Source organism: Protomyctophum bolini (assembly GCF_963924005.1).
Source record: "Protomyctophum bolini genome assembly, chromosome: 10".
NCBI lineage: Eukaryota > Metazoa > Chordata > Actinopteri > Myctophiformes > Myctophidae > Protomyctophum > Protomyctophum bolini.
In genome coordinates, this window is record NC_137871.1 from 23,944,613 (window position 1) to 24,088,791 (window position 144,179).

The 144,179-nt window shown below is 42.5% G+C and overlaps 4 protein-coding genes across 10 annotated transcripts in view; 1 reads left to right on the forward strand and 3 right to left on the reverse strand.

Moving 5' to 3' along the window:
* The first annotated feature begins 19,669 nt into the window (after window positions 1-19,669).
* Window positions 19,670-22,503, forward strand: mars2 (methionyl-tRNA synthetase 2, mitochondrial). The gene is made up of 3 exons (XM_080774633.1): window positions 19,670-20,133; window positions 20,446-20,780; window positions 20,970-22,503. The coding sequence occupies exons 1-3, from the start codon at window positions 19,836-19,838 to the stop codon at window positions 22,125-22,127; spliced, it is 1,791 nt and encodes a 596-aa protein (XP_080630759.1). The 5' UTR covers window positions 19,670-19,835; the 3' UTR covers window positions 22,128-22,503.
* Window positions 22,504-23,549: 1,046 nt separating this feature from the next.
* Window positions 23,550-64,423, reverse strand: med12 (mediator complex subunit 12). 2 transcript variants are annotated; one of them, XM_080774632.1, is made up of 43 exons: window positions 64,290-64,423; window positions 62,802-62,906; window positions 62,494-62,685; window positions 62,079-62,238; window positions 61,623-61,798; window positions 60,260-60,370; window positions 59,238-59,510; window positions 57,842-57,988; window positions 57,629-57,728; window positions 57,363-57,499; window positions 55,171-55,302; window positions 54,563-54,689; window positions 53,744-53,973; window positions 53,555-53,614; window positions 52,651-52,824; window positions 52,042-52,186; window positions 51,124-51,242; window positions 50,436-50,579; window positions 50,093-50,256; window positions 49,364-49,495; window positions 49,030-49,257; window positions 48,253-48,397; window positions 47,722-47,842; window positions 46,564-46,674; window positions 45,804-45,917; window positions 44,882-45,018; window positions 40,651-40,830; window positions 38,992-39,063; window positions 38,527-38,684; window positions 36,576-36,737; window positions 32,654-32,855; window positions 31,748-31,857; window positions 31,088-31,223; window positions 30,348-30,497; window positions 29,420-29,788; window positions 29,138-29,291; window positions 28,814-29,007; window positions 28,177-28,251; window positions 27,827-28,056; window positions 27,177-27,360; window positions 25,256-25,501; window positions 24,133-24,214; window positions 23,550-24,005 (listed from the first exon to the last, which is right to left on the reverse strand). In XM_080774632.1, the coding sequence occupies exons 1-43, from the start codon at window positions 64,389-64,391 to the stop codon at window positions 23,965-23,967; spliced, it is 6,531 nt and encodes a 2,176-aa protein (XP_080630758.1). In that variant the 5' UTR covers window positions 64,392-64,423; the 3' UTR covers window positions 23,550-23,964. The 2 variants fall into 2 exon arrangements, with proteins under 2 accessions (XP_080630758.1, XP_080630757.1); XM_080774631.1 differs by having other exon boundaries at window positions 28,805-29,007.
* A 3,499-nt stretch (window positions 64,424-67,922) lies between these two features.
* On the reverse strand, window positions 67,923-118,124 carry LOC308322056 (ATP-binding cassette sub-family C member 5). 5 transcript variants are annotated; one of them, XM_080773245.1, is made up of 30 exons: window positions 117,954-118,124; window positions 114,967-115,179; window positions 110,838-110,993; window positions 104,425-104,572; window positions 103,301-103,534; window positions 102,572-102,745; window positions 101,135-101,282; window positions 97,429-97,577; window positions 97,029-97,136; window positions 96,152-96,517; window positions 95,127-95,198; window positions 91,757-91,881; window positions 91,584-91,656; window positions 90,325-90,528; window positions 89,856-89,981; window positions 89,401-89,509; window positions 88,415-88,599; window positions 87,647-87,796; window positions 82,378-82,507; window positions 81,626-81,779; window positions 79,577-79,705; window positions 78,616-78,802; window positions 75,185-75,274; window positions 73,424-73,616; window positions 72,501-72,660; window positions 71,598-71,676; window positions 71,114-71,227; window positions 69,802-69,966; window positions 69,107-69,204; window positions 67,923-68,833 (listed from the first exon to the last, which is right to left on the reverse strand). In XM_080773245.1, the coding sequence occupies exons 2-30, from the start codon at window positions 115,149-115,151 to the stop codon at window positions 68,752-68,754; spliced, it is 4,293 nt and encodes a 1,430-aa protein (XP_080629371.1). In that variant the 5' UTR covers window positions 115,152-115,179; window positions 117,954-118,124; the 3' UTR covers window positions 67,923-68,751. The 5 variants fall into 5 exon arrangements, with proteins under 5 accessions (XP_080629371.1, XP_080629372.1, XP_080629374.1 ...); XM_080773246.1 differs by lacking the exon at window positions 117,954-118,124 and adding an exon at window positions 115,405-115,428; XM_080773248.1 differs by lacking the exon at window positions 97,029-97,136.
* Window positions 118,125-132,695: 14,571 nt separating this feature from the next.
* LOC308323114 (ecto-NOX disulfide-thiol exchanger 2-like) overlaps window positions 132,696-144,179 on the reverse strand; it is a 144,864-nt gene continuing 133,380 nt past the window's right edge. For both annotated transcript variants that reach the window (XM_080774736.1, XM_080774737.1), the window contains 5 exons: window positions 143,902-144,179; window positions 137,977-138,057; window positions 137,385-137,508; window positions 136,822-136,907; window positions 132,696-134,403 (listed from right to left, as the gene is read on the reverse strand). The exon at window positions 143,902-144,179 is cut by the window's right edge and continues 262 nt beyond it. In XM_080774736.1, coding sequence (XP_080630862.1) covers window positions 134,272-134,403; window positions 136,822-136,907; window positions 137,385-137,508; window positions 137,977-138,057; window positions 143,902-144,179 — 701 coding nt within the window. In that variant the 3' untranslated portion in view covers window positions 132,696-134,271. The remainder of the gene's footprint in view (window positions 134,404-136,821; window positions 136,908-137,384; window positions 137,509-137,976; window positions 138,058-143,901) is intronic.

Consider the following 144,179-nt stretch of genomic DNA (forward strand, 5'->3'; position numbering starts at 1 on the left):
TTTGAAATTTTGAAAAAAAAAGTTAGCCTCGTTTCTCATCATTTTGGACCGTGGGCTATAGCCCATATCGTACGGCATACTATAGCGCGCCGTTTTTCATCATTTTTGAAGATTTGAAAAAAATGACGAAATGACAAAAACGATGGGTTATAGCCCATGTTTTTTGAAATTTTGAAAAAAAAGGTTAGCCTCGTTTCTCATCATTTTGGACCGTGGGCTATAGCCCATATCGTACGGCATACTATAGCGCGCCGTTTTTCATCATTTTTGAAGATTTGAAAAAAATGACGAAATGACAAAAACGAAAGGTTATAGCCCATGTTTTTTGAAATTTTGAAAAAAAAAGTTAGCCTCGTTTCTCATCATTTTGGACCGTGGGCTATAGCCCATATCGTACGGCATACTATAGCGCGCCGTTTTTCATCATTTTTGAAGATTTGAAAAAAATGACGAAATGACAAAAACGAAAGGTTATAGCCCATGTTTTTTGAAATTTTGAAAAAAAAAGTTAGCCTCGTTTCTCATCATTTTGGACCGTGGGCTATAGCCCATATCGTACGGCATACTATAGCGCGCCGTTTTTCATCATTTTTGAAGATTTGAAAAAAATGACGAAATGACAAAAACGATGGGTTATAGCCCATGTTTTTTGAAATTTTGAAAAAAAAAGTTAGCCTCGTTTCTCATCATTTTGGACCATGGGCTATAGCCCATATCGTACGGCATACTATAGCGCGCTGTTTTTCATCATTTTTGAAGATTTGAAAAAAATGACGAAATGACAAAAACGAAAGGTTATAGCCCATGTTTTTTGAAATTTTGAAAAAAAAAATTAGCCTCGTTTCTCATCATTTTGGACCGTGGGCTATAGCCCATATCGTACGGCATACTATAGCGCGCCGTTTTTCATCATTTTTGAAGATTTGAAAAAAATGACGAAATGACAAAAACGAAAGGTTATAGCCCATGTTTTTTGAAATTTTGAAAAAAAAAGTTAGCCTCGTTTCTCATCATTTTGGACCGTGGGCTATAGCCCATATCGTACGGCATACTATAGCGCGCCGTTTTTCATCATTTTTGAAGATTTGAAAAAAATGACGAAATGACAAAAACGATGGGTTATAGCCCATGTTTTTTGAAATTTTGAAAAAAAAAGTTAGCCTCGTTTCTCATCATTTTGGACCATGGGCTATAGCCCATATCGTACGGCATACTATAGCGCGCCGTTTTTCATCATTTTTGAAGATTTGAAAAAAATGACGAAATGACAAAAACGAAAGGTTATAGCCCATGTTTTTTGAAATTTTGAAAAAAAAAGTTAGCCTCGTTTCTCATCATTTTGGACCGTGGGCTATAGCCCATATCGTACGGCATACTATAGCGCGCCGTTTTTCATCATTTTTGAAGATTTGAAAAAAATGACGAAATGACAAAAACGAAAGGTTATAGCCCATGTTTTTTGAAATTTTGAAAAAAAAAGTTAGCCTCGTTTCTCATCATTTTGGACCGTGGGCTATAGCCCATATCGTACGGCATACTATAGCGCGCTGTTTTTCATCATTTTTGAAGATTTGAAAAAAATGACGAAATGACAAAAACGAAAGGTTATAGCCCATGTTTTTTGAAATTTTGAAAAAAAAGGTTAGCCTCGTTTCTCATCATTTTGGACCGTGGGCTATAGCCCATATCGTACGGCATACTATAGCGCGCCGTTTTTCATCATTTTTGAGGATTTGAAAAAAATGACGAAATGACAAAAACGATGGGTTATAGCCCATGTTTTTTGAAATTTTGAAAAAAAAAGTTAGCCTCGTTTCTCATCATTTTGGACCATGGGCTATAGCCCATATCGTACGGCATACTATAGCGCGCCGTTTTTCATCATTTTTGAAGATTTAAAAAAAATGACGAAATGACAAAAACGAAAGGTTATAGCCCATGTTTTTTGAAATTTTGAAAAAAAAAGTTAGCCTCGTTTCTCATAATTTTGGACCGTGGGCTATAGCCCATATCGTACGGCATACTATAGCGCGCCGTTTTTCATCATTTTTGAAGATTTGAAAAAAATGACGAAATGACAAAAACGAAAGGTTAAAGCCCATGTTTTTTGAAATTTTGAAAAAAAAAGTTAGCCTCGTTTCTCATCATTTTGGACCGTGGGCTATAGCCCATATCGTACGGCATACTATAGCGCGCCGTTTTTCATCATTTTTGAAGATTTGAAAAAAATGACGAAATGACAAAAACGATGGGTTATAGCCCATGTTTTTTGAAATTTTGAAAAAAAAGGTTAGCCTCGTTTCTCATCATTTTGGACCGTGGGCTATAGCCCATATCGTACGGCATACTATAGCGCGCCGTTTTTCATCATTTTTGAAGATTTGAAAAAAATGACGAAATGACAAAAACGAAAGGTTATAGCCCATGTTTTTTGAAATTTTGAAAAAAAAAGTTAGCCTCGTTTCTCATCATTTTGGACCGTGGGCTATAGCCCATATCGTACGGCATACTATAGCGCGCCGTTTTTCATCATTTTTGAAGATTTGAAAAAAATGACGAAATGACAAAAACGATGGGTTATAGCCCATGTTTTTTGAAATTTTGAAAAAAAAAGTTAGCCTCGTTTCTCATCATTTTGGACCATGGGCTATAGCCCATATCGTACGGCATACTATAGCGCGCCGTTTTTCATCATTTTTGAAGATTTGAAAAAAATGACGAAATGACAAAAACGAAAGGTTATAGCCCATGTTTTTTGAAATTTTGAAAAAAAAAATTAGCCTCGTTTCTCATCATTTTGGACCGTGGGCTATAGCCCATATCGTACGGCATACTATAGCGCGCCGTTTTTCATCATTTTTGAAGATTTGAAAAAAATGACGAAATGACAAAAACGAAAGGTTATAGCCCATGTTTTTTGAAATTTTGAAAAAAAAAGTTAGCCTCGTTTCTCATCATTTTGGACCGTGGGCTATAGCCCATATCGTACGGCATACTATAGCGCGCCGTTTTTCATCATTTTTGAAGATTTGAAAAAAATGACGAAATGACAAAAACGATGGGTTATAGCCCATGTTTTTTGAAATTTTGAAAAAAAAAGTTAGCCTCGTTTCTCATCATTTTGGACCATGGGCTATAGCCCATATCGTACGGCATACTATAGCGCGCTGTTTTTCATCATTTTTGAAGATTTGAAAAAAATGACGAAATGACAAAAACGAAAGGTTATAGCCCATGTTTTTTGAAATTTTGAAAAAAAAAGTTAGCCTCGTTTCTCACCATTTTGGACCGTGGGCTATAGCCCATATCGTACGGCATACTATAGCGCGCAGTTTTTCATCATTTTTGAGGATTTGAAAAAAATGACGAAATGACAAAAACGAAAGGTTATAGCCCATGTTTTTTGAAATTTTGAAAAAAAAAGTTAGCCTCGTTTCTCATCATTTTGGACCGTGGGCTATAGCCCATATCGTACGGCATACTATAGCGCGCCGTTTTTCATCATTTTTGAAGATTTGAAAAAAATGACGAAATGACAAAAACGATGGGTTATAGCCCATGTTTTTTGAAATTTTGAAAAAAAAAGTTAGCCTCGTTTCTCATCATTTTGGACCATGGGCTATAGCCCATATCGTACGGCATACTATAGCGCGCTGTTTTTCATCATTTTTGAAGATTTGAAAAAAATGACGAAATGACAAAAACGAAAGGTTATAGCCCATGTTTTTTGAAATTTTGAAAAAAAAAGTTAGCCTCGTTTCTCACCATTTTGGACCGTGGGCTATAGCCCATATCGTACGGCATACTATAGCGCGCAGTTTTTCATCATTTTTGAGGATTTGAAAAAAATGACGAAATGACAAAAACGAAAGGTTATAGCCCATGTTTTTTGAAATTTTGAAAAAAAAAATTAGCCTCGTTTCTCATCATTTTGGACCGTGGGCTATAGCCCATATCGTACGGCATACTATAGCGCGCCGTTTTTCATCATTTTTGAAGATTTGAAAAAAATGACGAAATGACAAAAACGATGGGTTATAGCCCATGTTTTTTGAAATTTTGAAAAAAAAAGTTAGCCTCGTTTCTCATCATTTTGGACCATGGGCTATAGCCCATATCGTACGGCATACTATAGCGCGCTGTTTTTCATCATTTTTGAAGATTTGAAAAAAATGACGAAATGACAAAAACGAAAGGTTATAGCCCATGTTTTTTGAAATTTTGAAAAAAAAAGTTAGCCTCGTTTCTCACCATTTTGGACCGTGGGCTATAGCCCATATCGTACGGCATACTATAGCGCGCAGTTTTTCATCATTTTTGAGGATTTGAAAAAAATGACGAAATGACAAAAACGAAAGGTTATAGCCCATGTTTTTTGAAATTTTGAAAAAAAAAGTTAGCCTCGTTTCTCATCATTTTGGACCGTGGGCTATAGCCCATATCGTACGGCATACTATAGCGCGCCGTTTTTCATCATTTTTGAAGATTTGAAAAAAATGACGAAATGACAAAAACGATGGGTTATAGCCCATGTTTTATGAAATTTTGAAAAAAAAAGTTAGCCTCGTTTCTCATCATTTTGGACCATGGGCTATAGCCCATATCGTACGGCATACTATAGCGCGCTGTTTTTCATCATTTTTGAAGATTTGAAAAAAATGACGAAATGACAAAAACGAAAGGTTATAGCCCATGTTTTTTGAAATTTTGAAAAAAAAAGTTAGCCTCGTTTCTCACCATTTTGGACCGTGGGCTATAGCCCATATCGTACGGCATACTATAGCGCGCAGTTTTTCATCATTTTTGAGGTTTTTAAAAAAATGACGAAATGACAAAAACGAAAGGTTATAGCCCATGTTTTTTGAAATTTTGAAAAAAAAAATTAGCCTCGTTTCTCATCATTTTGGACCGTGGGCTATAGCCCATATCGTACGGCATACTATAGCGCGCCGTTTTTCATCATTTTTGAAGATTTGAAAAAAATGACGAAATGACAAAAACGAAAGGTTATAGCCCATGTTTTTTGAAATTTTGAAAAAAAAAGTTAGCCTCGTTTCTCATCATTTTGGACCGTGGGCTATAGCCCATATCGTACGGCATACTATAGCGCGCCGTTTTTCATCATTTTTGAAGATTTGAAAAAAATGACGAAATGACAAAAACGATGGGTTATAGCCCATGTTTTTTGAAATTTTGAAAAAAAAAGTTAGCCTCGTTTCTCATCATTTTGGACCATGGGCTATAGCCCATATCGTACGGCATACTATAGCGCGCCGTTTTTCATCATTTTTGAAGATTTGAAAAAAATGACGAAATGACAAAAACGATGGGTTATAGCCCATGTTTTTTGAAATTTTGAAAAAAAAAGTTAGCCTCGTTTCTCATCATTTTGGACCATGGGCTATAGCCCATATCGTACGGCATACTATAGCGCGCCGTTTTTCATCATTTTTGAGGATTTGAAAAAAATGACGAAATGACAAAAACGATGGGTTATAGCCCATGTTTTTTGAAATTTTGAAAAAAAAAGTTAGCCTCGTTTCTCATCATTTTGGACCGTGGGCTATAGCCCATATCGTACGGCATACTATAGCGCGCAGTTTTTCATCATTTTTGAAGATTTGAAAAAAATGACGAAATGACAAAAACGATGGGTTATAGCCCATGTTTTTTGAAATTTTGAAAAAAAAAGTTAGCCTCGTTTCTCATCATTTTGGACCATGGGCTATAGCCCATATCGTACGGCATACTATAGCGCGCAGTTTTTCATCATTTTTGAAGATTTGAAAAAAATGACGAAATGACAAAAACGATGGGTTATAGCCCATGTTTTTTGAAATTTTGAAAAAAAAAGTTAGCCTCGTTTCTCATCATTTTGGACCATGGGCTATAGCCCATATCGTACGGCATACTATAGCGCGCCGTTTTTCATCATTTTTGAGGATTTGAAAAAAATGACGAAATGACAAAAACGATGGGTTATAGCCCATGTTTTTTGAAAATTTGAAAAAAAAAGTTAGCCTCGTTTCTCATCATTTTGGACCGTGGGCTATAGCCCATATCGTACGGCATACTATAGCGCGCAGTTTTTCATCATTTTTGAAGATTTGAAAAAAATGACGAAATGACAAAAACGATGGGTTATAGCCCATGTTTTTTGAAGTTTTGAAAAAAAAAGTTAGCCTCGTTTCTCATCATTTTGGACCATGGGCTATAGCCCATATCGTACGGCATACTATAGCGCGCAGTTTTTCATCATTTTTGAAGATTTGAAAAAAATGACGACATGACAAAAACGATGGGTTATAGCCCATGTTTTTTGAAATTTTGAAAAAAAAAGATAGCCTCGTTTCTCATCATTTTGGACCGTGGGCTATAACCCATATCGTACGGCATACTATAGCGCGCAGTTTTTCATCATTTTTGAAGATTTGAAAAAAATGACATGACAAAAACGATGGGTTATAGCCCATGTTTTTTGAAATTTTGAAAAAAAAAGTTAGCCTCGTTTCTCATCATTTTGGACCGTGGGCTATAACCCATATCGTACGGCATACTATAGCGCACAGTTTTTCATCATTTTTGAAGATTTGAAAAAAATGACGAAATGACAAAAACGATGGGTTATAGCCCATGTTTTTTGAAATTTTGAAAAAAAAAGTTAGCCTCGTTTCTCATCATTTTGGACCGTGGGCTATAGCCCATATCGTACGGCATACTATAGCGCGCCGTTTTTCATCATTTTTGAGGATTTAAAAAAAATGACGAAATGACAAAAACGATGGGTTATAGCCCATGTTTTTTGAAATTTTGAAAAAAAAAGTTAGCCTCGTTTCTCATCATTTTGGACCGTGGGCTAAAGCCCATATCGTACGGCATACTATAGCGCGCAGTTTTTCATCATTTTTGAAGATTTGAAAAAAATGACGAAATGACAAAAACGATGGGTTATAGCCCATGTTTTTTGAAGTTTTGAAAAAAAAAGTTAGCCTCGTTTCTCATCATTTTGGACCATGGGCTATAGCCCATATCGTACGGCATACTATAGCGCGCAGTTTTTCATCATTTTTGAAGATTTGAAAAAAATGACGACATGACAAAAACGATGGGTTATAGCCCATGTTTTTTGAAATTTTGAAAAAAAAAGTTAGCCTCGTTTCTCATCATTTTGGACCGTGGGCTATAACCCATATCGTACGGCATACTATAGCGCGCAGTTTTTCATCATTTTTGAAGATTTGAAAAAAATGACGACATGACAAAAACGATGGGTTATAGCCCATGTTTTTTGAAATTTTGAAAAAAAAAGTTAGCCTCGTTTCTCATCATTTTGGACCGTGGGCTATAACCCATATCGTACGGCATACTATAGCGCACAGTTTTTCATCATTTTTGAAGATTTGAAAAAAATGACGAAATGACAAAAACGATGGGTTATAGCCCATGTTTTTTGAAATTTTGAAAAAAAAAGTTAGCCTCGTTTCTCATCATTTTGGACCGTGGGCTATAGCCCATATCGTACGGCATACTATAGCGCGCAGTTTTTCATCATTTTTGAAGATTTGAAAAAAATGACGAAATGACAAAAACGATGGGTTATAGCCCATGTTTTTTGAAATTTTGAAAAAAAAAGTTAGCCTCGTTTCTCATCATTTTGGACCGTGGGCTATAGCCCATATCGTACGGCATACTATAGCGCGCAGTTTTTCATCATTTTTGAAGATTTGAAAAAAATGACGAAATGACAAAAACGATGGGTTATAGCCCATGTTTTTTGAAGTTTTGAAAAAAAAAAGTTAGCCTCGTTTCTCATAATTTTGGACTGTGGGCTATAGCCCATATCGTACGGCATACTATAGCGCGCAGTTTTTCATCATTTTTGAAAAAAATGACGAAATGACAAAAACGATGGGTTATAGCCCATGTTTTTTGAAGTTTTGAAAAAAAAAGTTAGCCTCGTTTCTCATCATTTTGGACCATGGGCTATAGCCCATATCGTACGGCATACTATAGCGCGCAGTTTTTCATCATTTTTGAAGATTTGAAAAAAATGACGACATGACAAAAACGATGGGTTATAGCCCATGTTTTTTGAAATTTTGAAAAAAAAAGTTAGCCTCGTTTCTCATCATTTTGGACCGTGGGCTATAACCCATATCGTACGGCATACTATAGCGCGCAGTTTTTCATCATTTTTGAAGATTTGAAAAAAATGACGACATGACAAAAACGATGGGTTATAGCCCATGTTTTTTGAAATTTTGAAAAAAAAAGTTAGCCTCGTTTCTCATCATTTTGGACCGTGGGCTATAACCCATATCGTACGGCATACTATAGCGCGCAGTTTTTCATCATTTTTGAAGATTTGAAAAAAATGACGACATGACAAAAACGATGGGTTATAGCCCATGTTTTTTGAAATTTTGAAAAAAAAAGTTAGCCTCGTTTCTCATCATTTTGGACCGTGGGCTATAACCCATATCGTACGGCATACTATAGCGCGCAGTTTTTCATCATTTTTGAAGATTTGAAAAAAATGACGAAATGACAAAAACGATGGGTTATAGCCCATGTTTTTTGAAATTTTGAAAAAAAAAGTTAGCCTCGTTTCTCATCATTTTGGACCGTGGGCTATAGCCCATATCGTACGGCATACTATAGCGCGCAGTTTTTCATCATTTTTGAAGATTTGAAAAAAATGACGAAATGACAAAAACGATGGGTTATAGCCCATGTTTTTTGAAGTTTTGAAAAAAAAAAGTTAGCCTCGTTTCTCATAATTTTGGACTGTGGGCTATAGCCCATATCGTACGGCATACTATAGCGCGCAGTTTTTCATCATTTTTGAAAAAAATGACGAAATGACAAAAACGATGGGTTATAGCCCATGTTTTTTGAAGTTTTGAAAAAAAAAGTTAGCCTCGTTTCTCATCATTTTGGACCATGGGCTATAGCCCATATCGTACGGCATACTATAGCGCGCAGTTTTTCATCATTTTTGAAGATTTGAAAAAAATGACGACATGACAAAAACGATGGGTTATAGCCCATGTTTTTTGAAATTTTGAAAAAAAAAGTTAGCCTCGTTTCTCATCATTTTGGACCGTGGGCTATAACCCATATCGTACGGCATACTATAGCGCGCAGTTTTTCATCATTTTTGAAGATTTGAAAAAAATGACGACATGACAAAAACGATGGGTTATAGCCCATGTTTTTTGAAATTTTGAAAAAAAAAGTTAGCCTCGTTTCTCATCATTTTGGACCGTGGGCTATAACCCATATCGTACGGCATACTATAGCGCACAGTTTTTCATCATTTTTGAAGATTTGAAAAAAATGACGAAATGACAAAAACGATGGGTTATAGCCCATGTTTTTTGAAATTTTGAAAAAAAAAGTTAGCCTCGTTTCTCATCATTTTGGACCGTGGGCTATAGCCCATATCGTACGGCATACTATAGCGCGCCGTTTTTCATCATTTTTGAGGATTTGAAAAAAATGACGAAATGACAAAAACGATGGGTTATAGCCCATGTTTTTTGAAATTTTGAAAAAAAAAGTTAGCCTCGTTTCTCATCATTTTGGACCGTGGGCTAAAGCCCATATCGTACGGCATACTATAGCGCGCAGTTTTTCATCATTTTTGAAGATTTGAAAAAAATGACGAAATGACAAAAACGATGGGTTATAGCCCATGTTTTTTGAAGTTTTGAAAAAAAAAGTTAGCCTCGTTTCTCATCATTTTGGACCATGGGCTATAGCCCATATCGTACGGCATACTATAGCGCGCAGTTTTTCATCATTTTTGAAGATTTGAAAAAAATGACGACATGACAAAAACGATGGGTTATAGCCCATGTTTTTTGAAATTTTGAAAAAAAAAGTTAGCCTCGTTTCTCATCATTTTGGACCGTGGGCTATAACCCATATCGTACGGCATACTATAGCGCGCAGTTTTTCATCATTTTTGAAGATTTGAAAAAAATGACGACATGACAAAAACGATGGGTTATAGCCCATGTTTTTTGAAATTTTGAAAAAAAAAGTTAGCCTCGTTTCTCATCATTTTGGACCGTGGGCTATAACCCATATCGTACGGCATACTATAGCGCACAGTTTTTCATCATTTTTGAAGATTTGAAAAAAATGACGAAATGACAAAAACGATGGGTTATAGCCCATGTTTTTTGAAATTTTGAAAAAAAAAGTTAGCCTCGTTTCTCATCATTTTGGACCGTGGGCTATAGCCCATATCGTACGGCATACTATAGCGCGCAGTTTTTCATCATTTTTGAAGATTTGAAAAAAATGACGAAATGACAAAAACGATGGGTTATAGCCCATGTTTTTTGAAATTTTGAAAAAAAAAGTTAGCCTCGTTTCTCATCATTTTGGACCGTGGGCTATAGCCCATATCGTACGGCATACTATAGCGCGCAGTTTTTCATCATTTTTGAAGATTTGAAAAAAATGACGAAATGACAAAAACGATGGGTTATAGCCCATGTTTTTTGAAGTTTTGAAAAAAAAAAGTTAGCCTCGTTTCTCATAATTTTGGACCGTGGGCTATAGCCCATATCGTACGGCATACTATAGCGCGCAGTTTTTCATCATTTTTGAAAAAAATGACGAAATGACAAAAACGATGGGTTATAGCCCATGTTTTTTGAAATTTTGAAAAAAAAAGTTAGCCTCGTTTCTCATCATTTTGGACCATGGGCTATAGTCCATATCGTACGGCATACTATAGCGCGCCGTTTTTCATCATTTTTGAAAAAAATGACGAAATGACAAAAACGATGGGTTATAGCCCATGTTTTTTGAAATTTTGAAAAAAAAAAGTTAGCCTCGTTTCTCATCATTTTGGACCGTGGGCTATAGCCCATATCGTACGGCATACTATAGCGCGCAGTTTTTCATCATTTTTGAAGATTTGAAAAAAATGACAAAAACGATGGGTTATAGCCCATGTTTTTTGAAATTTTGAAAAAAAAAGTTAGCCTCGTTTCTCATCATTTTGGACCATGGGCTATAGCCCATATCGTACGGCATACTATAGCGCGCAGTTTTTCATCATTTTTGAAGATTTGAAAAAAATGACGAAATGACAAAAACGATGGGTTATAGCCCATGTTTTTTGAAGTTTTGAAAAAAAAAGTTAGCCTCGTTTCTCATCATTTTGGACCATGGGCTATAGCCCATATCGTACGGCATACTATAGCGCGCAGTTTTTCATCATTTTTGAAGATTTGAAAAAAATGACGACATGACAAAAACGATGGGTTATAGCCCATGTTTTTTGAAATTTTGAAAAAAAAAGTTAGCCTCGTTTCTCATCATTTTGGACCGTGGGCTATAACCCATATCGTACGGCATACTATAGCGCGCAGTTTTTCATCATTTTTTAAGATTTGAAAAAAATGACGACATGACAAAAACGATGGGTTATAGCCCATGTTTTTTGAAATTTTGAAAAAAAAAGTTAGCCTCGTTTCTTATCATTTTGGACCGTGGGCTATAACCCATATCGTACGGCATACTATAGCGCACAGTTTTTCATCATTTTTGAAGATTTGAAAAAAATGACGAAATGACAAAAACGATGGGTTATAGCCCATGTTTTTTGAAATTTTGAAAAAAAAAGTTAGCCTCGTTTCTCATCATTTTGGACCGTGGGCTATAGCCCATATCGTACGGCATACTATAGCGCGCAGTTTTTCATCATTTTTGAAGATTTGAAAAAAATGACGAAATGACAAAAACGATGGGTTATAGCCCATGTTTTTTGAAATTTTGAAAAAAAAAGTTAGCCTCGTTTCTCATCATTTTGGACCGTGGGCTATAGCCCATATCGTACGGCATACTATAGCGCGCAGTTTTTCATCATTTTTGAAGATTTGAAAAAAATGACGAAATGACAAAAACGATGGGTTATAGCCCATGTTTTTTGAAGTTTTGAAAAAAAAAAGTTAGCCTCGTTTCTCATAATTTTGGACCGTGGGCTATAGCCCATATCGTACGGCATACTATAGCGCGCAGTTTTTCATCATTTTTGAAAAAAATGACGAAATGACAAAAACGATGGGTTATAGCCCATGTTTTTTGAAATTTTGAAAAAAAAAGTTAGCCTCGTTTCTCATCATTTTGGACCATGGGCTATAGTCCATATCGTACGGCATACTATAGCGCGCCGTTTTTCATCATTTTTGAAAAAAATGACGAAATGACAAAAACGATGGGTTATAGCCCATGTTTTTTGAAATTTTGAAAAAAAAAAGTTAGCCTCGTTTCTCATCATTTTGGACCGTGGGCTATAGCCCATATCGTACGGCATACTATAGCGCGCAGTTTTTCATCATTTTTGAAGATTTGAAAAAAATGACAAAAACGATGGGTTATAGCCCATGTTTTTTGAAATTTTGAAAAAAAAAGTTAGCCTCGTTTCTCATCATTTTGGACCATGGGCTATAGCCCATATCGTACGGCATACTATAGCGCGCAGTTTTTCATCATTTTTGAAGATTTGAAAAAAATGACGAAATGACAAAAACGATGGGTTATAGCCCATGTTTTTTGAAATTTTGAAAAAAAAAGTTAGCCTCGTTTCTCATCATTTTGGACCATGGGCTATAGCCCATATCGTACGGCATACTATAGCGCGCCGTTTTTCATCATTTTTGAGGATTTGAAAAAAATGACGAAATGACAAAAACGATGGGTTATAGCCCATGTTTTTTGAAATTTTGAAAAAAAAAGTTAGCCTCGTTTCTCATCATTTTGGACCGTGGGCTATAGCCCATATCGTACGGCATACTATAGCGCGCAGTTTTTCATCATTTTTGAAGATTTGAAAAAAATGACGAAATGACAAAAACGATGGGTTATAGCCCATGTTTTTTGAAGTTTTGAAAAAAAAAGTTAGCCTCGTTTCTCATCATTTTGGACCATGGGCTATAGCCCATATCGTACGGCATACTATAGCGCGCAGTTTTTCATCATTTTTGAAGATTTGAAAAAAATGACGACATGACAAAAACGATGGGTTATAGCCCATGTTTTTTGAAATTTTGAAAAAAAAAGTTAGCCTCGTTTCTCATCATTTTGGACCGTGGGCTATAACCCATATCGTACGGCATACTATAGCGCACAGTTTTTCATCATTTTTGAAGATTTGAAAAAAATGACGAAATGACAAAAACGATGGGTTATAGCCCATGTTTTTTGAAATTTTAAAAAAAAAAGTTAGCCTCGTTTCTCATCATTTTGGACCGTGGGCTATAGCCCATATCGTACGGCATACTATAGCGCGCAGTTTTTCATCATTTTTGAAAAAAATGACGAAATGACAAAAACGATGGGTTATAGCCCATGTTTTTTGAAATTTTGAAAAAAAAAGTTAGCCTCGTTTCTCATCATTTTGGACCGTGGGCTATAACCCATATCGTACGGCATACTATAGCGCACAGTTTTTCATCATTTTTGAAGATTTGAAAAAAATGACGAAATGACAAAAACGATGGGTTATAGCCCATGTTTTTTGAAATTTTGAAAAAAAAAGTTAGCCTCGTTTCTCATCATTTTGGACCGTGGGCTATAGCCCATATCGTACGGCATACTATAGCGCGCAGTTTTTCATCATTTTTGAAAAAAATGACGAAATGACAAAAACGATGGGTTATAGCCCATGTTTTTTGAAATTTTGAAAAAAAAAAGTTAGCCTCGTTTCTCATCATTTTGGACCGTGGGCTATAGCCCATATCGTACGGCATACTATAGCGCGCAGTTTTTCATCATTTTTGAAGATTTGAAAAAAATGACGAAATGACAAAAACGATGGGTTATAGCCCATGTTTTTTGAAATTTTGAAAAAAAAAGTTAGCCTCGTTTCTCATCATTTTGGACCATGGGCTATAGCCCATATCGTACGGCATACTATAGCGCGCAGTTTTTCATCATTTTTGAAGATTTGAAAAAAATGACGACATGACAAAAACGATGGGTTATAGCCCATGTTTTTTGAAATTTTGAAAAAAAAAGTTAGCCTCGTTTCTCATCATTTTGGACCGTGGGCTATAACCCATATCGTACGGCATACTATAGCGCACAGTTTTTCATCATTTTTGAAGATTTGAAAAAAATGACGAAATGACAAAAACGATGGGTTATAGCCCATGTTTTTTGAAATTTTGAAAAAAAAAGTTAGCCTCGTTTCTCATCATTTTGGACCGTGGGCTATAGCCCATATCGTACGGCATACTATAGCGCGCAGTTTTTCATCATTTTTGAAGATTTGAAAAAAATGACGAAATGACAAAAACGATGGGTTATAGCCCATGTTTTTTGAAATTTTGAAAAAAAAAAGTTAGCCTCGTTTCTCATCATTTTGGACCGTGGGCTATAGCCCATATCGTACGGCATACTATAGCGCGCAGTTTTTCATCATTTTTGAAAAAAATGACGAAATGACAAAAACGATGGGTTATTTAAAACCCTCGTCTGTGGTCCTTCCAGGTTCGGACAGGACTACAGTTTGTAGTAAACTCAGTCTTTTACTTAATTTCCATATATAAATGTTTAGGCATTTTGAGCAAAGATCCCAGGAGGAGAGAGATACAAAAGTCAGAATACGAAAGTGAGGCAAGAGGAGACATGGGTAGGGATGGAGCTCATTAATTTATATCGATCAGGCTTAGAGCAATTTATATTATTTTGAGGAAAGACAGGAGACAAACTCTGAACAGAACCAGTATCTACTGGGGCAATTGCCCCAATGGGGCAAATACTAGGGCAATTGACCTTTTTACCAATAAAATAAAGAAACTGTTAACAGGTTAATATATGTTCCGCCACTTTAAAAGCGTAATTGAGTTTACCCAGATAGTGCTGGTTGGCATTTATTGATTCACCTCTTGATTATTCAAACATGAACGGGCCACTACGCTCAACAAGCCCAAAGCTTATTGATATCGGGTACTCAATAAGTTTAAGGATTTTTCCTGGTATCGCTCCATCCCTACACAGCTTATTGATAACGGGTACTCAAGTTTAAGGATTTTGTTCGGGTATCGAGCTCCATCGCTACACATGGGTATCAACGTTTTATTGCTCACGGTCAAGCGGTCCATGAGCTATGCCCGTTTAAAGTTTGAATTTTCAGTTGAGTGCTATAGCGCCACCTATTGGACAATGGTTGTGGGCTTTGTGTCCTCGCCGTTTGGCATTGCCCTCTAGGTTGTCCTGATCAGATGGGGTGATGGGAAATCAGGGCAAATCGTCATTTTCAAATTATTGGGAGCCCAAAAAAAAAAGGAGGGCTACCATATTGCCAAGTTTGACGAAAACCCGACAGCACAGTTCAGCCAGAACTAACATTTTTGGTGGAAGGAGAAGAGAAAAATAAGGGACCAAGAGTCCCTTCGGGCTTGGTCCCTAAATAGACTTGTAACCCAACTGTAGGGAGTACAAACACAGTAAAGAACCTGGGGGTTATAATCTATGAAAAGGAAACAATGAGCAGAAAATGAACCATGTAAATACAACAAATTGAGGGCACCGCAGGGAGTTGAACCCCGTTCTGGTAAACCAGGAGTACCACACCAGTGCCTTAGTTTTTGTTTATAATTTACAGGTCCAAATCAGTCATTAGTTTCAATTTTGCAATATAATTTAAAAAAAAGAGAGCCTACACACTCAATTTGAATCTTGACTATAATGATAGCCATGCTTATGTCTTTATACAATTGAAAGCCGGAAGACTCACTCCACAAATACCTTAAGGAAAACTCCTCAGACATAAACTAAGAAAATATTTTGTCATGCTCATAAAGTGCTGCAAAGTGCTAAAAGTGAAAAGTGCAGCAGAAAACGTTTGGGTCATAGGCCCATCGTCAATGCTAAAGTTTTAGCTGCAAATGGCAGCATAAATAAATCACATCAATACACACCACATAATGTGATGTTAACTGACACGATGAAGCTTGCACATTATAAGACATACATCACATCAACCAACATCACATACCTAGCCCTACCCCAACCCTATAAATTAATTATGTGATGTTGGGATGACATGATGAAGCCTTACTCACAAATGTGAAATGAGACAAGACATAAACACACATCACATACCGGGCCTGTGTTCATAGGTGATGTGGGCTTACGTAATGAAGCTTTACTCACAAATTAGATCTGATAATATAGCACGAACAATGGTCTTATGACCTAGATGTTTGCTGCTGCACTTTTCACTTCAAGCACTTTGAGCGCTTTATGAACATGAACAAAATAGATTTTCTTGGCCTCTGCCCAAGCAGTTGGCCTTTAGGTTTCCGTGGCGCAAGTATTTTTCTATCTAGTTGTCCCATGTAGGAAACATGGGGCAAGACTGTACAATTTATGCCATTTGTGGACGATTGACATAAATTATACGAGGTAGCAGCATTCTTTGCACCCCAGTATTTGTCAGCAATATTATGAACATTAGTACACAACATGAACAGCAATAAACACAATTCATATGGCGCAATGCCAACAGACGTGAATGACGAGCTAGCCGCAATTGCTGTGAAAAATCACCTTTAAAAAAAACACATAAATGCACATCACATATCGGCCTGTGTTCATATCTGATGTGAACTGACGTGATGACGCTTTACTGGTAAATTACATGAAACAGCTCCAAATGAGAAACTGTACGCGAGACATGACCCGACTCACACATACACTAGTGAAGAACTAGTGTCATAGATAGGAAAGAAAGAAATAAGAAATTACAATACAATAAAGCAAAATGCGATTAAAAACTCTGAGACCAAAAACAAATAACTTTATTAAAGCAAAGAAGAGAGAAAAGATGAAGGTTGGGTAAAAACCTTGTACGTCCAAAATAGTTACTTTTATGGACCAAAACAACTGATCCAATATTATTAATATAATAATCTGTGTTCCAATGTTATTATTTAGTCACAAGCTCTTGCTGATACTTCACTGGTTTGAAAAACAGAATACTACTTAAATATTCAATAATGGATTATCTTTGCCTCATGAGATTGGCCATTTGCTACTTGTGTGTGACACTGTAGCATGACCAAGTAAGGAAATTAATTTACAAAAGGTTGAACTATGGAGATACAAGGTTTCTGCCCAACAGTCAAGGATAATAAACTACTCACTTACCTTCAATATCAGCACTAAACAAAATACACACACCAACGAAGGAAGCAAATGACACAGCGGCCATCATTTGCTTCCTCTTGTTAGTTTACACAGACCTACAGCATAGTAAGCTGTAAACACAGTGTTAAGGGGCTACATGCTACCATAATGACACAAGACATAAAGCACACACCTCCACATCACATAAAACACTAGTGAAGAACAAGGGAAAGATAGGCAAGAAGAAAGAAATTACCTAAATAAAATAAAGCAAAATGCGATTAAAAACTATGACAACAAAATATAAACAACTTTATTAAAGAATAGAGAGGAGACACAAGAGAACATACATTATGTGATGTGGATGTGGACAGACTTTACCCGTAAATTATGTTAAACGATAAATAAATCACATGCCTCCACAAACATCACATAACTGTGATGTGGACTGGCATTATACACACAAATTAAGTGAAATTATACATGGCACGAAAGACAACCTATGGTATGGTAGCATGTAGCCCACTTAAACAAGCAGCAGGAATCAGACGGTTAACTAACCTTCACTGCTAACAGCAGCCAGCAGTGGCAACAGCATAGAGTTCACCCAGCAGTGGCAACAGCATAGAGTTCACCCAGCAGTGGCAACAGCATAGAGTTCACACCTCCAGTCCGCTTCACTTTCTGAAATGGCAGGGGAAAAGAAAATTAGTTGTCGGCCTACAGGATGACATTTTGGAAGTCATAACAGTCACTGACAGAGCTGTGTCACCATTATTACACACATTCTAGGGCTATAATCTGCCTTGTGCAACCATTTCTTTTATGAAGCCTAAAAGCTAAAAAGTTCTGTATGTAATTACCATGGGGGGCCTTCCGTCACTCGGTTGAAGATAGCCGGTATTAATAGAGCCGCGTAGGTTGTATGGCACAATACGTCCCGAGCACCGTACGCCTCGTAATCTCAGGGAGCGTTCGTTGACACAGTTATTCGTTTCAGCCCAGCCGAGTAGACACTCTATTATCAATACCAGCTATCTCCTGAAGACTGCATCCAAGGTCACCGCATGACACCAAGGTCACATGATCAACCTGTAAGACACAAACGTACACCAACATTACTCTTTATCCAGATATTATACTGATATTATATTGTAGAAAATACATCTTTAGGAAATTCTTGCATTTTTCTTTTGCAACCAGATCTTATTTTAATGATGTTTGAGACAAAAAACCCTTTCCTGGGGTTTTTATGCGTTTATATATTTCAGTATTTCAAAGAGTCCATGATGTCATCATGGACACTGGGCTCACTTCCTTCCTGGACTAAATGTTGTCTCAGTAAGACAGCCCTCCCCTATCCACAAGGAGGAGCAGTGGCCCAAAGCATTGTGGGAATTGTAGTTCAGGAAGGAAGTGAGACCGGTGTCCATGACATCATGGAGTCCATGGACACTTTGAAATACTAAAATATCTAAAAACACATAAAAACCCCAGGAAAGTGTGTCTCAAAAATCATTCAAATAAGATCTGGTAGCAAAAGGGGTGAAGTGTCTGAGCCACAGTTACAACTTGTTTTACCATTATGTACTAAAGTAAAAGGGTATGGCATCAAAATGCACTTAAAAAATGACCAAATGTAGCTCATTACGCAGAAATGTCCCATATCAAATGTTTGAAAGAAAAATTAATCTGAAAATAGCAGAACTACAATCTCACAATGCATTGCATCACAATGCATTGTGAGATTGTAGATCAGCTACTTCCAAATGGCCAAAATGTGGTTGTAGCTAGCCCAGTGGTAAATTGTGTAGCAAATGTAGCCAAAGGGATATTTTTTTTAAATAATCCAAATCTACAAAACAACTAGTAGTGTCCAAATAAAATATAAAAGTACAATATATTGTCCACAGTACTTCAGTAGATGTAATTATTTACTTTCCACCTGTTTGTTTGTTTATTTGTTTGTGTCTCAAAAAGTACCAACACATTCCTCATATTGTTGTCCTTTTAGAGTCACAATAAACAACCAACAGTCCTTCTAACAACACTAATATTAAAAAAACAGAGTTAATGTTGGCTAACAACCATGCGGTTCTAAAACAAACCTTACCTTGTTGCAGCTACGCCCCAAACACACTGCTACGGAACGCGTGCGGTTCCATTTTAAATCATAAGCCCCGCCTACTGTATCCGGGTCTAGACCGTCGGTCATTGGTCCGTCAGAGTGTATGGATCACAGCTGTGTGGAAGGAAGCCGCACGCATGCGCGCGCACACACGCACGCACACACGACTGACAGACAGACAGACAGACAGACAGACAGTTGATGGACAGTTCAACATAATTAATCGGTTCACATTGCTGTCGGTCGGAGGAGGAGGAGGAGGAGGAGGATTTGCTGTGGTGAACGGAATCTTTCCGGGTCTCTCGAGGGGGCGGGACTGCGACGCTCCCCGATCAACTTCTTTAAATAGCCAACCCGGAAGAGGAAGCCCTGACTGACCAACCTTGAGAAGAAAACACATTACATGTGCTTGCGGTGTATTTTCTTTTCTTTAAATTCTTTAAATTAAAACAACAACAGAAATCAGTTACAGACAGTTCATCACGTCGACCAAGTTGGTGACGACCAGAGACGTGCTATGACATCATCTTGTAACCAGCATGTGAAATGAATGACTGGATTAAAATTGTGCTCATTTAACAGCCAAGCGATGAGGACTCCAGGTCTTTTCATCATCATCAAGCAACTCAAGACTTTACAGAGATTGCAGACGTGTGCATTCTTTTCACCGATGAGATGCATTAGCAGTGACACACGCCCGACGAGAAGGAGCCATTATTACTACATCACCACTCCTATCTTTTATGTCAACGCGTCCCCTCATATAGGACATCTGTATTCAGCTGTGACGGCTGACTGCTTACATAGGTATAAACTACTGAAGGGCTTCGACTCCAAGTTTGCCACAGGTAAATATTTGTTTATTTTATTTTGCCACATTGGAATAATCTTGATCTTTGCACTCCTTAATTACTACTTTGACGTCTCGTGCCTTGTGCATCTAAAGTTGGTGACCATTAGGCCTTGGATCAAATCATATGTAGCCTATTTTATCGATTTTGATATAGATATTCGATGTAATGCGAATATAACATTTTATCAAATACATCTATGATAGATTGATAGTCTTAATCCAAGGCAAGTGACTAGTAATAATCTATTAGATTATTAAAATATTCTTTAAAATATACTCTACTCTATGCTGTGTGGAAATGTTTCAGGCACAGATGAACACGGCCTGAAAATCCAGCAAGCAGCTGATGCTGCAGGGGAAGACCCCCTGAGCTTCTGCACAGATGTCTCAGAGAGATTCAAACACCTGTTCAGGTGTTGTGACATCCAGTACACAGACTACATACGGACTACAGAGCAGAGGCACCGGCGTGCCGTGGAGCACTTTTGGTCGCTGCTGAAGAGCAAAGGATTAATCTACAAGGGGAGCTATGAAGGCTGGTACTCCACGCAGGATGAGAGCTTCCTCACGACGCTGCAGGTTGGAGACACTTTGGACTCGTCAGGGGAAAAGATCAAGATATCCCTGGAGAGCGGACACAAGGTAAATACCGTAATGTCAGATTCCAGGAATGGTTGTGATATTATTTTGAGACTAATGAATGTGATGCAGGCGTAGATAATGAGCCAGACTTCACATGAGACTTATTTCTCGCTAAGATTATATCGCCCAGCCCCAGTGTTAACAAAACTTAGACCTATACCATCCAATCAGACTTCTACTTTGTTACAGGTGGAGTGGATGCAGGAGGAGAACTACATGTTTCGTCTGTCTGATTTCCGCTCCCAGCTGCTAAACTGGCTGAATGGGAACCCCCGTGCCGTGCAGCCTGAACGCTTCCACCGCACAGTCGTCCAGTGGCTACAGGAGGACCTTCCTGACCTGTCGGTGTCCCGCCAGAGAGACCGTCTACAGTGGGGTATCCCGGTCCCGGGCGACCCGGATCACACCATCTATGTGTGGCTGGATGCTCTGGTCAATTACCTCACAGTAGCTGGTTTTCCAGACCAATATGAACAGTGGTGGAACGCTGCTCACCATGTTGTAGGAAAGGACATCCTGAAATTCCATGCCATTTACTGGCCAGCTTTCCTTCTTGGTGCTGGTCTGCCGCTGCCACAGACTATATATGTGCACTCCCATTGGACAGTAGGGGGCAAGAAGATGTCTAAAAGTGTGGGGAATGTTGTAGACCCCCTTGAAAGGTCACAGAGATTCACAACTGATGGAATCAGGTACTTTCTTCTTCGTCAGGGTGTCCCAGACTCGGACTGTGACTATTACGATGACAAAGTGGTCAAGCTGCTCAATGCAGAGCTCGCGGACTCTCTGGGTGGTCTTCTGAACCGCTGCACGTCTCCCTTTCTCAACCCAGCTCAGCTTTACCCCCCCTTCTGCTCTGATGGGTTTCCCAGTCAACAGTACACCGGGGCCACATGCAGGGCTGTGGCAGAGGACTACAACATGCTTGATGCTGTGAAGGCTCTCCCAGCTGTCGTGGAGCAGTACTATGAAAGCATGCACGTGTACAAAGCTCTGGAGGCAATCAGTAGCTGCGTGAGGCTGACCCATGGCTTCATTCAGCGCCACACACCATGGAGGTTGGACAGAGACAAGAGCGAAGACCAGCGTTGGTTGGACACCGTCATCCACGTATCCTACGAGTGCTTGCGGATGTACGGTGTTCTCCTGCAGCCCACAGTGCCCAAGACTGCCAACAAGCTGCTGTCCAGACTAGGCGTAGGAACGGAAGAGAGGAGCTGGGCGACTCTGAACTTTCTGCCAAAATATCACAGTATGGACTGTCCCTTTGAAGGGAGACCATTAGGTCCCGACACAGGAGTGTTGTTTAGGCGATTGGAGAGACCACACAAAGAAAGAGAAATCTAATAAGGCTGCAAAACCATTGTAAAGTGTTATGACTAATTTGACTATATTATTTAGAATGGTCTCTCTGGGGTTTACATTCAGCCAGTTTAGCAGCTGGGAGAGGAAATCAGACAGACAAAACATAGTTCTCCTCCTCCTGCATCCACTCATAAATCATCATACTGGTGTATATATCATGTTTCAAAATGATATAACCATTGTTAAATCATAAATTCTGATGTAGGCTATTACTACTTAAACCATTTAGATCTGAGGCCGATTCTAAGAATGGCTTCTAAATCCTGACCCAAGTTTTCTGGGGGAAAAAAATATCAAAAAAGAAAATAAATCATGTTACCATTGAAGAAATGTTGCTATGGTAGCTTTATGAATCATGTTTCTGTTCCATTGTTATTGTCATGTCAGTGTGAACATCAGTTGGATAGAAGGTTGAAACCCTGTGCTCTGTGTAGCAGCCATTTCAGTAGCCCTGAACCGTCTAGTATTTCCCTCTGGGAGCAATTCGTTTGTTAGTTCATCCTTGCACCTGCAGACCAGTCTCAGCTTGTCTGCCTCAAGACATTATTTCATGCTTTATAATTATGTAATGTAATCTGCCATGTATGAAGCTTGAGGGTTTTTAGTTTGTTATTCATTTGACCATTGTTTATGTAAAATAAAAGTAAAGTGTCTTGTAAGTCCATATGGGCTGGGCTTTCTTCCTTAAACAATATTGTGTGTCCTTGGAAGCACAGACAAACTGAATACGTAAACATATGCAAATCCACAATAACCACATTATAAAAACACTTAAATTATATCTCTTTCCTTCCCAAAAGGACTTTCAAACTAGGAAGGGTATGGCCTGGTCAGCCTGCAATGACATCAGGCTGACCAGACAGATCTGGTCATCCCAGCTTAGTAAGATGTTAAAATATTTAGGACGACCGTTGAGCCGATTCTACTCTATGGCTCCGAGACATGGACACTTTCAAAGAGAATCGATTGGATGGCACTTACACCTGCCTTCTAATGAGGGCGCAAAATCTGTCTTGGCCACGCATCGACTAATCTAATATACGGACTAATCTAATCTAATATCCAGAAGAGCACAGTTTGCCGGCCACTGCTACAGAGCTGACAATGAGGTTATATCTTCCCTTCTCTGGAGTCCTGCCATTACTGTCATGGAGCAGTTGGCTTTCTTAGTTCAAATGCCCTCTGGTGTTTAATCAGATACAGTGAGTAACTTCTTATAAAATGTAACATTTAAATATTAAATCCAAATGAGGGAACAAAAAAATACAGACTGGAGTCAGAGTTTGTATGCGATAGAAGCAAATATCCCACTAATCTTAGGCTTCGAGTTTTGAATGCATTTATCCTCTGTGAGAATTTCAACCTGTCATTTTAACAATATATAAATGCAGCCGACATAAAAACTGACATGATTTTTTTTAATGAGAAATACACGAAACTGAAAAAATTGTACAAATTGAAATAAAATAAAAAAATGCATTCTTATAATTTCTGTTACTTTTTTACATAAACTTTTCAATTCATTTCACATCCACTGATCCGTATATTTCACAGCTCAATCCCTCCTTGGATTCTCCATAATTATGCAACAAAGTTGAGATTTCATTTTAAACATGTTGCCTCTGTGGTCAAGATGGGTGGTTTCTCCCATCTGGTTGCCCACAATGCGTCTTCAACAGTCTTCCCCTTCTAGGAGCCTACACCTCTACAAACAGGGCCTGCGTGGCATTGGACACAACCATTTGCCAATCTACAGACTGGGGAACACTGCCACACATTGAGGGACTCTAGTGTCTCTGCACACTACTATGAACAAGCACTATCCGAAATACGAATTGGTGTTCTGTCCAGGCTGTGTATCTGGAGAAAGAGAGGAGGGGAGATGGGGGGCATCGGGGGAAGTAACAAGTTCAATTCACCTTGAAACAATGATGGCAGAATACACAAATACACTTAATTGAAAATGAAAAAGGGTTTGTGGTCTTACTTGAAAGTTGCTGTTGCAGCTGCCGGACCAAAGCAGCAGTCTGCTGCTGCTGTTGAGTCTGTTGCATGCCCTGGCGAGGGAACTGAAACAATGAATGACACACACATACAATATTAGCCATTATTATAGTCATTTAAAAGTGAACTATAGTGGGTGCCAAAGCTTTACAAGACAATCCAATAACGGCATGGCCTCCCTTGGGCCGATCAAATCATTAGAAAGAAGAAAAGAAAGTCAGGAGACAACACTATTTGTTTTGTTTTTCGTCTTATAAATTATTTGATCGGCCCAAAACATTGTGTTCATTGTCATGATTTGTCACGATCCGAGTTGGCTTTGTCCGCGGCGTAACAGTCTTTAAATAAATTATATTAGAAGTGCCGATGGGAGAATGCATTGGGTTTTCATTTCCTGGGCCACTCGTTTTTCTGAAAGGGGGAGGGACTGCGGCGCTCTATACATGTGTATACATGTCCTCGTGTGGTGACAGTCTATGCCCAATATATCCTAATCGGAAGTTTAATCTTCTCTCCTACTTCCGTTCAAGCTTCGTAGCCAAAGCTGGTTCCATGGTCTACTTTTGGTTTTGAGGGGCCACTTGGCTTATGGCCATACAACAGTTAATCTTTTTTCTCTCCACCATTTCTCATGTACTGTACATACAGTTTTTGCCTTGAGCTGTGCTACATTAGAGCTTATTGATTATAAAAAATAACAATAACATTATTTTCATTCTATTTCATGGTGAAGGTTACAGGAGTGCATACATTGTGTGATAAAACATTTAAGCTTATCATATCAACACAATCATTGCTTAGTTAACATCATTGGCTTCTAGAGAAGCAACATGTTTAGTTGCTTGTGTACACACAATACACAGGCATAAAATACAGCCTATGTTGTTTGTACTATTCCTTACCAGGTGGAATATATGAACACCAAATTATGTACTGTGTGGGTAGATTTAATAGATCATATTATTGATGTAGCCTATATATTTTGAGGTGTACAGACTCTGGTCTCAGAGGCACTTGCCCATCGGGCAAGTAGTACAGGTCATGTTGAACTTGCCCTCAGGTCATGGTCACTTCATTTCTAAAGTTCTTATCAGGATGGGACGTACCATGGGTTGCTGTGGAGGCAGTGGCTGCATGCCCAGGGCCTGGTTCTGAGCCTGGGCTGGAGGCTGGGCCGACGCTACCTGCTGCTGCTGCTGCTGCTGAACCTGTTGTTGCTGTGGGACCTGCTGCTGCTGTTGCTGCTGCTGCTGTTGCTGCTGTTGTTGTTGTTGTTGTTGTTGTTGCTGCTGCTGCTGCTGCTGCTGCTGCTGCTGCTGCTGTTGTTGGACTTGCTGGGCCTGCTGTTGTTGCTGGAAAAACAAATGGAAAATAAATAAATTGTGAATAAATATATATATATATAGCCACACAATTGGCACACAACTCTGTGCACCGTTAACCAAAGAGATGACACACAATGTGGAGATGGCATCCAAACAGTTTGATGCCACTTTCAAATGACACCGTTTTGCACAGAATAGGAGCCCACTGATGATGTTAATGTTATTTCGCTCTGTTGTGTTGTTCATTAGCAATTTAAGAAATAAAAAATAAATAAAATCAACGCGAACAGCAGTGATTTGGTCGGCGTAGGCATACCTACCGGATCTTCTTTCTACACAAATTAGTCAAAACAAGACAAAAGTTACATTATTTATTAAAATTAAACCGCATGAGTTTTCCTGATGTCATAATCGGCTTTTGTTGCGTTGGTTTATGTGCTAAAAGAGTGGCTTTGAGAGCCGTTTCCCCATTACAATGAGCGACTTTTATTTATTTTTTCTTAAATTGCTAATAAACAAGACAACGGAGCGAAATAACTCATGTAATGGTTTGCCCATAATATGGTAAGAAAACCACCCAAACTTCTCAAAAAGTGGTCCTTCCCTTTAAAAACACTAATTGACCTCAATAAAGGTTGACGCAATTAAACCATTGCCCAATTAGCTACTTTCCCCTTAAAGGACCACTTCACCACTTTTCAACCTATCTTCATATAATAGGTCCTCACTAATAATCATGAAAAAAATGGCACAATGTTTTTCTACTCAGTCTGTGTCTCATAGGAGGGCTGTGGGCAGTTTAGAAACCGTCTTCCAGTGACATCATCATTAGGCAGATTTATTTTTAAACAAGACTTTTTTTACAAAAAGGTTTAGATTTTCATTATCGTGAGAACGATGGCTTCCATTTTCGCATTGCAACTTTTCAGGACTAGAAAGCATGCAGTTTCTATTAGCTTGTAATCCCCATCGATGATGTCACTGGAAGACGGTTTCTGAACTGCCCACAGCCCTTCTATGAGACACAGACCGAGTAGAAAAGAATTGCGCCATTTCTTCATGATTATTAGTGAGGACCTGTTATATGAAGATAGGTTGAAAAGTGGTGAAGTGGTCCTTCAAGACTGGCTGCCGCGGCAGGGTTACGTTTATCTCGGAAGCCGGGAATGCATGCACATCTGCTTGTAGTTTTTAGGGTATTCGAATTTTCTCAGAAAGACCTCAGGTTGTAGGGTGTCTTTCATAAAAAAGGTTTTAGAAGACCTTTTCGAAATTGGCCTCAGATCTAAATGGTTTAATACATCCAACTAGGCAAGACTATTGATTTTACAGATGATTGATGTCCTTGTTTGTGTCAGAAGGCTTGTCTTCAGTTGCACGGCTTATGTAAATTGTCAAATCACCATTATGCTGGCCAACGTACACAACCGTGTGAAGTGGGGTGCTCTTATCATTGTACATCGTCGTGTGTGTGTGTGTGTGTGTGTGTGTGTGTGTGTGTGTGTGTGTGTGGTGTTGCCTGAGAGTTGTGCAGAAGAGTTAAAGTGCCAGTTCCAGTGCTACCATTTTGTAGCATGACTTTGTGGCCGACAACTATCAACAATAATTCATGGTGATAAACTGCCTCCTAGGTGAACTGTGCATAGTTGAATAGGAATAGAAGAGGGTTAAGTGGTTAAATAATAATAATGCTGTAGCCTACTCTGAGTGCTTGTTGTCTGAGGTACTGCTGCTGCTGCTGCTGTTGCTGCTGCTGCTGCTGTTGTGCTTGTTGCTGCTGTTCTGCCAGTAGCTGGTTGGGCCTCATGCCTGGGTGCACCCCCTGGCCCCCCATGTGACTCAGACCATGCATGATAGGGTTCTGCTGGATAGGCTGGTGGGCAAACCTGGTGATCCAGGAATAGAGGAAGGGGGAACAGGGTGGGGACAGACACAGAAGATGACAGACAGCAATGGAATGAATTATACATCATTGCAGAAACCTCCTATATCCACATTAACCTTTCTGTACATGAATCTGCCCTACTTCATGATACTACAGTCAAGTGTCGCACAAAAGCAGCAGATCCACAAGCTTGAATCGTGGCGCAAATATTTGCCTTGTGCAATTGTTGTTTACAAAGCCTAAAATGCAAACAGGTAAGGCAAAAAAATAATAATCATATGTTCAATGTCATATTAAATCATTAATCGCAACGTATAACAATTAATAGTAAACTTTTAATCGCGACAGACCGAATTGAGACGCTATCAGGATTGGTTTTCAAAGCTTTGTTAGCGGCAACACTGCTCTTGCACATTACGAGCCAAACAAAATGCATGAGGAATGGGTTGCTTTGGAGTGCTGCTGACCTCTGTGTGTTCTGCATGCTGTGTACGTATCCTGGAGCCTGCTGGTGGACATAGCCACTGGGCCTCTGCTGCATCTGCCTCAGAGGGTCCACCACGGCCGGGCTGGCTCCCGGATGGGATCCCTGGAAGTTCTGGTTCCCATAGGACGAAGGGACTATACCGCCTCCTTGGGAGGGGTGCTGCTGCATGCCCATGTGGGAGGCATATGTGGTATAGCCCTGAGATATGTTCTGAAGGAATTGAGAGAGAGCGATGATGAGATACAAATGTAGAAGCAGATCATACATGGGAAAATGTATGGCACTTTGAAAGGTTGATGTGAATTCAAACGAGAACAACTTTGCGCTTGCCTGAGATGGCTGCATGGGAGTATATGGCTGGTTGGGTGTCATCTGTCTCATCTGCTGTCCCATCATGCTCTGGTTCTGTAAAACAGAAACATCACAAGTCAGTATTACATGTTCGATTGATTCACTGCCCTCCCTAGGAATGGGAAAGACATTTTTAAATGAAGCACTGCCGTCCTTGCCTGCAAACACAGGGGTTCCCGAAACTGTCCATGCCAAGAACCAGACCCCAAACAGCCAAAGACTCAGGCCCCCATTGCAAAATAAGTATAAGCTAAAAATAACTATTATATAAGCTCAAACAAGGTTGTGCGCTTGTAGAACAGCTATTTTTGCTACTATGTTTTTAAAGATATTGACAATGACATGGATATCAGTTTGAAAGTGGTTAAACCGACTCAATAATTGTATGAATTTAACTTTTATTTAAATATTTTATTATTGTCTCCTTCATTTGTGTCTCCTTTCTAATTGGTCCCCCAGGATGCCCAGTAGTGGCCCTCAGTTTGGAAACCAGTGTGCTAAGAATCACAAGCCAGGATGTCACCTAAAAACAAGTGAGGTGCTCATGCAGATTTCAGACTAGCTAGCACTCCATATGGTCAAGTCTACTCGGTGCAGACTGACTCACCAGTCTGACCTGTAGCTGCTGGCGCAGTATCTGGCCCTGTGGTATGCTAGGCTGGGGCTTGTAGCCCATTTGGTACTGCTTGTCCAGTCCCATCATGCCAGGCATGCCAGGCATCATGGCTGGGTAGGTGGGCCGCGTGGGCATCATCTTGTTCATCTGTGGGTTCCGGTTGGGTCTGTAAGGAGCTTCTAACCCGGGACCTCCTGTTGAAGGAGAAGAGTGTAAATAAAATGTTTTTATCAAATTTAAACAAAGGAGATGATACAATGTTGCGTCTTTAGGACAATTGTGTGATATTGTTCGTGATGATGTGTATATGCTATGAAAGCTGACCTGGAGGCAGTGGCTGGTTCTGTGCGTACATGCCGATTGGCTGTTGGCCGTAGGGCACCCTCCCGTATGCGTGGTTCTGCTGCCCCATCATCAGGTCGGGCGGCATTCCTGGTCCACCATAGCCCACTCCACTTGGCGTACGGTTTACGTAGTCCTAATTATAAACAGAGACACAGAGTCATTTAACGATTGATTCATTGTTCAAGGCAGGAGCTCGAGTCCTATTAAGAAGGCCACTCCTGGTCAATTACAAAGCATAACTTGTGGATACCATGAACTGACCTCTGTCTTGCTGGCAGACTGGGCTTTCTTCTTCTTGTTGGACTTCTTCTTGCTGGAGTCTGTGGGCCCCGCGGCCACGTTCTTCTCTGGCTTCACCGCCTCCACCATCTTCTTCTCGGGCTCCTGGGAGACCGGCGTCGGTGGCTCCTCCTCCTCCGGTGGGAGGGGCAGGGGCTCCAGGTAGTAGCTGCGAGGCTTGGGCTTCAGGTGGGTGTGGTACAGCAGGAAGCGTTGCTGCTCCTCGAACTTGGTGACTTTGCGGTCTACGCGCACCGTCCCGAACCAACCCCAGGAGAGAGGGGCAGAGTGCTTCAGACCCTCAAACACGTCCCAGGGAGAGATCTTCTGCTTGGTGGACACTTGGAGGCCCTGACAGGAGACAAAGAGAGACAGAGTGTTTATTAACCGAACGGTATTGTGAACTGGAGCATCAAGGTGGTGCAGGGGTAAAGTTCCTCCGGACCACTGGGGAGCATTCCACTGCTCCTTGGTGTCTCCGGCTCAGCTGGGCGCTTCGATTAACCCAATTAAAACCAGGAAATCTGTGTAATTTTTAGATTTGAGCTAAAAAGCATAATGTTATACATTTATACTCCAAAATAGCAGATATAAACTCTTAGTGCGTCACTTTGTGCCGCACCACAAGCTTGTAGATCTGTTATTTATTAAAAATCGTAAGAATGTGTGCAAATCAAAGCGAAGGTGTTTAACTCAAATCTTTGCTTCTTGGGGGTCCATGGAAGAAAATATTTTGAGATGGAGGTCGGCGGCCAAATACATATCATTTTGAGTGTCCTTGACATGAAAAGGTTTGAGCACCTTGACATAGCTAGTGCTACATAAGTTTTCAAAACTGTTAGAAAACATTTGAAGAATCGGCCTTAGGTCTTAATGGGTTAACACAATGTGTGTGTGTATAAGCTCTCACCTCCTTCTCAAAGCCAGCTATCTTGTTGCCCTTGGTGTCTATGAGTGAGCCCTGGGGTTCGCAGGTGATGACATCACGTGTCTGTTTGGGCAGTGGCAGTAGCTGTCGAACCTTCTCCAAGCTCTCAGACTGTCGGTCGCCCAGCTCTTTCTGTGAAGTGCAAAATGACCCAAAAAATGACCCATAAATGGAGATCCCTGAAGTCATGTCAATATATGTCCATATATTGAAATGCAAATATATGTGCCCTAGTTACTTGCGCAAGCAGAGCGCGCAAGTACTAGTTTCGCCCAGGACGATATTCGATGCGTATGCACCGTCCCAGCAAATGACGTAATGACTACTTGTGCCTGATATGGCAGTGGTGCCAGATTACATACATGTATACATAGGAGCATTACCTTTAATCCTCCCGACACTAAAACATATCGTCATTACGTCACCATCGAAAACCAATTACACTCTGGCATTGGGTCCTTTAATCCACATCTTTATTACGTCATCATTGAGAGCTTGTTATACCAGTTATACGCTGATGTCATATGCTGGTACGGTGCATACACATCAAAAGTGGTGCAAAGTAACCACAGTATACCGCTAATCAACTTACAAATTACATATACACAGAGGCATTCATGAAAATATAAACTGAATGTTAGAAGTGCACAAGAGTAGCTTCAAAGCTTACAATTAGGAGTTCCTACTGTAATATATGTTCTAAGACATTGTTGAGTTCTTACCCTAAGCTTCTTGACCAGGTTCATGTAGGCCTTTTTATTCTCCTCCATGCTGCCCTGAGAGATGCTGGACATGTCAGCAGCCAGTGTGCCATTAATCAACACACTCAGCATGTCCAGTACTGTGGTAAAGAGCTCACTGACAGACACGCACAACCAGAAAAGGGCAAATTAGCATTAAACAAAAGTCAAGGAGCACCATGACACGTGATGAACAGACAATCTAGAGCTTGACACTTAACACTATTCTATGGATCCAATCTGTTGAGAAAGGGTCAAAGACAATCCAACCAAATCAGAACGCTATTTATATAATCTAGAAACAAGACAGCCAATCCAAGAACCAGAAGCGAACACATCCGATTTGCACCCACAGTTATATGCTAGATTAAAATGACTCCATCACAACCATTAGCACAGACCACAGATTAAAACAAACTCATTTTGATATCAAATTGAACACATTCATGGATTCCACAATGTCAATTGGGCCAAGTGAGAATTTTTTTTTTCTTGATGACATTTGTGGCGACTGTCAGCGAATGGTTACATTACAGATTTGGCTTTGAATGTACTCGTCTTCTATCCTACTGTATATTAACAGGGCAAAATAAAACCCAGACAAAATCAATTTCTCTTGTTTTAAGAACAAATGACACGTACTTATTGGACTGCATGTCCACTGTGCCGCTGCTGATGATGTCAAGGAGCAGAACGGCCCATTCAGTGGTCTGCTGGGTGCTGCGCTGCACAGTGTCAAACATCCCACCCACCTGGATAACACACAATATATATGTGAGAAGAGAACGACATGCAATGTAACACAGGCCTCCCACCATGAAGAGGGAGAACGCCATGCAATGTAACACAGGCCTCCCACCATGAAGAGGGAGAACGACATGCAATGTAACACAGGCCTCCCACCATGAAGAGGGAGAACGCCATGCAATGTAACACAGGCCTACGACCAGACAATAACAGGGGGATGGTGCTGTCCTCTTGTGGTCGACACATTATCCAGTCATCCAACTGGAGGCTCCTTACCAGTGTTGCCAGATTTTGTGAGAGAAATAATAACCTGGTATATGAAAACAAGCCCAAAAGAAGCGACTACAGGCCACATGAGCACTTTAAACCTATATGTTTATAGTCTATATACCGCATGCTGTGGCTATTTAAAAATAGCCGATCTACAGCTAAGCTTGTAGATCTGCCATTTTCATAAATATCATGTAAAATGGGAGAAAAGTGAAAAATAACCAATCTGGTACACGGGTCCCTCACCCCTGGCACAAAATACTTTTAGATGGGGCCATGGACAAATACATGAGGGTCCTTGACATGAAAACGTTTGAGAATCACTGGTTTAAACGACATTTAGGACCGCACCCCCACCCCCAATACATCACAGTTATAATCTATGCATGTAGATAGGCCTACAGTATATAAGCTAGAGGTGCGATTATTAGATTCATCGCGATGCCGTCATGGACGATAATTCATTCGAGTCACAAATGTCAAAGAAAAAACAAGCCCCAAAGTCGCTTATAATAAGCAGACTGTCGTTACCAGATTGAGTCTCAGCTTGAGAGCCTCGTGCATCATCTGCTTGGCCTTGCAGTCGTCCTGGTACTGGTCCTCACGCCAGTTGGTGACAATCTGCTGCACTTGGCTGTAGAGCGAAGTGAGGAGGCCCTCCCTCTGCTCGTCCTGGCCCTTCAGACACGTCAGCACCAGGGACAGGAACGGCTGCTGGCTCAGCAGAGACATACTGAGGGGACGGGGAGAGAGCACATGATGAGCACACACACAGACATAGGGAACATTATGTGAACTGAAGGATGAATGAACGGTCACAGCATATGCTTAGTAAATTGAGGGGCGCTCTTATCAATATACAATTATACATCATCTCATGAACAACTGAATTTATGTGATTGGTTAGCCGATTTGCACGTCTACATAACGTAAAGTTTCCTTTCATTGTCAATGGCATTTAATGTTTGTTTTATTTCTGTCATATTTCAGGCACATCATACTATCATCATCATCATTATCATCATCATCATGATTCATCATATCATCATACTAAAATTCAGTCAATGTCTGTCTGTCTGTCTGTGTGTGTGTGTCAGAAACACCGCCGTAGCTCCTCACTGCCTGCACCAATCGCTCCCATTGACCATAATAATATGGAGGTCTTAATGAAGCACTTAATAATAATTAATAATGAATTTATTCGTGAATTAAAAATGTGAAAACGCACCCAGGGCACAGTACCCCCCGCAGCCACACGGGTAAGGGCTAGTATGACAAATTCTCTTTTCATTGTCAATGGCAAATGTGAGACGTGACGGGACGAAAAGCTGTATAGGATGAATATATGAAGTCAAAATATATAATTGGGAGCATTTGTGTGAGTGAAAATACGGTAATCTAACTTTAACTGCATGTGACAGAACAGAACAGAACGCATGTCAAGTTGTAAACGCTGGTGTAGCAAGAACATTACAGGTTGTTTTCTTGACTTTTCCTCTTGGTAGAGACGAGAAGAGTCATACAGGAATGCACAGCTGGCAAACAGTGCAGCAAATGTGTATTGAACAGTTTAAAATATCCGGAATCAATACATATTTATCAACAGTAAACCTGATGTGATGGATGCATACATCACAAGCCATGGCCACTGTAAAAGAAGTGGGTACATGGCATATTATACACCGTCCAGTAAACCACTGGTAGTGATAGCATGACATTAACACAAATGAAAAGGTGCACCCGTCCCTATGACAGAGTTGGCCAAGATCTACTTATACCTAGCCATCAATCTAGCTAGACTGCTGTTGTACTATAGCGGTAAATACTAGTATGTGAATATGTTTGACTTTGCATTTCCTGAATTCCACAGTTCAAGATGATTCCGGCCTCTTGAACATCTTGAGTCCCATTAACAAGGTGATAAACACATGCAGTATTACATAATTTGTCGCTCTGCGCCCTTTCATATTATGGAAGCCGTGCTGAACGCACACAAATATGGCATACCACGTTCCTGCACATTTTAGCATTGGGGAAGTGTCCATATGTTAATTATATTCGCTTTGCGCAATTTGCTATTAAGCCCCTTGACCTAAAAACACACTGATTAGACCTGGTTCTGACCACCTCTTAAATGCAAAAAGCAAGGTTTGATTTTACACAAGAGCGATCTCTGCGCTGCTCAGCAGTGTTGCCATGTCTGTTTATTATAAGCGACTTTGGGCTTCTTTTTCTGTAAAGTTGCTTGTAAATATTGGTAGTTGTGCATGGTTGCTTCTCTTGTTTCTTATTTGGGCTTTTCTCCTATAGTCCATGCGCCCAGAACACAGTGACATTGCCATGTCAAGACCCCCAGATGAATGCATTTTCCCAAATAAGGACCCTAATCCAAAAATATTGTGGGCCAGTGACCCCCATGACAGATTTGTGTTTTTAAATGTTTCAATAAAATGTTTCAAAAATATTCCACAATTGTCACTTTTTTCCAACATTCCTTTTGAAAATAGCAGATCTAACTAGTGATCGACCGATATGGTTTTTGGCCGATATTTCCGATCACCGATTAGTGGAGAATCAAAAAGCCCGATAGCCGATATTATGACCGATATTAATTTAAGTAAAAAAATGGAGAACATTTATTGCTTATAAAAAGTTAGTGCAAGAAGCACCAACATCGTTTTCAGTAACAACCCCCCCCCCATCAAATGCAGCTTTAATTTAGTGCAAACATGTACTGTAGCAGAATATGGAACATAGTGCTGTATGAAGTGCAGGCACAGGCTTAAAACATTTATTTAAAAAGAAATCAGGGAAAAATAATCATTTTATTTATCCAAATTGGTGATCTACAAGCCCACAGCACATTGCAGCATGACATGTTGAGAGCTTGTAGATCTGCTGCCCAAACTCCCCAAAGCCATGTGACCTTGTTGTTTTTACTCCACCACTGAAATTTGCCACTTTCAAGATCATAATTTTATAGCAATACAAGACAATAGCCTTGTATGTCTCAAAACACTGGCCTACCGTTACATTATTGTCAACTAAATACATATGAATTAGAAATTAAGACAAATATTGACAATGCTACTGATTGGTTCATTCTTCATTGGCTTGCAGTTAGTTATTGCACATAGCCAAAATGCAATAATAATAATAATAGGCTGGTCAGGATGGGGGGGAAAAGTTGTCCTTTTAGAAAACATTCAGTTGGCTCGCATGCATGCACGTACACACACACACAGTCACACACGCAGCATACGCGCACGCACGCACGCACGCACACACGCACACACGCACCCACGCACACACGCACACACTACTCCTCCGTGTTAGACACGCAGCTAAGCTATATACATCTCCTTACGACCGTACTCTACCGGATTTTCAATGAGAGTGGAGTGGTTGTTGTACTTTTTTGCGCATTTATGACAAAATATAATAATCGGCCGTTTTTTTTCGATTATTAACTTTTACCACCGATACCGATATTAATAAAAAACATGAATATCGAAGCCGATAATCGGCCGTGGCCGATTATCGGTCGATCACTAGATCTAACCACCTCATACATTGACGTTTCGCCAATGGGCTTTGACCTTTTTAGATATCATCTATATGGAATTGTCAACAGCAAGATTGCACGGAGCGAAATAAGTAAACATTGATATTTGGTCTGATATTGCAGATATGGTTAAGGACATGATTTAGTCATTATTATTTATTTATTTTTCCCTATTGCACAGTGGTAGGAGTCCTGACATTTTGTGACATCTTTTGGTCCTGGGGGGAGGGGTGGGTGGGATTGTCTGTTTGTTTTTGTGTTCCTTTCTTTTGCTGTTTTCATATGTTTTGTTTTCTTTATTTTATTTCATTCATGTTGTTAACATGACGTGATTTTTTGTCTTAAATAAAAAACAATTGATACCAAAAAAAAGAAAATAGCAGATCTACCAGCTCACAATGCATCACGACGTGCTTGTAAATGGGCACCAGTGCAACATTGGCACAAAGGAGGGTGAGAACTTGTCGGTTTAAAGATCTATAGTCAAATAACATTCTGCACAGCACATTCTATACATTCTTTAAAACTATGAACTCTGACTGCATGCATGGGGATAAGGGCTCGAAATTGCGAGCGTTTTTGTCGCAAATGCGCCTGAATTTGAATCTGTGCGATCTAAAAATATAATTGGGAGCACCAGTGCCACTGCAAATCATTGCTGTAGACTCTACAGCACCCATGACTAATTCAAGGCCAGTTTGCGCACGCCACGGGTGTCGGAGAGCGCATCTTACCGTGCTCATAATTGCAAAATGACCACATGGCCACTCCTCCATCTCTTAAAATCTGTCATATTATATGTCATATGACGTTCATAATGGGGCTCCAAGTCTATTATGGAAAATACAAACATGATAAAACAAGGATGGGGTGGAAGACGCAACGCACCTCTTCTGTTTCTGCCGGTCCCTCTCCTTGCGTGTGGACGAACCCAGGTGTTGCCCCTTCTCCAGCTCCTCCCCGGCTGCCTTCAGCACATGGCCTTGCACCGAGGTGGGCAGTTTGGCTATCAGTGGAGCCACCAGCCACACACCAGAGCGCTCTGACGAACTGCACCACAAATGAAAAGTCTTACTAACGGTACAGTAGAAGCAAAACCAAGCAGACAGGATTTAAGTTAAGTTAGCCACTTTTAAGTTGACCCTATATAGTTAGTTGACCGGGTTACATGGGGTCTATACTTGGTGGTTCCCTTGTTTTTTCCCCCCTCTACACCAAATCTCTTTGCTGGAAAAAATACATCTAGAAGTAAATCTTGAAAATCTGCCTGCGAACGTTTGCACCAAGAGGCTATATGGTTTAAGGAGTAGTTCACCCAAACAAAATATAATTTATTATGAATTTGAGATTTGTTTGTTTTTGTGGCATTCCTGAGACTCAGTATGATGACCAGGTCATCGGTCAATAGGAGACTCAGTATGATGACCGGGTCATCGGTCAATAGGAGACTCAGTATGATGACCAGGTCATCGGTCAATAGGAGACTCAGTATGACCGGGTCATCGGTCAATAGGAGACTCAGTATGATGACCGGGTCATCGGTCAATAGGAGACTCAGTATGATGACCGGGTCATCGGTCAATAGGAGACTCAGTATGATGACCGGGTCATCGGTCAATAGGAGACTCAGTATGATGACCGGGTCATCGGTCAATAGGAGACTCAGTATGATGACCGGGTCATCGGTCAATAGGAGACTCAGTATGATGACCAGGTCATCGGTCAATAGGAGACTCAGTATGATGACCAGGTCATCGGTCAATAGGAGACTCAGTATGATGACCAGGTCATCGGTCAATAGGAGACTCAGTATGATGACCGGGTCATCGGTCAATAGGAGACTCAGTATGATGACCAGGTCATCGGTCAATAGGAGACTCAGTATGATGACCAGGTCATCGGTCAATAGGAGACTCAGTATGATGACCAGGTCATCGGTCAATAGGAGACTCAGTATGATGACCAGGTCATCGGTCAATATGAGACTCAGTATGATGACCAGGTCATCGGTCAATAGGAGACTCAGTATGATGACCAGGTCATCGGTCAATAGGAGACTCAGTATGATGACCAGGTCATCGGTCAATAGGAGACTCAGTATGACCGGGTCATCGGTCAATATGAGACTCAGTATGATGACCGGGTCATCGGTCAATAGGAGACTCAGTATGATGACCAGGTCATCGGTCAATAGGAGACTCAGTATGATGACCGGGTCATCGGTCAATAGGAGACTCAGTATGACCGGGTCATCGGTCAATATGAGACTCAGTATGATGACCAGGTCATCGGTCAATAGGAGACTCAGTATGATGACCAGGTCATCGGTCAATAGGAGACTCAGTATGATGACCGGGTCATCGGTCAATAGGAGACTCAGTATGATGACCGGGTCATCGGTCAATATGAGACTCAGTATGATGACCAGGTCATCGGTCAATAGGAGACTCAGTATGATGACCGGGTCATCGGTCAATAGGAGACTCAGTATGATGACCAGGTCATCGGTCAATAGGAGACTCAGTATGATGACCAGGTCATCGGTCAATAGGAGACTCAGTATGACCGGGTCATCGGTCAATATGAGACTCAGTATGATGACCGGGTCATCGGTCAATATGAGACTCAGTATGATGACCGGGTCATCGGTCAATAGGAGACTCAGTATGATGACCGGGTCATCGGTCAATAGGAGACTCAGTATGCCGCAAACAAAAACAAAAAAACAATCTCCATGAATTCATGGGCTTCATGGGATGTGAAATGGATGGAAAATAAATCAATTTAAGATCCATAGTGACTTGAGACTGGTATAGAATGACACAAGAAAGAAACAGACCTCAAGATAGGCTTCATCTTGGTGCCGTTATTGTTGGATGCGGAGCCGGCTGTGCCCGTGGCTCCGTTCCCTGAGGGGTTGCTGGAGTTCATCTCAGCTGATTTCTGGAACACCTCGATGGTGGCCTTGGCTATGTTCTCTAGAAGAGAGTACAGCTCCTGTCCAAGGAAACATGTGCATACGCACACACAAACAATGATCATATTACAATCACACAGTATTCCATTCATGTCTTTGCACACCTTGTAGGTTTGTATTTATAAATGCTGCCATTTTGGCCAGAATTTGTTCGAAAAAGAGATCCTTGGACTCAAGTGACACCAATCAAACAACATCTTTTACCAAATATAGTATAAATACAGTGTATTGCAGTTCAAAAAGACAACACTGTTATATATATACAGCCTTAAATTCATACACAAAATACATTATGGTTAGGTACATGACAAGTAGGTTGGGACTTACATTGGTAGTGCTCTGCTTGATCATCAGCTGCAGCTCTAGGGACGACTGTCTCATCGTCCATTGGTCCATGTTCTACAGCAAGGAAACAGAGCATTAACGTTAGACTCATAATCTCTCGTGCTGCTTTTTTCAAGGAATGCCGTGATTTATAGAAGCCGTAAAATAAGCAACGGTTTTGTAGCGCCATCCTCATGCAACAGTCTGTACACCGCAGCTATCAACAACACTGCTGTGTCCCCACCAGAAGAGGGCAGCAGTACTTCACAAGTCCATACAATCGACAAAGACATTTCAATTTTCAATAACCGTGACAGAATGCATGTGTGGGTTGTCGCTTGATGAGAGTGTGATGAGAGGGTTCACTGGGTTGCCTGGTCACTCAGCGAGTTAGTTAACAGAACATATGCTCCTAGTGAGCTCTCCATCTCTCTCTACAGTCTCCTGACTGAAAAATAATACTCCTTTAAAAAAAAAGACAGATGATGGGAAATGGTCAAAGCATGACAATCTTTACTGAACTTTACAGGTCCTAGTCTATTCCTTTTCAACCTGGTATCCCTATTTTGGGCATGTCATTATAGGGCGAAACTTTAAAAAAGGACAAGGAAAAGACCCAATGCTCAAGCCTAAACAGACCATTTAGCATAGTAGCATTAACATCAAAGAAAGGATTCAAGAAAATTAAAGTAGTATTGACTACAGCAAACCATGTTTCATTTTTGAGGGGCGCTACAGTAGCTATGCCCAGCTTTGAGTGGTTGTGTAAACACAAACATTGAAGACAAAAGTGTGTAAACAAAACATTGAAGACAAAAGTTGGCCGGTGTGATTGGTTGAGAATGAGACGATGCATGATGACGTATGATTATAAGAGCGCCCCTCACTTCACACAGGTGTGATTTTAGAGGGGCGCTAGCCCCTCCTATATCCAGCTTTTGATGCGTGTGCACAAACATAAAAATTTCCATTGACAATGAATGGACAATTTTACTGACAGATAATATAAAGCAAAAAATAGACAGTGTATTTTACGTCATGATGATGTACGATAAGAGCACCCCTCACACGGGTGTGATTTCTTATTCTGTATACTGTACAGTTTCCCTTATTTTCTAACCATGTATATAATGATTTACTTTTTTGCATAGAAGTGTGTTCTGGGTCAGCACATCCTCTTAGCAGACTTTGTATTGACCTGTACTTTCGTTGAACTGTACCCATTCTACAAACTGGTCAATCACAAATGGTCTCCTAAGTGGCCGTGGTTTGCAGACAGATGTCTGAGGGGCGCTAGCCCCTCCTATGTCCAGCTTTTGATGTGTGTGCCCACAAACTTTGTCCTACAAACATTAAAATGCCATTGACTGGACAATTTTTAGTGTTTGTGTAAACACAAATATTGCTTAACACAAACATTGATGACAAAGGTGAGGACGCAAATTGTAATTGGCTGGAATGAGATGATGTATGATGATAAGAGCGCCCCTCACTTATATACAAGTGAAAAAGTGGACAGTGAGCGGCAGTCCTTTATTTTATACTGGTCCATTCATGGTCTTCTCCAACACATCTGTCGACCAAGTCTTCCAAGTCTGTTTATTATTATTATTATTATAATAAGGGACCCCCCCCCCCAATGGTGACTCTTCCTTCCCGCACCTGTAAGATGCGTTTGATGCGTTGCCTCTGAGGGTTGTCCCCGTCGTCGCTGTCCAGCTGGCGGTGTGGGTAGCAGATGAGCTGCAGCAGTCGCTGGGCCTGGATGTTGTTCAGCACGGGGTCCTGCAGGGCACTGCTGTCCTCGGCCAGGGACTTCAGACAGCGCTCACCCACCCACTCCTGGAGGACAGGACACAGAGAGAGAGAGAGAGAGAGAGAGAGAGAGAGAGGCATGGGTTAAAGTAAAAAAAAATCTCACGGCAGAAAATGTGCGATTTGTGAATAAGTGTTGAAAGGAGCCCCCAACCTATCCACTTAAAGGCGCAGTGAAATGAAAAAGACGTTTTTCACACTTTTAGACCATATCCGTGGTCATCATATGGGCATACCTAACAATGGCTGCCAAAAAAATGGGAAAATTCTCATTTCTGTGTGTTTTTATATCAAAGGTCCATAAAAACGATTGTATTATTTATTTATTAAAACGAAAACGTGCTGCGTGATGACGTGTAGAGATACACATCGATAAAATCCAATAAAAATGAAGCTCACCCGTTTAATTCCCCATATCTGCGCATCCATGCAACACAGCTGCTTCCGATTACAGATTACTCCGTTATTATTTCCATTCAAGATAACATTGTATTACTCGGTTTCAACTTAATCATCACGCTAAAATATGTTTCTGAAAACATTATAGGGTAGAAATAAGCCACGTAACAGTAAACTGGTTGTGCTGGGCGACCGTCTGATTTGTAAACAAACACACACCACGCTGTAGCGCATAGCAGAGCTACCGTCCCTAGCTACCGTCCCATCGCCTGAAGGGATGCGACACTCTGATTGGTTCAGAAACTTCAGACCGGTGTTTCATGTGGAAACACCATTTTCATGTTGTTCACCATTTCCGTTTCACTGCGCCTTTAATACTTTCAGTGCCATTGGCGAAGACCTTTGTCAATTGAAGCCTAATTTTGATACTGACGCTTAGTGCCATTGGCGACGATCTAAGTCAATTGTGCTTTTATAGTGCATTCGATCGAGCGACCCATAATGCTACTCACGTTAGCCGGTTAGCTAGCTGTGTTAGCACAACACTGGAACGTCCATTTTAGATCGCCGTCGCCATAATAATCCATTTCTTTCAAACGCCTGTATCTCATATTCCTTGTCCCAGATGGCATTTTTGGTCAAAACAACGTTTCTTTGACGGCACAGATCTGACGATGTGGAGCTCCCCAGAGCTCAATAAGGCCGGCCCAGCTCCGTGTAGATTCCAAGTTTAGGTCTACTGCTAACTGACCGGAAATGGCGGCTTTTCAAAATAAGAGCTCAAATTTCAAAAATGCTGGCGTGAATTAGATCCTAATTTTTCAATAAATGCTAGCAGGCAATGGTTAATTAACACAATATGTAAAATGATGTTTTTAGTCATGCTGTTCCAACGAGGCTGTAATCGTTGCTTTAATATGAAACACACGAGGGGAGCTTGTAGATACAACATGCTTCCATAGACTACATACTGGCTTCTATGGAATCCAAATAAGTGAAATCAGTCATGGCAACTGAGAACTTTATGTAGAAAAGTGGGGAGGTGAGCAAGTACTCAGTGAGTACAATTTCAGATTTGTTCCTGGCTCTAGGAACTGAGTTAAGGAATCTTATTTCATTTCATGCATCGCCGGCTCCCAAGTTAAGCCTGAGCCAAAGTATAATGAAAACTCGTGACTCATGCCAAACAAGCCAACCACAGTTGAGTTGTGATAAAAACAACACAGGCCAGGGGTGACTTGTGCCTCGCACTACAAATAGAACCTTGCATGCCTGCAGCGTGATATCACTGTAATACAGATCATGATTTTTCCACATCAGACCTCTAGGACATTTGCATGTCTCTGGTGTTGGTACTAATCTGTACGTCACATCGTCAGTGATATCTGCCTTTATAAAATAATTGTATTGCTTGTCAAAACAACTTACAACAATTCCTTATTACATCCTCCAGTAAATCCAAAACGCCAGATAGCTAAAGCAGGCAAACTTAAGAAAACCTGCCGATTCACGAGTATGCTAGAGACTTAGTTGCATCCCAAAAACAAAGCAATATCCAACACTATGATGAAGCAAAAGTATATACGTGTATTAGTTAGCATTGATGCGCTTGTTTTCCTAAAAAGCTGTGAGCTGAGAAACGGGGCCTAGACTTAGATACCGTAAATCCTCTTTTAGGAACCCGGGCTATTATTTGTCTCAACCGATCAAGATACCGGGCTTTTATTGGAAGGAGGCAGCTATAAGAAGGAGGCCCGTATTTCTACTTTTCAAACTGATCATAATGAACAAATCACATTTTGGGTCAGTTAGAACACAGTAAAATGTATTGGGCTCATGTAGCCTATTGAAACCAAGTCCTCGTGAAATATTGAACAGTGCAGTTGCAGGTGCTCCATGGTCATTTTAACTGTTTTTCCATTATTGGCATATTGCCTATGGTAAATACCATAATAACATCAACACATCAATTTAACTTGAATAACCAATGTCATTATCATTTGAAGCTATATGATTCCCTTCTTTCATATGACATGAAAAACATAAAAATACAATGGCAGTCCCTCAGTCAAATCTGGTCACATTCACAAATATACCGGTATATAACTTCAACTGAGATAGACTACCACAGTACTGTGGTAAAGTTCTACAGTTAGGCTACTGACAAGTTCAGATGCAAATAATAACATAAAAATAAAATGTATGATAGGCTATTTCATATACCGGTAATATCAAATCAGAACAGTGCAATACTGCAGTGCTTCAACGGGAGGGAGAGAGAGAGAGAGAGAGAGAGAGAGAGAGAGAGAGACGTAACGCGCGTGAGAGAGAGAGAGAAAGAAAGACGTAACGTGCGTGAGAGAGAGAGAGAGACGTGTTAGAGAGAACGTCAGAGAGAGAGAGAGAGAGAGAGAGAGAGAGAGAGAGAGAGAGAGAGAGGGTGCGTTCGGAAATAGCGCACTGAGCCCACTGTGCAATGCAAACTAATAGGCGAGTGCCCTCCGGTGTGATATTTCCGAACTCGCCCAGAGAGACTAACAGCATATGCTAACAGCATACCGGTGGTACGTTCGTTCCATAAAATGAGAGATCCACAAGGCGCATGGGGCTGCGCCAGGCTGCAAAACCCCCCATGAGCTCATCGATCTGCCGTTTATCGAACCAACGTTCGTTGCATGAAGGGCAGACCTGTGGGGGCTCTCTCCCGAAGTTAACTTTGTTGTTGTATTGTGTGCGAGCCGAGCAGCGCGGCCACGGCATCTGGACAGTGGACGCTGACGTGACAGGCAGGCACAGCCAGCCAGAGCAGCGAAAGTAACAGATACGGCACTTGGGGGAAAAAAAGCACAAAAAACCCCGGCTCATAAAAGGAGGCCGGAATGTATTACTTAATTCAACACCATCACCGGTGATTAATAGGGGCCCGGTAATTAATAGAAAGGAGGAGTTTATTGGAGGATTTACGGTAAGTCTGGTATTCAAGGAGTATCCTGGCTATAGGGTCACTGCTGCAGGAGTAAGAGACAGCTTTTGTTTTGCGACTATGAGAAACTAGTTAATTATTTATTACAAGTGGACAGGCAGGGAAAGCCTGTCAGTCCATCTGTATGCTCTGCTGAAGTAACATGGATGTTGTGTGAATGTTACAGCGCTGTAAACAAATATTTACATTATCATTTAATATTGCGTCTGAGTCAAGGTATTATCCGATCTTTTGAGAGTTTAAATTTCACTAGAATATTAGATTGAACTCCATAAATTATTATCAAGGATGTCCACATCAGGTACTATCTATTCTAGAGACTCGAATCCCAATTTCCCAATGTATAGCTCGGTCGGTAAAGCTCTCGCCTTCAGACCACAACGTCATGGATTCGATAACTCAGCATATGAGCAGCACGGCTTGGGATGATGTGGCAAGTCGTGCGGTTAAATACTGGGAGCTGATGGTAGGTGTGGCGCTACACCTCAGGTTAAGTACTGGGAGCTGATGGTAGGTGTGGCTCTACACAGCAATCCATCTCCAAGAAGTGTAGGACATCGTAACAGGGATAGACTCCCGCGTTCTCGGCTGATACCGACAAAAGCCTGCCTGACCTACATCCATCCCAATAATAAATCCCACTAGGTGTGTGTGTGTGTGTGTGTGTGTGTGTGTGTGTGTGGATATCCTCCTCACCTGCTGGCAGATGCTCTTCAGAACATACTTTGCATACACATCCAGGCTAGCCGTCTCTATGGAGACGGTGCGTCCTCCGGATATGTCATCGAGGCAAGCGGGATGAGACAGCCCTGATCCCCTCAGCTCTGCATCACCTACGACAATATGAAGAACACATGGAACGTCCTGTTCTGTATACCATGTGATGGAACAATATGGAGAACACATGGAACGTCCTGTTCTGTATACCATGTGTTGGAACAATATGGAGAACACATGGAACGTCCTGTTCTGTATACCATGTGATGGAACAATATGGAGAACACATGGAACGTCCTGTTCTGTATACCATGTGATGGAACAATATGCAGTGGTAGAAACTTAAGTACTCAGTGGTAATACTGTACTTAAAGACACCGAAAACAGGAAGTGCCCTAACCCAGTATGAGTGGGACTATATAATATTAAACAGTACTATGTATTCATTTGTTTGTCAAGACCACAGAAATGATGTTATAAACTGCCAGACAAATTAGAATTGTCGTTGAACACTGGAACATAGGAATACAAATGACATTCCCGTTTTGTTTTGTTTTTAAGTTGCACAGGGCAATATGACAAACATAAATATACAAAAAATACTTTAAACTTTTTTTTTTAACTAAAAAGTAAAAAAGAAAAAAGCAAGCTCACAACACGTCGCGATTTGTTGTGAGCTTGTAGATCTGCTATTTCCACAATTTTTGTTTTATATATGATATTCTTCTACATGGGAACGAACGATTATGCAAAATGATTTGTGATTTTCTCAAGTAATTGACACTAGACTATGTAATAATTGTGACAGGCCTGATTCTGATTCCCACTTTTACCCAAGTAAACAAAGTAGTTCTTCCAGCGACATGCTCAATAATACAACAGTAGAAAAGAAGAGCCGTACCCAACATGAAGACAGCCTTGAGGACTGCAAATACTGCTCCCACAACGATGCTGTTCTGGGAGGCAGCCAGCAGGTGGCGATCACACGACGACCGGATGCCGACTGGAGATTTCTCTGCAACCGAAATCAGCCATGAATCAGCACAGCAGTGTGAAGGGGGCAAAATTAAATGACACCGTTTTCTTCCAGGTGGCTACACAAACAAGTGGACATGTGGCGTATATCGCCGTTGCTGACCAGGAAACCTTGTACAACGTCCAATCCCCGTTACTTTTATGGACATGGAAAAGAAAATATGTTCTGTGTTCCAAAGGCTCCAATGTAGTTGGTATTTAGCCTCAAACTCGTTACTACTTTTCATTCGTTAAATGTTTATAAAACAAACAGACCACTTCCACTTACGGTAATTTATTTTTTATAGCAGATCTAGAACCTCACTGTGAGCTTGTAGATCAGCTATTTAACTAACTCTAACTTTTGTACAACACCGTTGTATGTCAAAGTATTAACCTATCAAAACTGGGAATATGTGTCATTCTTTATTTTAGCGTTGGCTGTTCATAAATAGCAGATTTACAAGCTGGCAGCGCGGAAGGGTAAATCTGCTATTCTTTTTTTTTACATTTTTGAAAAATCGTGAAGGTGCGAGAATCGTCCTTGAGTCATAAAAAGTTTAAATATTGAGATACAAGGTTTCTTCCCGACCGACAGCGATGGTTATGTGTGCAAATGTGCACAACAACAGGTTGTGTTTTGCTACCTGACTTGGCACCGTCTTGGGGGACTGGGTTGCGCTGGGGCGTCTTGAAAAGGTGCAGCAAGATCCTGCAGGTGAGCCTGGCTCCTGGCTCAGAGTCCTGTTCACTGCAGGCTGCATGGGGGTGACATAGCACATAAACAAACAGACATTAGAGTTGTGAGTGTTGTCAGTGCACACGGCCCGAATTCACCTTTTTCCTCCTCCTTTCTCAAGCAGGCAAGGCAAATCGAATAGCTAAATTTAGACCAAAACCAAGTGGCATTTTTCACAGAACCAATATGAAAGCCATAACAAAAGCATCTGCCATATAACAGCACTTGTGACATTTGGTATGCGGTAATGGCGCAATAAAATCGGGCAGACCTCAACCAAACAGCGTGGCTGAATCGGGGCTTTGTCTCCAAGCTGGGAAACGCTACAGTAATGGTGGGTGGGGAGAGAGGAGGGGGGAGAAAGGCAGGTTTGTGGCCAGCACACAGTGTACACATAGTCACCATGGACCCACATCAAACAGGGTTGTGTTTACTCTCTTCTCATATGAAGGTAATGCATTACATAGCCTGGTATTCCTTCAAAGGGCTAGCAGACAGGCTGTGGCAGACTGTTAACTCATTTATAACATGCTGGTGACTGGGAAAGTATAAATATAGATGTTGTGAAGTTAACCGACTAAGTCAAAACTGTAATGCGGGTGTTACTGTGGACTGTTTAGCTACTAAAGCACACGGCGAATAGCAACAATAGCTGATGAAGCTCGCAATGCGCCACGACGAGTAGCTAGAAACACATTCCTTTAGAATGCATCACTAGAAACAGGTGGTCAGCCAAATCATCGTTTTGTTTTCCTATGATACGTTAGTGCTCTCCTCCCTTGTGGCTTGTCTTTAAAGTGTTTTATAGACACATGAAAGTGTCAACATTTTCAGCGTGGAATTGTACCACCAGTCAGTACTTTAACCAAGAGTGCCAAGTACAGCGGTAGTGCTGCAACAACAACACAGCCCCTGTTTGCCAAGGGCTTTCTGAAGCGTCTGCCTCTGTAGAGAAACCTCGCTGTGATCGTCCCTCAAGACGGGAGCAGCAGCACAAAGCTTTCTCATTATTACTCAACTTGTTTTGTTGACTCATAATGGAGACCCGAGAGACCCTGCGACTTACCGGCATTCAGCAGGGAGGGGATAGCTACACACCGAACCAAGTCCTCCAGGAGCAGGCACTGTCTAGCGATGAGGATGGCGACGAAGGTTGCCAGCGAGTCATGGAAGGACAGATCACTCACCTTCAGAACGGCAGGAAGACAACAGATCAGCTTTACAAAATGCCTTGTATGTAGTTTGGTGCATAACCCAGTGTTTATGTTGTCCACAAATTAACAAACATCGGAAGAACTCAAATAGAGACGGACGGCTAAGCTAGTGAGCTGCATGGCAAAGACTTAATTTAAAACAAAGGGATTTCGTTTATCCAAAATTATATTATATGATGGACGGTAGATATGCTCTATAAACATTAAATTCAACCAATAAGGAGTGTCCCAGCCACTCAAAACGGAAATCCCAGCCACTCAAAACGGAAAATGTAAAAAAGAAAGAAAAACTAATACCCCCAAGTACAAGTCCTCCATAATAATTATACACACAACGTGAGCCAGGTGTAAGGTTTTCTTTTGTATTTCTCTAGGGCACTTACATCTACATTACACAGTAAGTCGTTGAAGCCACAGTTTCCGTTGTTGGAGGAACAGCAGAGGGCTTTGAGGATTCCCAGCCACTCGGCACTGAGAGAGCGACAGTAAGCCGTCAGCTCTGCACACAGGATCCCAATGTCGTTCACTCTGGAGACACAAAGCCAAATCAGTCTGTGGTGTTGTATGACATGAAACTAAAAGGGACCATTTTGTTTGGATTAGAGTTTCATTGGCATGGCCCTGAAGACTTAGTGAGAGTAAAATCACACTCGCAAAGTGTTAACGATAAACTAACTGGACAAAAATGTAATAAGGAAAATGCTATCAACTTATCATTAGACATTTTTGTAAAATAATATGAAATACAGATTATTGTTTTACTTAAATCCCAGAAAACTACACCTAAAGCCCTAACCACACCAAAGGGTCAAGACGTTTTTAGCGTTGTCCGTGCAGTGTGATGTCTTGTTGCACGTTGACCCTAGTGATTCAACGCATGGAATTTAATGGCCCAAAGCACACCAAACAGTCAAGACGGTTTTAGCGTTAACTGAAACTCCTTGCAACCATTTGGACCCAAGGAGCTGCATGGTGACCCTTTGGTGTGGTTAGGGCTTAAAACAATATGTTAGGTATTTAGGTTCCAAGCCGGTGATACTTCACTTTAAAGTAGCTATAAGTCATTTTGACCTTGAGTTGTGCAATGGGTGCAACACGGTGTGCATTAAACGCTCCCCAAAAACGAATTGTCTGTGACACAAAAAACAATACCGACGCACCTTTCAGGGTCTCGGTGGTCCACGCACACATCCATGAGCACGTTGCAGACAAAACTGTAGCGGTTGGCGGGGCTGTCGTTGAGGATCTTGCCCACCATGGAGTGGTTGAAGTTGTGTGCTGAGGGGTTGGCGATGGCCTCCATCATGAACCCAGGGTCCCACAGCATGTTGGAGTCCGATGGGTCGATGTTGCAGTAAATGGAGTTCTTTACCTTGGAGCAAAACTCACTGGGGACGGCACAAGGGGAGGACACTTAGAACCCGTTACAGGACGATACACAATTATGTGGATTACTGAAGTGTTTTTTGGTTTTAACTTTTTTTCTCTCTCTACCTGAAGATTTCTCCGAACTTGCTCTTGAGGTGACTGCAGGAGGTGTAGAGGTCATACAAGTAGGCCAAGATACAGCGCTCTGCTGAGGAACAGTCTGCCGGGTTCACGCCTGACTTCACCACGATACGCAGCCTGAGAAAACATTCAACAATGCTCATGGATTCCACACGGCATGCGCCATCCGTAACCACTTCAAACTTGATACTCGAGAACTCCAGAAACCTCTTGAAAGTGGTTAAAGTCTGCAGGTTTCATAAATATTTAACCAATGGAAAGCATAAGAGCTTGCGACTAAATCAGGGGTCGGAAAACCTTTTGACATCAAAATGCCATGTTTTTATTTTCTTCATAGTCAGTGTGCCATACGACCATTACATTTACTTATCAATTTCAACAAAACAAAAATGATTTCCAAAAGATTTAGATTGCCCATATACATACAGCCTCATTTGTTTCTTTTGAATTATTTTCTTTTACATCAGGACATTGTAACTGTAATTCCAGGAGGTCCACAGCAAAAGTAATCTGAGTTCCCAGAAGTTTTATTTTTCGCCACTAGGGGGGCGAGAAAGACAGCAAAAGTAGTTAACATAGCATCACAATTACTTTAACCACTACATGCACTTATATGTTGGCTATTCCAATACAGCAGATTGGAGGTCTTTGACACGAAAAGGTTTGAGAACCACTGATATAAAATGTTGGGAGGGTTGCGCCGGACGTACGTACCCGTCAAACACCTGTGCCGTCTGCTCAGGGTTGAGGATGAGGCAGGAGTGGTACCTCCGCAGCACGGCCACGATGCACAGACACAGGCCAGTGGTGTAGCTGCCCACCAGGCTGGACGACTTCAGCAGCAGCTCCGCCTCTACCAGGCTCAGCTCGTTCAGCAGCTAACAAACACACACAACACATCATGGATTGAAGCAAAAATAAAATCTCATTACTGAAATCTTTTTGCATGGCCAAGTCCTAATGTGCGATTTGTGTGTTGAAAGGAGACCCCCCCCCCCCCCATACGCCCACACAGAAAAAACAGGTCCCTTTCCAGTCCCAAGAGTGGTGTTTATACCTGAATGGCAAAGTCGATGAGGCCACTAATGTTGAGGGAGTATTCCATGAGGTCAAAGATGAACTGTATGTGCTGGACAAGGGGCAGGTGATAGGACATCCCTAAGGCAAAGCTGGTGATCTGTTCCAGCACGTTCCTGGACACCTGCACAAGCATGATGATCACAAAATAAACACACTTGACCGTGTACAAAAAAGGTCCTTGGCATCAAAACACTTTTTATAGCATGTTAATAGAAAGATTATTGCATCATGGTTGTTACTGGATGGATATCCTTTTCTTACATATAAAATGTTAAAACTTGATTTATTTTCTGACATCTGAGACCCTTAAACCACTTTCAACCTGGTGTTCCTGTTTTGGGAATGTCATTAAAAGATTTCCAAAACTTATTATCTTCACTATTCACCACTTTTAGCCAAATTTTGGCTAATTAAAATCATTTTAACTGCCATTTACACAATGGCATCATCAGTTAAATATCATCCAGTATTCAGTGCATCTTGCAAAGACAATTTAATTCTGTTTATATGGTCCCAGGACTACATTTAAATGCTGCAGTCAGCAATACGATCCCATTTATATTCAAATGGTTTAATTAGTTTAGTGACTCGGACTACAGATGTCTGGTCTTACCTGAGAGGTGACTTGGTGCTGGTCAAAGTGGACTACAGATGTCTGGTCTTACCTGAGAGGTGACTTGGTGCTGGTCAAAGTGGGAGAGATGCTGGAATTTGGAGAAGATATCCTCTGCAGTGGGAAAGGCTTCGGGCTTACTCCTCTTCCTCTTCTGCCCTTCTTCGCCTCCTAAAAAAGTAGTAAGGAAGACGGAGAGGCAAGAAAAAGATGGTGAATTGTTTAAGGTTGTTTTTTCTTTCAGTCTGTCAAATGAGCCATCTTTAAAATTGAGTTTAATATGCCAATTTATGACCCGTTGGCATATTTCAATACAACCTGGCTACTGTGGAGCTTCATCTGAAAGGGATGGCATTAAAAATAATCGGAAAAGGAAACGTGGTCAAGTGTTACTGTGCCTAAAGGTCATCGGCTCACATAAGGAATGTGCTACAGCGACACCAGAGCACTTAAATCTACGCAACTATAACTTAGTTGGAAAATCTTAAATCACCGTAATAAGGTCACACGCATCCTAGATAAAATGCCTGCAAGCCAGATGACTTCCATTAGCATAGAAATGGGATGGGATGAATATTGAACGATGCATCCTCCCCAGAGGGGGTTGATGAAGTAGAGAATGGAAGAGTGTGAGGAAATAAGAGGGGGAAAAATGTATATGTTAAAAAGGGGAAAAGCAAACTTATTTTAATGAAGACTAATGAGTACATAACTTTGGAGAGTTATCATCAGATCACAGGTGGACCAGCAGTCAAAGTGGGATAGCAAGTGGTTTCTTGACATCAGAGCAGGGGATTACGCACAAAAGCATGGCAGGGCTGCAGCTATCGAATATTTTCGTAGTGGTAATTATATCTATTACTACAAAAATTGAGAAGCCCTTTGTTTTTTATATTTTTGATATATATAAACAAATCGACGCAACACAGAAAATGTCATGTGAGAGACAAGTGGCGACAATTGCAATTACCCGTCTCTGCCGTGCTCTTGCGATTGAGCACCTTCAGGATGTCTTTGGTGATTTTCTTGATGGCATGTCTCGCCTCATCTCGCTGCTTGCCGACGCCATAGAGCACCACCAGGCGCTGGTTGCACTCATGGCTGGCGCTCTCCTCCTGGGTAGAGAGAGATTAGAACGCAATCCGCATAAGACAGATGCACTCGATAAGCATGCCGCTGCGATGAGACACAACACTGATAAGACTATGCGATACATAAAGCTCAGCCAACCCCAACCTCATTACCCCGCTGGCGCTGACTGATCTCAACAGGGGTTTGTAAACAGCGTCTATCATCTCAAAAAAGCTAACATTTTCTGTTTGTTTTGTGTAATGAGTTCAGAGTTTGCAGGAAAGGAGATACAATCTGAGGACAACATGGAATTAGACAGCCTGACATGGTAGAAAGGTGAAATCATACTGACGGCCATTCTTCTGTGCCAATGTAAATTAAAACATCCAATATTGTGATGTTTATGTTGTTAAATTGCATAGTGTGAAAACTGTGAATGAATGAGATGCTGAGCGAATCAATATCAGAGACAACACACAAAAACCTGCCCGTGAGTGACTGTGCTTACCTGAGGTATTGGGAAGTGGGTGGCGTACTGAATGTGGCGTGGCTGCTCGTACACCTGTGGGAAGGCAGGGTCCATGCCCTTGTCTTTACAGGCGGCCTTGCTGTCCTGATCCAGGGTGGGCTTCTCGGGCGAGGGGCTGCCCTTTGACTCACAGTGCATAGGCGGAGAAAACATCTGCAAGGAGAAAGGTGGCTCAAATGATGGGCACAAGAACGCATAACTTTTTTATTTTCCTGGGAGGAGCTTCCTTGACTTAAACCCTCAAACAGCTGATCTCCAAAGCATGTTGCCACTTGTGAGCTTGTAGATCAAATACTTTTGCCTATTTTCTGAATGTTCACCTATGACGACATGGCCAGGGCAGGGACGCAAGTTTATGTGGTTAAAGGGATATTTCACCTTATTTTATTTTATTAAATTTTATCGTCTACTCAGGCTTTTGTGAACAACCCGGACAGTTTTTAAGTTGCTTGATTCAGTATTTAGATTTTTTTATATACATTTTAGCTGCCCCACCCCCTTTCTATACAAACCCATTGTAACTTCAACATCCATTTTAACGAAAACCTTTTTTCTGGTGACTGATACTGCCCTCCTAATACGTGAGGTGCCCATGTTTTTTTCTTTACTAGTTTATTTATGTATTTATTATATCTTTTCTTTCCCTGATGCTCAGGCTGCTGATCCCCATTTTACAATTTATTTTAAAAACATATATGGGCATATCTGTCAGAACACACACAAAATGGCACAGATGCTTTCCCAATTTTAATGGGTTAACTAAATACGACTTTGAGCTCCAGGCGACATTAGTGTTACACGTGTTAAAATTAGCAGAAAACACTGAACGCTGTGCCTACCTCGTCAAAGTTAATAAGCGGAAAACACTGAACGCTGTGCCTACCTCGTCAAAGTTGGCGCTGGAGTTGTGATCGATCTCCATAGACTCCGACAGCCCAGTGTCCTGTTGCATAAACACAGAGAGCTCACGTTATTCTCCCACATCCAGCGGGTTCCCACAGTGTACAAACACCCCTTCACTATGACTCATCACACAACACATAAAAAACTAAACGGGGTGCTTCCGACGTGCCTCCATCTTGACACCGCTGCCCGTGTCCTGTTCCTTGCGCTCAGATTCGTCAGAGGGCTCGTCACTGGGGGAACGGGGGCGGGGGAAGTGGGCGTCGGAGGCCAGGTCGCCGCGGGAGATGAGCGTGCACATGTAGATGTTGTGGGAGAAGACGTCGTGACGGATCAGCTCGCAGAACAGCAGCACCAGGTTGGAGAACTCCACCCGCTCACTCTCATTTCCTGGCTCGGCTAAAAGGACACAGACACACAGGCACACACACACACACACACACACACGTTGTTTACAGCCTCATCTTCACCCCTTTAACACTCCTCCCACCCACACTGCTACTAGCATGTGTTGAAGAGAAATGCAACAAAGTTTGACCCTAACCGTGGCATTGTTTTCCGGAGAGACTGACATTAACAGAATAAGCTCAAATTACTACAATGACAACATTACAGGACTTTACAGTGGAAGGTTCAAATGCCAAGGAAATCACAAAAAATCCTTCATCAAAATAGGAGCTCGGGGTGCCGGGCCGATATGGCAGCTTTTACTCTGAATGCCCCCCCCCCCCCCTTCCGTTCCGTACAAAAACCGGGAGGCATAATGTTGCTTGCTTACCTTACAATGATTACGATAAAGTCTCTCTAGAAGCGTTAATATTTTAAACGAGAGGCATGTTGAAGTCAGAAATGAAGACCAAAGTATAGCCATCTGGTCAAATAGTGTGAACCTCAACAGTGCCACTTTGTCACCTGTTGGTACCCCACACACACACACACACTCTCTCTCTGGAGTGGCTGCACCACTCAAAAAGAGATGAAAACTCACTGAGTGTGGGGGCCTGAGTATCCAGAAACTGCAGCAGAACATCCTGAAACACTGGTAGCGTAGCTGCTGATAGTGAGCCTGAAGACACTGAGCCCTTCTCATCCACTACCTCCGATTCACCACACCTCTGCAAATGCAAACACACACACACACAAAACAAACCATAGGTGAGAACATGCCATGGCCATACCTGAATTTGGTTTTACTACTAGGGCGCAGAAGCCACAAAGGTAGGGCTTATAAACGAGAGCCGTTTCTACCTACATGTGGTAGCAACCCTTGTTAAGAGTCATTACAAGCGGGGAGCACAATGGCTCATTAAGAGCAGAACAGCAGTGGTAGTCATTAATCCCAGAAAAAACAGAAAACTGTGCAAGGGATGAGATTGTGTATGTGTGTGTTGGGGCTGTATGAGCAGGAGATAGGGCAGTCAGTTTGCAGAGGGGGCTGCTAAACAGTCTATCTCAGTCAGTATGTCTGTGTAACGTATAAATCTTGGTTGTGCACACCGAAAACCGCTAGATATACAAGCTCACAAAGCGACGCGACACACTGTGAGCTTGTAGCGAGCCGGCGTGGACGGATGGATGCGACAGGGGCCGACTCACCTCTGCCTCTATCTCTGCCTGTCTCTTCTCTAGCAGCTTGGCCACCACCATGGCCCTGTGTCTGCCCGAGCGCTTACAGCACACCGCCCACTCACACAGCAGGGTCACCACAGCATCGTCATCTGGGGACATCTGGACACACACACACACACACAAAGCAAAGGAAAATTTCACAGATGAAAATATTTTTAATGTGCAATTTGTGAGACAGTATGCATGAATTATGTGATGGATGCCTCATGCAAAACCATAGTGTCTAAGTTCTCACGATGACCAATGTACAGCTATTGATAGTGGAAACTTCAAACTAATTCTACCCTGTATGGATAAGAAGAGTGCTAAAAGAGAGCTAAAAGAAAACGGCAAACAAACAGTGGAAGCAAAGATAAAACAGAGATCTTACAATTCACTATATATTCATCACAAAGCTGATGCTTTCAGAAAGAAAAGAAAAATCTGAAGATGAGAACAGAAAAGTAAAAAAAAACACTGAACGCTGTGTTTTTATACATTTATATGTATTATTTTGTATCAATGGATTTATGCAAAGTTGCAAACACCACGCACACGTGTGTGTGTGTGTGTGTGTGTGTGTGTGTGTGTGTGTGTGTGTCTGAGTGCGAGTGTGTGTGTATATAAATAATCAGCTAAATTGACTAATCTTTTTCTTTATCCCAAGCTTTTGCAACACATTATTTCACCCAGTGTCTATTATCTAATGGGGGGGGGGGGGGGCTAAACCCCATTTTATACACATATTGGTACAACAGTGTTGTGCTTTCAGGCCACTCTCTTGCCCCCGTCCCTGTCCCCGTCTGTAGCCAGCTGCTGGCAGCTTGATGCGTGTACTTAGACAAACGATAAGAAGGCAATTACCCACCCTCTGTGCATGAATGTCAACCTTCAGTCGGTCCAGTGTCTCGACCAGGTGCTTAATGTTTATGCAGGGCTGCAACAAATGTGCTACTGAATACTAGCAGGGTCTTTCATATTAAAATAAATTGGAGGGAAGTGCAACAGGAGCAAGCCAGCTAATGTCTTGAACAGGGACAAGGGAAAGAATGGATTTTCAGAATCATTTTCAAGTGTTTTTTCTCGATATGCAGGTGAAGAAGTAATGCTATAAATATTCACAGCTTTGAGTAATGGTTACGCATAATGACAGTGTGATGTCAGAGACCTGCGCCGATGTGGAATGGTTTCCAAGTCTTCACTGAGAGAAAAAACTAACTGTGCAATCATCACTTTGAATGGGGGGGGTGGGAAGGGTTTATATGTGTATGTGTATATGTGTGTGTGATGTGATTGTTTGTAAAGTATGTCTTGTCTTTAAACCTGAAAATGTATAAATAAAATTGTAAAAAAAAAAAAAAAAAAAAAGAAAGTGCAATCATCAGTATGATGGCTTATAGCTGAAACGTGTACTTTGCCCACAATAGATGAGGGATCCGTGAGTGCTGGTGGTCTGTTTGTTTTGTTACTTATTATTGTCACAACCTCGTTCATTTCATTTCAGTTAATTTCTCTTCTACTCTTTATCTTAATAAATATGTAATTGTTTAGCCTACATTTACTTATTTGTTCATTAGTTCTATATTTCTGTCTGCTAATGTTAGATTTCAAATGGTTTATTAATGGAAAGGGTGGGGCTACCTAAAAAACCCAAATAGCATATTTGCAATCTCTCATATATCATCACAATTGCCTTGTAGGCCACAGCTGTATATGAATACCAATTATAAAAAGGTAATGCTTGCTAGGTAATGTTCTTCATAAGAAACAAAAAAAGCAAAGAAAAGACTGAGACACGGACATGCAAGTGATCCGATGGTAATTCTGACGGAGCATTAGTCCAACATGCGGGAACACCGGTCAGACTAGCACTCGAACATGCGCTGCTCCAATGCTTGCGGTTATGGTTTGAGGTAGGTTGTCGGCCTAACGACTGTCGGACCAATAATAGTGTCACAACTAGCCCAGCCCACATGAAGTCACATTTTGCCCAATCTTGCTTGTGACCTAAAATGAGTTTCACACCCCTGTTATATAACGAATAATGAAAAGGGTGTCTTCAACATGGTGTGTATTTGCTTTTGGTGGTCTTTTGGGCACATGTAGCATGTCTTTATCCTATCCAGTTGAAATGCACATTTTCCAGCTATGACACAGAGAATGCTTTTATTGACCCTTACCTCGTGGCCATCTTTACTCTGGCCAGAGCCAAATATCCGGTTGTAGAGAGAGTCCAGTGAGTTGCTGAAGTCAGACTTCTCAAAGCTGTGGTTGTCTAGAACCTCCAGGGTGTGGAGAACCCTCCCAATAGTGAAACCTGAGGACAGGGCAGGGGGGGAAACGGTTTAAAAATGCAATGTAATAATAGTACACACATTTCATCTGAAAGGGCTGCAATCATTTGCTGACATCTCAAGGGTGGCTGTGGAGGGAATTGTTTTCTTACCCGCTGAGGTCTCCTGGCACTTATCAAAGGACCACCTGAACTCCACCGCCTGTCCTCGCTCCTTTATCTGCTCTTCAATTTCTCGCACCTTGGCACGGACCTACGGTGTGTAAGAGGAATTTGTTATTGCAAAACAAACTCAAAAATGATTCAGCAATCAATTTTATAATAACATTCTGAAAGGAGTGACATCAAGATTGAGGGCGACGCTACCTGCTGTGTGAAGGTGGTGTTGCCCCCTGGCATAGGCAGGTTGGAGGGGGCGATGGGTAGAAGGTCCAGAGGCGAGCCAGTCTTGATCCTGCTGTCTGTGAGAGAGTAGTGCCACACCAAAGCACTGGGGCAGCACAGCACTATGCTCTGCAGGAAAAAACAGCAAAGAAAAAACAGAAAGAATTGGTTTCTATTATAATACTGTCTGTTTGGACAATCCTACTGTTAAACAGAGCAGGCCTAACAATATAAAGCAAGTATCTGTCCGTGTGTGTATCTCTGTATGTCCTAGCCCCCCTGCTCCCCTTCACTTGCACAGTTCATCTGCATTTTGCACACAGACATCGACCATCATGTTATGCAGGGCACCACAAAGCCCTTTTTCCAAATTAACAAACTGAACACTCTTTATTTGCGTTCATTTGCATTTTCCCAGTTACACCCTTACTGCGCCTGCATGGTTTATACCACAGCTTCACCCTTACTGCGCATGTGTGGTTGCTTTACTGGGCCTCTGGACACTCCAAGCCTCATAACAACACTGCCTCACAGCCGTATGTTATTGGATGCCTACGTCTACATTGCTCCATTAACTATTTCATCCCAAAAAAAGAACGACGGACTCTCCTGTACTGACCACGATGAAGCATCTGCACACACATTGCCTCAGTGTACTGTAGAGTATATATAATAAAGATGTCACCGAGAGGAAACACTGAAGCGTGAAAGACATGGTGGCCGAAAGTGGTATTACACTATGGGCCATGGCACTATGGGCCATATGTGAACGCGCTATGCTCCATATGTGAACGCGTACAATGCTATGAACGGCCCAGCGCGTTCATGTATGGTATAACCAATCCCAGAATACACTGGTTCCAACCCAGAAGAACGCCTCATGTGCTGGCCTGGTTGAGCAACTCAATACAATGGATGGGAGGAGAAATCCGGTGACGTCTCCATTATATATAACTCTATATGTGTACTTTGTAACCTCATCGTGTTGATTGGCTAGGACCACTCACATGGCAGATACGTTAAGAATACGCACACGTGGCGGATACGTCAAGCATAGCCACACGTCGGCCCGGAAGAGAAAGTAGCCAAAATAGCTAATGAGTTAATCATTTTTGCACTTCTGTTCGCAGTCACCCAATGTCCATACTCCATTGCTTTACGAGCTGAATCGCATTAATATTTCCGTCTCATGTACATCACAAACATCTCAAAAGTAACCAGGTTATCATAACACACTGAAAAGCAATAGCACTCTCTCGGTCATACCGCTGCACTGGATGTGTCAAGTCAGACAGACGAACCGTTCGACTACAGACACCTGCATTATCAGTCTTGTTTACATATTAAACCCCAAGGACGTCTCAAGCAGGAGTCATACCTGTAACATGCAGCTGAGTCCAAACACCAGAGGCCTGTGCTGGGGGCAGATGTAGAAGTCAGTGAATGGAGTCTGGGGCTGGTTCCCTCCCGCTGGCTGGGAGGTCGGAGTGGGCGGGAGGGCATTCCCCGGCTGTGCCAAGATGCCGTGGGTCGGGTGTCCTCCCGTGCCAGGGCCCATGCTCCCATCGCTCAGCAGCAGGTTGAGACGGCGTGTGCAGAAGTACGCCAGCCTCCTGGACAGGTAGGCCGACTGAACAAACTCTCCCGAGTACTGTGGAATGGGGGACAGTCACAAGGCTATCCGTTTTAGGCTTTTAGTCGATCTACTAGCTCACAATGTGGCTGCCACACCAGGAATTTGTAGATCTGACATTTTTGGGTGAGTAACACTGTTACTGTTGCGATAAAGTATGAATCAGGCTTCGGTCTCCATGTATCCAAACTGAGACACAACTTTAGAAATCAGATCGCATTTCAATGTGGTTCACATCCGAGTCCCCAAAATCGGTTTCCCTGTTTTTTTTGCTGTACAAACTGTATATACCTAATCAGATTCCAATGTGGAAAGCCCAAAGATTTGATTTGGGTGGCCAGTCTGAACTTATGGTGGGAACCCAACAAAAATTGTGCACAGAGGTTTGTGCCTGACTGTTCTTGCCAAACCTGGCCACAGCGGACATGTGATCAATGTGTTTCAATTCCTTAACATGGGGGTGTAAAGTGACCCCTGCGCACTTGTGCACCCTGTGGGTTTCAAGCGTTACAGCCCATTAGTATCAGGTTGTTTCACAGCAAATGTGATCATCATGATGGACTACGGGGCCAACCCCAATGCCATGGCAGTGACTTTCCTTCCTTGTTCAATTGCCTTCATGGTTTGCTCAGCACTGCCTTTGAGCAAGGCAGCTCAGGCAGCCAAAGGATGAAGTTGCTGAGCCAACATTCCCTGGATAAAAAAATGTTGGCACATACTATGTGAGCAGTTGAGGAGGTGATGGATGGATGAATGGATTTGTATACCTGTAACAGGAGTGGCAGTAGCAACCTGAGAAGTTCATCTTCGCCAGGTCGGACCTTCTCAAAACACTCCAAGACCCATGTCAGGAATTCATGTCTGTCTAGCATACCATCCTGGTAACAACAAAGCCAAATAAATGAAAATAACAAGTTAATATTATGTTATGGCTACTACACACTGCAAGATATTTGGTCCGATTATGCTGTTGGGGGGCCTTTTTTTGCGCTCGCCGACCAAATCCCCGATCTGACACAAGATCAAACTTTGCTTGTCAAGGTTTCGATTTAATGCGAGAAGATCCGGCCGCGACAATAGTGGTCGGTGATGCCTTCCCGAGCGTTTCTACTTACTAGATATCTAGCAGATTTGACATTTGTGGCCGATTCGGCAAGTATGAATGGGCTTGAAATAACTTCCTCAAGCTAATCTGTGCTACAGCCATTGAGAACACAGCAGGTGGCGAGGGGAGGGTCGCTGGACATGACCGTCTCTCCTGCCCACAACAAAAACATATCTTGCCATTTAGTCCCACATAGTAGGCTACCCCAATATTACCATACAGTCCTGTATAAGCCTGCATTCTTTTCATTGAGATCCACAAATAAAATTAGAAAACAGAATGAGTGTGATTGAGTGTATGCAAGGGGGGGGGGGGTATTTGAGAGGAATTGGACATAGAAATAGTTTGTCTTTATGCTGCGCTGTACACGTGGAGCACACACGAGAGATGGATAGGGGGAGAGAGGGGGAGAGAAAGACAGTCACAAGGCTAATAGGCTATATGCTACCGTGTATGCTACCCAGTAACGGAAATTATGGTCCCCTCTGATTGAGTGTTAATATAATATTGATATCTTACTAAAGCACGGTGTGGGATTTTGCCGCGCCCCCAAGATTTGCATTGTTACCTGTGGGTACAACGCGGTACCCCGCTGCCACTGCAGGGCTCTATTTTTAGCGATGAGTTTTGTGAAATATCTTGCAGTGTGTGATCACTTGTCGGTGATCAATCATATAGTGTGAAAACCACCGCGATATTATGACTACCGATTTCAAGAAAGAGACTTTTGTGAAATGCTAAACGTTCGGATGACTCCCTGACCACTTTAAAAGTGGTAAAGTGTGTAGCTAGCTGTCCTTAGGCTTTGGGAAATAACCGTGAAATACAGTTGGTCAGCTGCATATTTTGCCTGCAGTGTTTACTACTGGACCACCTGTTGTTTCCTGTAACAACAAATGTAAACAAGATAAGCTCTCTTTTAAAAGACACACAGTAGCTCTGAAACCTGTAGGCGTGGGAGAGTTTTAGGGATAATAAAGCTACACCAGTAAACAGATAATAGACTCAGGAGAGACTCAACAGACCTGAAACATAAACATTGCGAGCTTCTCGTTGTATTCCCACTGCTTCATGGCCGTCTCCACCTCAGCAGGGGGGGCTGGCAGCGGGGAGCCACAGCCCTGGCTGGGAGACTGCCTGTAGAAATCAGCCACTTTCTGGAGCTGCTCCCACAGGTACTTAGTAATGATCTGGGTCCATTCTGTGGACAGACACCATGCATGCACGCGAACACACACACACACACAAAATGTATTTTGGAAGCGTAGAGTATATAGGACTTTAGCGCATGGCTGCACAGCGCATACAGTGTAGTTAAGTTAACACAATCTTATCTCTCCCCCCATTGCAGTGAACACAGCCCAAGTGTTTTACAATGGCTCATTATTAACCAAGGTAGCTGGCAGTACATGACAGACTTCACCACAAACTGATCCAAGGTTTCCTTAAAAACAGTAGTACCAATAACTGTGGTTGCTTACCTATACAGGGATCTATCACATGTCTTTTCTTGACTTTTGTTTCCGTAATGGCAGCATGATAGGCACAGGTCATCTTGATCATCCAGGCTGAGCGCATCACAGGAACAATGTACTTGGCCAAGTAGCCAAACACTTCCTCCTTTTTACTGAAAATCGGCACCTTCATAAAGATAGATTTCAATGGCAATGATTAATCAATGAATGACCCAATGTACTGTATATACCGTATACACAGCGTCAAAATGAATGATTATTATTTTCATGGACAGCGTAAAACAATAGAAAGCATCATTCAAAAGCTGCGTTGTACACAGCATACCCACATGATCTTGTTTCCTGTCTTCTAATCTATAAGATAGTGCATGTGGACAGAAGCCAAGCCACATGATTGGTAAATAGGGGCTGGGGGCTTTACCTTTTTTGCCAATTGTGTCAGGGGTTTAGTCCCAGCCAGGTCTGTGAACCAGTTGTTGATGGAACTCTGTGACCTTGCAGTGACGAGCCAGAAGTTATCCTTTTGGTTGACCTGTGGCTTTCGTTTCCCTGTGTCTGGGAATGTGTTGTAGCGCAGCTTTTCCGCAATGATGCTGCTGAAATTCGAACTGATCTGTGGAACAATGTGAGTAAACAATGCGATGTGTTAGGGGCAAAATAAAACCAGAAGCCACGCAAAGAGAACATGCAATGGAACATGTATGACATTGACTGCACAGCACTGCTTACCTTTGAAGGGTTGAAGTTGACATTTTTTGCACTGCCATGTTCATCTCCAGATACAGCCGGTTGATTGTTGAATCCTTGCTTCACGTTCAAAGCAGTCAATTCATCCTGGAACAAGAGTCACTGGTTTATAGCACCGTTTCCCAAACACTGGCCTGGGACCCATTTGTGGGATCCATTTTCGTGGGATGTTCAATTTCCTACATTTTACCATTAATTTATATTTTAAAAGATGTTCTAAAGATGTCCACAAAACTTTCATGAGTTGAAAACGAATTAACATTTGAAAAAAAAATGTAATGAATAAAATAAATAACTAATTCCCTAAGCAGTAGTGGAAATAGCATATCAGCACGCTTGAAACGTGTTGTGACTGTGAGCTTCTGCTATTTTCACTAGTAAACATCCCATTTCTCTTCTGGGTCTTATTAGCTAAAAAGTTTGGGAACCACTGGTTTGTAGAACGGATGCCCATGAAGCCAGTAAGCCATGCATGACGACAAAACGCACCAACACAAACAAGCCATTTCCAAACAAAGAAAGTCAGAATTAAAGTTATGTTGTTATAACACAAGTTTGTGTGACAAAGCCAAGTGGTTGTCTTATGTGTTATGCTTAAATGACTGAATGCTCTGTGTACTACCACAGTACCAGCGCCAGTATGGACAGGGACAACAATATTGATCTAACAACACACAACCCCTGTGTGTGGTTCTTTAGAGGTTTTCTACTGGTTCTTCAGGTTAGTTTGGGCAAATGAAATGAAGCTGTAATAGCAACTATTTCTGTTTTTGTATCTTCGATCTTTCCAGTGGCTATTTAAGACAGAGTATCGCTCCAAATGGCAAATGACTACGTGGTAGCAACCACATTTACATATATGCTAATAGAAGAAAAATCGCCAACTCTCAGTATCAAAGGTTGTTAAGTTCAAGTTGGGTATTAAATGTTTTCCTTTTTTTCCCCCACTGTGACTAGACTAGAGGGACACTTGCGTCCAGACTCCATTCTAATCTAGATGATTCCATTAAGCTAGTTAACATCAGGGTTAACATGAGAGCACGAAGATCCCTTTAAACCTGTGGCAGAGAATCCAGAGATAGTTCACTAATAGCATCTTCCTTTTACAGATCAAACTACTCTTAGTTAGTCACGCACCACTAAACAACACGGCACAGCTAAAAGCCCCAGCGCCCAGGTCGATAAATAGACCTAGCAAACACAGCAAACAAACAGCTAGCCAAGTGGTTGTTTTGGAAGTGATGTCGCGATGCTAATACGCTACACACCGACTGACAAGCAGCCTGTGCTGCTCATTGTTGTTGTAATGCAGGCTAGCTTAGCATTTTAATGCTAGCTCTTCTTCTGTGCACGGCCTCTCGCTACGCAGCCCCAGCCTGCCTGAGTGCCACACAGACAGTCGATGTGTTCTGTCGCTAAATAACTCGCTTTCCAGGCCCTTTTTAGGCGACACGTTCTGTACATTCTGACCTCTTTCTGCTTCGGGTCCTGAGGATAGACGTCCGGAGGACCGAGACGGGGCCGCTTGAGAGGCCGGTGCTCGTAACTTAGGATCCCGAAAGCAGCCATCATCCAGCGGCATCACAGCCGAGCAGCTTATACACTACTACTACCAGAAAGCAAAGCAGGAGCTACTGCAACACATCCAGCTTCCGCTCCGGACAGGACGCCGACGTTTGATCCCCTTCTGTTCAAAATAAGAGTTTTAAACAGTCTACTTTACACACTGCTACAGAGTACACTACAGACAGCCACATTGAACCTCGGTTGCTTCACTTGCTTGCCAAAAATCTGTTATTTTTTTTGGTGTCGTTTAATGAACAATTTAACACAAATTAAAATGTTGTTAACACACAGCCCATTGCGCGCGCACACACACACACACACACACACACACACACACTGTCACACAGCACACACTCTCACTTAGAAACACTTAGAAAAATAATCATCTGCAGAGAATGTCTTGACAGAAAGTACCGGTAGCTCATAACATGTCTACGGTGGATTTTTATGAAACAAAAGCTTGGCAGATTGATAATTGATCATTCAAGCGTGGCCTAGCTAGAGCTGCAATGTTGATGAGTTTAACGACGTCGTTAATACAAGCAGATCGCAAAAGCAAATTGGATGAATTCGGAGTCAATGGAGGGTATTGCAACTCTAGATTCATCCCATTATTTAAAAAAATCACACCCGTGTGAACTTAGTGGTGCAATCCCCCCACCACCCCACTCTCTCTCTCTCTCTCTCTCTCTCTCTCTCTCTCTCTCTCTCATTAGAAGAAAGAGCACTATCCCTCTCTGTTTCTGGCGCCCCCTACTGGTACTAATAAGTCATATACTCGTGCCAATGACCAGTGACCACTGCCAAATGCCAATGCCACATAGGATGTGATGGAGGCGCTTGTACACAGCGACGCCCTGCGTCTCCCCACTTGACTACTGCTCAGCCCATTCTACTGTTACTACTGTACTACTGTAAATAATGTATCCTCCTTACTGACATGTTTGCACCATTGGTGAGATACGAAAATACTTTTCGCTGTGCTGTACTTGTACTGTATATTGACAATAAATTGAATCTCATCTCATCTCATAGGGGTACACGGACATTGCTGGTTGTAGAAGTGGTTGCACCACTCAAAAATCTAGAGTTTCGGCTAATGTTCCTAGCTATCACACAAAGATTTTGGGGGGACCGCATGTAGTAACCCTGAGAACCCCCTAGGGGTCACGAACTCCCTAGGGACCACAGATCCCCTGTTGATTTTGAAGTCCCCTGATCTAGGAATAGGCCTACAGGCTATTCTGTGTTGTCTCTGAAGGTAAAGTCAGACTTGGCATAAACCTCACAGCCTAGGTTATTCGCTATGCTTTGAGTATTTGTCTAGATCTGTGCTATCTCAGGAGTCAGGACCCATCCCATGGGACATGTGCTACAAAATATGAGTGAATGAGCACAATGCTTTCATCAAGTTTCATGGCCATGCAGGTTCAATCTTCACAAGGCAGGAACACGGGGTCATCATCCCTATGTTCCCCAGGTTCTATGTTCCCCACTTACCTTAGGGTATAGGGTTAACAACAGTTAATACCACAAACAAAATCCAAACATTCATCAACACCTGTCTGCGACGAATCCTCCAGATCCGCTGGCCAAACACCATCAGCAACAAGGAGCTGTGGCAACGCACCAACCAAATGCCCTCAGAGGAAGAGATCCTCAAAAGGCGCTGGAGATGGATAGGCCATACTCTCCGAAAACCAGCCTCAGAACTAGAATTACTCAAACGACAGTTGTAGTTAGTACTAGCGTAGTGTTTCAAATAGTTTTAAATATAAGCCCTTATAAAAAAATGATTTTTGCATGCCATCATGTTTGGTGGGGCAGTCAGGGGCATTTCCCCCGGATGTGCCCATGCCTACAGTATATCCGGCCCATGGTACTGACCATGATACTGATTCTGTCAGAATAATGGTTAAGTATCATGTGACAGGGCCTGACATCCCTGGCAGGCCATGATACTGACACGGTAGCCTAGGTAAGGTACCTGGATATTGGATAGGGGCCACTGGCCAAAAAAAGGTTGAGAAACACTGCTAAATCTATTAGCCCAAGGGAGAGACTAGCCTGTTTCATTTAATTTAATCTTTTCTTACAGGGGAACAAAAGCCTAGATTTCCTGTAAATGACTATAAAGGATTGCTCACTAGAGTTCCATTCCCCTTTTATACTGTACAAATGATATACAAGATCACAAACATTAGAGCATTGACTTGTATAAAAAATACTTTATTGAAAAATAATTATTGAAACAGAAATTAAACATTTACAAATAAAAAATATATTCAGAAATTACAATCTCAAGTCTTGTACAAAAGCTATCATGACTATCGATGCAATAGAAAGATATTGCACATATTTTTGTTTGATTGATCAGTGTTGGATTATCGGCTAAGGCAGGTAAAATCCTCAGTATTAATTTAACTCTGAAAGCACACAAATGTAACATTTGGTTAACATGTGTGCGGTTTCAGAGTTACACATGGCTAAAATATCACTGAGTATATTACTGTGTTCACAATCCTAAATTCTATTAAACAATATTATGAAGACCGTGGCAGGCCAGGTGGATTTCAACTTTGGTGCTTAGCTGTACCATTTCCTTCACTGTCCCCATATACAGCATTTGTTTCATCATTTCACCTGTTATCATGTCACCGCAGGATATACTGTTTGGCTACATAAAAACATAAACTCGAACACTTCAGATATTGCCATGATAAAAAAAAATGCAGATTTCAAACTACTTGCATTCAAATGACAAACACATGCATTCCATTACATTATAATAGAACAACTTGCAACTGCAGAGGGCTGCTGGTCACACACTCCATCTGCAGAAATGAATACACCACATGAATGTAACAAACAAATAGGCGTATAGAAGAGGAAAACATACAAACTTGACAAACTCAGTGTTTTCAGACAGTGATTTCAGACAGGGTCTCACTAGTACCTTGACCTGGTGTTTTGGAGGTATTGTGTCTCTCTCAACTGGTACTCAGTCATTAATGTTAGCATTACAACACTCTAAATGCCACTGCTCCATACTTACTCTTACTCCATAGAGTAAGAGTAAGTAAGCCTTGCTGAGCCATGAGGCCTATAAGGAGCCTATCTCCTGTTTCTGGGAGCGTGAGGCAGCTTGATGTACAACACGCCCTGGACATGACACTAGTATGTCCCAGGGACTTACCCCACAATCTAAACTTCCATAGAGTATAACTATAATTGATCAACACTGCCAATGGCTGGGTTTCCCAAACGCATATGATGTAAGACTTGTAGTGCCGCACATGCTCAGATGCCCTCATAGGCCGCACACAGAAGCCTGTGAACAGACATTTTGTGCATAGATGTGCCACGCAATGGTAGGCCTCAGGCCTGAGGCCTGGTATGGTAGGCCTCAGGTCTAACATTCTGAAATTTTATGTAATACTATTTGGACTGTTGGACAGCTGACAGTAGGCTCTCTTTATATATAATATATATAAATAAATATATATATATATATTTTTTTTTTTAAGAGTAAAGAGAGCCTACTGTCAGCTGTCCAGCAGATCAAATATAATTAAATTAAATTTCAGAATGGCCTCAGGCCTGAGGCCTACCATTGCGTGGCACATCTATGCACGATTGGCTGCATGGCAGCCAATCAAACACTATGTCCTTTTTTGGGGAAACACTGTCAAACACAACTACATAGAAATACACAACCTAGACTAGAGCACAGACATACCTGTCATTGTGCACGTAAGGCCTCCTGCATGAATACACAAACCTGTTTCCCTAAAGCCTCTTTAGCTTTCACACACCTGTCGACATGTGGCAGTATTAAAACCCATTCGCAGAGAAATGAGTGGTGACTTTCTTCATCTCATTTAAATATAAAAACTAAAAGAAATTAAGGCCTACTTCAGCATCAAAGAAATTAAATTGAATTACTTTTTTTTTAAGAGTGAAGAGAGCCTACTGTCAGCTGTCCAGCAGTCCAAATATTATTAAATTAAATTTCAGAATGGTAGACCTGAGGCCTACCATACCAGGCCTCAGGCCTGAGGCCTACCATTGCGTGGCACATCTATGCACGGAATGTCTATGTTCACAGGCTTCATGTGCGGCCTAGAGGGCAACTGAGCGTGTGCCATACCATACCTCTTACACCATGGTGTAAGAGGTATTCTTTGGGAAACCGGGCCAAGTCATAACCTCACAACATTCACACTCTGTCCCAGCAGTTAAACACCTACTGTACATTCAGAGACTACGGGAGTCGATTATCATACAGTACATCCTGGAGATAGCTGCTGTAGGAGTCCTTGAAGCACCGTAAACCAACATACTTCCATGTATTATCCATAGAATATTAAGTGCCGATGTCAGAGTCACTGCTCTGTCTTGCTTGAAGGTAATCTTTTGGCCTTCGAGAAACACACTTTGTGATGCCACTGCAAAGAAAAGACGACCAACATGTACTTCTTTGCATAGTTAGTTTTGTCCGACCACGTTTTTCAGCCTTGGAAACATGATCACCACAAAGTCTTTGGTTTTAAAATCAATAGACATCATTAATCTCAGTAGCCATATACTATAGAAATATATAATAGTTTTTTTCTTTTCCAGAGGACACTTTCACTCAATGGCAGGATTGGGTGGACTTAATACTTTTGTGCAACTCAGTAGCCGTCCATATTTCTCCCATATTGTCACAGGTTCAGTACTTGTTTGTTTCCAGTGCGGTGTCTGACGCTTCTATCATGGCCCTGAATCTGGAATTTTCATCCGCCAGCAGCGCAGCAGGACTGTCAAACTCCAAAATCTGTGTTGATATAAAGACAATCAAACAAATGTATGTCAGCATAAAGAATCTGAATTATAACAAATATTCAACTGGAAGTTTAACTACATGGCATCCACATAAAAAAAAAAAAAAAAACGTGTAACAAGATGTAGCCACTTGAACCATTGCAGTCCTATTTTGGGGAACAATCGCCAAAAAATTGCTGATCGGTGATTTGGTACTCATTGTACTCAGGGATAATAATCAACAGCATTGGAGGTGGTTAAGTGGTTAACATGTGGTAAACAGCAGTGGTTCAATGCCTGGAATACATTGACCTTGGTGTGTCTGGCTATGTTGAAGTATATGGCAGAGAAAACCTGGACGAGTTTATGTTAACCAAGGTCACTGGCATGCACTTCACGTTCCACACTCGCCCTCAGCCTCACTCAGACTGCAAATGCTCTGCTCCCCAGTGCCAAGTGACCATGGAAGTTGAATACGTGCTGTCTTATCCGATCCATCACTTAGGCGATGGATGGAAAAGCAGAGGGGGTTCCATTTGATTTGGGAATTAGTTTGTACGACAGGGGAGTACATCTTGTATTTAGGAACCAGTGTTACTTTTACACAGACCTGGCCGTTGTCCAGCACCATGACCCTGTTGCAGCTCATCACAGTGTTGAGGCGGTGGGCGATGATGAGGGTGGTGCAGCTGCCAAAGGAATCACGAATGGTCTCCTGGATCAGGCGGTCTGTCTCATTGTCAATGGCTGCTGTCGCCTCATCCAACAGCAGGATCTAGGAATGAGGGGGCGGGTTCTTAATGAATGAACATAATTTGTGTGTGTGTGTGTGTGTGTGTGTGTGTGTGTGTGTGTGTGTGTGGGTGTGTGTGTGCGTGTGTGCGTATGTACAGTATGTATGTCATCTCATTCCGGCCAATCACAATTTGCGTCCTTACCTTCGTCTTCAATGTTTGTGTTTACTCAAACACTCAAAGCTGGCCATTCATTGTCAAAGGCATTCGATGTTTGTGTTAACACAATGTTTACATTTTCAGTCTGGGATACCAATTTTCATCTGATCAGGAGAGATAACGCCACAGAGCTAATTTATCAGCTTCAATTTCACAGTGTTAGCATGCTCATTTTTTGTGTTGCATTACTTTTAGTGTCACTTGTTTATCCTAGTGTAACCCGTTCTCTCTCCTGATCAGATAGAATTGGTATTCGCTAAAGAGATGGAGAGATGGGGAGACCCCTGAACAAACACTCTATCTATAGTAATGATTGCTGTCCGAATCTAGAGCTACTTAACAGCACACACACACACACACACACACACACACACACACACACACACACACACACACACACACACACACACACACACACACACACACACACACACACACACACACACACACACACACACACACACACACACACACACACGGTTTAAGATCAATCATGCTATTACAGTGTATTGTACACATTGGAAAAATCAGGCTGCCCATAATGCATATTATTGATCCACATTTGGCCTCTTATCAAACCAGTTGAGGTGAAGTTACAATGTAAGCCATAGGGTGGCGATGTTAAGCCACACATAGGCTGCAGACTCTTAGAACAGCAGTGCCATGTGAATTCATTACATGCCCAGCTTTGTGTGTCTGTGTAGTACCTCATAGCGATGATTTGATTGGCTGAGGGCTTAAAAATGGGGACAAAAAAGTGAGGACGCCAAAAGTGATTGGCCGGAATGTGATGATATACGATGATGTACAGCATGATGATAAGAGCGCCTCTCACTTCACACAAGTGTGATTTTCTTCTTCTCCCGGGTTCTAGAATTAAACTCAAATTCTTGGTGGAGCCAAGTTATTGTGAGACATCTGAAAATGATGTTTTGTGGAATCCATATGTGTTCAAATAGCACCAGGTACCTTGCTGTGTCTCAGCAGGGCTCTGGCGACGCACAGCAACTGTCTCTCTCCAACTGAAAAGTTCTCTCCGTTCTCTGTCACCTCGGAGTGGAGGGAGTGTGGCAGCTGGCTGATCTGAGGGTGGCATGGTGGAGACATGGAGACGAGTGAATGGGGTTATTATGACAAGCAGTGCTCATTCCTACTACTCCAGGTTCCCAAACCCTTTCTGGTCAACCTCCTATGACTGGAGTCCCTCAGGGCTCTATACAAGTGTCAACGCACTGTGAGCTTGTCAATTGTCTAGTTTCCAAAGAAAAATGTTGGAAAAAATATATATGAAAAATAATAATAAAGAAAGAAATGTTTGTAGGAAAGGTTAAATAAAACAGGTATTTTCACACAACCTCAACCCAAAATGTGTCGCAACCCTATAAGGAAACACATTATCACGCAGAAAACCATGCGTGATAATGTGATATTTTTCAGCCATTATTCCACCTACCATCTCTTTAATATGGGTCTTCTCCAGTGCTTCCCATATTTGGGCATCAGAATATTGAGACCATGGATCTAAATTGGTCCTGTTGGAAAACAATTCACGGTCATGAATCATGATCTGTAGAAAACAAACACTCTCCCACAGCAACTAATCCAGCTAACCTGGATCAATAATGCACACATAAATTAAGTAACAATGTACAAGTTACAACAATGGTGGAAAGTACAGTTTACTTAAGTGCTGTATTTTAAGGTCTGTCTATGAACCATTCAAATCAAATCAATCAAATCTAAATTGAATTATGTACTGTATATATAGAATATTATCTCTGTCAGGTGGACACCTTGTATATCCAAAGCTGCTACTTTTCAGGAATTGGAAAAAAATGAACCTGTTTACCATTCTTTTCAATGTAGTTAGTATTACATTTTTTGTTAAATATTCATAAAACCTACAGACACACGTTCCTGGCGTCTTAGCCAATCAATTCTTCTCACACAGTGGTTGTCATCAGTGCAGCGGTGGAAAAAGTACTAAAAAAAAGTATCAAGTCCGGAAATAAGAATGTACTAAAAGTACAGAATGTCCCATTTTACAAATTCAAAATGTATAAAAAAAATCTTTTGAAAATAGCCAATCTACAAGTTCACAATTGTGAACTTGAAGATCTGCTATTTTTAAATGGCCAAAATGTATAGGGTTAATGTACTGTATGTTTTGTAATAATAATCTAAATCTACAAAGTCACTAATATTTGGATACAAGATGTAATGGAGTAGAAGTAAAAGTAGTGGAAATTGGACATACTCAAGTAAAGTACAAAGACCTCAAAATTGTACGCAAGTAAAGTACTTAAGTAAATGTACTTGTATCCTTTCCACCAGTGCACATCAGTGGAGTGCTAACCTGACGGTGCCGATGAAGAGGACGGGCTCCTGGGGAATGATGGCCAGCTTGCTGCGCAGCTCCTCTAGGCCCATGTGGGCGATGTTGAGTCCATCCACCACAATGGAGCCGCCCGCCAGCTCCACCAGTCTGAACAGAGCCACGCCCAGAGATGACTTCCCTGTCAACACCATGCAGAGATGAAGAGTTTTACATTTATTCAGAGATGATGGTGAGGGAAAAAATGGAAAGAAAAACAAAAACAAACAAACCCATGACTACACCGTGCCACCGCCTACTGCCTACTGCTGATGTTGGCAAATGGCAATAATAGCACAGTAAAGATGATGATAATCTAATAGTGCACCAGATTGAAGCACTTGCATAGGACCGCCTAAGTCATACAACTGATACTGCCTGCTTGATTTAACAACGCAATATGATTTTTCTTTTTTTTTGTCCCCTCAAAAATCTCAATTGACCCCTCAATCATTTCATCCTGGCGCCGTGCCTGCACCGTGCATAATTATTGCATAGTGCATACTTATTTACGTAAATATATTATTATTTAATGTTATGTTCGCTGCTACAATGTTGAAGAACGAAAACTAAAGATTTGCACTATTCTTTACTGTACTTTAGTTTGCATATACAGTGAGAGATAAAGCTCACCTTAACAATTTAAACCCTATATACTTCAGCTGATCAGGGTCTAATACTTACTGTATACTCCTTTTTTCCCTCTACATCGTATCTCTTCGCTGAAAATAGCTGATCTACAAGCTCACAACGGATCGCATGTTTGTGGATGTGCCATTGTCGGCGAATGCGTGCCTAATGTGACATGCCTGGAACAGGGATGCTAGAGTTCACACGGCCAGTTGGACATGAAACATAAAACGTGAAGGAATGGGAAGGCGTTGGTGGCGGCGCTTCATTCACACCTGAGCCGGTGCGGCCCACGATGCCGACCATCTCCTCGGGTTGGATGTCAAAGGACAGCTTCTTCAGCACCAGAGGTAGGTCGTCACGGTAACGCATCTCCACGTCCTGGAAGGAGATCCTTCCCTGGTGAGGCCAGCAGGGGGCAGGAGCGGACGGCTCTGGACTCCGTCTGGGAGCCTCGCTCTCCAAACTCTGGGAGGAGAAGAGAGAGAGAGAGAGAGACTAAGGTCTCTGCTGGGACTTGGGGCTGGCTGTCACAATCGTGCAGATTTTACTTGACAATTAATCAATTGTCATACAAAAAGAAACTGCGATTAATGATTGAATCGTGTTTTCTGGGATTGGACATTGGAGCACATGCACACAAATTAAATGTGTCTTTGCCTTTTATGCTGGCTAAACTGACCTGAAGAACCTATGAAACATTGTCATACTAGTTCAAATAAAGTTGCTCTTTTAATTTAAATGTAAATTGTAATTGAGTCAATGACTGATAATGACCGGTACCAATAATCAGAATGAATAATGTAACATGGCCAAATACAGTCCTTATATTTCATAATTATACATTTTTTTAAGATTATGCCTTTATTTAGAGTAATAGACAGTAGACTGACAGGAAATGGGGAGGCTGCGGATGAAAACAGTGATTGGGATTCAAACACGCGACATGCTGTCAGGCTGCGGATGAAAACAGTGATTGGGATTCAAACACGCGACATGATGTCAGCCTGTGGATGAAAACAGTGATTGGGATTCAAACACGCGACATGCTGTCAGGCTGCGGATGAAAACAGTGTGATTGGGATTCAAACACGCGACATGCTGTCAGGCTGCAGATGAAAACAGTGATTGGGATTCAAACACGCAACATGCTGTCAGGCTGCGGATGAAAACAGTGTGGAAACAAAACAACAAACTCACAATGTCGACTCGTGAGCATTTCCACTTTTTTTAAAAGAGTGGAAAGATGCAGACATTTTTCAACAGGTGAATTCATACAGAGGAATGGAAAAAGGATTCTGATGATTATGCAAAAAAAAGTGAAAGAAGGAAAGAAAGGGAAAGTAATTATCTCCAATAATTACCACCGGGCAATTATCGAATAAATTTGACAGGCCTAGCAGTGAACAGTGGCCCCTTATATCCCTTCCAACTACCTGCAGTGTTAACAGAGTAATTCACAGATCTGCTCCTTCCAGGAGGAGCATCTCCTGGCAAGAACAAATTGATCGACTTTTCCGGTCTGATGGCTGTTAGGAGAAAAATGCCTTGTCATGTGAAGTGTGCACACACTTGACTCCATCTGCTTCCTGCTGGGCTTATCGCACTCACGCACACACGCACAGCTGTCCGAGACTGCCTTGAGTCCTTCTTTAATCTGTACAGTGTGTGTGTGTGTGTGTGTGTGTGTGTGTGTGTGTGTTATTCCATGCCATGTGTGCATATGTGTACATCGTTCAGGCAGAAATCTCAATATTCTAACTTTTTTACGTCTATGTTCTTTCGTAAAATGACCGTCGTACTTGATCACACTACACTACAGCATCACACAAAAGCAGCAGAGCCGCAAGCTCGGTTTGAGCTCGTCCATCTGCTACTTCTGCCGTTTTTTTATTTGAATCCTGAAAAGTAACAGTTTTGGACACATGAGGTTTCCACCCGACAGAGACCATATACTATACTATCCCTGTGGTATAGCCAACGGTGCGTTTCATTCCACAGGGAGGAGTGACATTTGGCCGCGCTGCTGCTCTTACCTTTATATAATGATTGATCCGCTCGACCGACGTGAAGCGAGCCTCCGTCTCTGACAGCAGCCTCACGGTGAACTGGAACAAGCCAGTCAGCTGCGGAAGACAGGCAGTACCAATTATTGAGGGTTGCTAGAGAGCCCCTCCTATAAACAGCTATAGTGTGGATTCTGTCTCAACACAAACCCATTTAGACCTGAGGACGATTCTACAAATGTCTTTTAAATCCTGGCAGTTTTCTGAAAAACCCATGTTTCTATGTCAGTGGTTCTAAAACATTTTCATGTCAAGGACCCCCAAGATTATATGTATTTGGCCGCCGACCCCCATCTGAAAATATGTTGTTCCATTACGCTTAGAACACCAAAAGGGGTTCCCGCCCGAAATGGGTTAAATGCTATTGACAATTAATGGAGAATTTACATCATATATGTGTCTGAGCAAATCGGGCATATGTATGTCGGTGGGAATCCTTGGTCAAAAAAGGGACCACCAGTCTTGATGATGAATGTATGGTGATTAGAGTGCCTCTCACTTCACACGGGTGTGTTTCTTTTCCACTATTATACCGGTACCTAACTAATTCCCATTGTTTCATTGCCTTTAAACAAGAAGTTCACCGAAACAAATTGACCAGCGAGGAGACTCAATTGAGTATAACCACTTAAATTGAGTGGTTAAGCCCTATATACACTTTGTTGTACGACAAAAAACAGCACTATCTACAAGCTTACAATGAGTGCATCGAGACTTGTGTTGTTGTGAGCTTTAAATATCTGCTATTCTTGAAAATTGTTGACTATAATGACAGTGACAGAGAGCCGGAGAGAACAATAGAAAAGGAAAGAGAGACAGACAGAGAGAGGTTAATGATTAACACCCTCGAGCCCAATTACTAACAAACACTCTCCATCTAAGATTCTAAGTGCACGGTAACGCCCCACAATGAACGAGCCGTAAAACCCATCAAAATTTACAACGCAACGGGCAGATTTGCTGACATGGCTCATTTTTAACGTGCATTCAATCAATTTCAATTCACAGCTCTCAAGGCAATGCCGCACCCTGCGGCAATTCAACAATGGATGAAATAATAAACAAAACACAGCATTACAAGAACTACAATAAAGCCAATCCCAAAGAGCCAAACAAAAGAGGGAAGATGCATTCTTTTTAGCACTGGTCTGGGCACGCTGTTCTTCAAACCTTTATTTATGCAGGCAGGGACAAGTTTTTGCTTGGCACGCACACAGCGTTCGTTTTGCTCGCTCCTTTTTCAGAAATGCCCTGCTTCGTGTTTGTACAGCTACACTCACAACAACGACAACAACAACCTTCTGTTCCGTTTGCCTGATGAGTACAGTTACATGTCGTATTCAAGGCCACCTTGGAAGTTATTATCGAGGGAGTAGAAAGTCCTTCTCTTCTTCTGTCTTTGGAATAGTTAATGTGGGATTTCTCACAAAATACATTCCAGTCACAAGCCCTCTTCCGTAACCTTTACACTTCACCCCCCCATCCCCCCATCTTGACTTAAATATGTGCATGTACTGCCAGAATCCTTTTTAATTTTTTTCATAAATGGCATGCACAATTTTATACATCATCATATGATGCAAAAGTAGCAAAACAAAACGCTGATCTACAAGCTCAGAACACGTTGCGTTCTTCTGACGTCTGACTATTTTTGTTCAAAACATTTCTGAAATGTTTTGAACATTTTCCCATGCCCAAAATAGGGATGCCAGGTTGAAAGTGCTTACGTCTATCTAGGAGTTTTATAAATATTGAACCAATGAAAAGTATTAACAAAGAACCTGTGACTAAATAATAACTGTTTGACTTTGAGGAAGACGCAAGTCCAAACGTCAGTCAGCCCTGCAAAATAATAAATACGTACTGCAGACCAGTCGAGAGCTCCAGAATTGTATTTGGGTAGTCTCTTCTGAAGTGCCACGGTATTTTTCTTCCTGATTCAAGTTGTCCCTGAGCTGAGCACTGAGCACTTCTACCTTTAACTGACTGAAGTGCATTGGACTTCTCTTTGTACCTAAATAATAAATATGTTGGATTCATTGAAACGCAGTTTATTTTTTAACATTCACTGAAAAGTATTGGGTTTTGGACATAAGGTTTCCGCCCGACAGTGCATGTCATGATGTGTGTACGGTACCTGCACGGCCTATCATATGGTGTAGTTCAGTGGTTCCCAGACCTTTCAGGTCGAGACCCAAAAGAAAGACTAGACCGTTTGCCCAAGACGCAAACTAGTGAAAATAGCAGATGACAATCGCAAAACACGTCATTTTGTGCCACGTTGCAAGCTTGTAGATCAGCTATTTTATATAAAAAAAAAAAAAAAAAACAACAACAACAACAACATTGAAAACATATTTTAAAATCTAGGAAAAGTAAAGTTAGTGTGTACTTGCATGGCAGATGATATAATGTAGTTTGTAGTGTGTTAGTGTGTACCATGGAGTATGGACCTAATGACTGGCCGCTGTTCTGACGGACAGGTACCCAGACCCGTGTGAATCTTTCGTAGTTACCTTTCCTTTTTCAAAGGGGATGCTGTTGGTTGGACTAAAGCAAGAGAAGGCAGCCAGCAGTGGAATAATGTTTTCTTTTTTCAATCTACTGCAGCTAATTCTTAAATCAAAACCAAACAGGGCTGTTACTGTGAATTTGGATTATGTGACTGACCACTTATCTTAATGTGGAAGGTGAAGTGAAATGTTTAAATGTGACCGGTGACCACATCTTAATGTTGTGGACATGCGTGAAGTGAAATGGTTTGCCAGGCCGCGTCTCGTGCAAGCATATGATATGGTGTAGTTTGTAGTGCATTAGTGTGTACCTGCACAGCATATGATATGGTGTAGTTTGTAGTAGTGTGTACCTGCACATCATATGATATGGTGTAGTTTGTAGTAGTGTGTACCTGCACAGCATATGATATGGTGTAGTTTGTAGTAGTGTGTACCTGCACAGCATATGATATGGTGTAGTTTGTAGTAGTGTGTACCTGCACAGCATACTGTATGATATGGTGTAGTTTGTAGTAGTGTGTACCTGCACAGCATATGATATGGTGTAGTTTGTAGTGCATTAGTGTGTACCTGCACAGCATATGATATGGTGTAGTTTGTAGTGCATTAGTGTGTACCTGCACAGCATATGATATGGTGTATCGGTAGTTTGTAGTAGTGTGTACCTGCTCCGCATATGATATGGTGTAGTTTGTTGTAGTGCATTAGTGTGTACCTGCACAGCATATGATATGGTGTAGTTTGTAGTAGTGTGTACCTGCTCCGCATATGATATGGTGTAGTTTGTAGTGTGTACCTGCACAGCATATGATATGGTGTAGTTTGTAGTAGTGTGTACCTGCACAGCATATGATATGGTGTAGTTTGTAGTGCATTAGTGTGTACCTGCACAGCATATGATATGGCCAGGCCTGCGTAGGCCGGGGTGATCTGGTTGTGCATGCAGACGATGAGAAGAGCTACGGACGTGATGAGCGTGATGCTGATGAGGTCCAGGCGGACGGCCAGCCAGCGCATAGCGCAGCTGAAGAGGTAGTGGGACGCCTGGTTGGTGTCCAACAGTTCCTGGTACCTGGACAGAAAGATACAGATACAGATACAGATATAGATACAGATAGGGGTGCAAAAAGTTAATCACACCAATCCACTTAATCCATTATAAAAAGTAATTGATAATCAAGAAAGTTATCGATAGTTTTATACAATAATCGATCCCTATTTTGGGCACTGTAGGTGTAAAAAAGGGAAAGAAATATAGAAATGACACGACAATGTTGTGGCCCAGGGATTCTGTCAGGAAGTTGGCTCTGTGTCGTTTATAATATTCAGTTAGTTATATTTGAAACCAAGGGACCCAGTGTGCAGACCCCTGTGGGACCCTTGGTCAACAACGTTTATTTTTCTTTTTTATCCCACAAATTCTTAACCCATTTTTCACCCGTGTCAATTATCTAATGTGATCCTGGGCTCTACACACCCTCCGCCAACCTAATCCCCATATATGGGGGACATGGGGAGAGCAACGGACTTGAACTCATGCTTCCTTCATGCCTGAGTGTCCAAGTTGCTCCTTTACACCTGACAGGGGGGAGTTTCCCTGGTTGGACGTAGCACGTGGAAGGAACACGTTATTCCAAACAGTTCCTTTCCCCTCCATCAGGCACCCCGGCTGGCCAGGGGGAGGCAGTTTAGAGACCAGGATTACTGCATATTGTTTTGGTCAACAAAGTTTAAAGGGTTTAAGTGGTTAACAACACACTATCTCACTATGTCTCTGTGACAACAAACAGGGAATAGATACTGTAGATAACAGTGTATCTGTGGGTGAATGGTTTGTTGTTCTGACCTCTGGAGGAAGTCATCTCCTCTGCCATAGGCATGGATGGTAGAGAGCCCCTGCAGGCTGCTGGTGATGTGAGAGATGAAGGGGGATTGGCTGATGTTCTCCAAGCGCTTTAGCTCTCGGATCAGAATCCTGAAAAGTGGAGACACACACAGGATGGGGTACGTTAAGGATGCCAGTGAGCGTGCAATGCTGTCAAGGCGTCTTATTCTCTATGTCAGTCATACATGTACGTGTGCTCATGTTCCGTTGTTGCCTACCTGCACTGACAACACAGGCCGCTAATACTTGATGTTTTTGAACAATTATTATTATTATAACAGCTTTAAAAAAAGAAAAAAAGCTGTTACAAGGTATTTACAGTAAATGGCATTCTTTGTATTTAAAGTTGTCTTCATTACCATCCATAACAATGTTTTATACATTTTGTCAGAAATGCAATTTCTTAATGTGAATACAATTATTTTGGGGGGCATTTTAAGTTATTTTATTAGAGGCAGTGAAGAGAGACAAGAAATGCGGAGAGCAAGAGAGTAGGGGAATGACATACAGCAAATGGTCCGTCCGTCCGTTAATCGAACCAGGGACATTTTGCGCCATAACCACTTGGCCAGAATGATGTCTTTTCTAGGAGCAATTTCATTTTTACCAAAAGCCAAAAAAGAAAAAACATTACATGAACTATTACTACTTCCTTCCTACTACACAATCTCTACTTTTCTTGGAAGAGTTCAGACATTCTAGCTGAAGGGCAAGGCACCGCAGAGGAATGAGGGCATGGAAAAGGCATTAACTCCAATGATGGTGTGGTTGTGTGCCAGCCCAGTGGACAATGATGACAGGGGTGCAGGCGGGGGACAGGAGGTAATTCTGTTGAGGACAGAACTGCCATTTCCTGGCAGAGAGCACTAGCCATTTTCTGGCCTCCGCCGCGCACCGTCTGATTTATGTGTGGTATTACGAGCTTATGAGCACCGTCACCCACAGACACACGATACGCTGGGCAGCCAGAGAGGCCACTAGACCTCCGGTCCACAGGGAAGTGAGAGAGGGACAGAGGGATGGAGAGAGGGCGGGGGGGGGGGGGGGCTTATTGACAAAAGGTGTGGTGGCTTTCTACTTTTAGACACAACAGATAGGATGGATGATGCAATCAGACCAACAATCGCTCCATGACTCATCCCTGTTTTCTCATAAAAGTAGAGGAGAGAGAACATGACTCTTCCTCACTCTGAGGCTGCGTTGCACTGTTTATGCCCCAGGCAGTTTCACTTCACCGTTGACCGCTTTTCGGAGAAGGTGATTTCACACGAAAATCCACTTATTCAAATGCAGGGGTCCTCGTGATTTTGCATGATATTTGATCCTCTGTCAAGACGATTGACATGAGGGTGATTGATGCCAGGGGTGTGTGTGTGTGTGTGTGTGTGTGTGTGTGTGTGTGTGTGTGTGTGTGTGTGTGTGTGTGTGTGTACATGTTTTTTTTGTGGCTTTCGCCATTATTTTATATTTTTTTATGGAGGGACAGACAGTAGGCTGACAGGAAATGGGGAGAGAGATGGGGGGAAGACATGCAGTAAAGGCCGTCGGGATCGGGAGTCGAACCCGCGGCACACTGCCAGACTGGATTACCAGCCAAGGTGCCTGGACCATTGAGCCAAGGCCCAGGCCGTGTGTCCACGTTTTGAATCAGTCAAACGGGCAATCCACCGGACAGAATGGGATATGAGACGCGTTTTGATGACGTCATCGCAAAAAGGTCCGTCGCGCCGGCGTGCAAAGGGTTCTGCGAAATTGCGCCCCATTGTTTACAATGGCGAATTTGCCCGAGGAACAAGCCGTGCAACCAATTATTCACAAAAACAGAAGCAATAAGCATAAATATTCTACGACTGTTCATGATTGAGTATAAAATATCTGTATAAAATGTATTTTTTTCTGTCTCCAGCCTATACTTTAGCAGCATGTAAAGTATAGATGCATGAGACTCATCAATAGCAATATCATAAACTATCATCATCACCCATTATTGAGAGCTCAAGAAAGACATACCTGGCGACACGGTTGACGATACAGAGGAAGGCTCCCAGGGGCACGATGGAGATCAGGAACCAAGGGAAGACGATGCCCAACATGCCCAGGCAGAAGGCGACCAGCGTGAGGTTCTGGAGCAGCATCTCAGACTGCATGATCAGACGCACGTCCACTGTGGGAGGAGAGGTGATCGAGTTGTATCAGATGTTTAGGGCTGAAACTATCGGTTGTTTTCGGAGTGATTATTTCTATTGATCACTTTTTTGATAATTAAGTAATCAATAAGTGTGTTTTTTAAATGTATAAATTAATTAATTGATTCAGCCACGTAACTAGACATCAGTAGGCCCCCACGCAAGGCTGGTCAGCGGGCCCACCCCCGACAGGCGAGGGTTTGATTGGGGGTAAGTCCCTGTGACATACTAGTGTCATGTCCAGGGGGTGTACATGACTATATACAGAAACACGAGTTAGGCTCCTGAATTAAATAGCCACATGAAGCTACTTACTTTTACTCACATTGTGTAGGGCAGGATGTATGCAAAGAGTTGTCTGCTCGCATAAAACGTGTAAACAATAGACAGAAACACACATACATGTCGAGTAAAAAGACCAAACAAAAAAACAGAATGGCTCACTTGGGGAAAGGCCCTTTGTCAAATCACACCGTGACTGTGTGTGCTACAACACGACTCCTTCTATATGCAGACTTCACTGGCTCACTCAGAATCCTGTGGGGAGTCAGGCCAGGAGCACCAGTCTGTACTAACCTTCATCCATGTCTCTGGAGAAGCGGGTCAGAATGCGGCCCAGTGGTGTTGTGTCGAAGAAATGCATGGGGCTGAGGAGGAGCCGCCAGAACAGCTTGTCATGGAGCACAGAGGCAGCCTTCACTGTACACTGTACATCACACACGCACACGCACACGCACACACACACACACACACACACACACACCAAGAGCAACAAGTCTTTACTGTGCAATGTCACCACAGACAACAGCCACGAGCAGTGTTTGATTTTGGAGCCACACAGAGGACACATGGCACTTGAGACTTGAGACTCCACTTGTACTTGCAACATAGGGACTTTACCTCTGCCACCAAATGACTAACTCAGTTCACTGTGTACCCGACGTCCCGACGTCACTCCCGCAACCCTGCAGTCACAGCGTTATGTTTTGTATTGGATTTCCCACAGGCAAATCTCAGATTGCGTCATATAAGAACTGTGTTCCAAAAATAAACAAATGTGGTTTTGTCAGGTATGTGACAATGACAAAACCACATGACGTTATGAATGAGTTACATTTCAGAACGTCTGTGTTTATTGAAAAAGAAAAATCACACCTGTGTGAACCGAGTGGTGCAACTCCCCTCTCCCCCCCCCCCCCCCCTCCTCTCTCTCTCTCGCTCTCTCTCTCATTAGCAGGCAGCAGGCACAGCATACCCCCCTCTCCGTTTCTGGCGCCCCCTACTGGTATTAATAAGTCACATACTCATGTCGTTCCAATTTCACGCATGCGCACACCGATCGTGCTCATGACTACACACAGGTACACGGACATTGCTGGTTGTAGGAGTGGTTGCACCACTCAAAAATATTTACTGCTTCATATCCATATGAGTAAAGTCGCCAGGCGGAACACAGTTCTTATATGACATGATCTGAATGAAGATCACCCTGTGGGATTTCCAATAGCGCCCTCTAGTAGCAGTAATGTCAAACTTTGGTGCTCTATTGTTCCTGCTTTAGATGGTCAAATACAGTTGCCTCTCGCAAATTCCAAATGTTTACGTCATACAGTCCGGAGAATTCTCCATATTCAGACCACAGCCATCTTGCCAGCAAGGTTTTCAATCTGTAAAGTTTTTGTTAATTAAAAATCCACCGTAGACATTTTATGAGCTACTTCCTGTCAAGAAATTCCTTGCAGATGATTCATTTCTAAGTATCAAAGTATGGAAGCGCTCGTTATCAGTAAAGCAACCTCCTGCTGCCTCCTGCATTATGTTCACATTCAAAACAGGTGGTACGCATGGGCCGTTGAGTGATAGTCAACGATCACTTCCAAACTCCAAAAAGCATCAGGAAGTAGCTCATAAAATGTCTACGGCGGATTTTTATGAAACAAACACTTTACAGATTGAAAGAGGATAATTCAAGCTTTCCCTACAGCTGCAATGTTGGTGATTTTGACGTTGTTTAATATAATTAGAGAAGACTTTTCTGTTTGGATGAATGGGCTGTCTATGGGAAGTGTCACCTAGGGGTATCACCTTGCTGGCAAGATGGCTGCGGTCTGAATATGGAGAATGGAAGCTCTTTCCATGAGTAAGCAATAAAACGGATGTGACGCATCCCCTCACTTGGTGCAGCACCGGCAGCCAAAACTATATAGCATTCAGAGATTGTGGAATAGTTGTCTGGCTACGCGAGACTAGGTACATATGGTCATCCACATATGACTGACCGCTTACACATTCCATACCCTGGGCCTCCCTCTGTCAAATACAATGTTCCTTTTACCCTGGGGCTCTCTGTCAAATACACTGTTCCTTTTCACTGTTCCTTACACATTCCATACCCTGGGCCTCTCTCTGTCAAATACACTGTTCCTTTACATTGTTCCTTACACATTCCATACCCTGGGCCTCTCTCTGTCAAATACACTGTTCCTTTTCCATGTGATCCCTTCACTCCTGCCACTCTTCCTTCTACGTTCTGCATGATGTAAAATGAATGTCTCTCAATTCCACTTAATGACGGTCATAAATGTTAACGCACGTCACAAATTCACAAGTTCAATGCATGCATAGATTACACAGATATTACCGTACTAATACTAATATCATCTCTGTCAGGTGGAAACCTCATGTGTCCAAAACTGTGTGTACAAATATAGCAAAAGTAGCATATCTACAAGCTAAAACCACGTTACTTTGTGCCATGTTTGGAGATTGTAGATCTGCTACTTTAATGGATTTGTGTGATGCTTTAGTATGAGTAGGGCCTCAAAAAAAACTATGGAGATAGGAGGTATCTGACCGACAGCAACAGTATTCTACTTTTGAATAGATATTCGTTATTTTTATTTGCCTGACACCTGACGCAAGAAACATTCATTTAAACTATTCACAGTGAAAAAGTTGTTTGTTGTGTGAGGTCAACGTAATATTAATATGTGTAAGTGCTAGTTTGTCAACTTTCGACCTTTTGTATAACAAACTCACTGATGCACCCATTAATTTCGTCCTGACGTTAATAAATGTGACGGCTGAAATCTATCTGGCACGCCCTATGAAATCAAGCCTCGCCCTCGTTTTTGCGACTGAACACATGAAATACGACCTGTGGGAACCATGGAAACCATGGAAAAAAGGTTTCTCCCGTGCCTTGCCCGCCTCACGCACCTCTCTCACACACACACACACACACACACACACACACACGCAGAAGCACACGCAACTTGCAAGCCCACTGGTGTCTTGTTAAATAAAGAACGAACACCTGCATGAATTAAATAAAGTTGTAGGCCTACCCTGTCTCTTTCCCTCTCACCTCGCTTGCCTTGCTGTCATGTCCACGCACGCACCTACATGACACGTACATCGACATCGCATCGCCATGAATGGAATTAGTTTGTAGGCTGGCCTATATACATTTTACCCATTTGTGCGCAGTGCACGGCGAAGGCGTGATACTGCGCACTGCTGTGATATTAAAGTCCTGTGGGTGACATGCCTGCATGAGAGATAGGCTATCATGTCGTCAAGGCAGTCACAATCAACGTTTATGTAGTGATTTGATCATTGATGAACGAATCATAAACATATGGATGAAGGCTAGCCCTGGTCCAATGCTTACAGCGAGTGTCTCTCTCTGACAGAGAGAGACACTCGCTGTAAGCATTGGACCAGGGCTAGATGAAGGCTTGCCGCTTGCATGTGCTGGTATGTGTTGGCGGCGCACGCCGCGGTCCCGTCCTCCCGACCCCCGAAAATGATCTCGCTTTTATCTGAACTGTCAAAACTGTCTAAGCACTTATAAATGGTGAATGATTAAGCCCCTTACGCCTATAGCATATGCTAGTACTTACTACAAATAGGCAAGCTGTATATGCTTGTCATCGTCACTTGGAAATAAAGGCGTGCAGTCCACTGTACATTCATGCCTTTTTTTTAAAATAATATCATAATCGCATATGCCGCATCACCGCGTCCGCATGCGCTCCAAAATCATCTCACAAGTGCGCTCGCATAACAAGGCCAGTAAAGCAGTGTTTGATTAAGCACAAACTAATACATTGTAAACATGTTATATTGTTTTTAATTGCGCGATTTTAATTACTTGTAAAGTTGGAAATCTCTCTTTTGTTTTTTACATACACATACCGTTTTATATTAACATTTTAGGAGTGAAAACATATGTTTAGATGCCTGTGACAGTGTCAGCAGTTCAGACAAGGCTGCTCCGCTTGTGTACGACAGAAAAACAGCCAAGGAAAAAGCGTAAGCAAGCTGCCGACCAGACGTGGGATTTGAACGTTGTCACGTTCGATTTCAAGCTTTGCCGGAAATGGTAAATGTCAAAAATGTCGGCAATTTCGGCGTGCACCCATATTTTGGCGTACGCACGGTTGATAAATGAGGGCCCATGTATCCACAAAGTGCATGAATTCCCCACACAGGCTGTCCATAATTAAGCTCTAGGCCTGGAGGCGTGCCCGTCTATGCCCAACCCACTAACCCAATTAACCAAGTATCTTCAGAATATTCTTGGCTAAATAATAACAGAAATAATAATCAAAAAACACAGTGAATTGGCTTCTACAATATGTATTGCTTGATTAGATATTACTTAACCCATTCTGGGTGGGAACCCCTTTTGGTGTTTTAAGCATTAGATTATACTTTAGCTATTTTTGAAAAATCTTGAAAATGTGGCACAAGTCTTTGAATATATTCTTTCAGAGTGAACGTTTATACGTAACTCAAATTTATAACTTTGCTTCTGGGGAGTCCCTGGAACTACATATTTTCAGATTGTGGTCGGCGGCCAAATACAGCACATTTTTTGGGGTCCTTGATATGAAATAGTTTGAGAACCACTGACATAGAAACATAGGTTTTGCAGAATACCAGGATTGTAGGATTTATAAGCCTTTAAAAAAAAATCGGAATCAGGTCTAAATAAATAGGTTAAGCGATACATATACTGTACAATAATATTACATTGACCTCACACAACCAAGACTGTTTTTACTATAGTTCCCATCTTGCTAAAGTTACAATGAAGAATGTTTCTTGTGTTAGGCAAGCTGTCAAATCTTCATAGTAATGAGGTTTAGGCAGGCTGACATGTAAAGGTCATAAAGCTAATGCGACAGACAGCTCGCCAATTGGATAGAAATCACTTTTGGCAGGAGAGAACACATTAATTCTATTAATGGAATATTCAACACAAGCCGATATATCTCATCACAGCTAGGGGTGAGAAAACGTTGAGCCATCTTTAAAAAAAAAATAGCTATTTCAAGTGGCACACTAGAACAATTGGAGCTAACCTCTGTAATGCGCTGCCACAAAGGGTTAGCTGGGAAAAGGGGACATGCACCCAAAGGGGGACATGCATTCACAAACCACGTCGCTGGTTTATCGTCGGCCACTCACGCGCACACACGCACACACACAAAAAACACAAACACACACACTGTGTCCCTCTAAAGCCTGTGAGTCAGGGCAGTGGAAAGATAAATGGACTTGGCCCACGGGCACTTTCAATTATAACACTGAAACTGTCAGAACCTGAACAAATGACAGAGCAGACAATTAGGAAGCAGTGCTGCAAGGCTTTACAACAACAGCAACATCAACTTGTTCTTATTTTTCCCTACAAAGGCCAGAGTCCATCAGTGGATCCATTTCTCATTAAGAGGACATGGTGGTGCGAAGCCGACAAAGGACAAGACAGGGACAGAGATAGGAGGACCAGGCCTGGGTTTGGGTGGAGCATCAGCGAGGGGGAACAACGTCTTACCTTAACAAACATCAGCCCTCTCATGGTCTTGAAGATTAGAGCAGCCCCCATGGATAGGACGTAAACACATGAATAGTACTGGATGTGAGGGTTGAGCCGCATGCTGTTGCTTGCCGCCGCCGTTTCATTCACTAAGATTAATGATGTGTTCTGGGGGTAGATGGAGAAAGGAAAACTAAACAAACAATACACTACTTTCCAAATAAGATTTCTGTCTCTAATGAGCGAGAGAAAGCAATGCTACAGCGTCAGAAAAAAGCAGTCAGTCGGGTTTGCTATTCCGAATGCATTTGTTAAAAAAGCAGACTCACGTTTGTTTTTAATTACGTTTACTGTGGCAGGCGTTACTTTTTTTAATCATGCTCAGAGTAATGCTCAGTTGGTAGCCACAGACTCACTGGTGCATAGTCGTTATTCTTCTTGTTTGTAATACAAAACATTATGAATATTGTTTTAATGTGCTATATCAGTACTTTGTGTAAGTTATAACAAAAAACAAACATTAAAGCAACATGAGAAATTAGATGGGATACGTTTTTTAAGTGCCTATGTTCTTTTCCAAATAGTACATTATTACTATATATTTGAATTACTTTCAACCTGTCGTCGCCCACTAATTAAAAAAATAGTTATGTAAACATAACTGAACAACAAGCTTGTGTGTAGATCTGGCATTTTCGCTATGAATACAGGCATGCTTTGAGATTTTGACCACGGCCCATGGGTGTGCCCTTTGGGCAAAGCACTGGTGTAAGCAGCCTGACTCACCCCACTGCCCTGCTTGATCCAGTGGCTGAGCCACCAGTTACTGAAGGCTATGCTTCCGGTGGTGGCGAGGAAGAAGAAGATGTTGACGGCGAATGCCACGGGCCCTCCGGCAGCTCTGATGTAGGCAGCGTACACTGACCAGGCCACGGCGCCAGAGCCTTTCTCCTCTGCTTTCATCAGTTGTTCTACATGAAGGCAATGATAGACCGCAAGACAGGAAGGAAGGAAGGAAGGAAGGAAGGAAGGAAGGAAGGAAGGAAGAAAGGATTGTTATTTGTTACACATTTCTAGTTTATTCTAGTAGGACTATACTGTATCTTTAATTGTACATAAAAATAAATCCCCACATGTGTGTATGCATGTATATGTGCATGAATGTGTATACTGTATGTGTATGTGTATGTATGTGTATATGTGTTTCATGCGTATGTGTATGCACTGGATATGTACATATGTGTTTAATCAACTGTATTCTAATGCTGACCAACGGAAGTGACAGTGATATCTGACAGAACAAATTATCCATCTCTTTGCTATTGTGCTTGCATATTGTAATAACCTGTTTTTGTGTTTGTTTGTTTTGTGTTTTGGTTTTCTCCTTTTTTGTGTATTGTATTGATTGTAGTTAGGACCCTCTCGAAAACGAGATACTGTATCTCAATGGGGTATTCCTAAATAAAGAATTTCAAACACATGCTTTGCAATTTAACCCGTTAAAACCGGGAAAGTGTCTGTGTCATGGTTTTTCAGAAAACTAATGGTTCTCAAAAATAGCAAATATACAAGCTCACAGCACGTCACTTCATGCCACTTCTTAGTGTTGAACACAACTCGTCTCTTCTGGGGGTCGCTGGCAAAAATATATATTTTCAGGTGGGAGGTCCGCAGTCAAATAATACAATACAATCATTTTGGGGGTCCTAGGCACGAAAAAAAGGAAACATACTTCACAGCAGGATGTGGGTGGTTGGCAGGGTGGCTCTCACCTCCTTTCTTCTTCTCCACCTGTGGTCCTGTGACCGTGGCAACAGGCAGATTGGTCTCTGCTTGTTCTGTCCTTTGCTGCTTGTTTTTCAGGTTCTTTCTCACCAGGTTCTGAAGGAGCCAGAAGGAGGAGGAAGGATGGAACAGAGCCAGTGTCACAAGAAAGGGGGGGACCCCCAGTCACAAATCATGGACATCCGTTAACAATGGCCACTAAGTCATTCGAACAGAGATATCGGTGACAGGGTCTTTAGCGGGTACACCGGTAAATCAATGAGCGCATAAATAATGAAAAGCCTCATATGCATTAACATTTCCCAGCCATCGGCCTCGCCTCTCCAGGCTTATGAATTATTCAGCATTGTAATGTACAATGTTATTGTGAAAGGGGTGGGGGTGGATTGGCAAGCTAATGCACAAAGAGCTGGCCTGGTGCCTGGTGTGCCCCTGGCCTTACCTCCTGTTGCATGCTGTTGAATAGAGTGGCGTAGTCACGATCCTTGCCCATTAACTGGGCATGGGTGCCATGCTCGGCAATCTGCCCGTCCTTCATCAGAATGACGTCATCGCACTCTGAAAGATACTGGGAATAAAGCGGTAGAGGCTGAATGAACAACTTATGAACTACAGTATGTCAACATATGAACTAAGATCTGTAAAAAAAAATTAAAGCATGAAAATAAAAAAATATATTTTATAAAGCAAACATTTTTAACTCAAATCTTTGCTTCCGGGGTGTCCCTGGAACAAACAACAACATTTTGAGATGGGGGCGGCAGTCAAGAAATATAATTTTGGGGTTTACTTGACATGAAGTAGTTGAGCGCCAACATGAGTCTTTCAGAAAACTGTTATAGGATTTAGAAGACATTTGCAGAATCGGCCTCAGGTCTTAAAGGGCTAATTTCAGAGGATCATCCATTCACCTGTAGCTGATGTGTTACAAACAGCACCGTCCTGCCCTTGGCGGCTCCACGGATGACGTTGCGGAAAAGGTGGGAGCCCACCTGGGCATCGACGGCACTGAGAGGGTCGTCCAGCAGCAGTATGGGCCGCTCGCTGTACAGGGCGCGTGCCAGGCTCACCCTCTGACGCTGCCCGCCACTCAGGTTGGCACCTCTCTCCCCGATCTGGGGAGTTAGAAGGAAGAGACCATTAGATATGTACCGATACCATTTTCGCCTTCCTGATACCGATTCCCATAACTTGCATATCGGTCGATAGTATACCAAGTACTGATCCGATACCAGTGTGTAATCCTGCCACACTAATAGCCAGCGCAACACCCCATCCTTTGTCCGCCTTCTCCTACCAAACCACACCGTTTGCACACATGTCACCAGGCACAACACCAACAGCATGCCTGTCCAGACATCATGCACTAGTTTGCATCCATGCAAGTCATATTTACAGTACAATACCCATTTCTATGAAAGAACACATTATTGCGCAAGACCACCAGCCTACGTCAAAATCGTCACCACTTTGCCGAGTTACGTGTGTGTGTGTGTGTGCATCAATCTAGGAACAAATCAAACTTCATAATAAGTGCAGCTACAAGTTAGTAAAATAATAATGTAAATAGTACAACAGTATAAAACACTGGTTTGGCCGCCCTGAGACTGGGAGGTCGGGGTTCATACCAAAGACTGTGAAAAATGGGACCTAGTGCCTCCCTTGGCACTCAGCATCAAGGGTTGCAGATTGGGGGTCATGTCCAAGTCATGTCCAGGGGGTGTACTGCCTCACGCTACAGAAACAGGAGATAGGCTCCTGCCCTATGGGCCTCATGGCTCGGCAAGGCTTACTTACGCTTGTAAAACACTTGCGCATCATCAACTGAGGCAATCATATGACTGTAAAATAAATATCATCATGTGATAAATTACATGGTATGGCGTAGAATCCCATACTCGCCGATATCAGCATTTTAGTCATCTTTTCCGATACTGGTATCGGTATTGGAACAACTCTAGGAACAATCCTCACTTTGCACTTCAGCTGACAATTCAAATTCTTGCACGCCGAATCTCCTGTGCTCATCATCTTTTGTTGAATTTTTGTTTTCATTGTAAAACTGTAAGCTGTACTAAATAACTGCACCCGCATACTGAGAAACAAAGTGTTTGCTCCACACAACAACAACAACAACAACCCCACTGACGTGCAATTAGCCTCAGGGTACCTCAGTCATGTCTCCGTACGGTAGCTCTGCCAGATCAGGGACGAGACAGCAGGCCTCCAGGACAGCACTGTATCTGGGGATGGAAGAAGCACGGACGTCGACTTTAATGAGGCGACCAGTACACCGACTCTGCCTCAATACAAGCTAATAATGCTGGCTCATCATCGTCTTACTTGTCTTGGTCGTACTTCCGTCCAAACACGATGTTCTCTCTCAGGGAGTTGTTGAGGATCCAGGCCTGCTGGGAGACGTAAGCGAAGGTGCCGCTGGCCGCCACGTTTCCTTCCAGCAGGGTCATCTGGGAGAAAGTACAGAACTCTGTAATCTAGCTGTAATCGGCAAGGAGTGATCTCAGGTCAGAATAAAGCTACATTTATTATTTGTTGTTGCCTGAAAATAACTGATTTCCAGATGAATTAAGATCAATTTCATATTTTCTAAAACCAGACTAGAGTGACAGTAGTATACTCAATTATATTTAAAGGGATTGTGACATTTAAAACACATTTTTGTAGATATTGTGTTTTTTGGCTTTTCTTGACATCAATTTCACCAAAAACGAAATTTGAACATTCAGTGTATTCTCTGCTGTCTGGACTTTTGTGAATAATTATGCAAATATGACTCGTGGGTTGGACGACGGAGGCCTACGTAATGTACTGCTAAACCTCCGCCCCCTCTCCTCTGCTCCCTACCTACCAATTCTACTACCCGCCCCTCTCCTCTCTTCCCCGCCCCTCTCCTCCCCTCACCTGAGGTCTCTCCTCTCTTCTTCCTCATTCTGACCGCGATTTTGTTTCAGTATAATAATAATAATAATGGCTTCTAGAGAAAAAGCAATCTGCTCCGTTGTTGGCTGTGTCAATCAACACAAGTCCTTGCACTTTCCACCAACTGGCCTAGATGAAGATTCACGCTCTAGGTGGATGAATTTTATTTTTGATGGTGATATTCCAACCAAGTTGTCAAAGAAGCGACTCTTGGTGTGCGCACATCATTTCACCCCAGAAAGTTTTTCAAATCTCGGACAAGTTCAGAGTGGATTTGCAACCAAACTTTTTATGAACCCAGGAGCAATACCAAGCATTCGTGTCCCAATCCCAACTATAAGTATTTATACTGCAATGATTTGTGTTAAATTGTTGTGCAGTACTATTTGAGTGGACTCACAATAAAAAATCAATCGCCTGCAGCACTCCGAAGTGCTTCATGGTAGCCTACTTTTAATTTATAGTCAATCACTGCCACTACCCGCATTAGCTGTGTGTTTGACTATTATTATATAACGACGGCAAGACCGAAGTTATGGTGTTTGGGCCAAGCAACAATGTGTTTCCTCCTGGTGATTTGGGTCCCCTTGAGCCTTTCTTAAAGCCAATTGCCACCAATCTAGGCTTTAAGATAGACTCTGATCTAAAAATGGACAAACAGGTAAATGAAACAGTCAGAAAGAGCTTCTTCCAGCTTAGAAGGCTGGCAAAGATTAAATCTTGTCTTTCCCGCCCTGTGTTCGAAACTGTTATCCATGCCTTTATGACATCCCTCCTCGACTACTGTAATGCCCTGTATATTGGAGTTAACCAGGCCTCCATCTCTCGCTTACAGCTAGTCCAGAATGCCGCCGCACGGTTGCTTACAGGCACACGTAAACGTGACCATATTAGTCCTGTACTAGCCTCCCTCCATTGGCTTCCTGTGCGATACAGGATTGATTTCAAGGTTTTGCTTTTTGTTTTTAAATGTCTAAATGGTTTGGCACCCATTTATCTCTCTGAACTACTCATACCGTATGTTCCCACAAGGACCCTCAGGTTGTCTGACCAGCTTCTCCTGGTGGTGCCTAAATCAAGGCTGAAGCTCAGAGGAAACCGGGCTTTTGCAGTGGCAGCTCCCAAACTCTGGAATGAGCTGCCTTGCACATAAGACAAGCCCCCACTCTTCAGGTGTTTAAATCACGCCTCAAGACATATTTTTATTCTTTGGCTTTTCCAAGCATAGTATGAGCCTTTGATGTTGAAAGTGACACTGTGTACTGTATGTTGTTTGTTTTTAAATGAAGTTGTGATTTTTATTATTTTATTGTAAAGCACTTTGGTACAACTTGTTGTTATTTAAATGTGCTATAGAAATAAAGATGGTATGGTATGGTATGGTATTATTAATCTTTGATTCGTGGCGTGCACCAGCTGTTGTAGATTGCATGTGCTCATTATTGTTCTTGTAATGCGATACAGTGGAATAGCAACGCAGCCAACGCTCGTGTGATATAATCCACGTTAAAAGTATGGCGAATAATGATAGGCTATAGTCATTGAGTATGATATCGATGACATTACACAAGTTTATGTCGACGTGGTCGTGGGGTGAGATATTGCAGGAGTTTCATAGGCGCGTTCGGAAATAGCGCACTGAGCCCACTGTGCAATGCAAACTAATAGGCGAGTGCGCTCCGGTGCGGTATTTCCGAACGTGCCTTATTTGTTTACCAACTGTTGCTCGTACGATGACGTTGAATAGAGAATACATGTTACAAAGGGAGTCTACCAACGCGCCTCAAGCCTAAAACGGCTGATCCGGTGCTTCACAGGTGCAGGGACATCAAAGTTGCAAAAGGAGAGGAGACTGGAGCAACACGGACATTTAGAGCCTTTTACGTTTCGACCTTGCGGTCTTCATCAGAGTGGACTCTGATGAAGACCGCAAGGTCGAAACGTTAGTCGTTTTGTATACTCAGCACCTTAATAAAAGGCTCTAAATGTCCGTGTTGCTCCAGTCTCCTCTCCTTTTGCAGCAGAGAATACATGTTGTTGTCCATCCCCTCAGTACATACATGCAGTGATAGTCTTATTATAAATAACATTTTATATAAACTATAAACAAATAGTTATAAAAGGAGAAGAAGTTGCGTGCGTTGGCACTGGCAGCATTGCTATGGCTGAGATGCTGTGAACTTGAACACAACTTGAACAAAAAAAAAAGAACAGTCCCTTTCTCTGAGGGGGGCGGAGAGGTATGGAGGGCTTGAGGGGTGGGGGGGCGGAGCTGGGTAGTGATTGACAGGAAAGGGGGAATTACCGACATCTACAGGCTAAAATAATGTGTTTTTCTATGCCTTCTCAGGATGCATATTACATACACACATAAACTCCTGGCAAGAAATACTGGAGTGGAGTTTTTCTGTTCAAACTTTTTAGACACGTTTGAAGGACCATGGCCAAGACTTTTAATGTTGTTAAAATTATGTTAAAAATAATGTCATAATACCTTTAAAGTGTCAAAATATAATAAAAACAGTTGGGGAAAGTATATATAATTGGAGTGGGTACAGCACTGTGTAAACAGAGCTATGTCACATTACGTCGTTATGCATGTTATACTGTATATACAGGGTATAAAGCTTTGTGTAATGGTAGGCCTCCTTTGCAGTGCCTTTGGGACAATTAGCAGTATTTTCACTATTTTGTCTCAAAACTATTGCAATTGTATACAAAAAATGTTCAGATTTAAAATGCGTTTAAAGGTAGCAGTAGCATGGAATCTTACCTGTCCTAGCAGGGCAGATAGAAGGGAGCTCTTTCCACTTCCCACACTTCCACAGATTCCAACCAGCGTTCCCTGTGCAAAGGAAACCCAGAAGCTGTCTTAACACTTTGTGTGCCCACGCAACACTTTCAAAAAATCACTTTCACCTAGAAACTCCATTCACACTTTTTATAATTCAGCTTACTGCGGAGACACAACTTTTTACTTTGAAATGTTTTATAGTTTCTGAGTTATTTAACTTAAGCGCCCAATGCATTCTCAATGGCAATAGAACAAACTTTGGCACCACGTTTTTACAAAACCAAAAGAAAAAGACAACCACAGACGTCTTGGGCACAACACGCGGGGTAATACCAAAGACGTCCACATCTGCTTTTGATATCTCCCCATCTGGTCATTAATTTGTATTACCGGTGGGGATACGTTTTATCTTTGCTTCTGGCAAGACTTAATTAAATACATACATTTGCTTTGGGGAAAATGTAGTCTGTCTGTGTTTTTATGTACATAATGATCTGATTGGATTTGATTAATTAGATTTTACTTTATTGTCCCCTTTGGAGAAATGTGTCGGCTGCATTTAACATGCCCTGAGGAGCAGTGAGCAGCCACCGTGCAACGCTCATGCAGGGACCAAGTCCAGCTGTAATGCCAGTACCTTGGTAGTGTGCAGTAGTGTTGATTTTGACGGCACATTTTGATTTAGTTTTAGTCATAGTATTTTGAATAAAATTCCATTTAGTTTTAGTAAAATTTTAGTCATATGAAATGTTTGAGTTTTAGTCGACTAAATATAAGCATTTAGTTGACTGAATATGTAGAGTTGATTTCGTCAAATAAAATTGATTTTGCCGGTGCCTTGATGGTGTCGTAATGGCTGATTTTACCCTTGCATGCTGAAAATAGCCAGTCTACATTACAAGCTCATCGCATGTCACGTTGTGATTCAAAGTTAAACACTTTCGAGATTCAACGCCCCTCTGCTTTATTGTACAACTCAAACCATGCGTGCGGACAATAAATACCCTCTTGACGCGCAGGTCGATACGGTGCAGCGTCTTGTGCAGAGGCGGCCGCATGCTCTGCGTGGATGAGATGGTGCTCTGTGGACTCTCCTGCTCCATGTTGGTGAGCAGGCTCTGGGCATTGGGGCCCTCGCCGCTGCTCTTGACCTCCTCCGCGCTGATGTACAGGCTGAGCTTCTCCCTGCGCAGCACCCGCTTCATGCCGCCCGCCTTGAACGGCTTCTTGGGCGGCGGGTTGGCCTTCGCCGCCGCAGGAGGTGGGCGGGACTTCTCCCACGCCAGCGTGGCGTCCCGAAACTCCAGCGCGTTGCACGGGTCCTCTGTTTTGGCCGTAACGACCTCCCGGTCGTCCATCATGAAGAGCCTCTGCGGAGACACGGGAATAATTATATTATACGCCAGTCAGGCAATGGAAAAACTATGACTTGAAATATTTCAGAAATAGCTCAAATAGTAGATCTAGACAGATCTTGCAATGCAGCGTGTTGTGAGCTTATAGATCGGCTAATTTCTGTACTTTTGGGACAACACTCTTGTCTCTTATATGACAAAGTGAGGCATTTATTTAAGAAAAACATATCAAGTTGAAATATGGAGATACAAGGTTACTGCCTGACAGCACACGCGCACGCACGCACACGCACACGCACACACACACACACACACACACACACACACACACACACACACACAGCCAAGCGGTATGCAGAGAGTTCTCTGCTCTGACCTTGGCAGAGAGGCTTGCTGACTCATGGCTGTGGCTGACTGACTCGTCAGGAAGAAGAAAAAAAAGTCTCACACTAACATGCGACCTTTACCGAAATGTCAGCTATACACCCAGGAAATGACCGTATCAGCACTCATCTGCTCGTCGTACCTGAAAACGCTTGACCGCCACTGCACCTTCGGACAGCGATCTGACCGCCAAGGGTGTGACCTTGAGGGCAAAGGTCATGGAGTTGAAAACTGCGACCACGGTGAAAGCCTGGGATGGAGTCCGAAAAACATGCAGGATATACGGTACATATGAGAGAAAGCCAGATTAAAAATGTACACCCTCTGTAGCCTACTTAGTAGAACGGACCAGAGTTGAAACTGTATGCTCTTTTTTCATTCTACAACAAATCAAAAAACAGACGATATTCCAAAAGTCAAAGTCAAAGTCGTACGATTTTTTTCCATTAATAATGTAATACTATGCTCCTCTCTAGTGTAGGTGTGTTCAACTTTAAAAAACGTTAGGTTTATACTGTATATAATATACTGTATAGAAATACCTGCGCTGCAGTGAGGTCATAGCCCAAGGCCATGTGTAAGGTGAAGGTGCACACGCTGGCTATCACCACGACAACTGGAGCCACGCCAATTGTGAGGCTCTGGACCACATTGGCCTTCTCCAGTATACCCTTCTCTTCTGAACGCACCTCTGGGGAGAGACAGGAGGAAAAGGATCAATACTGGACCACATTAGCCTTCTCCAGTACACCCTTCTCTTCTGAACGCACCTCTGGTATGGGGGAGAGACAGAAGGAAAAGGATCAATGAGGAATTGCATTTTTATAGCGCTTTTCCAAGTGCTCAAAGCGCTTTACAATGGTTCATTCATCATACATTGGGAGGTGAAGAGGCGAACAGTCGACACCAGCTTCCTCACTTCCCACATTCACACACCAATGGCGGCAAGCTCACACCGAGGCAACTCATTGGAGGCAATGTAGGAAACATAATTGCCTTAATGAGCATCAATGACCATCACCTGGGCACAGTCACAGACACACAGCTCCCCTCTACAGAACTCTACTACTGATAGCCAACGCTGAAATCTAAAATGACACAGATGCTTTCCTGGTTTTAATGGGTTATATTTTTTTACCACCATTTGGGCAAGGACTGCCCTCCTCGTGCGTGATTGGGAAAAATAATTACCCAACAATGAACCCAGGTCCCACACAGGTTTTAAAGCTGCATTGTTCGATAGGTGGCTCCGAGAAAATAACAAGGAGAATTACGCAACAAGCCCTTTGTATTTCTAAACAAGGGCTCTCTTGCCCTCCACTGTGACACCTCTCTAGAGACCTACTGACATATTGGTTTTGGTTAATTATATGAAAAGGTTATTTCAGTTCAGTTTGCTCATAAGCTAAATGTTCTCAAATAGAAACTTTGATCAAATCTAAGTTTTTCAAATTGATTTCAAGATTTTTCAATTTGTACAAAATATTGCACCAGCTGTGACCAACATCAGCGATCTGTGGTCAAGGACAAAATTGGGATTGGGATTGTCAATCGAAAGAAGCTACACACGCAAAACAACAGAACAGAACCGACTACACAGCATTCAAAGTGAGACAACTCAAACAACCAAGCTACTATTGGCAGGAAGACTGCTTTGATTAGGCCTTTTAGGGAAGATTTTAAAGAGGGATTATCAAGCTTTTCGAACTAATGCTGGCAAGGGTACAGTGACAGGAGCCCCAAGTCTTATAGGAAGAGCTTAAAGATGGACTTTAAAACAACATTCTGTACAAAGACAGAGAAAACAATAGCCTGGAATACAGACTGATTGCTACTTTCTGTGTTTGTTTTGTTCTCACTTAATTTCACTGTCTGGCGAGCCTCGTACCTCCGTGCACAAATGGGAGAACGACCCACGGCTTCTGATTTGTTTGTGGGGGGTGGGGGACCTGCCTACGTAATGGAAATATGAGTTAAATAGGACCCTGGCCAGACTGAGTAGCGAAGTGAGAAAAAGACGGACGTAGCGAATCAGTCTGGATTCCAGAAGAAAACAACACAATTGCCACTGGCCACCACAAGCACACACGGATCAATATTACATTTATTTATATTATTTTATTGAGGGGCGCTAGCCCGTCCAATGCCTGGCTTTGTGTGTTCCGGCCGTGATGTGTGTAGCCATGTTTATGGTTACACACATCATCATACATCATGTTCATCACACATCATATCACTTCACACGAGTGTGAAGTGATATGACCCCAAAAGGCCTGAAATCAGTGTTCAGGCCTTGTGATTTTCAAGACTGTTTCAAAATGCAGCTTTAAGTGGCTCTGTAAGCATTCCCCACTTCTCTTCAAGCAGCAACAACATTAGAGCCACCATCAACAAACACACAGTGGACGGAAATAGCAGCAGGTTGCACCCGGGAAGGCCATACACGGTGTGAAGAGAAGTGGACTTTGACTGGCTTGGTCTGGGTGGTCAGTGATGGATTTTTGACCATATGCAGACCGTGGCCATCATGCCAGCAAGGTTCTAACTAGATGCAACTTCCCATTGACAGCCCATTCATCCAAACAGAGAAGTCCTATAATATTGTATTAAACAACGTCAAACTCACCAACATTGCAGCTGTGCAAAAAGCTTGAGTTATTCTCTTTATATCTGCTAAGTGTTTGTTTCATAAAAATCCACTGTAGGGTCGCAGCTGAGCGGTCCAGGCAGGCAGGCACCTAGGCCGGTAATCCAGCCTGACGGCGTGCCGCGGGTTCGAGTCCCGTGCAGGTCCCGAGTAACCTGCACAGAATTTCTTGACAGGAAGTAGCTCAAAGCATGTCTACGGTGAAACAAAAACTTTACAGATTGAAAGAGGATAATTCAAGCTTTCCGTACAGCTGCAATGTTGGTGAGTTTGACGTTGTTTAATTAGATAATATTTTTCTGTTTGGATGAATGGGCTGTCAATGTGAAGTTACACGTGCTGTCAAGATGGCAGCGGTGTGCATAAAGCAACGTCCTGCTGCCTCCTGCATTATGTGCAAATTCGAAACAGGTGGTCTGCATAATGGTAAATTCTACCGTCTCTGTGTGTATCTCCCAAATAGTCGTGCAACAGTTTAAACCAGGAAATGTTGCACGACTTGTACTTATTCCTTCTAAATCTCTGTATATAAAATATAGACATAACTCGTCGAATCTCTTAGTTACATCAATATTGTTCTTATAAAATAGTTGGTTTGTATTAAGATTATAAAGATCGCTTTTGTCAATTTGACTGCCACACGCCGATATTTGTTAAATGTTTCGGGACATTTAATATCGCTGAGATAGTTTATTTATTTTTGGACCACAATGCTTATATGAGATAATTTAAAATGAAACTTCTACGGCCCTGGACCAGGCAGGGGATGAGCGAGTGACATCAGGACTTCGGTAGAGATTTCACCATCTGTCCGCTCCGCTGTAGTGCTGACATAATGAAATGACATTATGTCCCAGGTCTCAGCCCTGCGGTCGCTTCTCGCCAAGGCGAGAAGGCTTTAAGGCGGCTTACTGGTTGAAATCATTCGATTAGTTTTGCAGCCCTAGTCCCAAATACATTGTGCTGGATGCATTGTTCCCCCAGTTCACCGGACCAAACTCAATGCATCGTTTTAGTCACCCCCATGGCAGCAATGTGAACTTGAACTATCCGACTCCTTCCTAACACGTTTCCAACATAAGACCGCCTTTGAAGACTATGTGCATTACTGCTCAATCAGCAGGGGTATAATATTGTCATCTATGTGAGCAATTAAAGATAATTGAAGAAGGCACTGTAACTCTCCAGAGTTGCTGGACCTTAAGATGAATGATCAATTAATTATCATAATAATTGGTAATCACAGAACTGTGGTGTAATGAACCACACCTGGCTAATTTCAAAGATGTTTAAAAAGTGGAGAATTGTGGAAAACGGGAAGGCAGTGAGAGATAATGAAAATGGATTTAGGGTCAGGGGAGCATTGTCGGCTCACTCTGGGGATAAGTCTAATTTCATGTGATAAATTGATGATTTAGCACTAAATTGCTACAATGACAGGAGGTCCAAATTAAAGCAGACCCTCAAGTCAGAGGATGCAAACAATGGAGAACTTAATAAAAAGCAATAATAAGCGGTATGACTGCATGGGTTCCCGGAGCCCCAGGCCGCACCACAAAACAGGAAACGAGTATTGTGTCACTGTGTGTGCAGCCACTCACTTTGGATGTTGTGAGCGAAGGCGTCCTCCCAGCAGTACATCTTGATGAACTTTATACACCCCAGGATCTCGTTCATCAGCCTCACGCGCCGGTCGGTCACCGTCACACACTTTCTGCGGAAATACGCTGTCAGCCGCGACGCAAGCATCTGTCCAGACGAGAAAGAAAAGGGGAATGATGACACAAAAGAAATGAAGTGTCTGGTGGGGAAATGAGAGCAGACACAGTGAGATCAACTAATCTGTCTCTGACCTGCCCAGGAGGGATGAATGCCTTTCTCATCAATACCAAGGTCTATGACTCTCACTCCCTGGCTGATTCTGGGTGGTATTTAAAAGGAGCCGAGATTGATTGCCTCTAAAACTCACATATATATTTTTTCTTTTCAAACAGTTCAAAATAATATGAAGATTTGAAGAGAAAGGAGCGCATCTGTGAGGCTGGAGTAAAAATCCCTGACAAAGTGCTCTTTGATACAAATGGGTGACTAAATTAATTTGCAAAAGAGGGAAGGGACCATGCCAAATTATATAGCCTTCAATAGAAGAAAAATAAATACACTAACATGTTGCGGCAACAATGCCTTCATCAGGGTGACTACTCAAAGACAAAAGTAGTTGAAGACAAAACACGACTGCCTTTCCAAAGCTATAACTAACTAAGAGAGAGCATAATCAAAGGCTACATAGTTTTCTCTGGTAATTAATGATAGACTAGAGCGGTGCCCATGGGTACTGGCCTACTTGGTACGATGCAAGTTGGAAATGCATGCCCACCCATAGTTAATATGTCTGTTCCCCTTTTATGCCCATATATGAAGTTCTTTGTCAGCCAGGCATGCCCAAATATGGAGTCTATGGAGAATTTGCAGTCGGTGGAGAGAACGGTTCTCGAGTTACGTGGATTATGGACGTACGTATCTTCATATTATTGGTCCACACTAATATGGTCCATGATAAAATGCCACATTGTTTTCCTACTCAGTCTGTGTCTCATAGGAGGGCTGTGGGCAGTTCAGAAACCCGTCCACCAGTGACATAATCGATAGGCAGTGTTTTTTTAACAAGATTTAAAAAATATATATATTTAGATTTTTATTATCGTGAGAACGATGGCTTCCATTATTGCATTTCAACTTTTCAGGAATAGAAAGCCTGCCATTTTTATTAGCTTGGATTCCCCATTGATGATGTCACTGATGGACGGGTTTCTGAACTGCCCATGAGACACAAACTGAGTAGAACAAAATTATTATTATAGTGTGGACCAATTATATGAAGATACGTTGAAAAGTGGTGAAGTGGTCCTTTAATAATATTAATATAGATAGACGTACGTAAGTTTTTCAGAAAACTTAGGTTAGAATTTAGAAGGTGTTTTTAGAATCGTCCTCAGGTCTAAATGGGTTAACACAGGTAACCTCCTCCTTGTGCTCACCATGACCGGGTAGAAGATGATAAAGATGGCTGACCCCACCAGGGCAGTGGGTCCTAGGAAGTATGCGGTGTAGGACACGCCCAGTATCCCCACCAGCGGACCCCCGACCAGCAGGCAGCCCACCAACACTGCCTCGTATAGCCGCTGGCCGTCACTGGAGCAGATGTTGATCAACTAGGTGGAAAAGACACACAGCGACACACACCATTTACTCAACATATGTAGCAAACATCTGCTCTAACCAGAGGGATATGGCCCCCGGAACCCCATTAACCCTGTTAACCAGAGGGATATGGCCCCCCGTAACCACATTATAACCCTGGCAAAAGAAAGGCTGTTTTTAAAAAGGAAGCTGCGATGTCTATGTCTTACACTAAGGACATTTTAACAGGACATTAATAGCATCTTAGATTAAATTATAGATTTATGGTGGTGTACCTTACTTACTTTTTCTTTTTCAAATAAATTCCCTAATTTGATTAATGACTTGTGATATGGCCTTTAGCTATTTTGAGTTTGTGTAATACATTTTGTTTATTTATTATTGTTGTCTTGGACCCCAGGAACATCTGCTATTATAAAATCGGCCTTAATGGGTTAAGTGGTTTAACAGTATGCAATGAAAGCTCTACCATTACAAAAAGCTATACATGCACCCCCGGTCCTCTGGTGAGGACGGAATGATCCGGTGTGATTCTGGAGCCCCTCTCAGTGCTGTTCTGCACCCACCTCTCCGACACTGACGTCCTTGGTGCTGCGCAGACGGAGGATTTTCTGGAAGGCAAAGGTGAGCGCGGCCGCACGGATGCGCGCGGCCGTGCGGTAGTTGATGGCCCACATGAAGGCCAGCGACCAGGAGCGTATCAGCTCCGTGGAGAAGATCCCCGCTACCAGGGACAGGCCGTACGGGAGCCAGCTCTCCGTGCTCTGAGAATACTCCAGCAGGGCCCGGATCAGCAGGGCCTGCATGGGGAAGGTGCAATGAGGCAGTATGGTGGCAAGGGAGGTAGGGAGGGGAAAGGGGGAGGTAGGGGGGGAAAGGGGGAGGTAGGGGGGAAAGGGGAGGTAGGGAGGGGGAAGGGGGAGGTAGGGAGGGGGAAGGGGGAGGTAGGGGGGAAAGGGGGAGGTAGGGAGGGGAAAGGGGGAGGTAGGGGGGGAAAGGGGGAGGTAGGGAGGGGAAAGGGGGAGGTAGGGGGGGAAAGGGGGAGGTAGGGAGGGGGAAGGGGGAGGTAGGGAGGGGAAAGGGGGAGGTAGGGAGGGGAAAGGGGGAGGTAGGGAGGGAAAGGGGACCGGGAGGGAGGGGAAAGGGGGAGGTAGGGGGGGAAAGGGGGAGGTAGGGAGGGGGAAGGGGGAGGTAGGGGGGGAAAGGGGGAGGTAGGGAGGGGGAAGGTAAATCCAGTTAATACTATTAGATCTGGGAAGCTGCTCGCACCCGTACCGTGCAGCACTGTCTCACACATCAAAATAAACAGCCAGGGCTGAGAGGAACAATGGGACTCACTAACCCAATAATGCTCCGACAGGAGAAGTCCAAACATAATTACCAATCAACTTAAATTTGATTAACAAAATCATATCATATTGTATATCAGTCATATTATTACTTTCAAGCTCTGTTCATTTCTCGACTGTCGAGACTGTCTGGTGGCACGAGGGCAATTTTGGAGGGAAATATGCTACGCTGTGTTTTCATTTCAATTTCCAGACCAGCGTGAAATGGGATAAAGCGATTTTCAGAAATCACACTTGGACTTGGGACTCAGAGTCTGAGCCAGCCGTCCGCGCTGAAAAGGCGCATTAGCCGAATCAGCAGAAAGAGAAATACAAGAGAGGAGGATTTGGGCGCTACTCACAGGCCCCACGAAGCCTGCCACCATGGTGAGGAGGAGGGAGAAAATGGAGACCAGCAAGCGAGTTTGGCAGAACCTCAGGATGACTCTGGTCAGGGATGCCCCCTCTCGCCCTCGTCTTTTTAGCTCGTCGTGCCACAGAGACTCCAGCCTGGCCCGGTATGACAGAGATCAGCAAGAGAGGAGAAGAGAAGGGGAACCCTTTAGCATCCAAATCACTCTTAGTTAGCCAGCATTAACCACATGAATCTTTCTCAGTGAAACCAGCTCAGTGGCCTTGCGGTCAGAGTGTCCGCCCTGAGATTTGCAGGTCAGGGTTCGATCCCCAGCCGGGTCATACCAAAAATGGAAGCCAATGCCTCCCTGGCTGGCACTCTGCATTGGGTCTATATGTTGGTTTAGACACAAAGCCTTGCTGCGGGTTAAAAATCGCCTGTGGCTCCCGACATGCGTGGTGGGTTAAAATGAATCTGTGCTGCAGGTTAAAAATCCCCCGTCGCTTCCTGTGAGGTTAGGGTAAGGTTAGGGTTTGGGGAGTGTGCCACAAATGTCATGTCAAGGAGGTACTTTTACATCAAGCTGCCTCACGCTACAGAAACAGTAGTAGTAGTAAGCCACATGGCTTACTACTACTACTACAGTACATACGTCCTAGGGTCCCTACCCTGGGCAACCTTACAAAGGTAGGCTATACTATACACATTACACACATGTATAGTAAATCAGCACGTGAATCAGCATTATACATAATAGGCAACATACAATAATTCCTCAATTAATCCTAATGCATTTAGATTTCTGACTTTCTCAATTCAGATGCAGCCACTGCCAGTATACATATCATGCAGTATTACTGCAGCTGTAAAGCTAAAGAGAAATCTTTGGTTGAACTGTGAGAACGATTAAGCTTCATGAGCTGTATAAATTCATGTATAAATGAAAGTCATTAACAGCAGCATTTCACTTCATTATAATGAATGATGAGAGTTAACAGTCGGTCAAACTTTCAAACATGAATTCTATGCAACCTGCTGTCGGGGTACCGATTAACTGTACGGAGAGATTTGCATTTGCAAAGGGCAAAATTATCATAAGTGAAACCAGCAGGGTTTGTACTATTACCTTCCTTTAAATTAGGAGATGATGATGGTCTAATCAGATTTACAGTCTGTAAGTCTAGCTGAAACTAGCAGGACTGAACTAATAAAACCAAAAGCACACTATTGCAAGATATTTACATAATTAGCCTATGCCTATTATGCAAAACTACATGGTTGTAAATAGTTCTACATAAGGGAGACCAACAACGGTCATGTGTCTTTCATTTTTTGACAAATGATCACATAATTACACTATCAATCATGCTAAAGATCTATTATGTAGTCTTTTAGCGCTATATAATGCCCCTACAAAGAGGGTAAAATATCTTCATGCCAAATGCATCATTGGTAATGACTACATATAGAGCAACTGCAGAAACAAATTTACGCCATAATGGATTTATAAATAAAAACTATCAAAGATTGCAAGAACATTAAACCATCTAGATTCACCCATACACTTACAATATAATTATTACTTGCATTCAAACTAAATCTGAGAAGTCAAGATCCACTGCACCCCCATGCAGTGGTGAGAGAAGTACTCATATTTGCTACTTAAGTAAAAGAAGCAAACCCACAATGTAGAAAATGTAAGTAAAAATCCTGTATTAAACATTTTGCTTGAGTAAAAACACAAAAGTACTTGCATCAAAACGTACTTAACGTGTTAAAAGTAAATGTACTTCCAAAAGTTGTCAAATCTTTTTGAAAATAGCAGATCTACAATCTCACAATGCATCATGATGCAACACACTTTGAGTTTATAGAGGGGAATATCACACATTTTCAACATTTTACTATGTCATGGGGCCCATGACGTAAATCACTGTCAAGTTCAAGTGCACGGTCATGTGCCCGAGACGGAGATTGATAAGGCTCTATACAGCCTACTATGAATGACATAGTAAAATGTTGAAGATTAGTGGTATTCCCCTTTAAGTATAGACGGGTTTCGTATAAATATGTGGCTCTAGGGCACATATTTATACAAGTAAAAAGTAGCCCTACAAAATGTACCTCTGAGATGTAAAGTTGTATAGTGTCTCGACGTAATACTCGACGTAAAAGTACCTCAACCAGGTTGTAGCCTAGTAAATGTATTTACTTAAGTACTTTCCATCACTTCCCCAATGTCTGAGTGCACAGCTTGAATCACAGGAAATGACATTGCAAAATGGTGCAATATTTCCATCACACAGCAACGTGACTTGACTTTTTTTTTTCAGAGACACTGATGTTCAAGTCCTAAGAAGTTAACAACTTAAACCCTATGGTCTGAAAAACGTCTGGTGGAAACGTCATTTTGCCAGCCGCCAGAGTCCCTCAGGGCTCTATACTAGGCTAGGTCCCTTATGGTTTTACTCTACACCAAATATCTTTGCTGAAAACAGCCCATTTACAAGCTCACAATAACACATCACGTTGTAGTGTCTGCTGGTTTCACCAACTGTTTGCCCGGGAACAGGGAAGCTAGGTTTCAAGTTGTTAAATATGTATTTATGAAGCTATTTTAACAACCAGGTTTTTGTCAGAACCAGTGTTTACAGAGAGAGCACACAGGACACAAATAAGGATTGAACAAGAGATACAATCAAGGGCATGTGGGCAAGCTGCACAAACAATCTCAGTGTGTGAGTGTTTGTGTGACGTGTGTGTACAGTATGAGGCCAAAAGAGAAATGCTTCACTGTCAAACACGCTTTGAGCTGTCTCACAACAGCAAATTCCTCTGACTTGGACTCGAAGCGGTGTTTTCAAAGGAGTGCTATAGCCGGGCGGGTACATCGCATTCTTACCTCGCACCTCACTGTGCACTCTCAAGTGTCAACTCTCCCAGGAGGATTTTCAAACCGCCCCCTCCCTCCGTCCGTCCGTCCGTCCCTCCCTCCCTCCCCCATCTGCCCATTTTACTTTGCATCGGGGTTGCATAACTGTCCCCTCCTATGTAAACACAAAAACCCTCCCCACTCTACCACCACAGCTACTCAGCAGTGTTGTTCATGCATACCATCACTTTCCCGGGCCATGCCACTCTGACTGGTTTGTGCCTCAATGTTCTTTCCCCCTTCCCCTCTCCTCATGGGTCACACGTATCATCATGGCCTCTCGCCAGAGATGTGAAACAGAGCATCATTCACAACTCAGTCACCACCGGCAAGTACAAGAGCGAGCTCCCCCCAACGTGGGGCCGCTCCCCCTCGGGCTGTAGAGTCATGGGTCTGTATAATTTACAGTACGTGAGTAATGGAAAAGGCAACGGAAACACAGGAAACCGTCTCATAGCACCTCTCTGACAATATTAATTCGGATAAGTCCTTTGGACTCCTTTCCACGGGGAGTTATGAGCTATGACGTTTCTCATGGTGGTAGACTGGCACAAAGACGTTAAGTACAGTGACTTGATGTGGCCTCACACTGGTACATAAATGGTCACTGAGTGTGACTGAGAATGTCCCTGTCACTGTCTGTCCCAGCCAGGTAAGAAGAGCTTTAATGACATAACCGCCCAGCAGTCCATCATTAACTCTCACTGTAAGCTTTAATCCCTGCTATTCTTAGCAGCCTCACCTCCAGTCCTGTCACACCTCCACTGTACAGACAAGATGTTCATCAATTAGCTCTAATGCATGCACATGTATGGATGCATGCATACACAACACGCGCGCGCACACACACACACACACACACACACACACACACACACACACACACACACACACACACACACACACACACACACACACACACACACACACACACACACACACACACACACACACACACACACACACACACACACACACACACACACACACACACACACACACACACACACACACACACACACACACACACACACACACACAAATAAATAAGATAGACTAAATGATAGAACTGTGTTGATCCCGAGAGAGATTTAGTTGCCATAGCAGCAGTACAGTAAGGCTGAAGCAAAGATACAGGTATGGATCAGGAAGAGAGTACAGAAGAAGAACACGTAGTTGGGTAACATTAATTAAAAATAGTGGAGGATAAACATCCTCGTACTTTCACCTTTTTGGATAGTATATCCAGAAATGTCAACCTGAACGGCAAGATTACATGGAGCGAGTGAAGAAAATGTTAACGTATGGTATAGCATTGCAGATACACTTAAAAGATATGATTTAAGTTGTGCGCACACAGTGGTAAGAACTTTGCACATGTGTATGCCCTGCTTTTCGTGACATTGATGGTCCTGGGAGGGGTGGGTCAGTTTGTTTTTCCTTCTTTATTTTCTTGATCTTTTGTTGTGTTAGTTTTACGTTGTGTAGTCTATGTAAGGTATCGTGTTTTAGTTTAGTTTATTTTATTCATGATGCCATACTACATAATTGTATTGTTTCTGTGATGAATACAAATAATTGATAACAAAAAGAAACAGAGGAGGATAATCACGCCACATCACCACAGGGTTAAAAATTCAGCACACACAGACTAGCAGACACAAAAACAGGTGTCACACACACACAAAGAGAGACAGACGCACAGACCGACACGAGAGAATCCCACCCAAGCATATAAAATTCCCACACTGACTAGTGCCCCAAATACTAAACGTTCAACCTTGGCCAGACACCTGTTTTACTGCTGCTAGACTGCTGTCCATGTTTGAGCAGCGTTATCACCACGTTAGTGTAGGGTTGTGGTAGACAAAGTAGGTTACTGATTATCGGAAAAACAACCCTAACCCTAACAACCCATAACGTTACGTAATGTGAGCGGACAGGCATTTACGTGGATTCCCACATTAATTTGGATTTCATGGAAATCGAAATTCCGTGAAATTGAAGCTTACGTTGGTTGGTCGTAAACTCCGCAAAATCCTCCGCCACCTCTGTAGGTGGTGTATAGAAGGCACGCGTGCATAGATTTATTCAGAAGGCTTTAGTCTTCATGCTGAATCAATAAATAGTCCCCAAATCTCAGATAAAATATGTAGGCATGTGTCCCCAACATTGGTCAGCAGATAAAAAAATGAGCCTATATAAAAGCCAAGTATCATTTGCCTAAATGCATGCATTCTAGAGGCAAGTTAGCCTAGAGTCCCATACAGAAACTGCCCCGCAAGCACGACACCTTTTTATTTATTTATTAGGATATTTCTATCATGCGTGATTGGGGCTGCTCACTCGGCAGCCTTCTACTCGAAGTGCAACGGTTGTGAGCTTGTAGATCGGCTCTCGCGGACTCGCGCTGCATGTTAAAAAACATCACAATTATAATAAGAACATAGGCTTATCTGCATTCTGCACTGTACGAATCCAACATTGTTTAGTGTAGTAATGCCTGCAGTAGGCCTGTTGAAATTGTTTTGTTACGGAGCTCCGAGTCAGTTGACTGTCGGTGTGTGTGTGTGTGTGTGTGTGTGTGGGGTGTGGGGCAGACAGCAGCGTGCTGCCGATTCGATTCACATTGGAACATTAATAGGGCCCTATTCATTCATTCAATTAGCCCTATATAAAAAATAGAAGACCACATTAGCCTAATGAATGGCATCAGCGTATTTGAAAGTCGGCCAGTCATATATCATAGTTTTAAGCCAGCTCACCTCCACTCGCGCTTGTTCACAAACATGACGGACAGACAGACAGACAGACAGACAGACAAGAAAGGCTATATATCTGCCTCCATTTGCGTCGTGGTATTAATTTATAATAATGTATATTGATATTGATCACATGGATGCCACACACAGAATAGTTTAATTAACTCTTACCATTTGGTGAAAACTCACTGGATAAACTCACTGGATTATAATTTCTTCAGACAAGAGGATCCCAGGCCACTTATGAATGTATACTGTTCTTTATCGCGCAAACCGACAGTGTCGAGGGCCCATGCCCCCCTCCCTCTCTCATGCGCACCTGTGGTACACACCACTCTTTGAATTGCACGGCGAAAATTCGTAGCTTGATCGGACGGATAATTACGATATCTGTTTACGCCTCCGTTACACTGTGGCGTATGTCTCTTTTGTGAATGAGGTGTGAAGATATGATTGCTGAACTTATAGCAATATTGCCTCCAACCATAAGTACCACTCGATGTATTTGCCAGGGGATTCATGGTGCACTGCAGGGAATTTTCCATTGGGGGTTAAACACTTTAAAGCATCCCTACTGTTGACATAATAATTGTGTTATTATACAAAGACACACATTTGCAAGAAATAGCTGATCTACAAGGTTACCATGTGCTCCGGTGCAAGACTGTAATAGGGGTCATGTGCTTTTAACATTTACAGTACCAATGGCACCCTGAGTGACCTCACCTTTGGCAGTTAGGTTCGGAGGCTTCATGGCAGGACACCCCCCAGACATCGTCCATGGACAGACTGGATGCCCTGTAGGACTTCACTGCCAGCGGGGAGAGCCAGTGTAGGGTCATGAAGGAGAATAGGCCGGCATTATCAACTGGGTGCTGATGCCTAGGAATGAGAAAAGAGTTATAGGAAAAACATCGTGAGTCGCCTAAACCTGCAGACAGACACACAGAGGTGCTATGTTAGGACAGGTGGGACACGCCGGCCCCTGGGAGAGAAGTGCGAGCCTCCCCTCGGCCAGGTCGATGGAAGACGAATCAAGCCCACAAATGTCAATGTTTGAACAGCCATTTGCACCCACTTCATAGAAATCTGAGGGAGCAGCGAAAAATAAGTTCAGGGGTGAATTTATCAGGCTGCTCAAACACAGGTCAGGAGCTGACTGTGAGGGATATGTTCCCTTCCCGTATCTGGGCTTTCTGCTACAGTACCTAGCAGCCCGGACATTGGCAACAAAACAAACCTGGCATCTTCTCTGTGTGGGTGTCCATCTGGCTGTCTGCTTATCCATTTGTCCGTCTGTCTGTGTGACAGTCCTCTTTCTCTGCATTTCTTCAGTATATTAAATAGTGAAAGCGTGCAGTAGTAGATCTGGTGGAATAGGAGTCGCAGAAATTGCAACAGTAACCACCACATCTAACCGCCTCACTTGCCTTCTTGTATGACTAATTTAGGAGAATCAAAAATGCTGTTGGTGTCAAAACAACCCAGCACTCGCCAGCAGTCCAACACTAACTGTCACTGTTACTCGCACTTTTAGCAGCCTCACACCGAGTCCAGGACGTTATACTGCAAATGTAGTACTGGTACATCTTGTAGAACAAGTGTGTTGCAAGACTAAACAATAGCATCATTACCATAAATGTAAATCAATGTGTGCTCTGCTGCGTGCGTGCACACAGCTTACCTGTTGACATTTTTGAGTTGAGTTTTATGGAGGCAACACACAGATGGTTGTGAGTTTGTTTGCGTTTGGGATATTTTACTTTGTAAACCTGTTTTTGGAAATTGAAATAAAAATAAAGTGTATTATTATTACCCTTATTATTAATAATAATAATTGCGACCGCAGGTCGCAGCTGTGCCCGGCAGCCGGCGAAAACTAGAGTTCTCAACAGGCCCGAAAATTAAGGCCCGGCCCTACCTGACCGGCACTCTATATGATGAATTCTTGTTCTGTTCTTTAACTACATAGAAGTGTCTATTTGTATGTCTCTAAATGTTTTGATGAATTGAACAATGTGGACCCTGTTGTAAACAAGTGTAATGCTTAATTGGGTCGTCCACTCACAGTTAACAGTCTCTGTATTGAGTTTGTGCTTGAAATGTACTGTAATTCTACAAACTGTTAATAAATATTTCAATCAATCAAAAAACTCTCTGACATCCAACTCCACTGCACCTGTCTGCTAGCTGCACTAGCACTTGAAGCTAACAACCCAACATGTAAAGTGTGTAGTGTTCTACTGTTTGACAGAACGGTACAGGACAACGTTGAGCATTGCATCGCTCAGATTCCAGAGCGCCTCGGCTCGCGACTTCACCATGTGACATGTGTCAGAAAGTACATTATTTCAAGCGTTCAGATTCAGAAAAGACCGGAGCCTCTAGCCAGCTATAGTACTACGCTATGGACTATGTGATTGTGAATGTAAAAGAGAAGGACCGGCGCTGTGTGTGTGTGTGTGTGTGTGTGTGTGTGTGTGTGTGTGTGTGTGTGTGTGTGTGTGTGTGGAACGGAGCATCAACTTCCACTGACTAATGCCCGAGGTCACCTCCTATGGGCACAACAACAAAGACAGCGACAACATTGGACTGAGTTGAGATTACAAGGAAAGACTGCATGTCTTCCTGCTGCGGACCATTCTGTCTCTCACTCAAAAATGTTGCCATTGATGAGTGCATTGTTGTTTTTACTTTGAAAGTGAGATTACAGGTTCTACCTTCTAAACTTAATCTCTCCATCTGGTTTCCAGGAAATCATGCTCCTCACTGTATCCATCATGGCCATGAACAAATAGCTGAAACCATGTCCCACATCTTAAATGGTTGCCATGTTTACAGGGGCCTTTACATATGTAGGCATGACAGAATAGTGGATTTGATATCGAAAGACATCTCTTCCATTTTCAGGTCCTCCATCATGCTTTATAAGCATTCTACTGTGAAGCCGAGGATGTTTAACCTGTGTAATGATGATTCTGTGTTCTCTAACATTTCAGCACACCCCTGATGTCATTGTTGTAAGAAGAGGTGTTCATTCTCGAGGTCGGCTGTACCTTTGACTATAGCCTGGAAGAAGCCTTTCTAACCAAAGTGCTGAAGTATCAGCAGCTAATGCAGACCATCTCACAGCTAGGCTACAGATGTAAACTTTTAGTTTTTATGTTTGGCAGCCTAGGGCATGTGCATAAGTTGGTTGTGAGGGGCTTACAAATGGCTCTCCTTTCCAAAAGGAGAGCCAAGCAGTTAGCGAGGTATTGCTCAGTTTCAGCCATTATAGGAAGCCGCTCAATTTGGAGGAGGCGTTGTTTCCTTTATCCATGATTTATGTTTGCTGCCCTGTGTCCGACATGTCAGCTGTACTGTATGTAACGATGCTTTGCCATCCATGCACGTTGTAACTGGCTGCTCTCCCACTGTCAAACTGCACTGGCAGTGTTTATGTCCTTTGTACAAGGTATTCCTGTACTTCTCATTATGTGGACATAAATAAACATTAAAAATGTGTGTGTGTGTGTGTGTGTGTGTGTGTGTGTGTGTGTGTGTGTGTGTGTGTGTGTGTGTGTGTGTGTGTGTGTGTGTGTGTGTGTGTACGCATGCAAGAGAGAGAGAGGGGGAATGAGAGAGAGGAAGGGAGAGAGAATAGCAGACTTGTGTTTCTACATACCAGCAGTATTGATACTTTTACTTAAGTAAAACATTAGAGTAATTTTTCCACCACTGATTAGAAGTGAATAGGCATAGCTATAAATACCATGTTTTACAATTATTTTATATTAGAAATTCTAATTATATGATCTAAAATCTAAAGAGGCTATGAAGGTGAAAAACACAAAACAAAGAAAAAGAAAACAGGTGATGTGACTGGCCGGAATCAGTGTAGACTAGAGGGTTCTCATCTGGAGATGTTTGATGCCTCGGTCTCTTTGGAGAGATGGATGGATGGATGAGGGACAGAAAGTCACTACATTTTAAATTCTGGCATGCATTTTTATACTTTAGTCATTTTATGTTATTTGTAAACCACATGTTATATTATTGTTTTTATGAATGTAAAAAAATCGATTACATACTGTATAGAGCACCGAAGTCTGACGTCAATATCGGTAGAGGGCGCAAATCCACAGGTTCATGTACTTTTTATTTGCATTATAATCCCCATATGGGGGATTTTAGATCGCCTCAAATAAGAACTGTGTTTGAAAAATAAAAATAAACATGTTTGAAAAATAAACATCCCGGCCGTTTCACTCATATGGATATGAAGAATCAACTGACTGAGAGAAAACGCTAACGTTACTGCTACTGAATTAGTTACATTTTCGCTAGAAGCAGACTACATGTATGAAACGACTGCAAACGATACAGAGACACCTCCCTGACAATAACGCCGAGACAGCTTGTTTATTTTTGGACCACAACGCTTATAGTAGACGATATTAGGATCACCCCATGTTATTCTCCATAGAGAAATTACTTCCGCAAACCAGGGGAATCGAAGGGATGAGCGAGTTACGTCAGGACTTCGGTGCTCTATAGGTGCTCCTTAAATTTTGGTGGGTGCTCATAATTTCTTTCTGGTGCTCCTTCATTTTGAAATTAATTTCGAGCCCTGTCAAGACATGCTCCTTATATGGCCAGTACAGAATTCATTCCATTTTGATCTGACCCCCCATGCCAAAGCGCCAGTGCTCGCCCAGCAGTCTGACGTCAACGAGGCAGATGCGTGCTTCTCGCCCTCAGGCGTCTTACTGGTAATATCTAGCTGTGTCTGTCTGACCGACCGTGCCACAGAGCATTGTTGGTTCTAAACATCTGTTTCAACATATTTCCTGTTAATTGCCCACAGCCTTACTTGTGGGTTATTCTGAAGGGCTTCAGTAGCTGCAGGCTATGCCGGTAGCGTCCTCTCCTCTTGGCTCCTCTGCCCGCCACCGTGACCATGTCTCCCTCCTCTTCCTCTGGGTAAGGCAGCGTTTGTGGGGAGGACAAGGGCAGGCCCTCCACCCGACCAGCTGCTTCCAGAGCATCAGGGTACATGACTGCACTTTGGAAAAGTTACGCCAATCTGTCACCAAGAAAACACGCACGCACATAGAGAGTTGCAAAGTATTGTCAAGTATACCACAGTATGTAGGCTACATGGCAATTAGGAACAGATTGTGCCACCAGCCCACCAATGGTGTCAACTCAACAGTGTAAAGCAATAAGCAAGCATTATTATTATAATTTTAAGCCCTAGCTGAATGTGAAGTCAATTTGCCCCTTTTGTCTCCATTAAGCAAACACTCACATTTTTGCTGAATCACCCTCTGAGCTCAGGGATTTGAAGTAAACTCGGCTCAGAGGTCGCGGCCCCCTCCGTATCGCACACACAACTCTAAGTGCTTATCTATTTTAGGACGGCCTGTCTGTGGCCTCAAACTGTTTGGAAGCTTTTTAGAGCTGGGTGACATTTGAGTCGCCGCCGTATCCTTGCATTGTCACCAGTGTTACCAGAGAAATATCTATGAAAACAAGCCCAAAAGAAGTAACTATATGCCACATGAGCACTTTAAACATATACATTGCTTATTAGAAAATAGCAGATATACAAGCTCACAACATCGCATCACGGCACGTTGTGAACATCTAAATCGTGTAGAGCTTGTAGATCTTGAAATAAAACCATAACCATTTTTTGTTTTTTAAAGCAACATGTTTTGAATATTCTTTACAACCTAAATCTAGTATGGTGGTCCCTGGCAAAAATTCCTTGACATGAAAAGGTTTGAGAACCACTGGTTTCAACAGCATTAGGAAACAAGCCAAATTAAGAAACATTTTGCAAACAAGCCCAAAAACCTGCAATAAAAACCATAAAAAAAACCTGCCAATAAAAACAAGGCCAAAGTCACTTATAATAAGCAGACATGGCAACACTGATTGTCACTGATCTCTTCTGGGGGAGTGGGACAGTCCAGGTCAAGTGTAAAGAAGGAAAACGATATGCACATCCCAGTTTACGAATACCGTGCTGGACCCAAAAAGTGACCAAATGAAGGAAAAAGTGGAATGTCCGCACACAATATAATTCTGCTCCCGTCGTTTTTATTTCAACCAAAATAGACTACAACAACGTTTCGCCCCTGAACTTGAGAAAGCCCCATATCGTGTGCGGACATTCCACTTTTTTCTTCATACAGTCCAGGTCAAGGACAGTGTAGAGATGTGTTCATCGGGAATGATGAATGGGGAAAAGATAACCCTTACCCATCTACAAGATACAAATTGTGTTTACTTGCCGGGAAGGATCATTGTGTATTATGACTTGAAGGCTACGATTCCTTTTTCATAACCACCTTACAAGTCCTTTATGATAAGTTTAAAACATTAAAACCTAGGTTATAAAATAGTAAAATTACTTATTATTATTATTATTTAAAGTTTAAACCAGAAGATTGATCACTGTTTTTGTAATGATAATCATGGACCTACTTTAAAGTATAATTTGAACAAGCTTACACATATCTGCAATTTTCGGAGGAAGGTTTTAAATAAATAACATATGTTGGCATGCCTGGAATAGGGACGCCAGGTTGAAAGGTACTAGGAATGTGACCTCTGACAATGAGACAAAAGTGCAATCCAGAATACCCAGTGGAAATCGGGGACAGAAGAATATAAGAAAATTTGGCACACATCACATGCTCTGTACTCTGCAGACTGAGTGTGTCATAATAATGAAACAAGCAGTTATTGTTGCAGGGCTTTCGTGCTACTGGCAGTCTGGCACCAATAGTTAGAATGCTATTTTCTTCTACCACTCTTTGTCATGTGAAGTCTGGTATGCATGAGTTTTGTGCACTTTTTGGGAACACTAGCAAATAGATAAAGTTCCCTTGTTAGTTGTTCAGCTAAAGCAGACTGTCATACTATATAGGCTACTGTATACTGGCATTCTAAACACAACTTCATATTTACAGCGTATATTGCAACCTGGTTGTGCAGAGTCAGACCTCCTCCACTTTTCTGCTTAAGATGTATTGGGTTTATCGTGAAGAATATAAGACAGACGTTTATTGGGAGGAACTTGAGTAAGGGAAAACATATACTGATACTGTAACTGAAAGATGCTTCAAGCAACCGGACCCTGAGTCACCATTCACTGAAAGAAAAGTAGTAGTAGTGGCTGTGGTTCAAGGTCAGGCTTGGACAGTTTGTATGCACTGTCCATAGAGAAATTGTAGCCTAGGTCACGGTTGGAAATAAATAATTACATAAGATAACTGAACAAAAGTTGTGAGAGCTGAATTGGAGCAGGCTAAGTTAATAATTTTCACTTATGCACACAGACCTGGGTAAATTAAAAAGATAAACAAAGTGTTTGTTTACCCTGCATTTTGACCTGATTAATGGATGTAATGTAACAATGCATGTAATTGTAAGTACATCATTGACCATGTATTAATTAATATTTCCAAAAGTATCGAAGCTATTGGCTGTGATATTACATGCATTTCATGTTCTACGGCTTGGCTACAAAGCTGCAGTGCTTATATTTGAGTCATCAATCATCATCACTATGTGTTTGTTTACTAAATATCGTCCCACCTCAGTATATCTCCATACATAGGCCTACTGTAACTTTAGATGTCCACTTTGACACAGTAGGGCGAATAGGCCGTTAAAAAAAGCTCAACAAACATGAATTTTCTTCGTTCGACATGTATTGCGCGCAAGCGGCGCAGTAGCCTAGTACATCTTGTACATCAGCCAACAGGAGTTGCAAATTGCAATAGTCCACCCTAACTGTCTACCATAAACTTCACTACAATGTTTACTTATTCAAATGTCACTTACATGCTGGTCGTCGGCGCGTGCTCTGCTCGGGTTGTCAACTTGTCAGTCTGGTCTGTCTCCTACAGTCCTACTCTCCTCACTTCTTTTAGATGACTTATTTAGGAGAGTCAGAATGCGACACGTCACTCCCAAGTTCTGTCATTACACTCGTGTACACTTTGAGTAGCCAGCCCAGTGTGTGTGTGTGTGTGTGTGTGTGTGTGTGTGTGTGTGTGTGTGTGTGTGAAGTGAAACACAACACAGCCTCTTCTTCCCCTAACACAGCCTTTGGGGTCTCTCTTTCAGTCTCACGTGTCTCCACTGCGTGTCTCCTCTGGTTTAAGTTGGTGGAGAACTCAACTCACCTATAGCACACACGAGGGGACGGGATTCCCACAGATCGGACACACGTCACAGCCGGCTTGACCAACCGGGCCGTCGCGTTGTCCCGTCGCCATGGTAACGTGAATAGTAATGAGAAAGTAGCGCTACGCTCTGAACACACTGTACAGTCTAGCTCTAGCAGGGACGGCATGTGTTTTAATAGCATGTGTTTACTTTGTAGGATCGTGCATTTACGACTCCGCTCCGATAACGACATTTAGCTAGTATAAGGATTAAAACATACACGTCATAAAATAGTTTGACAAACAACCTCATTTCTGTTAAACCCAGTGGATCGATCGATGCGGTTTTGGATTATACTTTTTTGTTAGATGATCCTACATTACCATTTAGAAACAACATCATAGGTCCTAGGACATGAAATTAATTACAGCAGTCAACACAAGCCTTTCATTATTTTGACAAATTTAGAGAACCACTCTGACAATATTCCCTTCCTCAATGCTCCACTAGGAAGCAAAGAACGGTCATCAATGACAGCAAAGGTATGAACTGAATCATTATTTGCCGCCCGCTTCGCGCTCAAAAGGGAATATCACGACTCTTCATCGTGGTTAGCGAGACCAAACAATTTAGAAACTCATCTCTCAAGTTAAAAACTATAGAAATGATCCCTGAAAGTATAGTCTTAATGATAGTGAGGGTGCAAACGACAGGTGATTCATGTGAATGTCGCTTAGAGTAACGGTTGCTACTAGTGGTGGTATGAATAATGGACCAAAGAACACTTGAACGGTTCAAATGGCTACTCTTTACACAACACACATTGAATGTGAACACATTGACAAGAAAACTCTTTTAGTCAATACTTTAATGTTAACATCTCAAATGTAACAGTACCCACAATTCCCTGCGAACAATGACGGAAACACATACGAACACGTGGTACCACCCACTGAGCACTTTTAAACAATCGTCTGCATGTAAATCCCCCCCCCATATAACTAAGATTACCTTCGTTGTAGAGCAGTGCTGGCCTGGGCTTCACCGTTGATCATTTGCATTGACGTTCTCCTTTCACCAATTAATCAAAAAAAAGGTGTGACAAATGAATGCAATAAAAACAAAACTACAGTAGACTTTATCCATTCATATGTTGGGGTGTGACAGCCTCAGCATCCTAATGAGCCTCTGTTTACTCTAAACAAGACTCGACTCTCGCGTAGCCAGACAGCTATTCCGCAACAGTCTGGTAACATGACACTCTAGTCTATAGTCTATAGCAGGGATACTCAAATAGATTTACCTGTGGGCCACATTACAAAAATGGCAAGAGGCCAGGGGCCTTTTTCCACCATTTCCGCAATTACAATTTCCGCAATTTCAACAATTTCCATTTCCGCAATTTCCGCAATTTCTGCAATTTCCGCAATTTCCATTTCCATTTCCAACTATTAATGGCAGCTGGGTTTCATCATTCAAATAAAATAGAATTCTGTCCGTTTAGCTATAAAATTATGTCAGGGAATAGGGATACACAGTATATGTCTTTCATTTGCATTGCATCTCCCCCCCCCCCCCAAGCTTTTATTTTCGTTCGAGTAATAGTACAACTCTAATAGTATTACTTATAATAATGTAATTAAAGATAACTTCATTCAGATTTATTTATTTTTATTTCATTTTCCAGATTTTTTTTTCTTCTTTTTTTTAGATTTTCATTGGTGAGCCAGTCATAATGGTCCCGCGGGCCTGATGTGGCCCGCTGGCCTGAGGTTGAGTATCACTGGTCTATAGTGACAAGAGAGTGCATAGGCGAGGCACACAAAAGCAATTATGTAGGCTATCTAGAAATCTTCTGCCTTTTTTTTAGTGGTGCAACCACTCCAAGGAACAGCAATGTCCGTGTCCGCCTATGTGTTCACCTATGTATGTGTTAATGAGCACCATAATGAGTACCAGTAGGGGCGCTGTTTGCCAGAAACAGAGAGAGAGAGAGAGAGAGAGAGAGAGAGAGAGTGCTGCACTGTTGCCTGCTAATGAGAGAGAGAGAGAGAGAGAGAGAGAGAGAGAGAGGAGGGGGGGGGGGGGAGAGAGGGGAGTTGCACCACTCGGTTCACACAGGTGTGATTTTAATATATAATGAAAGTGCTGAAGGGTTCAGCCGCTGCAGTAGACTAGTTTCAAGAAAAGTGAATGCATTCAGATGTATCAGCCTATAACCTGAATACACAAACTCACTTTTTGTAGTGGGATAAAAAAGTGCAGACTGTGCACTGTGCAGTGATAATAAATAAAAGCCAGTAAAAAGTAAAAAAGTAGTACGAAGAACCAAACAAGAAAATGCTAGAAAATGCTTTTGTAGATAAAAAGGCAATATTTTATGTAGGCTATAGGCCTAACAGTAACACCTAATGCAACAAGGTTGACCTTGCTGGCCCTGAGATGTCTCTCGTAGCTATCTATAAAGTATGCTACAGTACAGGCAGTACACAATACATATCAAATACACTGTATCTCAAGTTCAAGTACACAGACTTAGATGTACCTGCAGGGCAACTCATAATATAACAGAAATGTATAGTAAATAGTGCATAGTAAATATAGGATATAGTAGTAATGTAGCATATAGCACACTTTTAGCACTACAGTTTGCCAAACAATTATTTGTCCCATCTTTGCCCTGGACTGCACTGACCCCTGGTGATGCACCACACTGAATCTAATGAGCTTCTCTGGATTGGTTCTGCAAAGCGACTGGGGAATTACCCTCTTTATATTTAAGAATAGCCGCTTTCCTTTCCCCTTAGTATCATGATCTGGTACTACCCAAATTAAGAACAAACATGGGACAATTATCATTCTACCACTAAATCCATCAAAATGTGAAATACCGTGACACCATCCATTATTAAAGGATGTCATTGTGTAACACTGGTTTATTTCAAAATTGGCCAGGAGAGCACATGTATTTGTCCCTTCTCCTTTTGCGCATGTATTTGTTGATGGCATGTATTATTGTTTAAAAAGCTGTTCAATTGAATAGACACATATATACACATATGTACTGTATATGTACAATTTGGTATTGTAAAAGGAATCAGGGCATATGATATGACACATTTTCTCAGGGACAAACCATAGCAGTTTGAAAAGAAGCCTGAAATGGGGTTTTTTCTCCATGTCTTGTCTTAGTGACATGGTGGCCTACATTCACATGAGCAGACAGCTACTGGGTGTCACCGACTGGCCTGCAGCACGTCAGCCTGACAGCTGACCCAGTGTCTCATGGAGTTCAGGTTTCTGCCTGTAATCTTGAACCCATGATGTCCCCCATTCAGATGAGAATAGAATCATTCATTTATTAATGACGAGTCCCATTAAAATTCCACTGGTTGACAGTGGTAGAAAAAAGTTATTTTTTTTACTTAAAAGGTAAAATAACAATACTGTAATGTAGATCTGTTACAACTCCTGTATTAAAAATATATTTTGAGTGAGAGTACAAATGCATCGGCATCTGAGTATACTTAAAGCACCACAAAGTAAAAGTACTCCTTGTGCAGAATGTCCCATTTCACAAGTTCAAAATGTATACAAAAATATTTTGAAAATAGCCAATCTACAAGCTCACAATCCATTTTTAACTTGTAGATCTGCTATTTTCAAATGCCATATATATAGGGCTGAAGTGGTTAGTGTGTGTGTGTTCTCTTTGGATCTAATAGTAATCTCAGCAAGGCAAATGGCTTTTTGGTTAGAGTGGGTGACAATGTTATCACACGTAAAGATGACATTACCTACCTAGGTTCCATCCTGCAGGCTAATCTTTCCGGTGATAAAATGGCCACCAACGTAATCAAAGAAGTCAACCAAAGAACAAGATTCCTTTACAGGATCTCCTCACTAGTCAACAAAAACACCTTGAAGACCTTAACAGGAGCCCTCGTACAAAGATTTTTTGACTATGCATGCACCTCCTGGTACCACAGCACCTCAAAGGCCCTTAAAACTAGGCTCCATCCAGACTTCCCAAAACAAACTGGTCAGGCTCCTACTTGGCCTCACCCACCTCACCCCTGCCCACTTTGACAGGCTGGAATGGCTTAGGGTCGACGACAGAGTACAGCATCTTGCAATGGGTCTGGTCCACAAGATTCGATACACCACCAAGATACCCATGTACCTGTCTAGAAACTTCCTTTATGTCATTAAGACATGCAAATCCCATGACTCCTTCAAAACCGCTCTCAAAGGGCACTTACGGACGGCTGCAATTCGAAACTGGCCCCCGTAAAATCTGAATCCCCCCCACCCTTTCCCCCCTCACTGTATATGTTTCTTTTCCCTTTTTACCTCCTTTATGATGAATTCCTGTTCTGTTCTTTGACTACCGGTATATAGAAGTGTCTATTTGTACGTCTCTCTCTAAATGTTTTGATGAATTGAACAAGGTGGACCCTCTTGTAAACGTAATGCTTAATTGGGTCGTCCACTCACAGTTAACAGTCTTTGTATTGAGTTTGTGCTTGAAATGTACTGTAATTCTGCAAACTGTTAATAAATATTTCAACCAATAAATCAATCAATCAATGTGTGTGTGTGTGTGTGTGTGTGTGTGTGTGTGTGTGTGTGTGTGTGTGTGTGTGTGGGGGGGGGGGGGGGGGGGGGGGGTCACAGCATGAAAGGTTGAGAATCACTGCATTGGGCTAACTGTATATTCTATCTATGTACAGAATAAGGATGTTTGATTGATGGATTGATTGATTGATTGATTGATTTATTTATTGATGTATTAACAGTTTGCAGAATTTCAGTTCAAGTACAACTCAATACAAAAAACTGTGGCTGTGAGTGTGTGCCTTAATACAGTAATGGCATTTCAGTGGCTGGCTGCTTCCTCTGCACCACTGACGGACGTTAAGCAATACACATCCTGCTGGAGAAAATCATCCTAGGGGTCTCACTTTACCGAACTGGCAAATGTACTGGATGTTTGCACTCAATGAACGACATTCAGGGCTCCAGTTCCATGGTCGACACACGGCTGAGCTTGGAGCAAATAATAGTTTGGTTTCTCTGTCTCAGACCTTCAAAGGCACCTAGATAATCTGCCAGTGGCCTGGTGATGCATGCGGTATCAGGAGTGTAAAACTGGGCAGGGGTAATATAGAGGTATCTTCTGAGGTTAGGTACTGTAAGAATTAAGAATCTATATTTAGCAAGCAAATCCCTTTTCCAAAGTGCAAAGTATTTCAGGGTAAAATATACATATAGTTGACAAATATATTTAGGCTACTACTCAAAAAGTTACATTATGGCATTATATTGAGAAGTTCAGTCACAAGAGAGGGACTCAGAGTAGAGTCACTGCTTCTTCGCTTGGAAATTAAGGAGCCAGCTTAGGTGGTTCGGGCATCTGGTTAGGATGCCTCATGTCCCACTGGGAGGGGACCCCAGGGCAGACCAAGGATCAGATGGAGGGATTATATCTCTAAACTGGCCCTGGAACACCTTGGGATCCCCCAGGAGGAAATTACTAATGTTGCTCTGGAGAGGGATGCCTCAAGAAGGTCTATTGACCAAAATAATTGCCTGAATAAAATTGTCCATATTGTGCATTGTGCAAGTGTACCATGTACAGGTCCTTTGGCTTTTATTGTATTCTTGAAGTGAAATGTTTCTCTGCGTACCCCCATGTTTGACAGGACCTCCCAAAAGAGAAGATAAGTTCCCATGATTTGTGAAAAATGTCCAGAAATAGCAGATCTAAAAGCTCAAAATGTGTCACGGTGCAATGTGTTGTGAGCTTGTAGAAGGGAGCCGACACACAAAATAGGGCTTAAGTGTTTACTTTAAACTGTTCCTCGTTGGTAGGCCTACATCTATAATAATCCCCCTTCTCCTTTCTGCACGGCAGGTCAAGCATGTTGAAGGCTGCAGTCCAATTGACTTGCAATCAATAACTAAGATGATTAGCACTCCTAAACTGGAAGATTTGAGATGGCAACATGCATCTAGACTCAGCATTTCCATTAGTTGTTCATGATATACTCATTCGGGATCTGGGAAGCTAGACATGCTGATGCCTTGAGTTTATTGTTTATTTAGACAGGCAAAAATTAGCAGGCCAGGGACTAATTGGGCCCGCCAAGACCAAAATAATGAGCAATGTGTGCAGTTCGCCTCAGTGATTTTACAATCGTATGGGATTCTTTATTGGAGATACTGCCTCTTTACTGGAGGGGCCAGAAAATACCAGCGTTTCTTCTGGCTGCAGGGTAAGTTGACTATAAATATGTTTTAATAAAGGGTCAGCCATGCATTGAGAGGAAGCTCGTGGGCTGTTGATCATGTTGGCATGGATCTTGATCACGGTCAAGGTGTGCAGAAAATAATCAAATTCCGATGATAGGAGACATGACACACCTTTAATGACACACTGAATTGCCTTGTTGTTGTTGAAATGTGCCAAATAAACATGCCTTTTCTTGTCCAAATGCATTCCAATAACAAATCTCAACCTACTAACGGAACAATAAAACAACAAATATAGACGTGCACCAGACTGCAGTCACTTACAGCCCTGGACGCTACAGTAAAAACCACTATCACTTTATGTTGATGCATTTTTGAGTGGTGCAACCACTCCAAGGAACAGCAATGTCCGTGTTAACCTATGTGTTGGTTAACCTATGTGACTATGAGTACCAGTAGGGGCAAAAGTGGCGCAAAAGTGGCGCCACAGCCTAAGGCTGGTCTGGTGCGTCACAAGAGCAATGTTTAGATCTTTCGATCTTCCTCAGAGTAATTTCTTGTACTAGCACATGAATAAAAGGCTTAAACTGTCCGAGTTAGTCCAATGACTACTGTCTATCCCTGCTGATACAACTTTTCATTTCACACAATCTGAACTTCTGCTATATACACTATAGATTAGGCCTTTCTGAAAGATTTTCATTCTACAACCGGATGAAAGTATTTAGATAACATACCACACCCAGACTAAGGAACGCCTCGCTGATTAGTCCCTTTTGTTCCAAAAACACAATTCTCCCTGAAGTGACTATCTCATTTTCTTAAGCTTTTCTCTCTGTAAGATCTGAAGGCAGTAAATAGTTAAAAGCACAACAGGGAATGCCTATAAGACAGTCGTTCCCAAAGCGTGCTTTCTTTCTACGTCCGAGCATAGACATGGTAACGCCCGCCTGCCTCTGATTGGCCTACCGACACGTAGACGTAGAAAGAAATCACGCGTTCCCAAATGCTTTGCCGAGGGACAATGTTACTCGCCTACTCGGCTCCCTCCGTTCTATTTCACTCCATTGGTTTATCTTCCTCTCTTTTACCCTCGCTCTTTCTGTTGCCCTCCTTTCCCGAGGCCATGGTGCAATTGTGTTCTGTAATACATTTAATCACTGAGTCAATTACAGGTCATGGGACCTTTTCATAGTTTCATTTCTGCCTGTCCACACCGCTATACATCAGAAACATGGATCCCATACCAAAGGCATGTAAGAATACTTACCACCTGCAATGGTAAATCTGCAGGTCCAGAGCGTTAGTTGCAAAGAACTGGACCAGAGCTACTGCAACGGATCCTGGGTGTCCTGGGAGGACAGGATGCCCTATGTGGACATCTATGACCGGAATCAGACACCCATAGTGTCTGTGTTACACCTGTCTGTGTTACACACTGGGTGGGACACGTAATCCACATGCCCACCCAGAGGCTCCAACCAACAGATCCTCCCCCATCACATACATTAATTTGGGCAGCATCTGGGCCCGGGTGCTCACTCGATTCCCTTAACCCATTCTGACCGGGAACCCATTTTGGTGTTGGCATCATGTCGTGCTTTAGCTATTGAAAAATAGCAGATCTACAAGCTCATAGCGCGCCACCGAGTGGCGCGCTACGAGCTTGTAGGTCTGCTATTTTTGAAAAATCGAAGAACGACTGACATTTTTTTAGAATCTGATCTCAGGTCAGAATGGGTTAATCAGACCAGTGTGTGTCCAGTGGAAACCTCGTATGAATCTGATCTCAGGTCAGAATGGGTTAAAAGCCTGTCTCCCCCGGTCTTTTAGCAGTTCATTCACAACTCACACACTGACACTATGCACCTTTTCCAACACTCTCACCCACACTACACAATGTACTCATAAATGGTAAATGGTGCATCTATAAAGCGATTTACATAGATTGTGCATTACATTCACACACCGATGGCGGCGGAAACCATGCAAGGCACCAACCTGCACATCAGGAGCAATTAGGGGTGAGAGAGAGATTGCAGAGAATATTGCCTGCCGACATTAGACCTATAAACCTTGAACCTTGCTATTCAAATTCAGCGAGTCCCTAAATGCATGTTTTCATTTTAAGAATTTAAATGACTGTCCCAGATTACTCAAAGTATGCTCATATCTGGAAAAAGTAGGACATCTAAAGATAGACAAAAAATCACAACAATTAGGAACATTATCTTATATATGACTCGACATTCCTCAACATTATTCTTGTCAGAATCCTATGTCACTGACCTTATTAAATTCCCAAGTGTCGGTCCTACCTGCCTGACCCATTTCTGTCAGACATCACCCTAATTACCGGTAAGTCATTATTTCAGTCACGTATACTAAACATAAATGTACTGTGAGTGTTGACTACATTGTGTGAGAACAGAAATAAACCCACTGGAGCTTAGGTGTCCTAAATTACCCAAATATAGCTACTTTACACACCAGGCCTGCTGATTTCACAAACCAATTGGTCAAAATACCATGTCTACTCTACACCGTACCAAACAAATCTAGGTAGGCTACTACCAATATATTTACTCACTGGCAGCACAACATGCATGCCAAAAGGTTTGTGATGAATCCTAGAAAGACAGTTCAAAAAGCACAAAGAATGTTTCCTTTACGCTCTCTAAACTCTTCCAATTGTCGCCTGTGCTACTGATGTGGGGGAGTTCGCTTGGCAAGCGCAAATACTTTATAGGCATTCTGAGCTTTCAACTACAGTAGCCTATACTGCCTTCAGATGGATGCAAAGAGAGAGACCGAGAGGAAGAGCTTAAGCAAGGGAGATAGTAGCTGTGTTTCCATCCAACTGAGACAGAAAGTGAGAGAATACAGAAAAAAGAACATAAGCCACTGTGGTGCCACCTGCATGCCCAGAAACCTCAGAGAGCACAGCGGAGAGCAATTAGTCAACCACCCGTCACTCATCCTGGCTTAAAGTGCATGTAATTCACGGAGAACACAGAAAGAAAAATAAACAAAAACATTGCATTAAACCTTATTTGCCCCCAGTGCAGACTAATAAGACATCTCTTTAGTTCTAGCTTTATTATTCAGTAGTCCTTGGTTTGTAAGATGCCAATCTAAAGTGCCTATACAGGCAAGAATCACTTGCCGTGCTCAGTGTCTGCTGCAGCATTGGTGCCCTGGGAAATTAAGTGTTTTTTTAAAGGCCTATCAAGGTCTACGCATAAATAAAAGTATGAGCCGCGTGTGCTGCATTTATAGAGACATGAGTCTGCGTGAGCCAGTCGACGATTGCTGCGGCTACATACCAGCTGTCAGAGCATATCACTGCTGCCACCTGACAAATCTGCTTTCTGAGTGTGTGTAGCGACTATTATAGTCAACAGGAGGAGCTGTTGTGTTGCCAGCTCATCACGTAATAATGGTTATGCTGTTTTGTGAGATATTTTGGGTCAGGTGATGCCCTTCCAGACTTTCTTTTCCCCATTAGCAAGCCTGGTGGTCTGTGGCCAATATGGCAGTTGGCAGAGATGATTGCCAAAGCCATTCATTGAGGCCCCATTGGATGCAATTAGTATTCCTCCTGATATTATGTCTTACCTTGCAGTGATTGTACCGGTATATTATATTGTGCATTAGAAGCACACATGCATTGCGTTGCACCACATGGCAAACATCCGTGCACACAATGTGATGCACACAAAAACACAACACTCAATCTGCAGCCTCTCACCTGCTTACTCTTGGGAGGCCATTCACATAATTAATGCCTTCAGTAAGCAACATGAAAGGGAGAGATACACTATGACTGCATAAAAAGTCACAATTAGAGTTTCTAATTAGTGCCCTTTGTGGGGGGGGGTTCTTAAAAAGCATTTTCTGATCAAACAAATATTTTATGTATATATAATATATACATTTGTGCACAGTAATTAGCAGGGTAACATACAGTATGTCAATACAGGTATATGCTACCTTAGAATAGATGTAGACCTATTTGACAGTGCATAAACATAATTGCCTTGATATTGATGAGCATCAACGAGCACCAGCTGGGGACACACACACACACACACACACACACACACACACACACACACACACACACACACACAATGGAAGTCTCGGAAAAGACACGCTGTGATTGGCCAGTAGTCACTATCACTGTATTAAATAGTCGAAATCAACCGTTATCAGGACGTTGAAATACGGCCAATATGGCCATACTGGCATACTCACCCTTGGCTGAACTCTATTGTCGGCACATGGAAACTAGGGGCTATTAATATATATGATTCTCTGCCTATCGGGACGTAACTCGGACGGCGCTGAGTCGGTTCTGGTGGCCGTCGCAACGCTCGGCACGGCGACTCGCTCGGCTAGCACCTCACTTGGCTCAAGGCCACCAGACACGGCGCGCCGCCGTCATTGACATCAGTGACACAAAAATACCATTATCACCCGTCACAATAGGTGATGAAGACATACTGAAACAGTGAGTATGTGAAAAATGTCCATACTGGGCCCATTGCATGGTCCTGATGACGGTTGATTTAGCATATTCTATGCGGGTGAATGGGCTGGACAGGGCCCTGACCTTAAACACCTTTGAACATAATTGAAAACGTTTTAACACTTCAAACGAACATCCTGTTAATAAGCATTAATTAACAATTCATATGGCAGTTATACATACTTATAAGATGCTTATCAATCTTATTTGTTAATAATTAGTTATGTTATAATATAACAACAATTAACAAATATTATTCGATTCGATTTATAACTGCCTTATTAACCGTTATGTAATGCTTATTAACAGGATGTCCGTAAAAGTGCTACCAAAAAGGTAAAACGTGGGAGCCAATTGCCCAACATCAGTGTCTGACCATGCTACAGAAACAGGAGATTGGCAAAGCTTAATTTAATAATTGACTTACTAAATGTTCCTTCCAACTAGTGAAAAGAACAGAACAGTGGAGAATCCTAAAGTAGCAAAGGGGACCAACTAACTCCATATGAGTGCTCATTACTTGCTTCCATTTAGCCACAAGACCATTAATGATGCCAGGGGGGGAAGGGGGGATCTACTTCTAAAATGTATCCCCCTCTAGTGAGTGGAAAGAAAAATCTTAACTAGGTACAGACTCAGTGAGCACAGTCTCGCGATCGAGAAAGGCCGTCATAGGCAGACCTGTATCCCGAGAGAAGACAGACTATGCACCCACTGCACACTAAACGAAGTGGAAACCGAGCTACACTTCCTAACCATCTGTCCATTGTACCAAGACATCAGAGACACATACTTCCCACAAATTACAACCACACACGGAGATTTTGAAAACATGACCAATGACAAAAAACTCCCATATCTGCTGGGTGAAGTACAACAATGTGCAAACACAGCAGCACGATTTGTGAGTTGCTGTGATAGGAGAAGGATATCAAATGGAACACAACCACCCTAAAGACTAATCATTGTGTATATTCCTGCACTATACCTGCATCGAGTGATCTTGGTACACAGAAGTTGATCTATTGAAGATTCTGACCTTCAAAGTACATCATTTCTGTTTTGATTGTATTGCTGTATTGTTGTATTGTTCTTTCTGCTTTGGCAATGTAAACGTATGTTTTCTCATGCCAATAAAGCCCTTTGAATTGAATTGAATTGAGTGGGAGGACACAGTGGGGGGGGGGGGGTCTCCCCCTCTAGTGAGTGGGAGGACACAGTGGGGGGGGGGGGGGGGTCTCCCCCTCTAGTGAGTGGGAGGACACAGCCGTACGTAGGCAGTTTGGGTTGAATCACCCCCTTGAAAAGCGTTCATTTGAATCCAATCCACCTTGAATTGAATTAATGAGGGTCCTTGCACCGCGGCGATGAAAAGATCACGAACGGCATTCGCTAGGGACCGCCGGTGGATTTAATTAGCCCGTGTTTACCTCTCTGTGTGATGCAACACACACGCTGTAAGAGTTGAATTATGGATGCATTCCGTCTAAAATCCCACAGGAATATAAATTCCGTTGGGAGGAAACACTTTGACAGGAAGAAACTTTTGAAAGCAAATAACTTGCACTGTATCATCTTGTTTGTGTGTGTGAGCGAGAGAGAAGCAAAGGGGAGAGTGAGGGAACGAGAAGGAGAGTGGGGAGAGCAGTTGTGTGTGACTCCTACACTATCATTTGTCATCAGGGCTGTTCTGTCAAGTGGGGAGGAGAGGCCCTGAGATACACATCATCTCTACAGCCTACGAGCATCAAGTAGCATAAGTCTGCCGTCCAACTCCATCCCATACCTTCTGCTGAGGCAATGCATCATTTATTTTTTTATCTACGGTCAATACCACTGCTGGGTATTGAAATAACCTGCCTGTCCAATCTTCAGCAACAAATCACGATGCTGCTGCTTTTGTGAATGTCCTAGTCTGGTGAAATGGAAATAACGATCTTTATGAAAAAATGTGTGCTTCTCAAAAACAATGTTGGCGTGGTAAGAGAATAGAGATTTGAGATGTTTTTTTGTTGTTAAACATGCATGGACTTTCAGCTTTTCATGAGTCTCAATTTACAAAGCAGATGCAGAGAACAGAAACAAATGGAAAGATGATCCGCTCGCTATGGCGAGCCCCGATGGGAACTAGACAAAAGAAGAAGACTTTTACCTTACCAGGCATTTTCAGGCATTAATGGCATGGGGCGCTTCCGTTTCATGTACATAGCTGCATGAACTGTGATTCGTCTACTATTGCGGGGAGCGGGGACAAGATACATTACATACGTAGATACTAGATAGATACGGTGGCAGTGGCTCAGGAGAACTGGAAGGTTCCCAGATCCCAAGCTCCCCAGAGTCAGTGTTGGAATACCCTTGAGCAAGACACTGAACCCCTAATTGCTCCCGATGAGTAGGCTGGGGCCGTGCATAGTTTCCTCCGCCATCGGTGACCGTGTATGTAGGTGTGTATGTGTAGGTGTGGAAGCTCCTTGGATAAAAGATGCTATATAAATAGCACCATTTACATACATTAGACAGCTTGGCTTACTACCACGTCTTATGAAGGTACGCATGCGACCTCACAAGAACAATACACGATCTCAGTACTCACACATTGCCAGGAGACTTGCACTACCAGTATTGCTTTCGCCTCCTTACATCTGACATAGCCTGCAAGCCGAGTGCATTGGAGACATTATAGCAGGGATCTGCCCACACAAACCCACGGGCTGTCTGACGCCACTTTTGTTCCACCCACCTACAGTATACAACTCTAGTCCAAAAAAAGAAGAAGCTCCTTCTAATACTGAACAACTGAATAATACATCAATACATGCAGGTCTGTGGAATTGGAGCGTTGCAGGGGTAAGACAGACTCATCATTACACATGACTAATTCAGGTGTTCCGTACACAGAAACTCCACAGCGTTCAGAGAGATGATTAACAGTCATTAGGATCACTCGACTGTGTGCTTCGGGGAAGAACCTCTGGGTTCAGGCCGGTGAGGTGAGGACGCCCTCCCCTGTAGGTAGGCTACTGCTGCTTAAAGCATGATTTGATGCAACCACACACATGCATGTATGTATGTATGCATGCATGCAGAGTAGTTGCCCACAGAGATGCACACATACACACTCACCAGATTTGCTTTGGCAGAGTGCTCAAAGTGTGGTCTTGCAACCAGCCATGGGAAGAGCTAAAAGAAACAACTGCAGACTTGGCATTCTGTGTGTGTGTGTGTGTGTGTGTAAGCCTCTCAGGCTTGATGATAGAGGTTGGGAGGTTGAAGGTTATGCTGCTGGCGCCCGCTTACCAAGTGATCCAGGCGCATGCCACATACAGTATAGGCGTTTGGCTTGACAGCGCATTGCGTGTTCGGGTCCCGTTCGTGATGGCCTTTGCTGCGGCGTGTCTCTCCCCTTCTCTCTCTCTCCCCGTTTCCGGCATGTCATTCTTCACTTGTACTATCAATAAAAGGCAGAAAAGCTATAAACAAATCTTTAAAGAAGGTTATGCTGCTTAGCTGTATTTATTTGCACGTGCGTACGGTACATGCACACACACACACACACACACACACACACACACACACACACACACACACACACACACTTTTCCAAGACCTACACACAAAACAGCCCATTCTGTCTATTCCTTTGAACAAATTCTCCTTTCCGTTTTTTAATCAAAAATATCATCCAAGCATTTACAGTATGAAAACAAATTAGTCTATGCAACTTTCTATCGCTTTACAGAAAAATGAAGAAATATATCCATTTTGAACTACTTTACAAACCAGCGACGGGGAAAAGGAGAGAAAGGGGAGAGAGAGCGAGAAACAGAGGGTGACAGTGTTCAGCAGACCCTGGTGACCTCCCCAATGTAGCCACCCACATGATAGCCCCACTGAACCTGTCACAGGCTCTCAGACTGTGACAGCAAAACAGCAGGCTTGTGGGCTAACAAACCTTTTAGACCCAAAAGAGAAATGAGATGTTTTCCCCAAACTGACCCATACTATATTGAAAATAGCAGATATACAAGGTCACAACGCGGTGTGCTTGTGGATCTGTTTATTACACCTACTTCTTAAACGTGTTTGTTCTTAATGAATTTATGGATATCATTTAATTTATTTATTTTATATTATTTATGAAATACTTTTGTTTTGAGAAATTGAATTGTTTTTAAGATGAAAAGATGGATTGTTTTGGTTTGCCTTTTGTAAAATCTTTTTGAAATGATATATTCTTCTAAATGTAGGAAACAAAAAGAGGGATATTTACTCCACAATTGGGTCTCGGTCCACTGTTGGGAAACGTGGGCAAACAGACAACAAAAAAATCCTGTTGGAAATTATTTTTCTATGTAGGGCTGAGATATATGGACCAAAAATCTAACGTCACAATATGTTTTTATACGTCCATATCGATATTGTGAGGATAATATACATGTTCTCCTACATTTATCTTTTCACAAAGTAAAAAATAACCAAAATAGCCGATCTACCAATCTCACGGTGCATCACATTGTGTAGATAAGATATTTTTGGCCATTTTAGACAACCTTTCACAATGTTTGAAAGTATAAAACAAAACAAAAAAAGAGACGACACTAATGCCAAATCACATCACGATATTGATATAATATCGATATATTACCCAGCCCTATACTTCTCGGCCGGCGGTCCTCGACAACTGTAACGTCTAAGAATATTTTGCAGACTCTGAGGGACAGAACAAAAAAAAGAAAGAAAAAGAAAGGAAGAAAGAAAAAATAAACGAGCGTGTTCCGAGTTCATGGAGTTTCCGCCACGGTGGCAGGATGTCGTTCAATGTTCCGGCAATGCTGGAGTTACACTATCTAAGTTATGTGTACCACTGCATATACCCACTCCATTGTCTCTGACTCTGACATGCCCGGACATACGGTCTCTCCCTGAGACCCTATGTCCTTGTCTGGTCCAGTGTCCTACGTTGACTGCATGTCCAGTGAGTCCCCTCCACAAATCTCCCTGTCCCTAAATGTTGTTCTGCAATGTCCTCCTCCTCGTCCACCGAAAAGTGTGCCGTTTTATGAGTCTATGTTTGTCCTGCGGTGTCATCCTATGTCCCAGCAGTGTGCTACTGCTGTTTTAAGAGTGTAGAGTAGGTTGTCCTGCAGGTGTCATCCAATGTGTCCAAAGTTTTTTTTAAACATATTATATAAAAGAGTCAGTCTATGCGCTCTTGATGCTCTGGAAACCACAGAAGTTCCAGCGTTTCTCCAGACTGGCTCCCACCCCCTTCAGCTCCTGTTTGAAGGTGCAGGGCAGCCGAGAGAGCAGGGCATCCACCTCACCAGGGTTAACCTGGACACAGAGAGAGAGAGAGAGAGTGGTTAAATGGTACAGAAAGAGATACCGTTTAAAACACATGGCTTCACACCATCCATCACTCATTATTCATACTGTATGCTCAATTCCACCTCGACCTGAGAATCACATGTGTGACATGGCCCGGTAAAGGATGACTAGTCCACATATCATGGTTTTACATTAAGCTGTCTCACAGCGACCTAGACACACCCCACAGTGTCTTAATCCATTTTTGGCGGGATCCCCTTTGGTGTTAGTATTATGTTATGATTTAGCTATTGAAAAATAGCAGATCTACAAACTTGTAGGTCTGCTATTTTTGAAAAAAAAAATCAGAAAACTGTCAGAAAACAATTTTAGAATCTGATCTCAGGTCAAAATGGGTTAAGGAGCATATCGTCTCTGTCGGATGGAAACCTCATATGTCAAAAACTAGATTCAAATTTTTAAAAGAGCAAAAATAGCAGATCCACAAGCTCGAGCTTGCGGGTGTGCTACTTTTGAGTGATGAAAAAACACAAAAAGTTTAATATGGAGATAAGCGGTTTCTGCCCGACAGCGCCACAAAGTACATATACACCACTGGAAGAAGACAACAGTGGTGGTTCTGTACGATGCTCTTTACCAGTAGTTTCAGCCATTTAGGTTTAGGTTTAGGTTTATTTATTTAGCATATAGTGCAAAAAATAGACAATAACATATCAAAGAAACAAAAATACAATGCAAGGAAAGGAAGAAGCCAGAAGGCTTATATGGAATCCTTTCCTGAAGGAAGAGGTCATTGGTTTAAAAGTTCATAAAGAACAGTACATAAATCTACAAGTTAACAAGTTTATTCTGGGTGAAAATTGCCAAACTTCATTATATTAACAACTACAGCATTTCAAATATTATATAGTGTCATATAAACCGTATGTCTGTGAACACCATAATACCAAACAGTACTTGACATTGTGCTGTCAACACACTGTGGTTGAGCCTCCTTCCTACACTATTCTTGTTGTGTTTGTTATAGCCGGGCCGGCACAGTTGAACGTAATTAGTACAGATTATTCTCCTGGAAACCTGTATTTTCATGCTACAGTGATGTTTCCATGCACCTAGGCCATACATGTTCATTTGAATATAGCCTTGTATTATCTATTATGGTTTTGTATCTGTATCTTGAATGTGTAGCCTTAGTGGTTTGAGCAAGGCTATTCAACTAAATTCTTCAGGGCCCACATTGTCAGAAACCCAAGGGGCTGGGGGACGTGAGCCGGGTCCAAATCAAATGGGTTCAGATCCGAGCCAAGTCTCCTGCAGAATGTGCGTCCGAAAACGGGAGTCTCCAGACGTAAAAACTGATGAGTTATTGGCTACGTGGTCAAACGGGTCTTTTTGCTGTAGGCAGATGAAATCAGACATTTGTCCAGGCTACTACAGTATGTCAGAATGAAGGATAACATTGTACTAGTGCTCTATCATCAAGGGAAATCACAGCCCGTGCTGCTAGCTATAGCCATTGCAGATACATAACGATGATGGCTATGAGATTAAATGTCATAGCCATCAGCATTATATTATATATCCTTACATTTTAATGAATAGCAAAAGAGATATGGGTTCCACAAAATATGAACTTTCTCTTCAATCTGTTTTTAGAACAGCAATCATTGTATTGCGTTGCGATAGCACTTGGGGGTTATTTTATTACAAAAGCTTTCAAAGAGACCAATGTGGAATTGGCTTTTGTCTTCTATTACCAGACAAACATCAACCAAACAACAACTCGGCCATTAGTGACACCGGAACTGTACAAACAAATTAAAAAGTCAAACAATCTTAAAATTAGCTTCTGTGGAGGAATACCAATAGTTTAATTTGAGTGTCCCTGGTTTTAGTTAAAGAGCTACTCTGTGTCAGTGGAAGGGTTGGTAAATGAATTAGGGGTCCTTGGATGTGCTCCAGGAGGTCCCCAGCTTAATTAGTTAATAGTCTGAATCATTTTAACCAATTTATCCACATTTAATACTTTTGGCTATTAAAAAATAGCAGATGTAGGTCTACAAGCTTGTACATCAGTTATTTTTGACAATACAAAAATATTTTCAAATGGGGATCCGTGCCCAATTACATATCAATTTGGGGGTCCTTGACACGGAAAAGTTTGAGAAAAAGATTAGGACTCATTGCCCACTTCAAGGGTCCGTCTATGAGAACCAAACTGCTGGAAGCACAATACAACTGGCCCATACGTATGTCAGCCCAGTGTTTGCATATCTCAATGAATCTAGGTTGGCAGTGCGCGCATGCGACATGCGTGCGTGCGCAAGCCTGTGCATGTGTGCATGTGTGTGTGTGTGTGTGTTTGTGTGCGAGTGCAAAGCTAGCAGAGGACAACCCCTGCTGTGCTGTGTCTGCGTCCAGTACCTTGGTGCCCAGGCACTGTAGATAGGAGCAAATGTACTCGATGCTGGCTCCAAATGGATGGACATGGAGGAAGGTTGAAATGATTCCTGAGGAGGTGCAGAAAAACACAAGGCGTGCAGAGATGTTAATCACACTGTCAGTTGAACATGCACGTTCATTTGTAGAGCTGAAAGCCGTCGCCTGCTGAGCCTGATGTAAAAAACAACAACCACCACCACGCAGGCATATTCGATAACATCAATAACCAACTCCTATTCTCTCCTCTGACTGAATGTAAAATGAGCGTGGAGGCGTCAAGTGTCTTCTTCCGGCTGTCTCCTACACATTTTAAGATCTGACAGTGTTTAATGATAGCTTTGATGCTGTTGTTTCTCATCAGCATTTCTTCCAATTAGACCAATTACCAGCTTTAGTCAGAGGACTGTCCTGGAGACATGCAACCCTCCACCTCTGCTAAATAAAAAAAGAACAGCAACACAAATATTTGAGGGCCCAAACTATGTTGGAGTGAATCAGTACCAATTGGTTTATATTGATAGGTGTGAAGACGTGTGTAATCATACCAACAAGCAGGGCTTCTCTCTGGGAGTTGACAAGACTTGGGGCAATCATCTCTAGGGGGCCGTCCTTCTCCTTCTCCTTCTCCTGACTGCAAGACACCACTGATGGTGCTGCTGTCATCTCCTCCTATGTGCACGCACATGCGCACACACACACACACACACACACACACACACACACACACACACACACACACACACACACACACACACAAAGCTCAATGGGATGGTAACTAAGAATATAAAACTCAAGTACAGTACTTAAGTGTGGAGTGTTTACTTTTACTTATACTCCACTACAATTTACAATTTACAACTCAGATACAAACATTGTACTTTTACTCCACTACAATTATTTGAACATTTTAGTTATTAGCTACTCAAATTTGGATTATTATTACAAAACACACATGCATGCATTATCATGGAATGTGAGAGAGATCTGTGAGGAGAGAGAGAGAGAGAGAGAGAGAGAGAGAGAGAGAGACAGAGACAGAGATTGCAGAGAATATTGTCTGCCGGCTAAACCTTGAAAAAACTAATAATAATAATAATTAAGAGACGTGAAGAGGGTTGGGTTCTTGCTGTCGCTTACATCGGTTTGATCAACACTCTCCTCCTCATGCCCTTGGTCATCTGGCTTTGATGTCTCTGGCTGTGATGTCTCTGGCTGCAGCTACATTGGAAACAAATTGGAACAATTAAAAAGCACATGTAATTGTTACACAATGCAGTCAAACACAAATAAACACATGAACATGCACACAGCGTGAACAGACACACGCACGCAAGCGCACACACACACACACACACACACACACACACACACACACACACACACACACACACACACACACACACACACACGCACACACACACACACACACACACACACACACACACACACGTATATTCATGTGTAAGCATCCCCCCCCCACCCTCACAAGTGACTAGAAAAGCACAGTAGGATAGTCCCAATTTTTAAACAGGCAATTAGCCTGGCTCCACCTCTGAATCGCTACCATTAAAATATGTCCTGGCGATTGAACAAAATGAAAATTCAGACTGAGTGTCAGGCTAACAGGCAATAGGGAATCGGGATAATCAATCAAATACAGAGCACATCCACTAGGAATATAATTATCTTTTTGAATACCGGTATATCTTTTTTAAGTATAAACGAATTGGTTTCTTATTAAACCTGACAGTGAGATTTAGTAAAAAGAGCTTTTAAAGAGTTGGCATTGAGTTGGAGTTCCATGGTAAGTGTTTTCTACAAATGTATGTCCCAAAGTGAATGATTATTATTTATTTATATATATTTTTTAAAGTTGGTGAAATATGCTTGGAAATAATACTTTCCATTTTCTTTTTTATGATTTATGGCCACACACACAAATATAGGAGTATGGTGTATGATTGTCATAACATTGTGTGTAATGGAAGTGGGATTGGTTTTGAGAGTTCAATAAAAGACCATTATTTGAGTAAATAAAGTTAAGCCTCCATCCATGGGTGTCTACAGGGGGAGTTACAGCACAGCACGGAGAGCAGTGAAATCGATGGACAAACTTAAGTATCAAAGAAAAAACACAAGGTGAAACATTGAGACGATCGATTTCACAACAATGGCTCCCTTTTAAAAGGGAAACAGGCCACATGGTGCCAGTAACTCTGAGCTCACTCAGTGAAGGGTGGTGACAGCTTGGTGACGGTTCATTGACCAATGAGGGTGAACTGATGTCATGAGGAGTCACTCCGGAGATCTGCTGAACATGGCAAATCAGCCCACAATGGCTACCGGTCTGGAGATGAAACCTCCTGAAAACTGATTGCTCTTCCTGCTGTTTTGTTTTTTAATGAGACCGTCTCCCATAATCCATCTCTATGTGCGGATTTAATTAACATATTTACCATGGATCACTGATGGCGACGACGACGATACGCATTCCTGTCACAGTCTAATCAAATGCAACACCGTTAAAGATCAACTCTGCCACTCTGGTTGATGTGAATGAAGTGAGACCGTGCAGTGGATTCACTGCAGAATGACTACGCTATTTCACCTCTACTATATGTTGTCCTCTGAACACGCTGCCAGTCAAACTGGCAGCGTGTTCAGAGGAGTGCAGTCCAGGAGCTCAACAGGAGAGAGACAGCGAGTGCATTCTCCGGCAGTTGTCGGCGGCGTCGTGGCTGCTGCCGCTGCCGGAGAATGCACTCACTGCTTCTGCAATAGGAGCCACAGAGTATGAAGAGATGAGTATGGTGTGGAAAACAAGCGTCAGATATGAAGCAGCTCTCTGCACGAGTTGAGAGCCTCATATTAGTATTATCATTATCCAATTAAACAGCTGATTGATGCTGAAGTTCAATTTAATTGCAGCCCTCCTCCTTGTTATCACACTGAGCCAGATCACAATTAATCCAATATTAGCTTGTTTAATTGGAAGTGTTCATTTACATCAGTGCTGTCCAGGACCACATCTATCTGTCTATGTGCGAAGGCAGAATAGGACCCAGATACACTGTGCTGCAGGGTGACCAGGTCACTAGAGGACCAGGTAACTAGAGGACCAGGTAACTAGAGGAGTGGCTGCAGGGTGACCAGGTCACTAGAGGAGTGGCTGCAGGGTGACCAGGTCACTAGAGGAGTGGCTGCAGGGTGACCAGGTCACTAGAGGAGTGGCTGCAGGGTGACCAGGTCACTAGAGGAGTGGCTGCAGGGTGACCAGGTAACTATAGGAGTGGCTGCAGGGTGACCAGGTCACTAGAGGAGTGGCTGCAGGGTGACCAGGTAACTATAGGAGTGGCTGCAGGGTGACCAGGTCACTAGAGGAGTGGCTGCAGGGTGACCAGGTCACTAGAGGAGTGGCTGCAGGGTGACCAGGTCACTAGAGGAGTGGCTGCAGGGTGACCAGGTCACTAGAGGAGTGGCTGCAGGGTGACCAGGTAACTATAGGAGTGGCTGCAGGGTGACCAGGTCACTAGAGGAGTGGCTGCAGGGTGACCAGGTCACTAGAGGAGTGGCTGCAGGGTGACCAGGTCACTAGAGGAGTGGCTGCAGGGTGACCAGGTAACTAGAGGAGTGGCTGCAGGGTGACCAGGTAACTAGAGGAGTGGCTGCAGGGTGACCAGGTAACTAGAGGAGTGGCTGCAGGGTGACCAGGTAACTAGAGGAGTGGCTGCAGGGTGACCAGGTAACTACAGGAGTGGCTGCAGGGTGACCAGGTAACTAGAGGAGTGGCTGCAGGGTGAACAGGTCACTAGAGGAGTGGCTGCAGGGTGACCAGGTCACTAGAGGAGTGGCTGCAGGGTGACCAGGTAACTAGAGGAGTGGCTGCAGGGTGACCAGGTAACTAGATACACTGTGCTGCAGGGTGAACAGGTAACTAGAGGAGTGGCTGCAGGGTGACCAGGTCACTAGAGGAGTGGCTGCAGGGTGACCAGGTCACTAGAGGAGTGGCTGCAGGGTGACCAGGTCACTAGAGGAGTGGCTGCAGGGTGACCAGGTCACTAGAGGAGTGGCTGCAGGGTGACCAGGTAACTATAGGAGTGGCTGCAGGGTGACCAGGTCACTAGAGGAGTGGCTGCAGGGTGACCAGGTAACTAGGAGTGGCTGCAGGGTGACCAGGTCACTAGAGGAGTGGCTGCAGGGTGACCAGGTCACTAGAGGAGTGGCTGCAGGGTGACCAGGTCACTAGAGGAGTGGCTGCAGGGTGACCAGGTCACTAGAGGAGTGGCTGCAGGGTGACCAGGTAACTATAGGAGTGGCTGCAGGGTGACCAGGTCACTAGAGGAGTGGCTGCAGGGTGACCAGGTCACTAGAGGAGTGGCTGCAGGGTGACCAGGTCACTAGAGGAGTGGCTGCAGGGTGACCAGGTAACTAGAGGAGTGGCTGCAGGGTGACCAGGTAACTAGAGGAGTGGCTGCAGGGTGACCAGGTAACTAGAGGAGTGGCTGCAGGGTGACCAGGTAACTAGAGGAGTGGCTGCAGGGTGACCAGGTAACTACAGGAGTGGCTGCAGGGTGACCAGGTAACTAGAGGAGTGGCTGCAGGGTGAACAGGTCACTAGAGGAGTGGCTGCAGGGTGACCAGGTCACTAGAGGAGTGGCTGCAGGGTGACCAGGTAACTAGAGGAGTGGCTGCAGGGTGACCAGGTAACTAGATACACTGTGCTGCAGGGTGAACAGGTAACTAGAGGAGTGGCTGCAGGGTGACCAGGTAACTAGAGGAGTGGCTGCAGGGTGACCAGGTCACTAGAGGAGTGGCTGCAGGGTGACCAGGTCACTAGAGGAGTGGCTGCAGGGTGACCAGGTAACTAGAGGAGTGGCTGCAGGGTGACCAGGTAACTAGAGGAGTGGCTGCAGGGTGACCAGGTAACTAGAGGAGTGGCTGCAGGGTGACCAGGTAACTAGAGGAGTGGCTGCAGGGTGACCAGGTCACTAGAGGAGTGGCTGCAGGGTGACCAGGTCACTAGAGGAGTGGCTGCAGGGTGACCAGGTAACTAGAGGAGTGGCTGCAGGGTGACCAGGTAACTAGATACACTGTGCTGCAGGGTGACCAGGTCACTAGAGGAGTGGCTGCAGGGTGACCAGGTAACTAGAGGAGTGGCTGCAGGGTGACCAGGTAACTAGATACACTGTGCTGCAGGGTGAACAGGTAACTAGAGGAGTGGCTATAGTAGGGGTGCTGAGCTTGTAGATATGCTACTTTTGCAATGAATCCTGAAAAGCAACAGTTTTCAACATTATGAGGCTTCCACCTGACAGAGACGTTATACGTGACGTCGGTGAACCTCGGTCCATCCATACACATTTACTTCCTTTTATGTCCAAAATGTTGGACATAAATATTTGGACATTAGATATTTTAGAGGTGACATGAGTAGCATTTTGCTGCTCCGTCTCCAGTAAAAACGATTGCAAACTCATTTACATGCAATGTTGTTGGAAGCGCTGGCCGTTTAGATCTCATAACCTGGAGGGAGGGACATGAATTCATGATGGAAAATGCTGGTACATGGGTGAGTACTAGTACTCAAAAATGAAGCACTCTTACTCAGCCTTTAAAAAGTGGTATCAGTGCAATAATAATAATTAGCATGCCAGTTGAACTCATTTCTATCTGTGCCCCCGGGTAGGGCATACAGTGCAGTACAGGAATGCTGCCGTGTGATTGGTACAGTAGCTGCTTTGCGGTGTTGGCAGAAAGGTCAGCTGCAGATAATGTTTCCTCTCCAACAAGCAAGGACATCAATTGGTTTATAGTCGTATAATTAACACAGTGGTTCTCAAAGTTGGGTCCCTGGTTCCCTGATTTTGGTTCCACCTCTACACTATGAGTTTTGTGGGTCCATGGCACAACACCACCAACATGGGGATCTTTGAAATTAAAACATTTTAGAACCTCTGGCTTAACAACTTTCTGTCATAAAAGATAAAGTGACTTCAAGCAAAGAGCTTCTGAAATGGCTGGTGTAATGAATTCACTGGTGATGAGACCCAGCGGCGGAGCTTAGAAAATTGCCGCCCTAGGGCCCCTTCCCAAATCGCGCAATTTCATTTTCACAGAACAGGACACAAAACGAACCAGCAATGATGATCCGTGCAGCGGAGGCGGGGCGCGGGGGAGCGCACGGGAACTGGCACGAGAATAACGAAGTCGTGTTTGGTGAGTTTGTGCCGCCTCTACTAACTGCTGCCCTAGGCAATGGCCTATGTGGCCTATAATATAGGCCATATCAGCGCCGGCGCTGATGAGACCACAGAGGCCAGTGTAGTAAGAGTCTATGAAGCAATCTCACTGATATGACAAGTCGTCAACCAAAGGTTCAAATACTTTGAATATGAACAGCCCTTTTAGTGTTGTATGTTGTAAACAATTATAAAGATTATAATTTATTACCAACTGTTTCTGATTAAATATTTACCCTGTGTTAAACCTGAAACCACGTACTTTCTGAAACCATTTAGGACGTGAACCCATTTTGGTGACTTTACCCTTTCAAGACGGAAGCCCATTTTGGTGTTTTTACCCTTCAAGACGGAAGCCCATTTTGGTGTTTTTACCCTTCAAGACGGAAGCCCATTTTGGTGTTTTTACCCTTCAAGACGGAAGCCCATTTTGGTGTTTTTACCCTTCAAGACGGAAGCCCATTTTGGTGTTTTTTATTAACCCATCAAGACGGGAACCCATCCTGGGGTTCTTGTTGCTATGTACAGTATATAGAAAGATAACTTTTTTTAATTTTGTAATAAATATTTGAAGTTTTTTCAGAAAACTTAAGTCAGGATTTAGACTGCGTTTTTAGAATCGGCCTCAGTCCTAAATGGGTTGGGTCATTAACATCTTCTAAAATCGCCATGAACTAAAGAAAAAGAGGCAAAGGCCGAAGTGGCCATTAGGTAAAGGTTGGATCTAGAGCAGGTGTGTGTGTGTGTGTGTGTGTGTGTGTGTGTGTGTGTGTGTGTGTGTGTGTGTGTGTGTTAAAGTATGCATGCATCTGCATGAACTTACCAGTACTACTGCAGGTGGACTCTGTACCGGTACTACTGCAGGTGGGCTCTGTACCGGTACTACTGCAGGTGGACTCTGTACCAAGTCTTTGAGGGTCTGGATTTGGTTCTGCAGCTGCTGTGTTTCTTCCACACTCTGTAGGTTATCCAGTCCTTCTTTGAGGGTCTGGACTTGGCTCTGTAGCTGCTCTGCTTCTTCCATACTCTGTAGATTCTTTAGTCCTTCTTTGAGGGTCTGGACCTGGTTCTGCAGCTGCTGAGTTTCTTCCATACTCTTAG

Coding starts and splice junctions, on each gene's coding strand:
- med12 (XM_080774631.1), bottom strand. CDS start 64,391: ATGATGGCTGCTTTCGGGATCCTAAGTTACGAGCACCGGCCTCTCAAG. Junction 62,686..62,801: donor TCAACTTCAACCCTTCAAAG/GTAAGCAGTGCT, acceptor ATTGTTCCACAG/ATCAGTTCGAATTTCAGCAG. Junction 36,738..38,526: donor AAGATGAAGCCTATCTTGAG/GTCTGTTTCTTT, acceptor TTTGTGGTGCAG/TTCGTCAGAGCGCTCTGGTG.
- mars2 (XM_080774633.1), top strand. CDS start 19,836: ATGACTGGATTAAAATTGTGCTCATTTAACAGCCAAGCGATGAGGACT. Junction 20,134..20,445: donor CGACTCCAAGTTTGCCACAG/GTAAATATTTGT, acceptor GAAATGTTTCAG/GCACAGATGAACACGGCCTG. Junction 20,781..20,969: donor CCCTGGAGAGCGGACACAAG/GTAAATACCGTA, acceptor ACTTTGTTACAG/GTGGAGTGGATGCAGGAGGA.
- LOC308322056 (XM_080773245.1), bottom strand. CDS start 115,151: ATGTACCCTGATGCTCTGGAAGCAGCTGGTCGGGTGGAGGGCCTGCCC. Junction 97,137..97,428: donor ATGACCTCACTGCAGCGCAG/GTATTTCTATAC, acceptor ACTCCATCCCAG/GCTTTCACCGTGGTCGCAGT. Junction 69,205..69,801: donor TGGTGCTGGACAACGGCCAG/GTCTGTGTAAAA, acceptor ATATCAACACAG/ATTTTGGAGTTTGACAGTCC.